General features: G+C 38.7%; 3 protein-coding genes across 3 annotated transcripts; all 3 read right to left on the bottom strand.

Annotated features, from left to right (window-relative positions):
* Positions 1–51,953: 51,953 nt before the first annotated feature.
* Positions 51,954–58,557, bottom strand: LOC139726702 (dnaJ homolog subfamily A member 1-like). The gene is made up of 5 exons (XM_071637688.1): positions 58,426–58,557; positions 56,773–57,058; positions 54,916–55,143; positions 53,794–54,024; positions 51,954–53,161 (listed from the first exon to the last, which is right to left on the bottom strand). The coding sequence occupies exons 1-5, from the start codon at positions 58,555–58,557 to the stop codon at positions 52,839–52,841; spliced, it is 1,200 nt and encodes a 399-aa protein (XP_071493789.1). The 3' UTR covers positions 51,954–52,838.
* Positions 58,558–80,080: 21,523 nt separating this feature from the next.
* Positions 80,081–98,955, bottom strand: LOC139726701 (transmembrane protein 245-like). Its single transcript, XM_071637687.1, has 15 exons — positions 98,452–98,955; positions 97,062–97,278; positions 96,191–96,606; positions 95,663–95,773; positions 94,905–95,009; positions 93,438–93,520; positions 91,979–92,069; positions 91,177–91,266; positions 90,329–90,496; positions 89,458–89,580; positions 87,976–88,115; positions 87,034–87,134; positions 82,474–82,645; positions 81,782–81,973; positions 80,081–81,002 (listed from the first exon to the last, which is right to left on the bottom strand). The coding sequence occupies exons 1-15, from the start codon at positions 98,953–98,955 to the stop codon at positions 80,987–80,989; spliced, it is 2,529 nt and encodes an 842-aa protein (XP_071493788.1). The 3' UTR covers positions 80,081–80,986.
* A 12,045-nt stretch (positions 98,956–111,000) lies between these two features.
* On the bottom strand, positions 111,001–143,910 carry LOC139726700 (glycerol-3-phosphate dehydrogenase [NAD(+)], cytoplasmic-like). Its single transcript, XM_071637686.1, has 8 exons — positions 143,704–143,910; positions 141,726–141,903; positions 127,557–127,697; positions 115,423–115,564; positions 114,255–114,367; positions 113,396–113,626; positions 112,342–112,448; positions 111,001–111,286 (listed from the first exon to the last, which is right to left on the bottom strand). The coding sequence occupies exons 1-8, from the start codon at positions 143,904–143,906 to the stop codon at positions 111,190–111,192; spliced, it is 1,212 nt and encodes a 403-aa protein (XP_071493787.1). The 5' UTR covers positions 143,907–143,910; the 3' UTR covers positions 111,001–111,189.
* Between the last annotated feature and the right edge of the window lie 269 nt (positions 143,911–144,179).

Genomic DNA, 144,179 nt, shown 5'->3' with positions numbered 1-144,179 from the left:
ATATGCATGCACACGTAGATACGCAAAGTCATCTCCCGCACACAGATGCAGTACACAGATGAGGAAATAATGTTTATCAAGCCTGGTTCTCTTTCAGCAAAGCAAAATATAATATTATCCTTTTCTTCTGGTGTTGTATAAATGTTGAAGTAATAGCTCGTAAGCTGGCACCTTTTTAAAAAAGGCAATCTTAGAGAAGAGATTGATCTTAGTGAATTACTACACAAGTGAATGAGTAGAGCCGAGTTTATTTAACCACGAAAGCTAGCTATCAGCTATAAGCTCATAAATAATAAAATAAAGTAACTCTTTGATGAATCAAGGTATTGATGTGACGTGCAGACAAAATAATGTTTCTATTGAATTCAGTTAAATTCATTTTTTTTTCCCCACAGAACACAATATAATAAAGCAAATTTACAAATGATCTTGAGTGCACAATAGCTGACTGTAGGCCCTATAATGAAAAGTAGAGGCAATTACCAAACTAATATAAACATGTATACCGAACATACAATTTTAAACCAATCTTGTTGCATTATCAAAGGCATTGAACTACATACCAACCTTTTTATAGTTGAGGAAAAAGTAAAAAACAAAACAAAACAAAACAAAACTCTGTATATTTCTTAACACTCCAGATGACATAACAATCTGAGAGTTAGCCAACGCTCCTGGGATATTGAGTTCTTTTTTCAATCCCCCTCACCATTTTTATCATGTGGAATCTCTTTAATTAAAATGATGAGTAATGGAAGAAGTGGGGGAAAGGACATGACCATGGCGAAGCGTCTGCCAGCTTAGCCTGTGGCACTCCACCGCATCCATGGCAAAGGCATCCCCATCGTTGCCATGGCATCGGCCACTCGCATCCCCCCTAAAAAGAGGCAAAAGACAAAAAGCCAAACATGACCATCAAATCCAGCCTCAGTGGCCATTCTCACCATCAAGATTGCGATGGTGGATTAACCGCTTGGCGAGGTGCGGCGCTATTGAAGGTGGCGTTCAAAGGATGAGAAATAGAGATTACTGAGCTACAGAAATGGCTCGCGTTGTGATGCAGTATGATTCACTCTCACAACCGAGGATTAACAGTCATCAAGGATAATGTGTGTCCCTCACTGACTCCATCGACTTGATTGCTAGGTAAACTGATGCTTTGTTTAATTTTTTTTCTGTTCATTCTATTCATTTGTCAATACTACATATTCAAATAATGTGAGGTAGTTAACCTTAAACGATAGGCTAAGTTAACATCCTAAATTCTGTGGAGCTTGTACTCCACTATTAATTTCTCAATCATGTTTGTTTGTTTGTTTGTTTGTTTCATTTTACCATCTGAGATGATGGCTGGCTAGTCAATACTCAACTGCACTAGCTGGTCTTTCATGGGGTCCAGTCGGATGTGAGGCGGGACAACTTCAACGGGTTATGCACCCTGCTCTTTGTGATGAATGAATGAAGCAGGATGTTGATGTGTGGGTCTATATACTCTTCATATGTTGGCTAAAAATATGCATGTTTTAACCTTGCTACATGCTAATTCCTGAAATGACATGGCAAAACTGTTTCAACTTCTTCTGAAATATGACATCCCATTGGCATCAGCAATCTACTGAGTACCCTTTTTAAGTCAACTGAAAATGACTGTGAACCCTGGCAAAGTTTGTTTATCAAAGCAACGAGGCAGAGAACATATTGAATTAAGAAGGCTACAAACTTTCACTGTAACCTCTTTTTTTTTCTTTACTTAAGAAAAAGGAAAACCTCATTTTTCCTTAATGACTTTTCTTTATCCTCTTGATTTGGAATTGTCATTTTGGTGTCATGGTGGATAAGATTCTGTAATTTCTATAAACCTTAGGCACTGTTACAGTTTCATTTGTGTTCATCGACATAGACATTTATTCCCCTCAATACAGACCACAGTTTTACATTACTATTGTATATAACAAATCTCACTGCACAAGCATCACTTAAAAGCAATGTTCTGTTAAAATCATCTCATGTTTCCTTGGCACATTTTGTTCTTTTTGGCAACTTGTACATCGTCATTTACATGCTTCGTTCAAAACGGTAGGCATTTAGATGCACCATCGAAGAACAAAGAAAAGAAAGGTAACTGCTAACAGCATGAATAAAATTACTTCATGCCTGTAACCATCCTATTTCTTCTTTTTTTTTTCCTGCAGCTTGAATACCGCCATCTTATGTATTGGTCTGACGTCTACATAGGTGACAGGATTATGCATCTGTCGGAAAGAAACAATGGCTACAGCCTAAAGCTGAGTGACAGCAGTGCCTCATACGATATGAAATCACTAAAGTGACTGCATTTAACTTTCACTTTTTACCCCCATTTCTTCCTTTGGAATAAATGAATGCAAAAAGAATCTCTTTTACTAATGATATGGATCATGATATGGATCACACGGCCGGGCTTTTCGGCCCGGGCCGGGGTAGTCCTGCCCCGCGAGGAATATTCATCTTTTAATCTGGACATCGCGTTTAAGAAGATGGCAATTTACATCAATCTTTCCTTTTTTGCCCCCCCTTTTCATCACGTAATTATCCTTTTGTCAAGATTCGGCGGGAGCCCGCCACCCAACCCTTTGATCTTCTCCCATCTGATCCATTTCTTTGATGGTTATCTCGCAGTTATGAAGGCTTTGGTGCACCTTTCTGATGTTCCCTTTGTCTACTCTTGCTTAAACTCACATTTTATTATTCTCTCCCATCCTCCCTCCCTCTCTCCCCCTCTCTCTAACTCTCCCTCTCTCTCTCTCTCCATCTCTCCCCTTCTGTCTCTCCAATTCACTTCCGCTTGTCATTCTCTTTTCTCTTTTCTTTTCATCACAGGCCTATACAACGTTCTCTCCTTTTTATGAAAAAAATATGTTTCATCATAACAGCTTCTTGAATACGCTTCTCATTTGTTGCCAAGGAAAGAGCATGGTATTCTCTTGACTCTGATACGCTCTGGTTCTTCTGCTAAGCTACCTGTCTGCACCTCTCCAAATATTCTCTCTCTCTAGAGATTTTATCAACCTCTATCCATTTAACTCTTTTTCTCCCTCTCTTTCTCTAAACAGCCCTGAGCATATCCATATATATTCACTTTTTATCCCAGTTCAACCTTTTTTTTTCATTCCTCTCTTCTCTGTGGCTCTCATTTCCAATTCCCTTCATCTCTATGTGGTTTATCCTCTCTGCAATTTAGAAGAAAAAAAATCTCATAGGTTTTCATCCTCTACTGGTACTTTGTTCACTTTTATTGCCTTGATTTTTTTTTTGACTGAATCTCCATGTATGAATTCATTCTTTTCTTCCCCTTGAGCTATTCAAAAAGTTTCAAATACATCATTTGCTCAAACCCTTACTTTTCTCTCTCCTCTGCTAATCATAATTATAGCATGCCAGCTTTCTATGTGTCCTTCTCAGTAGGCTTAGAGTGCTTACAGTAAGCATGATTCTCTCCTTCTCATTCTCTTACCTTGTAAGTATATACAGTATATGGACCCCATTTTATCAAAAGATATAATAAACTATAAATTTCCTTACCAACCAGGCTGCCACAGACTCACCATAGAAATCAACTATGTAATCAATTATAACTCTCCATAAAACAGGGCCCTTGTTTCTTCTATCCTAAGTCATCACACTTCAGGGGCGGATCCAGGAATTCCGTAAAGAGGGGGCACATTTACAAAATTAAAGGGGGGCGCACACACCCCTCCCCCCATTTTTTTCTTTTTATTTCTTTTGTTTCAACAAAAAATAAAGGGGGGGGGGGCGTGCGCCTGTTGCGGTCCTCCCTGGATCCGCCCCTGCACTTTCCACCTCTAATGTGTCTCTGTCTACATTTCTTTATTTTCATTTTTCTCTCTTTCCCTCCATTATTTATCTCTTTCACTCTTCTTTTCCTGTATTTTGTCTCTATCTCTCTATCTCTATCTCCCTCTCCCCTTTGTCTGCTTCTTTATTTCCTTCTCTCTTATGTTTTTTTTTCTCCTTGTATCTCTCCCTTTGTTTCTCTATATCTTTCTCTCCCTTTTGTGTCTTCAGATCTTTCTCTCACTTGCTTCATTTCTGTCTTTTTTCTCTGTCTTTGTCTATCCCTTAATAAATTTTGTTTCTATCTCTCTCTTTGTATATATTTCAATGTCTCATATCTTTCCACTCTGATATCGTTTCTCCAACAAAGCTTTCCTCTCCTGTTTATGCAGCCATTTTATTTCCAGCCATTTCACCCTTGCCTCCCGATTAATCTAATGGCTGGATTAGGGCTGCCTGAGCCCTGAGATGATCATTTCCCAAGTTTACGGCTTCAAACAGATCTGCATGGTAATCCTATCCTGAAAATGGCCCATGTACATTCAACAAGCAGACAAACAAACAAAACCTTTCACGCTAAAAGAAAAACAAAAATCTGTCTTACCATGGAAAGCAGCAAAACCACCATTCCCAAACCATACTGCATTCTCATTTTTTTATGCGATTACTATTTCTTTTCTTTCTTTCTCTGTATATATTCAGCTTGTATGATTTCCTTTTTCATTACAAATCAATAACTACCAAACTATTTATGCAGCATCATCTAATATTATCCAAAGCCAGCATGGCTGCTGTTTTATTTTGGCTACACTTGACATCTAATGCCACTAGTAAACATCTAAAACAATATAACAACAACAAACAAACAACCAAACAAACAACTATTAACATACTATTTAATGACCAAAGTTAAGTTTCTGAGGTCATAGATGCTGCATTTCAATGATTCAAATAAGATTATGAAAGCCTTTACTGATACGTGCAGTAATGATTATGATTCCTTTGATATTGTCTTTTCCTCCTCGTAAGGCGGATGCACCCTCTATTACTTCATTTGAGAAGAAATGACTTAAGGAATAATAGCACATAATATAATGAAAGCACCCTTTGCAAGTGGTTGCATTGTAGCAATTACATGTAGTCTCAATGCATGAGATTGGGATTTTTTATTGCTATGATTCAGAGTGAATTGCCTCAGGTAATGTGAAGTTTGAATGATCACTGGATGTTTAATTACCAAACACAGACAGACATACAGACAGACACACACACTCACACAGACAGACAGATGGAAAGATCGATAGGCAGTCACACTCTTGGACCATTCCAACAGGAGAGACAGAGAGAGAGAGGGGAGAAAAAAAAACCACAGAAGTGAGTTTGATCTATTGTCGTATACGGTCAATCTGCGGTATTCAGAAATTCATTGCTTTCAAATGGGTTGCATTGCCAATGGGTATTTGTGAGATATAAAGGAAATGAGGTCTACAATTGAAAGCGGACAGCAGAGACTCTGAGATTCCGCCGCGAGTGCCGTAAGTCCGACTCCTACTTAGGAATTAGAGTCCATTCCGATTACGTTTTTCACAGGTCCCAAGAAACACACAGGGCCCGTGGCTCGTAAATCCCAATTTTTCATACTGCCATATTGCACATCATCCCCTGACCTTTCTGGAAAGCACTTTTTCCTGCCCAAAAGCTGTGTTTCTAATGCCGATAAGAAGATCTTCTTGCGCCGGCTCACACATATACTTCCAGTAAAGTTAAGACTTCATGACTCGCGGGGAAAAAAAAGATGTGTGGATCGATAAATGTTTCACAAATGCAATCTCTGAAACTGTGATTGATTTACATAATACCCAGGCCGCTGGAAAGGTTATCTCACAGAAATCAAAACAGCCATCTCCAGAGCACACTAACATTCTCAGCTGGAAGTCTACTAGGTTATCTATACACAGTCTTCTTCAGATCACTTGAACTAGTTGGACCCCGCGAAAAAAGTTTTGACACAATATGTCACATGTTTAATAAATACTTAGTTGTGAGACGAACATGGAATCAAGCAAGACGTGGCCATGACTTAAATATCACTTCATGTGACTGTACATCTCAAATCCAACAAAAAGTCAATTTTACAGGAGGATTCAAAATAGGTGAAATAGATGAGATTAGCAGAGGAAGCTTTTAAGAAGCAAACTTCAGTCTGCTTTCACGTGAACTCAAGTAGAAGAGTAAAAGCAAAACAGAAATGTTTCCATTTCAATTTCAATTGTCTTTCTAATATCACATAAATTATATTCTTTAAAATACAATTATTACAAAACTACATATTGTTTTTAAGCTTCAATGGCACTTTTTTCAGTATCATCAAAGTGAAATGTTTGGAGGAGCTGCAAAGGTTAAGTTGTCATTATGATTACTATTCTTGTTATCATTATTAATATACAAATGATGCACAGGACAGAGTGGATCGGTGAGAATTGGACGCGCTAGTTTAACTTTAGAATTGTTTAATTTAACCTACAAGCACAGTGAGTGGATTTTAGACTGTTTCCAAAGTTAAGCAAGAGCATCCAGTTCTCACCGATCCACGAAACAGGTCTGTGCATCATTCATTTTATAAAATGGGCTCTAAATTCATGAAATTCAACCATTTTCCCCATCATGATTCCAGTATACCTACAAGGCTTGAGCCATGTGTTTGGATTTTACCTGACCCATGGCTCAATGTGGATCAGTAAAAATCAATGCATGGTAATTCACCAATCAGATTGCAGAGATTCTAAGGCCCATTTTATAATATCATCATCATCATTATCACTGCTCTGCTGATGTTATCAATATCATTTTCATCATTATGATTCATCACGATTTAGCAGGGATGGCTGCTATTTGGAGGGATGGAGGAGGGACGTGGCTGGAGGAGGGGAAGTTTTCAAGATTGTCTCCAGGGGTGTAGCTGGAGGAGGGAAAGTTCTGGAGATTTCCCCCTGAAAATGGAGGATGACAAGGGTGTGGAGGAGATAAATTGATAAAAAGCACAGGGTCTGTGTGGATATGAATAAAGAAAAGGGAAATTAACTGTTCCAGTGTCTTTATTCCCATTGTTGTTTAATGTTTACTCACAACATTTTCATCTGCACTCCATAAGTGTCTGTGTGTTGGGGTGGGGGGGGGGGGGGACTTGGTAGTCTGTGGTGGCAGGGCTTAAAAATAGTTTTGATTGATCTGGTGAAGACGGCATATTAAAGTTTGTGGCATTCACCCACAAAGGAAAGCGGACATAGTACAACTCACAAATCCAGCCCTGACCTTCCTTCTGCAATAATGTGAAGTGGAAAAAAGTGAATAAAAGGCAAGAGATTGTAGATTACGAAAAGACTAACCCAAACAACTCCAGGGAAACACCTAACCACCCTCCCTTTGTTCAACTGGGTTGGTAGTACACCCTCTCTCCACACATACCATTTTGGCTTCACCTCGTTCTGATAAATAATTTGATTTACAAACTGCCATTCTGTTCAAACCTCTGGCAATGAATGTAATCAGCAGCTTCTAACCAAATTTGAATTCAAACCATTAATATCACAAATCATAGAAATCCACGATATTTGAAAACTCACGATATTGGTATCCAGCAAAGATATGTTTGAGAATATCAAAATAAGAGTGACTGCACATCAGTTCAACACCAACATCCCTGATAATGTGAATAGTGTAAACAGTTTTCATTTATCACTATTTATTTACCAAAACATCACATTATCCAATGCTGCACACTGGCACTGGTCCGACGGTCCCTGACCAGTAAAAATCACTGACGGACCAGTAACTTTTTCAGGAATGGACCTGTAAAACATGGAAAAACTGGGTACCTACTGGTCTGACCTGTCTGTCGGACCAGTAGAAAAAATGGGTTAGTGCGCAGCCCTGTATTATCATACTTAACTTGCATCTAAGTGTTTCAACTTTTATTTTTTTAATACACTAACATACTGCTGCAGGTCTGGCCAAGGTTTGAAGGGCATCAAAGTCCTGAAATTTTGCATGCCAGTACAATTGGCTAAGGAAGGACCATCTTCACTGGCAAGGAATATATATCTCCAGCATGACGGTGGTCATGATGAATGCAGGGGAGACATTCATGAATAAAGATCGACATGTGCAAAGAAGGAGCGCAACGTTTTCCTGTATTCATTCACGAACTACTGTGTCCGACTTTTGGAAACACGCAGCGCACACTTGATAAAGGTAGGGCATAGAGAGAGAGAGAGAGAGGGTGGGAGTAGAGACGGGGGAGGGGGAGAAAAAGGAGAGTTAATCTTTCCCGCCTGATGTGTACTCACGCCCAACCAAAGAAAAATATCCATTGCAGTGTTTCGATGCAGCAACAGGGAAAAGTGCAGGATTTGGTAAGACAAGCATGGCTGGGAGTGAGAAAGAGACTGGCAGTCTTTTGATAGTGGCCCGTGGGAATGCAGCGGAAAGGTCGTTGGTCTTTTCCTCAACGTGTTTTTAAGGATTCCCAACCACGAACCCCGTTGGGGGCATCGACAGTAGAGATCTATTGGCCTCTTTGGGGAATAGCTTATTGATTAGACCGCATTCTCTTCTCCTCTTTTAGGATGAAATCCTTCCAAAGTGTTCCCTCATACCTTATCAGTATATCTAAATTGTACAAAAGCTATTACACTTTAACCCGTTGAGGATGGACTGATTTTGCTACAACACGCATTTCCCATATACACCTGCCCGAGTATACTTGGGACTCGTCCTCAACGGGTTAAGACTCACTATCCTGAAACATTAAAATATCAATGATGAAATAAGCATACTGCTACATAACAAATATGGACGTAAAATCTTCTTTTTGTTTCAATGTCGATGGTATGTACTGGTATATCAATAAAATGCTGTTTGAAAATGGTCAAATCTCAAAATCACCTCACAAATGGCACATTTATGAATTAATCACTGATTGCCATCATGCTGTGTAGAAGTGTTCACCAATCCCTGACGAGTCATTGTTTATCTGAAAATGTGGTTATCATAATCAACTTTTATTTCCTTTCCAAACATGCAAAAAGCAACTACTCGGTGTAGAAATGCTACATTTCCCATTTTTTCACTGAGCCTTATGCAAACTTCATTCATGGCAATTCCTTCTCTTTACCACTCTTCATTTGCTTTCCTTTCTATCTCTCTCTTTCTCATCTGTCCACCAATCAACCTCTCAAATTGGCAATCTCTTACTGTAAGAGAAATATTTTGTGCAATCAATTTTTTTGTGCTCTGCCAAGTAAGATGAATTTGCTCATTTTTAATTCCGCGCAATGGAGATATTACACAGTGGTACATATAACAAGCAAAAATATTCGCACGTTTTTACTTTCGTCCTAGTTTCTGGTCATGCGAAATATGCAAAAGTTTCCACACTGTGAAAATATCCACTTTTATGTTATCTGATGAATGTATGCATTGCGCAAAAGCTGAGACAGTTTCAATACGTAGACATCAAAGTGTGATGGGAAAACGTTTCTCCAATCTCTCCTTCATTCCTCCCCCTCAACCATCCCTCCCCCACCCATCCCTTCCCCCTTTCCCTCAACAACATACACACCCCCAAACTGTGCAGCTCGATCCCGGCTCCTGTTGCTAGCAGCTTGCCCCTGATGTCTGTATACATATATTCTAATACACTGATCGGGTCACACAGCAGATTTGGGCGCTCTAGAAACGTAATCCTTGGCGCCAGCCATTCCCCCACTGTTCTACCAGGGGTATTCCCTCCACCATGTCAACGTCATGTGATCAACTAGTGGCGCCAGAACTCGCACGCCAAGTCACATGACAGGTGGAAATATGGAGAGATGGGCAATTCTCTGGAGCAAGAACTTCAGACCATGGGGCTACAACAGTAGCTCCATAATAAGACCCTTCTCTGGGAAAAAGTGATTGCGATGACTAGTTAATAATTATTGGTAACTAATTCGTACCGGGAAAAAAAAAAAGAAACAAATACACAGCAATAAAAGTGAACGAGGGTAATTGAGAAGACCTGTGGTATTAAAATGGGGTCATAATTTGATCGTGACATTAGCCCCTTGACACATTATCAACAACTCACAATATAAACATGGGCACTACATATGGCATAACATATTGCATATAGTTCTCCCAATGGGTCTACATCTTGGCAATGTTAGACAACAGTTTCACATATAAAAATTGAAATTATGTATTTTGAAAGTTTGGCACGACCACAAACTTAACAAAACACAAAACATAATGTCTCTGACAAACACTTTGTGGCAGAGGCATAAAAATGAGTTTACATCATATATCTACTTCCTACCTGGAAAAGAACATGTGAATCTACAATGTGTGGTTCCATTATAAATATTGAGCACCAAAAAAAAAGTTGAGCAAAATTGGATGGAGTGTGAGAAAGTTACAGATTTCTGAAATTCAGCAATGACTAGAGGACAGTAGCCACACAATTCACAAGTTGTGGACAATTCCCAAACTGTATTATATAGTGCATGGATTGTATATGAATTTTCCTTCCCCCCCTCCTCCACACTTTAGGGGATGGCAAAAACAGAAATGAAAATATGAATGTTAGGTTTACCGAGCATGTTGCTCTTCTTGTTGTATCTGCACACTGGACTCCTATAATGAGGAAGTTAAGAATGAGAACAGAGGAATGAAAATGAAATAAGATATCCAGTATTGCTATTGCACAAAAGGTAGGACATTCCGTGACATACTGCCAAACTATTAAGTGTCTTCTAATGATTGTATTTCTTAAGCCATAACTTCCTCATTCGTTGCCCAATCTCACTCAGAAATTCATTGATTCATTTCAGATTTAACCTTCAACATGAAAGCATCCAATAACTAGAGAAGCACTCTGAGAGCACAAACCTCTGCCAAGTAGCTACTTTCCACCACTGATCTTGCTCTTCTGCAGAGATCAGTGATTTCCACCCATACGTATGCATGCTGTAAAATCGCCAGATACAATGTATCTTAATATAGAAGCCTTTAGGTGCGGTCAGACTGGCAAAGATCGAGAAGTTTAAGATCGCAAAGTTTGGGCCATTGGTACACGCACAAGAAAGAATGCGCCGTCCGATGGTTAGTGATTGTGACGTAACAAAGCACATCTGTACTTGACAATGGCCCCACGCTTCGGAGACACCGCCCGCAATCAGATTGAGAAGTTTCACAGGAAGTTTGCGGTCACACTGGCAAAACTTTGAGATCTTAAAGATCGCGCTTCTAAACTTCGCGATCTTTTGCCAGTCTGACCACACCTTTTGTTACGTCATAAACCCTCAGCTGCGCGGCGCGCCTCGCCCTAGAGCACATGCACTTTAATGAAAACCTCAAAAATGTGCAGCTTGAACTCCTAAGTTCATTGACCCTACCTGCCAAAATATTGAAAATCCTTCATGAAATCCATAAAATTTTGGGATCACTACCAAAATTTAATCATCTGTTTCTTGTGTCATTCTCAACCATTCCTGCAAGTTTCATCTAAATCCATGCACAACTTTTTGAGTTACATATGGAAAACTTGCGCGCATTTGCTCCGGAGCGAGAGCACCGGTGCTTATAACACGTGAAAAGACGCGTCATATCCCCCTCCTTTGGGACAAAAATAGCGATGCACAAAAAACATGGCTATGAATTCAAAACCCTCGCCCTCCAAATGAAACTAGAATGTACCCTCTTTCTACTCCGTGTATTTTCCCAAAAAATAGGTTTGGGGAAATTAGGGCACTTTTCCTCTGAAATTCTGCTTCAAATCACCAAATCTTGAGTTTGTCTATGGCGGAGTACCCAAAATAAGCCATAATTTTCGGACATGCCCATATAAATCACAGGCTGTACCACGGAAGCTTAGTGAAATTGTATACCCTCGCACTTCAAAATGAAGTAGAATGTTTGGGCTCTTCAGTGATGTATAACTTGCTTTGATTGGTCAGAGAGAAATTAGGGCACTTTTCTTGTCAAATCAAAGAATGTTTTACAAAACTGCTTGTGACTTTGCTAAAGCGTGCGAGCTTTTGTGCTGTCCATTGTACACAATTCCCCTAATGCTTACGGACAACGGACGGGTGTGCGTAAACAAACAATTGTGTTTGTGCTGTGAAACGAAGGCGGGAGAGTTCAAGTTATTCACAATTTTCGCTGGATATCATGCCTTTTGAATCGTCTTTCGTCCACATTATAACAGATTAGTCTTTATTAATATTCTGACAATCCTGCAGAGTGTATTACCACTTCTTTCAGAGCTAAATATTGCCAAATTCAAGGATCATCATGCGTATTTTGCTCTGCAGAGATGACTCGAGGTTGCAACAAGCCGTGCTTGAACAGACCATGGTTCAGTCCCATCAAATCAACAGGGGTGAATGAACCCATTATGTAGATACTGTACGCGTTGGTGTGTGTGCTCGTGAATGATCAACTTGTGTGGTGAAATGGAAATGCCATTGTAGGAAATCTAGATTCCCGGTACTAAAAATACTAATATCATTTCATTATTAGCTGTCAGATAAAAAAGAATGGCTTCCATGTTCACGCATTCTGTCCCTCCAGTAAGCACACGCACGGTTCTCCCGATTCCCGTACAATGGACGAGTCCGCTCCTTCCCATATTATGCTCGAGTGCACTCGGCTGTTGGCTCTCGGCGACTACGTGCACTCTGGTCTGTCAACCCTAAATGCGCGAAATCGTGCGAAAGTTTTTCATATGTTTGTACACAGACAAATAAACCAACAAACCAACAAACCAACGCCGATGAAAACATAACCTCCTCCCTTGGCGGAGGTAATGAGACTTTTGGTTCTATTTGAGTGCTGTCCAGGATAATATCATTCAGTAGCAACTAGCTGTTACCACTATCATTATCAGCATTTGACATTCATTTAATTGCCATCCATGAGGCCAGGTACGCATGATACAAACAAACTGTATATACATACACATGCCATAGAGTACAATATTCAATCCCATATATCTGCAATTTACAAAATAGAAATTATTGTAAAAAGACATGAAAAAAAAAAATGAAGTCTTCTAATTCTGATCAATATATCTCATCAAGTGACCCAGCATCTATTGATTAGTCTTTATGTAATATACTCTTTCATTCGTCACCCCTCCTCAAATCAATGTACATGTGCCCCATGAATAGAGATAATCAGAATCTAACATGAAATTCATACCACCCACAGGTTTGACCACTGTGGTGGATCAATGCTACTACTCAACAGCTTCCCAATCCCCAATACAGTCTCATCCCCTACACTGCTCACCCCACCCCCATCACTCCTTCCCAACAAGCACACACACACCCACACACAAACACACACTCACACACACTTCCCCTCACATCATCAGCCTCTTTTTCAAAGCCAATACAGTAGTCTCTGCTTAATCAGGTAGTGTCTGACAGAGCATTTCTTACCGATTAAGTGGAGCACCCAATTAACCAGAAAGCATGTTAATTCATTCACGATGCAGATACCACATACTACTCACACACCTCTCGAGTGCATCAGACATACACTGTACAGCATGGTATGTCACTTACAGCCATAGCTAATCTAAAGTCACACAACAGCCTTCATTAGCAGGTGTTGGTGCAAGGGTTCGTACACAGCATGGATTGTATAAATGCCTCTACTTGTACCAGTGATACGGTGTATTGGTCATACACTGAACATTTAACATGTTAAAACTTCAACCTAAGCTCTCTATCGACTGTCAGCACCTCACAGTTTCTTCATAATTACTTACACAAATTTTAAAGGTTGTCTGTGGGAAACTATGAAAAGAGATCAAGTTAATCTGGAAAATTCCAACCCATTTATACGGAATGACTACCCAATTATCATGAAAATATGACACACATCCGGAACTGTTTTTCAGCTTGTAAGTCAATTAAGCGGAGTGCCCGATTTAAGCGGCACCCCATAACCGGAGAGTACTGTACCAGCGTTTGAAGCCACTATGGGCTGATGGGCCAGTGGTAGCTGGCTGGGCAGTGAACTCCTCTGTGCCACCGACCGACCGACCATGTGCAGCATACTGGAGATAATTATTACAGACAAATGCATTTGTCTTCCCTGCCCTTTTTTTCTCCCTCTCTCTCTCCCTCTCTGACATCAGGCTTTGGTGGTCTAGATTGCTAATTACATTAAGTCTGCTCTAATATATCAGCCCAAACACCAGTCAATAGCTGCCGCCTCAAACCTCTTTAGACATACTACCATGGTTTGTCCCACAGCTTTACTCCTTTTATTTTTATTTTTCACTTTGACCACACTCATATAATCCTTTCCTTATTGGCTTGAATTGTATGTCTGTGTGTGTGTGTGTGTGTGTGCGAGTGAGTGGTTGGGTGTGTGTGTGCGTGTTACACATACTAATGTGTGTTAAACAGATTGAGTTGTCCATGTCCATTTATCCCAATTTGCATCAAATTGATTTTCAACAAGAATACATCACAAATATAGTGTAGATGCTACTTGAAGAGAGTCAGTGAAACAGAAGCAACAAGTTGCTGGAATTTGAGCAAAAACCAAAAAGAATATCAACAGCTTTTTTTGACAAAGCTTGCTGCCGACATCTATAAATATTGGTATACAGCCATCACGTGACCATATTCCATTATCTTGATTTTCTTTTTATTAATGTGATCCATTGACTTCACTTACGAAAAAAAAACATATATATACATATTTAATCAGTTTCTTGAATACATGATTTCCATACCTTATAGAGTTCCCATTTCTAATTATTGTAAAAGTGTAAATTTTCGCGGTCTTGAAATTTTCGCGCCAGTAGTTAGATGTCTTGATTCCGCGGAATTAATAACATGCACAACTCTTATTAACTAGCCGAGTGCGAAAAATTAGTCACGAGAAAATATCCACTTTTACAGTATACAAAGTAAGTTTCTCCTTGTTACTACTTCAGAATCTTTTTTTCAGTGAAAAGTATATATCTCTTTTCATTTTGAATATCATCCTTCTCATTTGAAATTTCAATTTTCTATTTTTATTTATCCTTAATTTTTGTATACCCATGTCTGTGACTAGGGCAGTATTGTGTAGAATCTGGGTTTCTACTTCAACTGATGGACATTCTCTTTGAGACTAATAGGGGGGTTCACACGGGACTTTGGGGGAGAGATTTGGATCTAAATCTCACTAATTTGTTGTGTGAACACATGGCAAGCAAAAAAAAATTATCGCTATTTGTTTTATGACATGTATTAATAGCCAATCTTCTCTTTACATGACTCTGCTCATGAGTGAATACTCCATAATTCAACCATCAATTCATTTCCAAAGCCTAGGCACTCAAAAAATGATGATGATGGGGGGGGGGGGGGGGGAGGAGAGGATTTTATGGCGGCATGTAAACGCTGCCCAAATTTTTATCTCTGATGGACGCTAATGCCACGTTGCATCCCGGACAGCACTATGTGTGAGGGAGGAAATTACGTTTGGCACACTTGATTTATTGTCCCAATCATCTTGCCCTGAACAGGGTCAGATCTGGAGGCAGTATATCATGAATTCATCGTTGGCCATGTGCTTCTGTCAGCTTCACTTTTTTGAAGGGACGTTGACCCGAGTCCATTCTCCTTTCCCCCTCCCCCCCCCCCACCCCTTCCAAACCAGGTCCCAACATCTTTTAATTTGCCAACTGTGTTATCGTTCGTGATATGCAAGATTATGATCATACCACAGATAATTTGGGCGAATTGTCAATGAATTGATCTAAAACAAAAAAGATCCTGCCTATCCCATATGTATTCCTTACAGGCATCATTATTCTGAATTTGTAAATTAAACAATGGTATCTGTCATTAGCCTTCATTGATTAGAAACAGAAATTCAATGGACAGAATATTGGAGCAGGCATCCATTATGTAATTGTAAACTTTAATGCAAAAGTGAACATTTTTAAAATGGTTTTTCATCACTTGCTGATAGCATCGTGTATACTAGTTTTCAAAAGCTCAGAAATATACTTTGTTTCACACTGTCCAGATCAAATTGAAACAACAACAACAAAAATGTTCCATATCATCTCAGATAATGCATGATCTTTGTGGTCTTCAGTCATTATTCACAGCCACTGCACAATTTCTCTTTTTTTTTTAAGCTGACATTGTATGACTCATAGTAGAGTGAGGCTGATACGAATGGATTTTATTCTGTATGAATTTATCCAGGACATTAGCAATTTCACATCATTAATTAGTTTAGTATGCCCATAATGTGATAAAAAATAACAAGAAAATTGCAAATATGGGGAAAGATTTTTATCAGCACTTATTCTGAAGATAAACAATTCAAATTACAGAGTTTTAACCCATTGGGGACAAGTCCTGAGAATAATCGGACAGGGATCTATGGGAACTGTATGCGTGTTGTAGCAAAATCAGCCCATGCTCAATGGGTTAACAATGACTTTAAATCTCTTTCATCAATCATATTGGTTAGATAGAGGTTTCATGGTTTTATGTGGCATTGGCAGTATGTTTGCAGCAATACATTGAGCATGTTCTGCTGAATACAGTTTGAATAAAAAAGCGATGAATCTCTTCATGTAAAAAAAATGGACTCAAACCTACCTTCTGCACCTGCTGCTTTTTGAGAACGGAAATCCAATGTGACTCCGAAATGATGATCATCCATCTGTTACAGCAGCTGCAACTCCTCACCAGTCTCTTTGAAATCAGAGAAAATGCATGATATTTGTACTATGAGAAACTAAAAACTGAAACAAAAAAAGGAAATGAAAGTAGCACGAAATTGCAGAGAAAATGCTAAACTTATGGAAATACTGCCTAAGGCTAACATTTTTCTACAAAACATACAATGATATAGTCAGAACTATCATTATCATTTTGTTTTTACTAACCAAATAATAACTGCATTCCTCTCTTTGGAATTTGCAATTGTCAAATAACTAAAGCTGCAGTTATTTGATATATATACACATGACATTATTTTTTCTCTTTGATATTGATTTCCAGAAACTGCTATTTAGTGAAGATTCATGTGAAAGCTAACTGGACATTTGTGAAATAATGACATCATCTTATCTAATGTGTACATATAATATTGTCTCCAATATCACTGAGGAAACATGTACAACTTAAATTTCCATTTCTGTCCAATATCAATATCACAATACTTTTCTTTTTATTTGGTTTTGTTCTATTTACTTAAGCCAACAAGAATACAGATAGACATTTCACTTTCAGAACATGAAACCTTTTTAGGCAGGCCTCCCTAGGACTCTTAACTAAATGTCACTATGATTGCTTTCAGTATTGACACAGTATGTGTCAACAGTCTGCTAGAATCTCGCGAGGATAAGGCTATATATCAGAGTATATTTTCAATTCTCCTCCCCCCCCCCCCCCCCCTTAATGTCAAAATTATCCCCTGGTCCCCTTTCGATAAAGAGCAAGGGGCTCAAATTCACAGAAACCATACTTAAAGTCATTTTACCAATGAGTCGAGCAATATCACACACTGACCTTAGAGCTGATCACTGCACAGTAACATTTTTCTTAAAGATACACCTTTCTTTCACACATTTCTATATCACTGAAAGCCAAGTGGGTATGATGCACAGTCATTAGTGTTGAGAGTAACTTGGTAATTCATTACCAACACAGTCACTATATCTGATACTCCATAATCTACTCAAAACAATATTGAGGTCACATCATGTTTCAATCCTTCGTTTTCTTTGATGGAACATGTCATATAGTATGCATGTGAAGCATACTGTCACACCAAATGTGCTATTTCTCTAGCTTTTTAAGGGGTGTCTACCCTTTTACATCAAAGTGTAAGGGGGTCATATGGAGAGGTATTCCTCTATGACTCTGAAGGCAAGAAATGTAAGTTATTGTCATTGGATTCACAGGGCAGTGAATCGTCTTCCAAGAACACCTACATATTTCCTGATACTATCACAGCTAGACTGCAAATTTTCTTTTGTATCTATTCTGCAGGGCTCAAATAACATTAAAATGAAAGCAACTAATGTCATAAGCTGAGTGTCCAGAAGACGCATTACCGACTCACCTGCATGAGTTCTAAGTGCAGTAAATCAGTTTGCGGCTTGTTGAGTGGAGCCTGTGAATTAACACGGCAATATTCCTTCCTTCAAATATATTCATCCTCTCATTCAAGAAAAAGAGAACATAATAATAAAACTGGCTCCACGATTAAAAGATACAACACATTTAGTTGTTGTTTTTTTATGCTGCTTTTAGCTTTTTATGTTATTTTCCACTTTTCAAAGAAATTAGATAAAGTAATATCATCAAATCAATTCCAAATCTTAACAAAACCCATTTTGTACACAATGTGCCTTTAAACTGGATAGTGCCTTACAACAATACAAACTAAATATAGAAGAAAATTCCCTCTTCCTTTTTCACTAGTAATGAGATTTAAAAGATGTCTTATTAAAATATCTCAGAAATTTCTTTGAATGTCTGCAAACATATCCCAGCAGCCATGTGATAAATTCTTTTTGCATTTTCATATAACTAAACTGAATGATGCTTTGCACTTATGAGATAAGTGATAATTCTGTTTAATACCAAAGCAAGTCTTGAATATTACATAGCCATACCCTTTGGAAATTGCATTTTGTATGGGTAGTACAAACACACACAAACCTTCAAACATATTCAACTGATTTAACAAAACACAATCTGAATGGATGATGTAAAAGTCCCGATTGACTGGATTTAAAAAAAAAAAAAATGAACTGAATCACATCTACTTCATTTCTACATCATGGGGTGGAACACCATGGTCAACAATGCTGGTTTCCATAGGGATCCATTGTACATACACATTACCTAATTGAGACAGCCAGTACAAGCAATACATACTGTGCACTGCCTGCTCAAACTGCTGATGCATTCACACCACAAGGTGGCGCTATTGCAGAGGTTTTCTCTCATGATTCTTTGATGTATTTGAATACAGTCTTCAGTGAATCTTGCTACGCTCAGTTAAATGTTGCCATGAGCATGATTCTTTTGTACTAGGTGCATCATATTTAGGAGGGGAAAAAGGGGTGTTTTTGTGCTGTGAAAGGGTTACTGGCATATAAACATTTTTCTGCCTAATAGTATAAGATATTACAATTGACTACATTCATATCTTCTTCAGATAGCATGCATTCCATTCCATTTCATTTATTTGTTTCTATATCCAAATAATACAAAATAATTGCAAAGCAGAATAATCAATTTTTACAAACAGGTGAAAAGCTGAGATGTCATGAAACACTAACAGAAATGCAGATAATGATATTACAAAAGTAAAGTACATGTACAGCTGCATCTACAAACACATATTATAAAGATACAGGTGACTTACATAGTTGGTCATCATGAATTCACTATGAGTTAAAATAGCCCTTGTTAGTACGGAATATGGGGGAATGTGGGAATATATCTGTCATATTCCAGTAATAACTGTTACCCTATTAAATTTTTACCTGCCAGACTTGTTTGAGCATTATAAATAACCCATTCTGAAACATTTTAAATCATTCCAAATATCTAATTTATCATTGATATTCTTCTGAGTTACAAAGCACATGCCATATTGTCCATTCTTTTTTTAACTGTTTAATTTTGCAACTACAGGGTTGTATATAGTCAAAAAGAAGAACAGCATTCGCAAATGGGTTTAACATCATGTTACTTTAAATGCACCGCATCAGCGCCAGAATACATTTGTATGTGCTTTGCCTGATTCAAGATACATGGGTCAATGTCTTGCATGCTTGACCATGCATTTGACCTACTCAGCTGCTGTAACAATGCATGGGATATTCTTTCACAACCCAGACCTCAGGGCGCCGTTTCATGAAAGTTGTCTGCCCTGACAAGTTGTCAGTCTCTGACATTTCAGTAAAATCATTGGTACTGATTGGTTGAGAAGCTCTGGTCACTGACTGTTACTATGGTAATTGTCAGAGACTGACAACTTTTCAGGACCAACAACTTTCATGAAACGGTGCCCTGATTCCCAACAACTCTACAACATGCAAATGACATCAATTTCATAGTTCTTCATACATTTTGCTAAGTGGTGAACAGGGTGAACTTGTTTCATGTAAAAATTATTTTCTTTGCAGGTCTCAACCACACCAGCAAAGCTTTTCAGTGGGTCCTTCCACTTTCAAAGGATAGGTGGGTCTAGTTTGACTGACATATCGTCGCTATTTCATTTCAGTTTAAAAGCTCTTCATGTATCATGTTAACAACAAAATAATGTCTTCATAAGCATTTATGTTCACTTAATCTCCTGCTGAAAAATAGAATATACATCATAAATGGAAGTTGAAGCCAACGTTAGTAATGTCTTCACTATCTTTTAATTTCATGGTTGATTGGCATAAAAGAAAGGCCGGTGTTAAGTTTCAGCTCAAGTTTCCTCCCTGCATGCCAATAAGATGTTAAATTATTCATCCTCTATCCTCTGTAATCTGTCTCCATAAGACTAGCTGTAAGGTGCCCCAAGAAATATCTCCACATTGATGTCACATTACGATCGTTACTGGAATGCGGAAATATGCTTTCGGAGTGAGTCATAGCAGTTATGCCACAATGAACCAACTTCTCAATCTTGAACCACTAACAATGCGCTGCACGCGAGAGCTTAAAGTCCGCTGGAAATTAAATGTGGCGGGACGTACAACTTTGATGGAATCTGACAAGTTTTCGAAGAAAGTTTTTGCAGCTGCCAATACCCCTGGCGTAAATAAAGCTCGGATGTCCCTCGACGCAATGCAAATCACACATGACAACATTTTTCCCTGACATTTGATACCGGATCGGCAATCATGCGACACTGATGTCCCACTTTGATGGGATTCAAATTCCATCACATCTCCTTTGCGCAGGAAAAGGGGGACAAATTATTGATAGCACGATTTGAGGGCAAATTTGCAGATATTATATTGCAAAGGGGGAAACACGGGAAAGCCGAAAATGTGGTAAAAATGCACATGATTGTCTCCAGCATCATTGATTGAGTCTTAATTTCAGAACACTTGAGATTAGTAGTTTGGGGGGGGGGGGTAAAGTGTTATGGCCTGGGGGTGCGTATGAGCACCCCAATTGTCTCTACCACCACATATGATCCATCTCTGTGGCACGTGTCTTTCTCTATCTTGTTTCTGCACCTTTGGGCAAGTTTTAGCAGAATGATGTGCCTCTTTTTTGCTCTTTTTTTCTCTCTCTCCCACGCTCTCTTTCTCTTTCTCTATTTCTCTATGTTTCTCTCCCTCTATAAATTTCTTTCTCTCTTTCTGTGTAGGTGTGCATTAGCATGAAAGTGGACATATAAGTAGATAATATTTAGTATATATACTAATATGCATATTTGGAGGTGCATGTCTTACATGTATGTGTTTTCTTGCTTTTTAAGAGTGTTGTGCCATGTGGATTCTACAGATTGATGTAGGGAACAATTTCAGCACAGGTAAAAACATGAAAACATTGACAACCTCATAAAAAGGCAATGTCTACGTAAGTTCTATAGCAAATTTGGCATGTTCCCTACTTGTTTAAGGTCGTTAACAACATTTGAAATCCAGTAGCCTTATGAGCATGTGTTTGACTTTCTTGAAGATGGCCTCTTTGCACTTATTCAGTTTCTTTTTTCAATTGAATTTCATCAGACATTAAGGCTTCTTGTGTATTTTTCTGTTTGATTTGATATCATATCAGACTCAGTTTACTGACTGAAAGGAGCTGACCATGCTTCAGATAATCATTTGTGTGTGTGTGTGTGTGTGTGTGTGTGTGTGTATGTATTTTGTTTTGTTTTTTACAAGCCCAAGCCATTTGGCTGATATCACATCTTTTACAAAATAAAGTCTGTTTTCATGCAACTAATATAAAACGTAGTAAACAAAATGATAGGTACAAAGGTCTCAAAGCAGGTCATATTAAAAGAAACACATATTTATTTCCATGATATTATATATATATATATATATATATATATATATATATATATATATATATATTTATTTATTTATTTAGGAGCTCCAACAACTTAGAGAACTATTCCATTAATGCAGAGAATGTGACATGGTACTGATAGCATGTAAATACAATAGTTTCTTCTCCTTGAATGAGTCTGTTCACTGCTAGGAATGAGGCAAAGATGGTTTTGTTCATCATTACCTCCGTCAATATCACTGCGCCTACGAGCATTACTATAACCAAAAACGAGAACATGATCCTTTTTTTTTTTCTTGCTCATATTCAAACCAAGTAATAACATTTCAGTTTTATGTCTGTATGATTCATGAGGTTGAGAACTCTTAAAAGAATGGTATACTGAAGCAAAGCGTCTTGAATAAATCCTTGTCGTAAAATGATCGAGCCTGTCCCACTGGTGTTGGCAAGACTAGTCTATGTCTGGTTTGGCTGGCATGCTTCCCTGTCCATCGCTCCTCCTCAAATGTTTAGACAGCCACAGCCAAAATGATTTTGTTGACATCTGGGGGCAAAATATTTTATTATCATTATTCTTCCTTCTTTTTTTTTTCTATTGCCGTTGGTCTTTTTTTGAGTCGATAAAGCCCTTTGAAGAAGGTGATCGAATTACATCAGCATGAGAGGAACTGCATTTCCATGGCGATTTAGACCCCCGGGGTCTCTTGGGTCCCCCAACTAACACTCTAAAAGTAGGAAAGATTTGATTATCATTACATTAATTGACTGACTCATTTTGGCGGATGACATACAAAGAAGGAACAGACATTCCTACTGGCATTCCAATACAGCAGCTCAACCGTTGTTGCTGTTTTTTTTTCCTGAAGTATGTAAAGCCTTTATAACCTCCTCCTTTCTCCCCTTCCTCTCACATTCTTTCTTTCTAATCTCTTTCTAAATATTCCCACATTCCTCATGTCCCATACCCCCTGGCCAAAATGCCCATTTCATAAATGTATTCAGATCTATACAAAATGTTTTTTTCCTAATTACATCATAATAATCAATACAATATAAACAATTGCATCTCTTTGGCTCAAAGAAAAGAAAATAACTTTCTGCTTTCCTTTGTCTGTTTGTTGTTTAATCCATGACATCATATCATTCATGTCATTAGTTCTTTCTATTAGCTGATCCTTTTGTTTTTGCAGTACAACTTGATATTAATCAATTGAAGACTAGTCCCGATTATACTTGGGCAGGTGTTTATGGGAAATGTGTGTTATACCAAAATCACCTTGTCGTCAATGGGTTAAAGCCAAAACACAGTTCTTGTGTGCTTTTAGAACTGTAAATTTTTGCTCTAATCTGTACACTTATGTCTAAGAAATGTGTGAAAGAATGTCATGATAACATGGTTACCATTGGGTAATGGCAAAAATGTGAAATATTAACCAAAAAGGTTCACCAAAAGTACTACAGTTTCAGTGCTTACCCGATCGTGGCTGCTATGGAATGTTTCACATTTGATAACATCAATTACAATGGGTGATTTCAAGTTCGGTGCTAGTGCTGGTGCTAGTGTTTTACTCCCAAACAACTGCCTTAAGTCAAGCTCCAACATAGACAGTCAGATTAACGCAATGATACCGATCACAATTATCGATCCCCAACACTAGATGTTGGAATCACACCACTGCGAAGTCTGTGGGAATTGCACAACGAAAAATGTGTTGCGTGTGATTACAGTCAAATATTAAAATACGTAGCCATGACTGCTTAGTTTCAGATACATAATGAGGAAGACAAATTAAAATGCCACAAAAGGCATCCCTTCTTTAAAACATTACCCCTACAAGAATGTTATTTTGAATTAAAGACTTTAAGTAAAAGTACATTAATTTATGATAGTCTAGCAATTAAAACTGTTACTATTGAAAGTCAATCATTATGACACCATTCAAAACCTCCCTTGGGTACTCAAAGGACAAGTCCACCTTCATAGACGTGTGGATTGAGTGAATGCAGCAGTATTATTAGAACACATCAGTGAAAATTTGGGGGAAATCAGAAAATCTGTTCAAACATTATACATTTTTAAAGTATCTGCACAATCACTGCTGGATGAGAAGACTACTACAGTGTATGATGTCACATGCATAGAACGATAAGATTATAAGGAATATATAAAGAGAATTTAACAAAATTTTATTTTTTGAAAAGAGTGCACATTTCCTCGACTTGTCACTAACATATGTTAAGCGTAATATCATTCCCCCTGCCTTCTGGAAGAGGCAAGTCAAGTGTTCTTCTATTATGCGAGAAAAGTGAAAATATGTGAAATTTTCTTTATATTTTTCTTATATTGTTCTACACATGTGACATCATACACTGTAGTAGTCTTCTCATCCAGCAGTGATTGTGCAGATACTTAAAAAATTTATGACGTTTGAACAGATTTTCTGATTTTCCCCAAATTTTCACTGATGTGTTCTAATAATATTGCTGCATTCACTCAATCCACACATCTATGAAGGTGGACTTGTCCACTAACACATTGCTTGCAGTAACTGGGTGTGGCTGGTATTACCTTCATTGCAAAGTATCATAACTCTGAGACAACATGTTAGGATAAATTGTCTTGATCATGCAGGAATGAATTTCTTGCAAATTATTCCTCATTTTTTTTTTCACATAGAGACCCAAAATACATTGCTGAAAACTCTGTAAACATGAAGGTTATGACACACATCTATACTATATACCTTGAGCAAAATGAAAATGAAATGAAATAACAGTTGACAGCTTATTCAAAAACAAGCAGGGATATCAAACATTATATCATATGATTAACTCTGACAGGGCTGTAGATGTTGAGTTTTCTAATTTAACATGAAATGACGATGGGGCATATTAGAATACAAGTTTGACAAAATATGACTTGAACTTAGTTTTTACCTTGGTTTTTTCTTCCTGTTGTTCCATGTCTTCTGATGCACCTGCAATGTATAGTCTCCACAAATATTAACATTATTTGTATGAATTTCATACAAAGATGTTATTATTGGGCAGATAGCAGAGTGGGCTATCCTGGGCTTATGGAGTTTCAACAGTGTCCATATCACATTATATAACGAGTTAACAATTGTGATATTTGTGTAGTACAAATACGCTAAAAATATATGATCGAACTCGGAAACTGGTTATGGGTTCGGTGGCATCGTTTATTGAGTGTCACGTAGTATCATGTCTTTCAATTACACAGTATACAATCAAGTGGTAGTACAGTATTGTATGTATGGTAGCTTTGAGTACACAATCAGAGAATGTCTAACCACATTACAATAATGGGTATATATGTACTGCACGTTGCCACATTCTCTAATCTTAGATCATATATTTTACAGAGTTAATGCATATATCTAGATATGTTGTTGTTTATACATTAGTCAAAGAGATTGTGCAGAATACCTCCAAATTTAATCAGCACAATAGATTTCATCCAATTAATAGCACCCCAACACCCAGACAGAAAGATCCGTCTGTCTGGAGGAGTCTTTTATTTTTTCGACGTTATCGCTCTCCTCTGTAGAGGGGATCCGTGAAGCCAGATGCAGTCTCCACGGAACATATCTCCGACGACTAGATACAGACCGATCGTTCGGTCAACCCAACACCTTATTAACTGATCTGCCAGGATCCCAGAGCTTTACTAGCCTCTCAGCAATGGAGCCATCTCCCTAAGATCATCATCATCATCATCTTCTTCTTCTTCTTTGGTTCTTCCTCTGTTAAAGTGCAGGCTTCATGCTTGAAGACATTGAAACGCACTGTTTTTGTGTGGATAGATAGGTGAGGTGGCCACTCCACAAGGTGGACTGCACCTAATTGTCCTTTGCGATGAATGAATGAAACGGGATCTTTTACTTGCTTCAGTTGTGTCTCTCTCACATGCAGGAGCTCCATTTTATGTCCTATTAGTAGTGTTTTTGCCTTTTTCAAGAGGGGACGGGATGATTTACACACAACATATTGTTCACAGAGACTCGGGAATTGAACCAGAGAAATTTGGATCTGGAATCAGACCAGAACCGACCGAGCCAAATCACCGCCCTATACGACGTGTGATGTTTATAGCTGAATAAGTCAAACTGTCCATTTAAAACACACACACACACAAACACACACCAATCTTTATTTTTTAAAGACCAGCATGCAGCTTTGCATCTGCAGACTGCAGCCTCATATCTCACGGCATAATTGCCTATTTTCAGCAATTCTGAACAAATACTTCCACCAAAGGTTCTAGGTAAAAGGAAATTAAACAAGCAGTTACAATCCCGAGTGTTGGAATTAGTGCATCAATTTATATTTCATCAGTGATCTTTTGTTACCTTCATGCCCGTTGCGGTGCCAGTGGTAGTATATAAATCGCATCAACGCCTGTGATTCAACGCCAGAGATCCTTCTTTGATACTGGGTACATTGCTCCATTGTTAGCACTGAATGAACGAATGGGTACCAGGTAGCGGTACATGCAATGCATTGAGGCGTATCTTGCAGGAGAAGGGCACGTGAGAAATCCCCAAAGACAACCAAAAATCGTCACGTAGTGCCACCAGATAATACCGCTGGCAAAGGCTAATGGACGTTCATGTGTCACTATATTTCTCGGCATCAAATTCTCAGTATACACCGTATAATGAGGTAGACTTCTAACGCTAGATTTGAAAGCAAATCAGTTTGCAAGTTCGGTGTTTATCAACAGACTCTTCCTTTAGCTTCTTGTCTTTACCCTTCTCTTCGTTTGTATGTTATTTACCCGACCAAAATCCAAATAGAATCCCATAATACTCATCAAAGTAAATATTGGTTTATTGACAAAAATTGTTTTTTTTTTGTTTTCTTTTCGTTTGTTTGCTTTGTTGGAATTTTTTTCACATTAGAGCTAGCGAAAACTTTGGCTACTGAGATCTCCATCCTGGCAACACAGGCCTCGAAAATGGTAGCAGACGATTAAGAGGGTATACACCAATTGAGGGCGCAGTTTCTATTTATGCGGACAGACGACTTACGCTGCTCTTGTATGCTCCTTTCTTTCTTTACAGCCACTTCTTGATATTTCACATTGCTGTGCCATGAACCTCACTTTGTTTTGTACACACACAAATAACATGAAATGAATAAAAAAATAATTTCTTTAAAACCATCAAGTCCAAGAAATTAATTTTGTGTGGTTAAATCATGTAGGGTACCTTTCTTTTCTATTATGTTACAGGCCTAATATTTACTATTCAGTGTTGCATTCACAAGGGAAAGGAAAACAAAATTGAGCCTTTGTTGTTTATAAATATTTCATGACTTACTTTAATTGCAGAATTCTTTAAATCTTATTAATTACTAGGGCCTACATTAATAGCTGAATCTTGAATAATTGGAAGCACATTCCTGAGAAAAAAAAAATCATATGTAACTCATGAAATTTTATGTAACAATGATTCATGTAATCCTTATTATAATATGCTTGGTTTTTGGTTTTAAATAAATTGAATTGAATTGAACTGTTCATAATGACATCATGAAGTGTTGCAGTTTCGTCATCCAGCAATGACGGCACCAAAACTTTAAAATTTCAAAACTTTCGAATGGATTGTCCAATTTTCCTCAAACTTTCAATGATGTATTTTACTAATATTGTACTCCTTTCACTCAATCCACACTTACATTTGGGCTTTGGCTTCCTTTAAGTTCCTTTAAGTTCTTGTAACTCTCTCAAATTGGCACAATTGGAAAAAAAAATAAACCTAAGTTTGTGTCAAGTTCATGAATTTAACAAGTGGTATGTAATGGTTTTTTTTTCATTTCAAGATAAGCAGTGAAACTTTGAGATGGGGGATTAATGACAAGATGGTTATTTCAGCCGCAGAAACATTCCCCTAGAACTTATTTCTTCATGTCAGTTGATCATGCAATTTCAGTTTGCAGAATCATTCTTTTTTAGGTTACAGCAATACTACACTATTGATTATGAAGTTGATGATGAGGATACAGTATCATCTTTCTGTCTTTTGCATTTATAAGGGAAATTACATGCAGGCAAAAATTTGAGGGGCTCTGATATCACATCAAATTTATTTGATGTAATGATTATGGCCTCCGTCTTTGTTTGGTAAGTATATGTATGTATAAAATATAACTAGTGTGCATGTTCATGTACCTGATAATTTCTCCCTTCGTGAAATTGCTACAAGATAAAGACTGAAGCAATAGTCATCCTTCCTGATGACAGCTTCAATGCTTTCTGAGGACACTCATCGATTATCATCTATCTATTTATTTGATTTATTTGTTTATCTATTTATCTATTTGTGTATTTAATGAGGCCCCAAATATCAAGCTTGGCTTACTGGGGATCCTCCTGTATGGTATTTCGATTTTTTTTCTACTTTTATTAAATCTCTGTTTTTGTCTTACAATTTCCTTATCTCTCATGTGCAATGTTAGCCATGTTCAATGATGAATCAATGTGTATGTTTTTAAAAGGGATTCATTGATTTATTGGAACATGCAGAAACAATAAATGAAATGAAAATGAAATAAAATTGATGAATTTTTGATTGAACTATCATCAATCTCATGGTTTCTATTTTTTGTATCAATGTTTGAATTTCAATAAATGATATAGATAAAAACTTGTTCACAAACAAACACACACACGCACATACACACACAGATTAAAACACATGCCAAGAACTTTTTTACACTCATGCATGCTTATACAATAATAAACAAGAAGAGCAAAATAATTGCCGTATTAATGATTAATAACATAATCCAATTTATTCAATCAACCTTTCTCATTGCATCTCAGATATTTTACATACATGCTCATTTGACAAAATTCACTTCAGCTATTGTACAGACATACACCACATAAAAAGCCTTCCTATACAAGCCTTCAATATCTTATAGTGCGAGGCATTCATTCCTTGCACAAAGTATTTCACTTACATATACATTATACTTTACATACTATTCCCCAACTTCAACCAGGTGCACTAGTCTACTTTCCATATTATGGTACAATAACATCTTTAATCATTAAAATGCAAAGCCGTATGATAGACACAAATGTATATTCTTTCTGAATGGCTCAAAACAACTGAGAAGGAGCCTACCCATCTACATCACTCGACTAAAATCTCAAGCACCAATAGACTCCATTTTTCTATTCCTGGTGATGACTCACCAAAGTCTCTTTGAGGGTTTGCATAAATTGCACTTCATCTTTGTTAATGTGTTCAAATTACCCCCCCCCCCCCCCCCCCCCTTTCAATCAACTACCACATAAATATTACAATGTACTAACACTATCCCTCCAGTACCAATCCCCTTGCAATGAATGAACCACTTTCACAGCCACAAGGCTTGTCTATTGGATGTCTTTGTGAACGTGTAATAGCATAAACTGAACATGTGTGTGTGTGTGTGTGTGTGTGTGTGTGTGTGTGTGTGTGTGTCGGGGGGGGGGGGTGGGCACTGAAAATTTTGCTGTACCATAATCTCCTGAGATACCTGTTGAATCCTCATCTTCTCTGCTTATATCCTGTCCATTTTTCCTCCGACATACTGGTAAGGAAGCTAAGTTACAGAAGCAGAAATATGTACAATGGCTATTTAAAGTGGCTTCATGAGTGTCCACTCACCGATAAATGTCAATCATGATCAATACAGCACTCGCTCGAAATTTTCCACACTGATAAAACTTCAGGGTTCTCCAGGATGTAAGTACAAATCAAGGTACATTGTAATGGTGACAGGGGGATCCCTGATTTAGTGCAATGCCAGCCGCGGGTTACAGAACAGCCAGTTTAAACAATTCACAATGGGAGAAGGAAAAAAAAAAAGGACTAAAAAGATAGACAATTCAGCATGACCAAACTATGTGGATTACTGTATGATTGATACAACTAGGAGTTCATATGGGTTCCATTTTCCTATACCTGGTGTTTTGACATACCTGGGGGTTCAAACAGAACATGTGCAAATTCCCCAACAGTCTTTCAGGAAGTCCATGTGTAAAGACCCTGAAAACACTCTTTTGCATTACATACATCCAATCTTGACAGTAGAAACAAATGCATTCCCTTCTACACCCAACAATTATATACCCTGTAGGGTCTGACTGTGGCCAACAATAAGAAGCTGCTTCATATCACCCTTGATTTAATGAGAAAGAACCTACTACAACTGGTGAACTCCTACATCATTTGTCAGTGAGGAGCAGGAAGTTCAAACCTGCTGCTCATATGCACAGAAGATTGTGACATCAATTCATCAAAAATGTAGTGAAAATTCATATTGGTGACCTGAAACCATGAAGATTTTTAATTCCTTAGGCAAACTTCCACGATGTAGGGTGAGAAAGAATAGCACTGCAAAGTTCATGCTGTAAAAAACAAAACAACTTTTTTGGGGGGTGGGGGGGGGGGTGTTCTTTTCTATTATGAACACACATTCTGATGGGAACATATGGAATGATATGTAACATATATTTACATGCATGTCTACAAGAGAAACATTGACCTACAAAATAGCATCTCAGTAATAAGGCATGAGGAACCCCCTACTCTCATTAACTCATTGATTCCTGGAGCTGGTTGTTCCCTGTACAAAATAATATTGGGAAACTGTCTCATCTCTGTGGCTGTGGGTTAATCATCTCACAATTGAGGCTGACTACAGGGTAGTCTGCATTAGGATACAATTGAAAGTGGGAGAAAAAAAACAACAGATCTCAAAGGTCACGGAATCACACTTTCTCCTTATTTCAAGTAAATTATTTCTCCAAACTTCTCCAGAAAACAGAAATTTACACACAGAAGCACTCAATATTCATTTCACACAGCATTTTACAAAATGTGATGCAGGGACTGTTCTTTGTGGTTTGTTTGCAGGCAACACACTAACACACACACACACATACACACACCACAGACACAGACACACATGCACACACACACAAACACACACACACAAAATTCAGAAAGAGTATTGTTTGTACTGGTACAAAATCTCTCGCCGAGCACCAGTAAACAAAAGCTGCTATCAAACTCATTCCTAATACTGACAATATCAAATATTGGTCAATGCTGTGCTAAACCTCCCACAATGACAAGAGATACATAAAATTTAACTGCATTACATTTGCAGTACGCAGGTAGTGTTTACCTCATTCATACCTTTCTATAACTCCCTCTTGCCTTTCATACAAAACCTTGGAGATGAAAGGAGAGTATTAATTTTTAATCGATTGACAAGGAGTCCCAAGTATACTCAGGCAAGTGTCTATGAGAAATGCATGTTGTAGCAAAATCAGCCAGTCCTCAATGGGTTAATATAAAAGCATTCTCTACATGGCTGCATAAAGAAAAGCACCAATTAATTCTTTTGTTGCTGTAAATCTCACCTGTATATTTGTGTTATTTCATACACATCATTTACATCACACCCATGTAAAACTGCTTGACACTTCGGCAAACAAAATTTAAGCATGCAGTCAATTATACAAGCACAGAATTTCTCGAGGTTCAATCAGTCTTGCATAAGGTTAAAAAAGAAACAAACAACAGAAAGACATGGGGAAAGGATGTATGTAGGACAAAAAATAATTACTAGTACCCATAGCCACATGTTCTAGAACACACTTTATGAATCAAAACACTGGCTTTATGAGCTTGTCATCATTATAATTTTCACCAGAGCATGCTTAGTTTGTGGGGAATACACAGGCTGTAACGATACATTATTCACAGAATAAAAACATACACAGCCTTTCAAATGTTTCTCACCCTTCTATCAGTAACCTTGTCATTCTACATTTTAATAATACATCGTACACTAATTCCCTTTTGATTTCAACATGAGGTATCCCCCCCCCCCCCCATTACAATTTGAATGAGAACAGAGGATCAAATGCCATTTTTTTTTTTTAAATTAAGTAACTGTAGACAAACATTTTGTAAGTTTATTCCACTCGACTCTTCTGCTGCCACTGTATATATTTGTTTGTGTGCAATATCAATGACACTTACAGTAACAATGCTGGCCACATGATGGCTAATAGTGGTAAATATTAAACCTACGTGGCATGCTGGGGGCATCTGGATACAACAAACTTGGTCGTGTGACTACAATGCCCATGTGTCATAACACTCCTTAACCCGTTGAGGACGAGTCCCGAGTATACTCCGGCAGGTGTCTACAGGAAATGCGTGCTGCAGCAAAATAAGCCCGTCCTCAATGGGTTAATATGCTTTCACAAAAAAGCAAAAAACAGGAAAAGGGGGGCATTTTATGAAGCATTTTGTCCGACAAAGTTGTTGGACAAATTTGCTCTCAGCCAATCAGATGCAAGGATTTCAGTGGCTTGTAACAGTTTGTCAGAAAAATATCCCACCAAGATGCTTCATGAAATGCCTCCCAGATCTCCCCTGAATGACATGAATGCTTGAAAGTCAATGTGACAAAATCCAGAACCATTGCCTAGGAGGATATGTACAGACATTTCCAGTCTTGATAATACACGTATATACATCTTCAGCACTGATTTCACAAATACTTTCTACTTCAACCCTCGGGCAAAATCGATACCCTTACCTGTGCAAAGTTTGTAAAACTCTGATTTTCTTCAAAAAGAATAAACATGCTGTTGCACACGACATGTGCATGGCCAGCGGACCATGGGGGCCGTGGGGGCTCGGGCCCCCACACTTTTTGTGCACCAAACAAAGGAATATATAAAGTGTCATCACTTTGGGCCCCCACACTTTTTTAACCCGGAAGTATGTAACGCGTAAGGATATCTTTTTCCACTGAATACCTTTTTTTTGACTTGTCAGCTGAAGGAACGCGGAAATTGAAGGGGAGAGATGAGCCGAGGGCCCTTTTTTTTTTTTTTTGCTTGTCAGCTGAAGTGAAGAAGAAACCCAGAAATGGAAGGGGAGAGACAAGCTGAGGACCCTTTTTTTTTTTTTTGCTTGTTAGCTCACGAAACCCGGAAGTGGCCCCCCACACTTTTGAAAATGTTCCGCCGGCCCTGATGTGTTCTTAAAGTCTTGGTACAATCTAATTCTGATGGCTGAATTCCACATAAAAAACTTTCTTGTGATAGCAATATAATTATGTTAGACCTTTCTACAGACTACACAGAGCTGAAAAAAAAATCTATCATTTTAAAATTCAACTGGTATATCTTCATGAAAAAATACAAAAATACAATATAGACCATGCCACATTAAAAAAAAAAAATCATATATGCAAACCTTGATGAGTTTTTATTAATACTGACCAGGTTTCCAGAGTCCTTTCACACATTGAACTGATCAAACGCGAACGCAATTTATTGAAAGATATGCACATAATGGTTTATTCAATAGTTTTCCACTCGTTCTGTACACTTGAATAATTTTGACATCATCTCTAGAAATATTTGTGAACAAATATGTTATTGTGTAATGAAAAAATTTCACACACAAAAAAGTGGACAATACCAGTTTGGATACCTCCAACCCTTTGATAGGATATCAAGCAAAGCTTTGCAGAAACTTTGCAGCTTTCAGCTACTTTACAAAGAATGATAAAAAACAGTGATATTGCAAACTTATGCTTGTGATGACCGTGAAAAGAGCTGTCAAGGACAAGATGTCTTCAGACGGATGAAAAGTTGACCACCCCAGTTTGTTGAAAAAAAACAACAACTTGCGGTCATGTTGTAAGCTCTTCTCCTTTTGTTTGGCCCTCAACAAAGATGTGACACATTTTGAATGGAATGGAATGGTAGCAAATGAAATGATGGCCACATGTTTGAACTTCAACATATTTGAGCAAACTTGAGCACCTGAATATAAGAACGGCCAAAGTCTAAACTTGATTATCATTTTTGGAGACCACTTGCAAAGTAATGTAAACATAAATAATAATTCATATGATTGTTTCAGTAAGTATACATATACATACAATTCAAAAAACTGAATTATAACAAAAATAGTAACATGTTGTTTGTTTCATTTCTTTGAAATTCTCTCGAATGGACTTGGGTCTTTCTTGTGTTCAGGTATTCAATTGCATAACCCTAGTAAAACCCATGACAATTTGAATGTAGAAGGTCGTTTGATGTCATATTCTTAGGGATTTCATGGAGGCTGATCTGGACCGACAATGATGATGTGCATGTAATATTCCTCACTTCAGTACATATAATTCCACTAATTTCACATTTCTCTCCAAGTCTTCCCTACTCATACACTGTAATACGTCTAGAGATAATAAGTTCTCACACAGCGTACAAGATAAGTGAAGTTGACTCTGAAGCGAAGTAAAGAACCACATATATTTCAGTAGCTCTTCTGTATACAACAATACATTCTAGTCAAAGAAGTTGCAATCATACAAACCTGACGATTTCCCAGCTGCCAAAAACTTTACTATACTAGACATTTTACCTACATCAAATTGAAAATGACTATCTACATTCTCCCTAGTTGTGCTAACAATTCCAAAAATTTACAGCATTTGTGTATCATTAATTCTACTTTCAAGTACATTTACCACAGAAGTGAATTTTCATTAAAACATTCATGAGAATATAATCCTGCCAGAGTTTGCCTTTTTGTGTGTAAGGAACAGTAAGGCGCACCTGGTAAACTAGGGACGGCGAGCGACGCGGTGCGACGCTTCTGCAAATTTCTTTCAATTTCCGACGTCAAAGGACACCCAGCGACGGTTAGCGACGGCATACAACCAGTAGTTTAGACTGCGTGTCGGCGGGCGCCGCCGAGCGTCGCAAAGCGTCGGCTAACTCCCAAGTATACTTGTAAAAGACGAGCCCTCACAAATGGACCGTTGCATGTACGAAAAGGAGCTTACCTGGTGGCCGTCTCGCTGCGTCCGCAAAATAAGCTCCTTCCCTCTACCCTCCCGATGCGTCCCGATGCGTCTCGAGGCGTCCCTCGTTGAATGGCGACTTTTGTTTCGTAATGAATAGAAAGCTTATACTACTAGTGCTAAGCGGAGAAGCCATCGGCAATCCAGGATTTAGGGCCACGCACTATTTTGACATGAAAATTACACTTACTGATACATGTGCAAATGTATTTTAGGTTACAGAAATGAATTGTGACATGATTCAACTCCTCAGCAATGCAACTGCGAACCAAATTCGGCAATTAGTATTAAGGAAGAAATGCCATAAATATACTATTGCTTGATGCTTAAAAAAAATCGCGAGTTTACCGTTTAATTCGCGCTACTCGCGCGCTCGCTACTCATCAATGATCCGAATCCCCGATACGCGTGCGTGTACGTAGTGCAGCGTCCGAGTATATACTTGGGCACACAATCTGCGCCCTGGGCTTGAGATGAAATTTTATGAAGCATAGCTGTGACTTGTGAGAGCTAAAACATCAAATGCAAGTCCCCGCACCGTACGTAAATTTTCATTTAAACGCAAGGAAGTTCATTGCTAAAAGGAAGCGTGATTCCGTAGGCAAATATCGAACGCAACCTTCACTAATCAAATGGAATAGAAAGTGCTACATATTACTAGCAGACAAAGCGAAGCCATCGGCAATAGGAGGGTTTGGGGCCAAGCACTGTTTTGACCTGAAAATTACACTTAACTGATTTTCTAGGTTACAGAAATGAATTCTGACATGATTCAGCTCCTCAGCAGTGCAGTTTCGAACCAAATTCGGCATTAAGTATGAAGGTAGAATTGCTGCCCGATGCTTACAAAAATCGCGAATTTACCATTTCGCGCTACTCGTTCGCTACAACTCCCGATATCGATCCGAAAATCCCCGATACGCATAAAGTATTATGTGTTATAGCGTGTGGTATAGTGCACATAATCTAAGCACCGAGCTTGGGAAATTTCAGTAGTTGCGAGAGGTAAAGCATCAACAAATGCAAGTTCCCGCCCGAGAGCGAGCCGTACGCAAATTTGCATTTTATTGCAAGCAAGTTCATTGCTATTTATAAGCGGACGCACGATTTCGTAGGGAAAATATCGAAGGCAACCTTGACTAATCCAATGCCAATTTGCGTTTGTTTCTAATTCAACGCAAAGTTTCAGGCAAAACTGTATTACTTTATTTGCAGTTGCAAGTCAAATCTCTCACAGGGCCAGCGAGCCCTGTCAGTCCTAACAACTTTTTAGGCACGACGGACATCCACTCGTTGGTATCTATTCCAGAATGCGTTCGGAATACTTAGTACCTTTTATCTCAGTGGCATGCACTCGAGAATGCGCGCATTCTATACCCATTCCGGCCGTCGCCTGGGAATGCTCAGCTTAACAGGGCCTAGAAATACATAGTAAGCCGGGCATTCCGGAATGAAACTGAGAATGCATCAACAATGAGGGTGACTTTGTCTAATCTCTCTATTGTCTGTTAAAACCTAACGGTAACACTACCAACAGGATTAATTTGCCAGGGTTCACAGCCTTTGTCTTCTAGAATGCATTCGATCAGCCCCACGCTTTCACCAATGAGGTGCATTTTGTATACGTACGTACATGCCGCTACTAGCTCACCATTTTGCTTCCTTCGCGAGCTCTCAACGATCGAACATGTGGCTCTGGCTGGCCTGGTACATATTGCGAAGGTACCAAGGTAGTCTTTATCCAGGCATGCTAGATTTCGAATTTTCTATCAAAGGACATTTAATTCAGTTTTCGCCTAGAAGGGATAAATCAATCCTTTTGCATGGCTACATGACCATTTGTGATATCAGGGAGGTGAGGTCTGTTCGCTATATGCTTTTTTTTAGGCGAAAAGAAAGACAAAACAGTATCATATGACGTTTACAGGAACTCAAAAGGGGCTTTTACTCAAGACTAGTGCTAGAGGCATGTCCCTGGCTCACTCCCACTCCCAGGCCAGACTGTCTAATTGATATCTACACGTGGTTTACAACACGGGTGGGGTGTGAAGGAATGCATACGCGCATTCCTTTGCTGGCAGGCAACACTAACTTATTGATTGATCCACTCTGCTTTCATGGAAATTTCCACAAGCTTGGCCTGGCTGGGGCATAGGTATCATTCCCATTTATTCTGCCAGAACATGTTCCTTGTTTTGTTTTAGTTTTAGTTTAGTTTTGTTTTTGTTTTTGTATTGTACCGAACTTCTTCTTTGTCGGGTGGGCTGGGGAGAGGAAAGATCAAAGTGAGCTGAGAGGGAATGAGACAGGGAGAGGGGAATCAAAAGGAGGAATCGTCCGCTAAGCATGTTGTCTCCTATACTTTTGCACAGTTCCATTATTATTGTCATCAAACGCCGATCATGTGAAATTAACCGGATTTTGATCAAATAGAATTGAACTGATATGAATAATAATATGAAAATCAGTGCTGTTGCTACAATACAAACGCATTCTACGTCACTACGAATGATTACAAGTTACTGATCTTATACTGCAGGACCTATAATGTATTACAAAGCGTTTTTAAAGCGACAGGGCTGTGTATGAAATTACAGACCAGCGTGGCTAAGAGCTACCCTCACAACCATGAAGCACACGGGCAAATTACAGATAGGAAAATTATTCGACATGTATTCTAGCATGTTCCGGAGCTGCATGTTATTGCTATTTACTTTCGAACGTAAAAGCAAACATGTGACATTTATTTTATCATCGTACGGAGTTGAATATTATCGTTATTCATTTCTGAACGTTAAAGCAAACATTCGACATTTGTTTTAGCATCTTCCGGAGCCGAATGTTATTGCTATTTACTTTCGAACATAAAAGCAAACATCAAACATCTTAATATCATCGTACGGAGTTGAATATTATCGTTATTAATTTCCGAAAGTTAAAGGAAACATTCCACATTTATTTTAGCATCTTCCGGGGCCGAATGTTATTGCTATTTACTTTCGAACATAAAAGCAAACATCCGGCATTTATTTTACCATCGTAAGGAGTTGAATATCATTATTATTCATTTCCCAACGTCAAAGCAAACGTGCGATATTTATTTTAGCATCTTACACAGCCGAATGATATCCTTATTCATTTCCCAATGCAAAATCAAATACTCGACATTAATTTTAGCACCGTACGGAGCTGAATCTTACCGTTCTTCTTTTCCTAAAGTATAAGAAAACATCTGACATTTATTTTAGTATCATACAAAGTCGAATATTACCGTTATTCATTTCCGAACGTTAAAGGAAACATTCGACATTTATTTTAGCATCTGCCGGGGCCGAATGTTATTGCTATTTACTTTCGAACATAAAAGCAAACATCCGGCATCTACTTTAGCCGAATGTTATCTTCATTCATTTCCGAACGCAAAATCAAATATCTGACATAAATTTTAGCACCTTACGAAGCTAAATCTTACTGTATTCATTTCCAAAAGTATAAGCAAACACCCGACATTAATTTTAGTATCATACAAAGCCGGATATTATACCGTTATTCATTTCTCGAAAATAAAAACAAATATCCGACATTTATTTTAGCATACGGAGTCGATTGTTAGCGCTGTTCATTTCCAAAAGTATAAAGGCAAACATCCGACTTTTCTTGGTGGCCCGATCGGTCCACCAAAATCTTCATAAAAATATATGAAATTTTGGTGCCCGACGTGCGTTTTTTGATGGCCCCGGGCCACCGCTAGTGTCGAGACCTGACGGTATACCTGGTAGGTACCTCTTAGCAACGGGGTTGGCGTCTCAATCTGGCAAGAAAAAATACGAATGTATCGAACTGCGGTACGAAACGCAACTTTAGGCGACGAGTATTATGTCGTAAAAAACAAACTAACCAACATACAGAAAAATCGAACAAAAACAAAATCTCTGTGTTAGAAATCCGTTTCCAGAGACACTTTTACTCATTTTTTTTTTTTTTTATTTCACACTGAAACTGAAATACAACGTGTATAATATGGCGCGACTTTTCTTTCTCACAACGCAACAGGGCGGCGTGTCGTTCTTTTGAAGGTCAAAGACAATCGTAGAGGTGCACGAGGCCGCTATCATTCTTCGTGAATGAATGGTTTCAGTAATGCGTCTGCATTCTCGGACGCATTCCGGACGCCTTGAATAGAGGATTTTATAATCCCCATTCTCGGAATACGACGGAATGCCTCTATTCAGAAGGCTGAGGGGAGTAACAATAGGGCATTCTCAGTGCAGGCAGAATGCGTGGACCGGGAATGAAGTAGAGAATGCCTGCATGCCGGACGCATTCTGGATTACCAGCGACTGGATGTCCGTCGCCACAGCATATAGGCCTACAATTCATCACATTTTATTTTGCTTTCTGCAGAATGTGCGTCATCATGCGTCCCGAGGCGTCCCTCTCTGAATGGCGACTGCTGTTTTTTAATGAATAGAAAACGCTAAACTGTACTGGCAAACAAAGAAGAGAAGATTAATCATTATCTTATAATGTCTTAATGAAGTGTAAAGTTACTCTAAATACTACGGATTTGGAAGTAAAACGTGATTCGTTTTCTTCTCTTAAATGCGTTCTTTGAGACCTTCAGCAAATTGTGATAGTCCCTTACGTGCTACTAAGTAGGTTATAGCTCGTTATTCCGAAGGTTCGTTATTCCCGAATTTCATTTTCGGACTAACGAATCTCCGGAATAACGCCACAAAATGTTCGGATTAACGAACCTCTATAAGGTATAGGGAATTTGCGTGTTTCGGATCAACGAACCTTCGGAATAACGAACCTTCAGAATAGCGAACCTTCTGAATTTTGAATTGATTTGATTTGATTTATTTCATTCTCATTTTCATTTTCATTTTTTTCTTTCATTCCACAAAACATAACACAAAGTAAATCTCAAATTCAATCATAAGCATATATACATTGCAAAATATAACGATCAATGGTAATCAACAAACTTACAAAGATATGCACACATACTGGAATTACAAAGTTATGTTTGAAGGATTAAAAAAATGAGAACTGGGGGGTCCACTAAAAAGCATTGCTTGTAGATTGTGGACCACTCTAAAAAATCTTCAAAAATACTTATTATAATTACAAGTATATACATGTACATAATACATAATACAGAAAAAAAAGACAAAATGAAACAAAGAACAGAGACACAACAACATGACATGACTAAACTGAGGGGGATACGATTGAAAGGAATATGGCAAAAAAAAAAAACAAATTTAAGGGAAGAAGGAAAAGAAAGAGATAAAGAGAGTGCCTATACACGCTGGACAGAGACACGGAAAAGGGGATTGTGGAAGTATTTCGGACAGCTGGTGACTGCACGCAGCTGTGGAAAAGTTAAGGATATAAACTGCCGAATTTCTTTACTTTATAATGCCATTCTTTACTTTATAATGAATAACGAACTGCACCCACTAAGAACAGTTGTATTTAGTGGCAAGTATAGATACGAGGCCGATTGTAGTCATCATCATGAAGCATACTAACGTAGTATTTAATCTTCCAGCGCGCGTTGGTGCGTTGTTTGTAATTCTTGGTAAAACCACATTGTTTTCAAAGAGAGAACATTATCTTGCTGATATAGATCTGCTCTACATAGCTGTCACATTCATGACAGCAGTTTTAAATTCTGTATAAACCTATGTCATTAAACTTTTCGTCTAAATTTCGTCTTTATATACCCACTGATTAAATACGAAAAGATTTTAAAAAGTGGTGTTCATCAAAGAAGGGGGTCTGGACATTCACATGTTGGCATCAGTGACTGTTCATTCATCACGATTTATTTTTCTCTGTCCATTCACGAATCAACAGTATCATCATTCATCTAGTATTAAGACAAAAAGGTAATGTATATAGATAGGGAACATAACTGCATCACCAATAAAATGTTATTATCGATGTGTATCACAACATACCTTGGTACCTGCTCACACTCGTGTTCATTCATTTGTTTTTGTTTTCATAAAATTCATTCTTTCCTATCTTGGTGGTACCTTATAAGCAGCCGTTGAGTTTGCAATTCCCTCGTCGATTGAACGTCGACGGACTCTTCGATGATTTTCAGCGTCGATTATAACTTACCTGAACACCCACAGACACGCACGACAGCTTTCAAAGTCCCTTGACGGTATAAACTTGGAGAGGTGCTCACATGGACTGTTATCTCGGTGTCGTATAACATGCCGAAACACACAAATTCCCTATGCCTAGAGGTTCGTTAATCCGAAAATGAAAAAGGGTCTGTTAATCCGAACATTTTGTGGCGTTATTCCAAAGGTTCGTTATTTCGAAGGTTCGTTAATTCGAAAATTAAATAGGGTTCGCTATTCCAAAGGCTCCTTTATCCGAAAATGAAATAGGGTTCGTTATTCGGAAGGATCGTTAATCCGAAATTAAATACGGTTCGTTATTCCGGAGGTTCGTTCATCCGAAATGAAAGAGGGTCCAGAACGAACCTTTGGAATAACGAGCCTTATTTTATTTTTGGATTAACGAACCTTCGGAATAACGAGCCTTTTTTCATTTTTGGAATAACGAACCTTCGGACTATTTAAAGATCCTTCGGAATGACGAACCTTCGGAATAATGAACTGTAACCCTGCCTTACGGGGGACGGGGAATGCTTTCATCTTCTCAAGAGACCTCTTTGTGTGAGAGAATGCAAAACTTTCTAAGGATGTTTTCAATTATTGTTTACTAGAAAACATAGACATGTGTTGTTTTCAGGCTTTTTCATTTTTCAATTTATTGGATTTTAAACATCATTTTCCGAAGTACGTGAATCCATTTTCTTTTCCTCTGTCATGACTGAAATCAGAAAGTCTGCGATAACAATAATTATCGCTAAATGCCACGCTGTGTTTGGACGTGCCAGTGTGCGAAACACATGGTTTTACTTTCAAGTTCAAAGGAAGGCTCTATGTGCTTCTGGCTTCTTTGAGGTTTGTATACTGCAAGTTCGGATCCATGGATCGAATGCGCCGTAGTAGCTGTGCTTAATAACGGTAAACAGTTTACGTTCGATACGAAGAAATATTTTTGAATCCAGTGATTAGCAAATCCCTTTTTATATTTCAGTGAAGATTTGAAATGCCTGATTTAATACGCTATACAGACAACTGTTCGATATTTCTGCTATGGGCCAAAAAGAAAGGCTATAGAACCATGGTGTGTAGCGTAGAATCATGAGATCACGAGCTAGTTCTTCCATCGATTTAACTTCCAGGCTATTTACACGTTGTTTACAACCAGAATTCCAGTGCGCGCATTCTTTCGTCTGGCCAGCACCTGGGGTCTGGTGCATGCTTCTTTGGAAATTTCCCACAACGGGGGCCGGGGGGGGGGGGGGGGGGTGGTGTCGACCGCATACAATCCGTTCGTGTTTTTCCCCTTATTTTTTCCCCTTTGCTGGTAATGAACATTTAGTTTTAACTTAACGAAGGTGAGGTGTATGTATTTTTTCCATCATTCATGGGAAGAGAAGAAGAGTGAAAGAGGGAGAAATGAAATCAGACGGAGGACACGTAGCTCAACAAGCTGTCTTTTACACCAGTATCAGTAATTATCATTACCATCACTCAGATCATTTGGCCCTTTTCGTATCAAAATTAAGGAACACGACCACCATCATCACTCGAGATAACACATAAGCAAACTAATCACAAAGTAACAACAACCTCTCAGACAACAACACAAACACTACTGTATACAAAATATCACACAGCACACCGAAGAGGCTGGGAGCGAACTTCCTTCGAAATACTACACTACAGCAAATTGGAGAAATCGCCGTTACGAAAATGCATGTGCAGTAACCAGAGAGACACCTGAAAGAATTTTTACATACCGGTACTTCGAAACAAAGGGAACGAATAAAGTGACATTAAACGAAAGAAATCGTACCAAACGAGGTATGAGAAACAGCGGAAATAAAACAATGAGTAAAGGCACTCGCCGAAGTTTGCAGCACCGAACACCACGCGAAAATTATACAAAGTCAACACGTGGCAACTCGCTATGACGAGATCTTTGAGACAGACATATTTTGTTCTTTGTAATCTTTATCAGTAGGCAATAAACAATACAAAACAGAAAATGAATTCGTTGGGACCGGAGAAATTAGTTTGTTATATCGGGTATTATTTTGTTACATCAGGATCTCCAATGCCTACATCGAGTTTCCACGGTACACTGGAATCAAAGTTCGAACGCTTTTTCACATGCACAAAATACATGCAAGAACAATTATCGCAGGAGCAAATGTGTCATCATCCAGTTCATTCTCAAAATTGTTGTTTTTGTTTTTTCAGTCACAAATTATCTTAAATTGTTGTGAAAATTGTCCCGAAACGGGAGAGTGCCATAGAACTTCTTTAGAGTTCTGTGGAGAGTGCCCGTCACCTTCTTCTGAGGGAATTGCTAGTAAGCCCGACCAGACGCAGTGCAATTCTTTGCAGCGACAGGGCTGGGTAGTTAGTGAATGAGTTGCCTCCTAATCCGTCTTTTGTTCGCACGAGGCGTGGCGTGGACATTCTGTTTTGAAATCGACAAGCCTTAATTGTCTTTGATCAAAGTTACTCTGTACAATGTACTTGAAAGTCTGTGGTGTAGGGGTCATTGAGACACCTTCCTTGCAAGACACAGTGCGATGCGTGAAAAAAAAAAGAAGCTTAGTGCTTGTTCATTAATTTTCTATGCCACCACGCCAATGTGCTGAATACGCATTGCATCACGATGTGCACCATCTTGTTGATGAACCCTATGAATTTGTTTAATCAAATCGTTGCTGACCGTAAAAGAGAGGAGATTATAAGTCACGAACTGCCAGCCGCATTACAGAAATGTACCAAGCAAGCAAACAAGCAAGCACCAGTGAATGCCGTTTACAAACGCAAAAACTTGAACTGTTGATAGCAAAATCGACTGAAATCGTGTTTAGACTAAGTAAGAAGCTAAAGGGCCTACTCGTACATTAATATTGCAGAGATCAGTTGCATGATTTCTAACAGAAAGAAAACTCGCCTTTTAAAATGCAAGGTAAATCTCGCTCCACATCACAATAAGGCAGCGAGTAAGTTCAGATTGTCTTTATTCACTTACTGTTGTCAAATCACTACCCTGATTCAATTTTGGCTAGTCCGCAAAAAAAATTGACTAAACAAACATTACGACATATTAGTATGCCTTAGTAATAGTATCGTCCAGCTTGTGTACCAGCAGCACGATTATAAAGATTCTCGAGTACTACGTGTTTATGTACTGAGCTACTGTACGCGATGTATACATGTTTGCGGATTTACAGATCAGCAGTTGCGATCTTAACAAATTTAATTTGTGAGGGAGACAAAGTGAAGAAACTCGCATCTGAACCTTCACCCCTCTGAATAATATCTTTCTTTCAATGCAAACTTTTTTTTGGGTATATTCAGTTATTGTTTACTATAAAACATAGTCATGTGTTATTTTTCAGGCTTTTTAATGTTATTTATTGGATTCTAAACATCTTAACTATTCGAGTTTCTTTTCCCCTGACTGATATCTGAAAGTCTGCCATAACGATGTTCGCTAAACAGTTTACGTTCCATACGAAGAAATCATGTCTTTTAAACGAGGAAAAAAAAAACAAAAACGAACGAATGTTGACAGCCAAATAACTTCACAGTTCGTAGGTGAAGTTCCTTCAAACTTTCCAAAGTAATACGTAGTTGTGAGCGTGAAATTGCCAGGATTTTGCTGTCTAACCGGTTAGTGGCTGCATCACATACTCGTAGTGAATTTGTGAATATTTGTGAATATTTCTGTGAGTAATCAATCCCTTCCTATACAATTTTTTAGTTCAGTAAACATTTGAAATACTCAAGTAAGTACACGATAATAAACTGTTCGATATTTCTACTAATGGTCAAAAGAAAGGCTATAATTAGAATCATGATCTTTGCGATGACAACTCATGAGCTATAGTTCTTCGATCGATATTTCCAGGCTATTTACACGCGGTTTATTCCCCAGTGCGCGCATTCTTTCGTCTGGCACCTTGGGTCTGGCACCTGGTTTTGTGGAAATTTTCCACAAGAGGGGAGAGGGGTGGGGTGTCAAGTTTCTCGTAATGCCAGAGAGTGCATACACAATCTCTTTGCTTCAGTTACTGTTGTGTTTTTTCCCTTTGCTGGTAATGAACGTCTAGATTTAACTTTACGAAGGTTGCTAGCACGTGGTTCTTTTTGTTGTGAGGTGTATGTATTTTTTTTTTTCATCATTCATCCATGGGCCGGAAGGGAAAGAAGTATGTTCAGCAAGCTGTCTTTTACACTCGCATTAGTAATAACTTATCATCACCATCACTCAGGTCACTCAGCCTTTTTCTATAAACATTCAGAAACATGACCAACATCATCATCAATCAAAGATTACTGTAGTATTCCTCCCGTCTATATTTCTTTTCTGAATTATCCTCCACTGCTCGCTTTAATGATTAACAAAAGATCGTAACTGTTCGTTACTTTGAAAGTTTGCAATTTCCGAAGTCTCGTTATTCGAAAAAAAAAATAAAAGCAACAACAAAATTGTGTTGCTGTTTTGAAGATTCGTCAATTCAAAAACAAAGGAAGGTTTGGTTTTCTAAATGCTGCTAATCCGAAAACAAAACAAATTTTTGACCACGTTATTCGTTTTCAGATTAACGAACCGTATTTCCCATTTTCAGATTAACGAACCTTCGGAATGTCACAAAATGTTCGGATTAACAAACCCTAGTACACTTTCAGATTACTATAGTAACAAACATGGAATTTGCGTTTTTCGGATACTGAAGAACGAACCATCGGAATATAAGTACACCTAGTATCATCATACCTGACTCTTTTTGGAATAATAACCACCACGCAAAGAAATTAACAATGTCAAACTGAGAAACTGATTTCATGCCTCAAAATTTTCCCTGATGCCGTCTATATATTTCTTTTCTGAATTACCCTTCCCCCTCCACTGCTCGACTGAAAAACAAACAAACAAAACAAAACATAAAGTTACAGTTCGTTACTTAAAGTTCGTTACGAAGGCTAAGATTCGGAGGAACGAACCAATGGAATAAGTACATGACTCTATCCAGAATACAAACATCACGCAAAAAAAAATTAACGATATCAAACTGAGAATTTCACTTTCTTGTATTTCTTGCCTCAAGAATTTCACTCCCTTCTATATTCATTTTCTGAATTACCCCCCCCCATCCCCTAATCGACAGAAAAAAAAACACAAAAACATAAGTTACAGTCATTCCGAAGGCTCGTAAATCCCAAATTGACGAAGGGGGAAAAACAAGTTTCGTTTTTTGAAGAATCGTCGACTCGAAAACGAAACGGGGGTCGATATTCTCAACGTTGTTAAACTCAAAAGATAAATGAATAAATAAACAAATAGGTAGATAGATAGATAGATAAATAAATAAATAAATACCTATTGTTAAACTCAAAAGATAAATGAATAAATAAACAAATAGGTAGATAGATAGATAGATAAATAAATAAATAAATACATTTTCGTGCCGGATTAAGAGTTTTCAGACTAAGGCACCTTCGGAATAATCCCACACACTGTTAGTTAGTTAAAAGTTGATGCCTATTCAGGTGGTCACAACTTACGTTTGAAATGAGAAAGTGCATGGGAGCATTTGCAGACATTTAAAACATCCGACATTAACGTTTTAGCACTATAAAGAGCCGAAAGTTACCGTTATTCATTTTCGATTGTAAGAGCAATCATGCAACATTTACTAGTATTTTAGCACCTTACGGAGACGAATGTTACCGTTAATCATTTTCAAATGTAAAAGCAAACTACCGACATTCATTTTAGCATCTTAGGGAGCTGAATGTTATCCTTATTCATTTCCGAACGTGAAAGCAAACATCCGCTATCTATTTTAGCATCTTACTGAGCCGATTGATACCGTTAATCATTTCCAAATGTAAAAGCTACAATCTCTTATTATTTTAGCATCGTACGGAGCAGAATATTACTGGTATTCATTTCCAAATTTAAAAGCAAACACCCGACATTTATTTCATTATCATACGGAGCCGAATGCTGCTGTCCACTTCCGAAAGTGAAATGAATCATCTGACAATATTATTTTAGCATCGTACGGAGCCGAATAGTAGGGCCTACTGTTGTTAATTTTCAACGTCAATGCAGATATCAGACATTTACTTTCCCATCAAACGCAGCTGAATGTTACTGTTATTCATTTCGAAATGTAAAAGCAAATATCCAACATTTATTTTAGCATCGTATGGAGCAGAATGTTACTTCTATTCACTTCCGAACGTAAAATCAATCATCTGACATTTATATCAGCATCTTCCGGAGCCGAATGTCATTAATATTTACTTTCGAAAGTAAAAGCAAACATCCGACATTCATTTGATCATAGTACGGAATTGAATATTATTGTTATTCATTTCCGAACGTCAAAGGGATCATTCGACATTTATTTTAGCATCTTCCGGAGCTGAATGTTATTGATATTTACTTTCGAACATTAAAGCAAACATCCGGCATTTATTTCACCATCACACGGAGATGAATATTATTGGTATTCATTTCCAAACGTCAAAGGGATCATTCAACATTTACTTTAGCATCTTACAGAGCTAAATGTTATCGCTAATTTACTTTCGAACGTTAAAGTAAACATGCGGCATTTATAGCATCTTCCGGAGCTGAATGTTATTGCTATTTACTTTCAAACATAAAAGCAAACATCAGACAGTTATTTTATCATCGTATACGGAGTTGAATATGATTGTTATTCATTTCCGAACGTCAAAGCAAACATCAAACATCAATTTTAATGAATCAATGTTACTGTTATTCATTTCGAAATTTAAAAAGCAGACATCCGACAATATTCTAGCATCGTATGGAGCAGAATATTACTGCTATTCGCTTCCGAACGTAAAAGCAATCATGTGATAGTTATTTTAGCATCTTCTGGAGCCGAATGTTGCTATTTACTTTCGAAAGTAAAAGCAAACATGCGGCGTTTATTTTATCATCGTACGGAGTTGAATATTATTGTTAATCATTTCCGAAAGTCAAAGCAAACATTCGACATTTATTTCAGCATCTTCCGGAGCCAAATGTTATCCTTATGCATTTCCGATCGCAAAATCAAATATCTGACATCAATTTTAGCACCGTATGGAGCTGAATCTTACCGTTATTCATTTCCAAAAATATAAACAAACATCCGACGTTTTAGTATCATACGAATATTACCATTATTCATTTCCAAAATTAAAATGAAACATCTGACATTAATTTTAGCATCTTGCGGAGCCAATTGTTGCCGCTGTTCATTTCCAAAAGTAACGACAAACATCTGACTTTTTCCTACGGGAGAAATAGGACGACTTCGTAATACACTGTATTTAGTTCTTGAGTCACTTGACAGATAAAAAAAGATCTAACCTCATGCATGCAAAATTTTACATGTATGGAGCTGCCTAATTAAGGCATACATTCGCGTATGAGTGTAGACCTACATGTGTTTTCATAAACCCTCTTCGATCGCTACTTTCAAAGTGTTCCCCGTTCAGTGAGATCACACCCCATAATTACGTTTTCTTTTCACCATCTTATAGCCAAACGAAACGCAAATCAACTCATAACCAATGTTGAGACAAAGGAAAGCGTCGGGACACGTCGTTCATCGTCGGGCTATCACAAGCATCATTTGTAATCAGGAGAGGTGCGTCTGGACACGTCGCTCGCTATTCAATTTAAGCACTGGCCGTGACCATTCAGAAATCTCGCTATATCTCAAGCGCCATGTCCCGAAACGTCGGCACTATCAAAACGAACGCTTGCGTGAGCGGAGGTCACGCAACATAGAAATAATCAACAGCTTCTTTTGAGGGTGTCGGCAAGTGTCAGCAAGCGTCGGCAAGCGTCGCGGTATCATCAAAATGATGGCGCGTAGTGCTTTGACCGACGCTTAGCGACGGAGTAAAAACATACTGCGACGCACTTCATTGTTCTCGCAATATGTCCCCGTCGCTGAGTGTCGCTCTCCGTCGCTCGCAGTCCCTACTTTACCAGGTGCGCCTAAAGTAAAAAAGACAGTAAAAGAAAAAAAACTAGAAATGTCGCTAAGGCGACTGCCATGCCTCCGCCATAATGCATGATTCTCCTAATAGGTCTATAGTACATGTGGACAATGTATAATTACATTTTCACAATATTGGCAAAATACTGAAATTACATGTTTGTCACAAATGTGTTGAATGTTCACCTTCCTTTACCTAGGTTTAATTAGATGAATAGGAGAGCATGTATTTGGGGATTCAAGGACTTTAACTTGACTTTGACCCATTCATAAGTGTATGAATACTGTAATTTTCAAGGTATGGAGAAAAAGTGTAATTTCTGTATTGAAAAGTACACTGTTACCATTTTCTTTTGGCCTTTGACCCTAAAATTCATAGGATAATCACTGTCAGGCAGAACATGCATAAATATGTAGTAAGTTTCAAGATAACTTGAGCAACTTCTGAGATATGGAGGAAAAAGTTAGTTCAGCACTTTCCCTTGATCTTTGACCTTTGAGGCAAACCCCCCCCCCCCCAAAAAAAAAAAAAAAAGAGAGAAAAAGAAAATTTCCAGATAATCTAGGTTATACATGCATACACCAAGTGTAAAAAAAAAAAAAATTGCTGGCATTACATAAATACATGTATGAGGGAAATAGTAAAAATTTGAAGTGTTGCACTTGACCTCTGACCCCTGACCTTTGACCTATGAACCCTAGATTCTCTAGATAATAACTGCCAGTCAGTACGTGTATATATACTACGTTCCATGAAGATACCTTGAACAATTTCCAAGGTACGGAGAAAAAAGCGAAATTTTAATATTCTAACTTGACCTTTTGACCTTTGACCTTTGACCTCATGACCAAAAACTTTCACCAGAGAATCTTAATTGGGTAATACATGTATACACTAAGTTTCAAGAAAATATCTTCAGGCATTGCATAGATATGGAGGAAATAGTGAAATTTTACGTATTTGACCTTGACCTTTTGACCTTTGACCTTGACCATGTGCACCCAAAAGTTGATAGGCACAACTTCACCCCCTTATACACATACATGCCAAGTTTCATTAGGATACCTTAAAAGGTTTTGATAGTTACCCTGTCCACAAAATTTATTACGGACGGACGGACGGACGGACGGACAACCCGAAAACATAATGCCTCCGGCACCACTTCGTGGCGGAGGCATAAAAAAAGAAAAGATGTGTGTTGTTGTTGTTGTTGATATTTTTGCATACTAGATGCAGTGTCATTGAAATATGTGATACTGTAAAACCAACAATGTTTGCACGCATGAAACTTTCGCAGATTTTGCCAGCCGAGATTCGCAAAAGTAAAATGCATGCGAGAATCTTTGTCTACACAATGCATTGAATGCCAGTGGCAATATTCACGAAAGTTTCACGATGCGAAAGGCAGTCAGCTCCAATTTGCAAAAGTTTCATGTCACTATCTAATGTTTCTGGTTTTACAGCAGATGCTGTGGAAGTTTCTTCTAAAAGCTTATGTCTTACAGAGAGTGAAAGGCCAGAATGCAATGTGGAGAATGAAAACAGTGTCCACAAGTATGCAACTGAATATGAATGCCATGACAACAAACACAAGTAAAAAATGTTCATGAACAGCTCAGGCCCACACTCTTCCAGAGATTAGTAAAAAAAAAAATGAAATTACATTCTGTTCTAGATGGACATTTCAGTCAAAGTACGGAACAAATGTAATACAACCTGATACTGGTTAATGATGCACATTTATTTAGGATTGAAACTTTACAAAGTTCCACTTGTATAATCATTTTGAAATATTACCATGCCTCACCTGTATAATAACAGCAATATAAAATATAAATGCTTTTTATCATAAATGGAATAACTTTAGTAAACCGACACTCCATAATCAAACTAAATCACCCAACTAGAATGGAGTTTCACTGAAATGAGACACAAAGAAGAAAAAGTTCTGAAACTTTACAGCAGTCCAAAATGTCTTATGAAAATGGTGACATTTGTTGTAGAGTTCATAACAAAACATTATGTGCAACTTTGCCTCACGACCCTTTTTCAATCTTTTGAAATGTACAATATATTATGAAAACCATGTTTCAGTCAATGAGGGACATTTATAACCACAACAACCCCCTTACAAGTTATCATTGCACAGTTAATACAACTCTGCAATTTCATGCAACAGCCAAAATTTCTCCTTCTTTGGTTATAATTGGAAAAGGGAAATTGAGCAAAGATTTAGGAGTCGGGAAGTGGGCGCTCTTCAGGGTGATAACATCATCACCCAATGAAATTTGTGCATGTGATCATGACTAATATTACAGGTCTGTGAAAACATGTACAACCATAAAAATCTAGATCTTTCTTTAGTTCATGTCCGACATTAATGAAACTTTTCCGAGCTGTTCATTTCACAGCTTACTTCTAAAAAGTCAAATGCGAGGTGGCAGCATTTTGAGGATTCTGCTCATCATCAAATAAACATCATTCATGCACAGTTCAAGCTATTTCACTGGCAATTCAGTCCCATTTCTAATGACGATATGATATCAGTGTTACACTGTCTTATAATGAAAAATGTGTACAAATACTGCAATTTTACAACACATTTCCCCTGCAGTCAACAAAAGTTGGCAGAGGTTGCTTAATACCTGCTGGTCATGATTGCAAGAAGATTATCTACCATACTGCAGAGTAATCATGGCCGGGTCACTTCAAATGTATGGATTCCTTTGTGCGGACACAGGGTCTTCATGGCTCTCAACCAATACTATCATTATTTGAATGTTGTTGTTTTTTGTTTTGTTTTACTTTCCACTAAACTGGGAGTACAAATAATAAATACAACTTAAAATAAGACAACTGCATAGAAATTGGAATTTACATTGCCTCATCCTGCATGCATCACACTGAAGAGAGTGCAAACTTTTAAGTCTGTGACAGCGTTGGGGGCTCATGTGTTTCCCCTTTGCAAAACATCTCTCCCTTTCAAATCCAATTCTCGATCGTGTCCGTAACATGTCTCATCTATCAAAACCACTATTCGACAGCTGCAGCTGAAATGTCGCTTCCAATGCACTGAGAAGCCATTCTCAGTATCACAGATTCACTTTCCTTCCAAATGCATGCAATTATAAATACGCAAAATAATAACGCCTTCATGGCACCATGTTTGATGATACCCACTATTCAAAAAAGTGCTGAAGTCCGTTTCTGTTGTTTTATGTTTTTGTTGTCTCTGCAGCATTGAATTTTAGGGACAGGTTGGACTTCAAAAAATATATGCATCAATGAGGATGCACAGGTACATAGCAAAGCAATGAAATGAAATGTCACATTGCCTGTGCATCTGGAATTATACCCCCTTGCTTTAGAGGTAGATGTGAATTCAATAATTCATTCTCTTTTTGTTATTATCAATTAAATGCTCCATACTAAATACATCATGCCTATCACTGTGACTCATTACTGACCTCAAACAACAACAACAAACAAGCGCATGTAGAAATCCATATTGCAAATTTGGCCATGATAAAATACCACATGCGATCACTGATATACTGTATCTGGCAAATGTGTGACACCTAGCAAGAAAGATTACAGTTTGATAATTGCCTCCCTTCGAGTCTGTAACTGAATTTAGCTCTCTGTGCATAATCATGTCTGTGCTTTGCACAAAAATTTCTGTGCCCTTTGGAATTGTGCAAACAACCATGAGAAAATAAATAGCAAGAATGAAAGGTGGACAAGGTAGGGTCTGGTAACAATCAGATCAATCAATGGATGATTGGAGAGCTCTAGAAAGAGAGGTATGGCCGGGAACTAATTAGTTTTCTGGGAAGAGTGGAATATGCTCCAAACAGGAATCGGATCAATGCGTCTGGCACTGCATCCCCCTCGGCCCGTGGTGGTCGTCGTCATCCTGATCATAGGCGTTTCGGTGGTAGCCCTGCTGCTCATGCTCCAGAGTGTAGTCGGTCATCGTAACCTCCTCCATGTCGTCGGTCACAATGCACTCCGTGCGGTCGGGCAGCAGTTCTTCTAGTTCCGCCAGCTTGGGCATGGCGATCTCGCCCGCCGCGGGGAAGTTTATGCTGAACTGAATAATCAGGCGTCCCTTCTCAAACGGGTCCTTGTACAAAGGCATCCCTTCGTTCGGTACCATTTTGATGTCGTTTGGCTTGATGACCTCACCTGAAATTCATACAGTCAGGAAAAAGTGCTATTGCTAATGTATTTTTATTTACCTCATAAACTTGACAGAGCTGCCCAGAGAAACAGCAACTACACACAAAAAACAACAACAAGGGAGTGCACAGGAAAACTTCGTAACAATACAAGCGACTGTTGTTCCCACTTTTTTTTTTTTTTTAAACCAGACATCATGTGACGTCATGTATGGAAAAAGAGACGAAGAAAATATATCAAAAAGATTATAAACATATCTTAACTTTTCTAGCATAGTGACAGAGCCCTTGATTTATCTCTTTTAGAAAGCAGGGGGGAATATTACCCTTGACATGTGTCAGTTAAAGGTTGAGGGAATGAATACTTTTTATTCAAAGAAATGAAATTGTGTGGAATTCTCTTTATATTCTTTAGTTTCCATATGTGATGTCATGAACTGTAGTAGTCTTCTCATCCAGCAATGGCTGCATTGAAACTTTAAAAAATGCACAACTTTTCAATGGATTGTCCATTTTTTTTTTCAAAGTTTCACTGATGTGTTCGACTAATATGGCAGCATTCACTCAATCTACATGTACATTTGGATTTCATTCTTCCCCCTCAAACAGAAGACATCCCAAGCTCGCTGCGATACATACCCCGATGCAACCTAATGATAATTTCCCTCTTGTCTAACATCGTGATCGTCTTCTGGAAGCCGCACAGCGCCTCCACCAGGTCGATGTTCATCTGCATGAGGAGGTCGTGCCCGCGCCGCCGGAAGACCTCGTTCTGCTTCTCGTCGAGGATGATGATGATGTCGCCCGGTTCCAGGCCCGGCTCCTGGTCCCCCTCCCCGCGGAATGTGATCTTCTGGCCATCCTTCATGCCTGGACAGAGGGAGCGAGTGAAGTGGTGTTGTAAAAAGGGGAATTCGCCATATAGTTACGACACAAAATCTTCCATTTGTGTGTGTGTGTGTGTGTGTGTGTGTGTGTGCATCAAAAATGTGTGATTTTTCTGTTTGTACAGTGGCATCAGTTGATAATATTATATTTGTATTGAATTGAATGTCAATAAATAAAGATTATTTAAAGAAAAAAAAATGTGTGTGTGTGTGTCTGTTTGTTTAATGGAATTATGCCCAAGTCTCAAGTCCTAATTATACCTGACTGATCATCATTTTGCAGTTATTCAGCCAGGAATAAAATAACATTATGTTTCACACTTTTATAGCATAAAAATTGGACAATCAATGGAAAATTGTGAAGTGAATACATCATCAGCTGGCTAATTTGCATATTCATATCAACTGTAGGAGACCTGTTTTTGAAAAAAAAAATAGCAAAACTTCACAATTCATAACTTCCCTTACTTTTTATCTGAGCATCTCACTCCCAAACAGGTGGATTACTGTAATGTCATACAGCAGGAAATTTCACAACAAACAGAAGTTTTTATAAAATCTATAATGTGTTCAATACAGATAAACAAATCAATGTATTCCTGCCTCCACACCAAAAAATTAAAAAAAATTAAAAAATAGAAATTAACTGACCAACTGAAAATCTGTATCACATTTCCCCATTATGACTGCTTGAAGCTTACTTTCACTGACCACTGGCAAATGTCTATAGATGGCCCAGCCAGCATTGACAAAAAAAGTAATATAAATAACAATTTTTGTTAAAATAAAGCATTATTTTGTCATAAAATATTCTTATGTGAATGCAGTATCAAACTTGTAACAGCAACAACAACCACCTACGAGCATTAGATACCTTTGTCTATGTGGACCTCCAGAATCTTGCGCTCCCTGGTGATCTTGCGCCCCTGGCAGGCCTTACACCTGTCCTTGGGGTTGATACGCTCCCCTTGACCCTCACAGGACGAGCACATCGACTGGATCTGCTGTACCATGCCCGGGCTCAGGTGTCGTATGTGAACCTCCACACCGGTGCCCCGGCAGCTTCCGCACTTATCCACGGCCCCTTTCTTGCCACCACGTCCTGCGGAAGAGGGCATAGACTCGAGTTGAACGTCAATGTGCCTGATATGAACTCCACATTATATTGCAAGCCTTCTGCGTTTTAATATACACACTGTTTCTCACTGACATTAGACAGTCCAGAATATTGTTAGCCATGTATCTAATATACTCTGTAAGGATGAATCGTGTAACTCCTTTACAGTTTTTGTGCCTTACAAAACGCCTCACGATTTGGAGCTAACTGGGTCATTTGCCTATGGTATCTCTCGCAAAGAGATTCCTCGCTTCAAATATGCAAAAGCCCGAATAAATATTTCACAAACATAATAGATTCCACTTGTCCTGGCTCATGAATACTGATAATATATCAAACATAATCAGGGAGAAAAAGTGTGTTTTGCAAATATGAGAATTCAAATTCCTTGCACATGATGTTAAAGTTTTATTAAAACAAAATGCAATCTCACTCACCGGATACAGACAGTCATTTTCAATTACTGAGTATCTCACAGACAATGATCATGTTTGAGGATATTCACCAACATTCAAGGGCTATTAATTTCTGAATGTTTGTCATATATTGTTTTAATTTCATTGATCAGTTCCTTGTATTCTATTCATTTTGTTGCAAAGCACTTGAGCACTATGACACAATAGAAAGGTGCTACAATGCACATCAGAAACTAAACTGTACTCCAAAAGTAAACATTTTCAGGTGACAAATATTTCATACCCAATTCTAAATGAGGCTAAAAGTTCATGTGTTTTAATTTCCCTGTTAACATGTACAGTGTAACTAATGATACTATGGAACAAGGTGTAATGAAAAACAAAAAATCTGCAATTTTTTTTTCATCCTTACAATGTTGCATGAAATGTATAAAAATTTCCACAGCATATAATATGCCCTGTCGACATTATCATATCATCTTTTTCATGATAAAACTCTCTCTATGAGGTAAATTATAGAAATAATGCACGTCAGTGAGGGTATTAGTAAGAATGTACCCACACAAGGTACCTTTGGAACAGTCCAACATGTCTGAGGCGATAGCAGAGGGTGTTTGGACCATTTTAAAAGGTACCTAGCGTTGGTAAATATAATGATGCCCAAAGAAAGTGATGTGTATCTTTTGTATTATAAAATAATAAAGCAGATCCTTGTCTTTTGATAAATCACCCTCATCTAAAAGTCCAGTCTTTAAAGATCTCAAACTGTACGCATTTTAAATTCTGCAGCAGCTATTTTTACAAATAAAACAATGAAAACTTGCCTAGTCACCACTGTGATGTGAAAATGCTAATCAAAGTGATCATTATGCTTTACTTATGACCAGTCATAAGCATACAATTGTGTGTTAGGCAAAATAAATGTATGGTCACAAGTATGCTCGCAACAATCACTTGATTCAAATATGCTTTGTCATTTTATAATAAGAGCTAAAATATGCAAACTTCCAGAAGAATTTGCTTCTTCATTTTATAACAATTATCATTTTATAGTAACTTCATGATTCTACAAGAAGTGCCAAAAATGCTAACTTTCAAACAACACATTTCATAATACTCGTAAACGACCCATGTGATGGAAATAGCCTTTCCATTTCTCATGGCTGCTAACGCCCACTGATGCCATATTGGGGCTCACCTTCGCACTTATCACACACGACCTGTTTCTGCAGAGCCAGCTTCCTCACGGAGCCATTGTAGAGCTCTTCCAGCGTCACTCCCAGCTGGTGGATGACGTCCTTACCCCGCCTCTCCCGAGTCCTCGACCCACCCCCAAACTTAAAGAACATGTCAAACAAGTCCATGGGGTCGTGCACGCCCCCTCCCACGCCTCCCTCCTTCACGGCTTCCTCCCCACCCTCATCGTACAGCCTCCTCTTTTTGGCGTCCGAGAGCGTCTCGTACGCCATAGAAATCTCCTTGAACTGTATACGTAGAAACAAAACAAACACAAAAAAATCACACGATAATGACATGGAACATGGGCAAGAAAGAGCTTCAAAGCATGTATATGTCAACTTACAGGTGTGCAAACCTCTGTACACATAGAATAATGAATACATGAATTTTATCAAATAAAGGGATGAATAAGTAAAAAATACTGGCAACAAGGTAAAAATATTCCAAATAATCAGTTGAATGAAAGTGGAAACTATACATGAACAAACACGACAAAGCAAAGTTCACAAAAAACAAAAAAACAGGACGTACTAAATATGGCAGAAATACACTAGTTCGCAGCTATGTCGAGGTGAATACAGAAATCAACAACAAATTTATGTGATTACATGACTAGTTTGGAAAGCATTAACTTTGTTTATAGATGTGAACAAACATTCAAATCAGAAGTCCTCGTCTCAGTTAAAGGGATAGTACAGTATTGGTGGAGATGAGAATTGGGCTTTTAACTTTTTGCGAGATACCAAGAAAACACTATGATATAATACAGAGCATACCATTTAAAAGGAATTCAAAGTTTATTTGATGAAAATCGGGTTTGGAATGACTGAAACAGCCAAAAACAAAGTAAAACAAAGCGATTGTAATAAAGTCTGGGTCCCACACTTTATTAGAATCATCCTTTTTTTGGATATCTCAGCCATTTCAAAACCATCAAATAAATGTTGAATTCCTCATAGAATTACAGCTGTACATGCTCTTTCATATTTCATAAGAAGTTTCTCATCATCTCACCAAAAAATGTTAGAAACCTGAAATTAGGTCTCAACCAAAACTATACGATGGTCCAGAGTTCGAAATTGGCGATGGTCCGCTGGCCATTGGCCACCCAAAATCATGTCGGACTAGCTAAAAATCATAAAATTCTGAAGTAACTAGTCCGTCTGGCTAGCCAAAATATTGCTTCAGTGTCAAAATTGATTCTAAGTAGTCCGCCTGGCTAGTTAAAAAAAAAGTTAAGTGCGACCCCTGCGATCCCTTTAACAGCTCAATGCTTGTATCAACTCTGCCGACTTCCTCGCACGGCACACAATGGGCAAGCACAATACGATGTAGTGGAATTTTCTGGAACAATATGCAAGCCTTGCTTTTCTACAGCACCTGCTCTTTCACTGATCATGTTTCTGAAGTCTTATTCTGTGCCTTTTGTTTAGGTTTGACTTATTGACGCAATTTCAACAATCTTTTTTTAATCTAAATTGCTTATACATACACATATGTACATTTATATCAAAACAAAAACAAGAACAACAAGAAAACATGCTGAGTGTCCTTTCCACAATATTCATGAACCTCAAGTTCCTGCCCATAGGGATGTGTTGAGGGGGTTTACCTTTTCAGGCTCATCTGGGTTCTTGTCTGGATGGTACTTCAACGCCAGTTTCCTGTACGCCTTCTTGAGCTCCTGATCCGTGGCAGTGGGCCGTACCCCCAAGACGTCATAATAACGAGTTTCCTTCACCATCTTGGGCTAAGCAAACAAAGCTGCTGGGACAGTGATAAAAACTGTCTTGTCGTTTTTTCTGCTGCTGCTGCTGCTGCTCTGCCCGTCAAGTCTCTTCACTGCTCTGGAGGCAAACACTGTGTGAATGTGAAAAATTCAAAATGCAGGAAATCATTAACGAGACAGAGACACAAATATGCCTAGAAACCTCGATGTGGGAGAGCCAATTTGAGTGCTATGACACTTCCGGGAGACTGCCACATCATACTGTATATATATCACACTGAGAGTGGAAAGCACAAGCCCCCTGCAAACAACATCATCATGAATACTGCAGTACTGGTAATACATGTACACATCAGCTCAAGGTGATGAAAGCTTTAGCAAATTCTGAATTTCAGTCTGAACTGATTAATAAAACACTGAATAAGGAAACAACAAGTGATTATTACAATCTAATGCACAAAGAATATTCACAGTCCCTGTATGAATGGTTTTCGTGCGTATAAACCCCCTGTAGGATGCAGAGTGATGCATACAGCACGTACATAAAGGGCAGGAGATCAATTTCCTGCATGACAAATGCTCTGCACTGAGTCATGCATGCCTACAACGTATGACACATGCCCTTTGCCGGTGATGCACAAACCTACAGAGAGCGCATTCGAGAGGCACAGCATAATACATACTGTACTTTTGCTCCAATCTACGTAAAAACCCTCTCTTTCTCTCCCAAAGTGTGGCCTTTTCATTATTTCAAGAATTCATTATCGAGTTCAGCGCTGATGCACTGACGGACAAATCACTATCCTTGGCACAATCTACTGACTCTTTATAGACGGACTGACCTGTACAACAGGGAGGCATTCACAACAAAGAGGAACTGAATTTAATTGGAAAGACTACGACATAATTATCCTGTATACAATACCTAACATTTATAAACTTGGCATATATTGCCTTGGTTTCCAGATAAATCAAAGAATAAGAAAGCAACACAGGGTCATGAAAAGTATCATTACATTGTATTGTATTTACAGCAAATACTATAGTAAGTACAGAAAGGAGGTGGACGACAATGATCAAACCAAAATAAAAATATCCTAACGAAATATACACTGTACATGTACATGTACCATCAGAGTATCAACAAAAAACACACAAGAAATGCTTCTGCTAGCCTATTCATAACAAATCAAGTTCTGGGAATACATCTGCTGTAAGGATTTTAATCGAGTCGTCATTAATATTAGTACATTGTACCTCTGAGTTTCCCCTGAGTGTCTTATACGGTGTATTGGAAACATAGATGAAACTGACTAAATTCATACATTCTGCACAAAACTAGAAATAAATCTACACAAATTTGCCAACTGGAGAGAAAAACAGAAACTTAAATATAATCTCCTATAATGTTTTGCCAATTCAATCAGAGAGTCAGTTATAATTTATAATTGTAGATGCAGCAAGCAAAAACTGAAAATCAACAATAGGAAATTCTGTAACCAAACACTTATACATGAATGATGACATGAAAAGGGATCAAATGAATAATTTTTTTCCCCTAATGCTTGCAATAACTATACTACTATTAAGATACAACACACAACAGAAAAATAGTTTATGGCACTTTATGGTTCAATCACAATTCACCTGTACAACATGTACATTGATCCATAACATCTTTTGCAACATGGACAGTGGATGCAGGCACAGAGACCATCAAACATTTTACACAATGGCATTTACAAATATTCAAACTTTTTTTTCATCATAATTATTTTTGCATTATTTTTACTATTACCACTATCACCACTGCTTATTGTTATTATTAATATAATATATTACATATTATATATTTTATATACACTTTGATATGTTTGGTAACTTGCATTTGTTGGTTGACTCTCACTTTCATTTTGTTGCCTCTTCTTGGTATACCAGGTTAGGGCTCGCTGCTTGCTCAGCCCCAACCTCCCCCCAAATGCTGTTGCTATTTCACTCTTTTCTTTTCTTTTAATATCCCTCTGTTGTTCCATATCTTGTTTGATGTTGCCTCCCTATTCATCCTTTCCTTCACAGGGTGCCCCCATGGTCCTAGGGATCATTACTGACCCTTCTCTGCCTTTTGTCTGTCCACCCTCCTGCTTTTTAATCCCCCTCCATTTACCTGTTGGGCTCCTTGCCCATCACCTCCAACTCTTCCCTTTTGTTTCCTTTGTTCTGTGTCTCGAGCCCTCACCTGACTGTTCTTGTTGTGTGTAGTCCTTATAATTTTTTTTTCTTTTTTTGTGATTGCTTTCCCTACCTGTTTGTCATTTTGCCTAGAAGATTCTGCTAGGATTGAAAGCTCAGGCCCCTTTTGACTACATCCATAAGATCTTGTACATCTACAAGTATGGTGTGCATTTGTTACATATCAATTCCTTTTCTCTCTGTATTCAAAGGAGCACATGCACACTTTATAGCTATGATGTACATGTATCTTTCTCTTATCGGTACTTGCTCAAATGAGTACTTGGACTACGGCAAAAAGAAATTATACATGTACATGTATTATGTACTTGCCGGACAATGGATTTTAGTTGCCCTTGACAAGTAGTCAAGTGGGTTTCTTTGTAACATTAAAACATCATAATAAATCTATAATGATAAAAACGACAAACTAAATTCAACATTTAAATCAAACCTACATATTTCGATATGAATTTCAACATACTCGTGAAAAGCAATAATTTGCAGCCATAAGACCTTCAACATGGATGCCCCATGGGTACCCATTACCCTTTCTTTGGCTGTATAAATCTCTACCCCCACTCGAGGGCCCGACGTCATGCTAATTAGACCCTGGACTGTGCCTCATTAGTGTCCTGGCTGAACAAGCATTCCTCGTCTGAACGCAGTCATTTGAGAGAAGCATGCCTCTACAGACTCAGCCCACATTCAACAAGAAGGATTTCAACTTCTTGTGAGAAAGGCAACTTTTTTTTTTTTTTGTGCAAAGATACTGGATATATTCTGCGAAATCTATTTTGTACTACAGTCTACATTGTACCTTGCCTAAGTTGAATCTTTAGGTACCTGAGAAAATAATTCTTTGACGTACAATGTATTTGAATTCTGACTTCCAAAACACAACACGTGTTTATATCCATCCAGGATAGCTCTTTTTTGTTTTATTATTATCATTATCATTTGGCAAATCTATTAATGTGTGCAAGCAGGACTTAAAAAATCATAGGTGAGGTGGACAGTACATACATGTACATTGTATATTATCATGATTTTGGTTTGACTTGGTTTGATTTTCACAAATACAGATGAAATCTTCCAAAAATCATTACATACTGAGAAACATGTACTTTCATAAGAATGCAAGAAAGTGCATGAGATGGTAGTATATATCTGCAATATTAAAAACTATCAATGACTCCCCAATAACCACTTTTGATGACTGAATGTCTATGACCATTGTTTTAAGAGACTAAACATATACCGTACAGGTACATTTGAACACAATAATTCTCCTGATCAAATGTTTTGCAGTATACAACATGATATACCACTGTACTTGCAATTGTGTGTGTGTGTGTGTGGGGTTTTTTTGTGGTAATATTAATCAATTTGTGAGTTTACAGGTATACCATTAATGAATACTGTTTGTGAAGGGGAAATCTGAACAAATTTGAGTACTTGCTCTCAAACTACAAAATTATCATCACTTACTGTACTTTAAAACTATCAGTCAGTATCTTATTGCTTCAAAGAAATGGTCAAAATGGAAGTGTATGGTGCATTTTAGCTCGCTGAACTACAATAATGTTGCAAAAGACATCTAAGTTACACTCAGAGGAAAGGAGCATTTGGGTCCCGGAACACCTATAACTTGTATACAAAAATGTCCATGCCCTATAAATCTATCATTATATGCCATAATGATAAAGGGCAATTTTGGAAGAAAATGTAATCATGTTTATGTAGTAAAAGTACAGGATCTTGCATCTATACAGAATACACCTGTACCGTACTTTATGGCCCGAATTCACATTAGGTGGTACACATGAAACCATGGTTTAAACCATGGACAAAAATCATGGAGCACGAAGTGTCGCACGGAATATTTCGTTATGAAATTGGTCATTTTGTCGACAAAATGACCATTTCGTTAACGAAAAGTTCATTTAGTTACAAAATGTTGTCATTTCGTTACAAAATAATCATGTCATCAACGAAATGATTGATTTCGTAGAAATATTCCATGCGACACTTGCCGCTCCATGGTTTTTCTCCATGGTTCAATCCATGGTTTCATTCGTACCACCTTCATGAATTCGGGCCTTTATTGTACATTGTATGTACAGCTATAAGTCAGTACAGTGGACTCTCATCATAACAAAGTCATCGGGACCAGCAATTTTCTTTCGTTATATCGAAATTTTGTTATAACCGAACAAATAAACACTAAGAAAAATAGAGTGGATAATGTTACGGCCCAAATTTTTACTTTGTTGTAACCGGAATTTCGTTATAACAGCGTTTGTTAACAGGAGTGCACTGTAGTTTATGTGACACACCAATACAATTTTAGAAGCTGAAATGTAGATTTTACTTGTATTTCACTTTTTTTACTAATCAAGTGAAAATATGAATGTTTGACAAAGAGCCTCTGAAATACATGTAGCTTGCTGCCACCCTAACAGTATAAAATGTATATGTGCATACAACGTACACCATGTTGTACAATGTATGTGTATCTATGTGTGCCAGTGGCAACAGTATGAGTTTCTTTGGCTGGCTCATATCACCCATCTACTGTAAAAATGGAAATTTTCGCGGTGTTCAAATTTTCGCGCATTTCGCGCAACCAGAAACTAGCGCGAAAATAAAAGCACACGAATACTTGTGCTTGCCATATGTGCCTGTGCGTGATGTCTTGATTCCGCGGAATTAAAAACACTTGAAACTCTTCCGACCCGGCCAAGCGCGAAAAATTAGTCACGCGAAAATATCCACTTTTACAGTATTGCCCTATTCTGCTTTTCATTCTCTGTATATAAACTACAAGTGTACATCGGTACATTATTAACTAGTCTAAACCAAGGAAAACTTATGCGAATACCACTGCTTATTTCACAGGGTGCTACATGTTGTACAATGTATGTGTATCTACAATGTATGTGTGCCAGTGGCAACAGTGTGAGTTCTTTGGCTGGCTCATATCACCCCTCTATTGCCCTATTCTGCTTTTCATTCTCTGTATATAAACTACAAGTGTACATCAGTAATAACTAGTCTAAACCAAGGAAAACCTATGCGAATACCACTGCTTATTTCACAGGGTGCTACATGTACATAACTTTTTTTTAAATCACTTACCCAGTCTAGCAAGCAGATTTTCAAATTGTTAAAGAACACTCGTCCATACATGAATTTTACTTGCCCGAAGAGAAAGTCCAATAATTACTGTAAGAAAATGATAAGGAAAATCACTAAACTATAAGTCAAGGGCTTAATGAAACACAATCATATGAATGAACAGCACACATTGATTTAGAGTAACAAACTTAGTTCGATCGCGAGTTGGTGCTATATTGCATTGGGGCTTCTTCGTGTAAATGATACATGTATGCAAGTGTTGAAAAATTGCTGAAATGAAATTGCAGTGCATTGCATCAAGAAACAGTCATTTTGGACTTTGGTATGGTCAATTTTGTGGGTTTATAGGGAGGGAAAAGTGAAAAAAGGGTGGCTTCAAACCTTTTTGCTTGCCAAATTTGGGCAAGCGCTTTTTCTCGTTGTTCAAAAACACTTGCACAACTTTGATTTTCACTTGAAACGGGCAATCGGGCAAGTGCTTATGTATGTGGCACCCCACTTCAGGGAGTAGCGGTTGACATTGCCAAGAAACTCTCAAGAGATTCTACAGAGACAACCTCCTTATTTTGATCACATAAAATACCTCAACAAGTTAACCCAAATATCCATCATGAAGGTGCATGTTTTTCCCAATACATGTACATATGTTGCCACAATGTGCTGTAACAAACACATCCAGGATACTACCGGTACTTCAATTAATTACAGGTGCAATGTATTTTACATGAGCTTTTGATTTCTTTCAGAACCTTGTAAAGAGAGATTGACATTCTACTTCTGTTTCCTTGTTTTGCTTTTGTTTTCATCTATGAGATAGTAACACTAAGTGGATACACAGGAACACTGACTGTACATCTACAACTGATACTATACATGTATGTTGCTCAGCCACTATTGGTACTAAACATAACAAAACTTCAAGAATGGCTATCCCTAACTCACATTTTAGAACTATTTTGAAGCACTAATGCTGGGTTTTTGCTCCATCTGCAAATGGTAAATTATGCCTTGAAAGGGATGATACAGTATTGGTGGAGATGAGAATTTCGCTTATAAATTTTTGCGAGATACCAAGAAAAAACTTATGATATAGTACAGAGCATACCATTTTCAGAGGAATTCAAAGTTTATATTTGATGAAAATCAGGTTTGGAATGACTGAAACATTCAAATACAAAGTAAAACAAAGAGATCGTAATAAAGTGTGGGTCCCTTATCTTATAAGAATGGCTCTGTTTTGGATTTCTCAGCCATTTCAAAAGCAATTTTTATCAAATAAACATTGAATTCCTCATAGATTACATGCTCTTTCATATTTCATAAGAGGTTTCTCATTATCTCACCAAAAAATGTTAGAAACCTGAAATTACGTCTCAACCAAAACTGTACGACCCCTTTAAACTCAAAGATCAAGTTTTTTGTTCCATTGCTTGGCTCTGACGTCACAGTACACAAACTTTGCCACGCGCACTCAACAGTAAGAAGCGTGCATTCTGTCACTCATTTTATTGTTAACAACTTCAACAAATGGGATTTGCAAGACCTGACTGTGCAGTGTTATTTTATACTTATTCGCCTTTCAAAAAAGTTTCTGTACTAAATTCAAGAACCTGTGTGGACCACATTTGTTGAAATTTGAAGCACTGCAAGCTGTGGGATTTTCAGAGCGAGCTCGCAGCATGTGCAAGCACGTGAGGATGTATTTCATGGCTTGTGCGCTGTCTGCACTGGATGTCATGGGACACTTGCACACAAAAGGCTGGTGGACGGCAGAATTCACAAAGAAAGTGAACCCGAAATACCTACAAAGTGAACCCGAAATACCTACAAAGTGATTCGTTTGCAGAAAAATTTGAATACCCACCTCTTCTATTGGTGAGAAATTTGTAATTTTGAATGTATGCACAAGATTAGGTTAAAGGTCCTGTTTACCTCTGGGAGCAGTGATTTAAAAAAATTTCAAGATATCACATTTGATGCATATGTGTAGGTCTGTTGTATCACAAAACATCCTACATTATACCACATAAAATTTTTGCAATAAAGCCTAAATTATGAGGAGATATCAATATTTTTCTCATTAATACGTACACATTGTACAAGGTGTAGCTGAAGACGGTTTAGTCAGGAAACATTTTTATTATGAACTATTGTTCACATTTTATGTATTCAACAATATTTACAAACATCAATTACTGTAAAAGTGGAAATTTTTGTGGTGTTGAAATTTCCGCGCATTTCGTGCAACCAGAAGCTAGCGCGAAAGTAAAAGCACGCGAATATTTTTGCGTGCCATATGTTCCAGTAGTTGATGTCCTGATTCCGCATAATTAAAAACACGCGAAACTCTTCTTACCCGACCAAGCACAAAAAATTAGTTGCGTGAAAATATCCACTTTTACAGTACCTGGGTATACGAATTCAATTTTTTACAGTGGTTGTTTCTATCCTAAACTCACATTTTAGAACTATTTTAAAGCAATAATGCTGGGTTTTTGTTTCTTCTGCAAATGGTAAATTATGTCTTTAATACTATAATTCTTAACTTTTTTTCAAAATAAATATTTGTAAAATGAGGTCAGACTGCAGTTTCATGGGGCCGATTCATGCGTGGAGAGGTGAGAGCCACAGCACAGAATTTTTTTTTTCGTGAGTTGGATCAGGCCGATACAACGTGCGGCAGTCCTGCATTGAGTGAACCAGGTGGCGCCTGTGCTTCGGTGGGTTGCTGCCAGTTAGCACATCGTTTTTTTGTCAAAAAGCGTGGACAGAATGTTTTATTCTTTTCATCATGGAGAGCGGACATGTGTACACAAAAAAAAAAATCACTGTGCAAACTTGCAACAATTTGAATGTCTGATGGGAGATGGATGAAAAGTGAACAGTAGGCCTCATGAGTTAATATTGAATTGGGCAATTCAAAAGTTAGGACTTGTAGTACACATAGGAGGACATGACATCAATGTAAACTGTAAACTGTAAACTAATGCCATGAATGTTCAGAAATCTCAAAGGTCTTTCAAATGAAGTACTGATCTTATTTTTCTGATTCATTGAATTTGCGAGATTTAAAAACCATCATTTAAAATGTACATGTCGGACTGGGGAAAATTAAATTCACTTAAATGGAAATTACAATGGGTTCCTTTGATATTTTTTCCTCAAAGTTTTGCTTAAGGAAAAAAGATGAATACATTTGAATATTCCAGAGGTCATGTGATATCTTATCAATTACAATGGGTTGAAATGACATGTGGAATTACTCTGGACAAATGTATACTTAGAGGGTGTGTACAGTTCTGGTCGAGGTGAGGATTTAGTTTTAAACGTTTTGCGAGATATTCAGAAACCACTCTATGAGATGTCAAAGAGCATGCAATTCTAAGGGGTATCAAAAGTTTATTTGATGAAAATCGCTTTTGAAATGGCTGAGATATCCAAAAACAAGGTGAAACAAAGAGATCCTAATAAAGTTGTGGCATGTCGCCTTTTATTATTATCACTTTTTTGGATATATCTCAGCCATTTGAAAACCAATTTTCATCATATAAACGTTGAATCCTTCTTAGAATTACAAGCTTTTTCATGTTTCATAAGAGGTTTCTCATTATCTCCCTTAAAAATGTTCAAAACATGAATCCCCACCTCAACCAGTATGGTTGGGTGTTCATAATACCGGCCACCTAATGTTTTCCTATCAATAGAAACGTGAAAAATGTCACAATTTGCCTGAAATTTTACTCACATGTGGAGAAAACACTCCGGATTCACAAGCGCGCACTGAAAATGCGATCTGATGTACGCGCTCTAGATGAAGGCTTCGAACGCGTGGGGTGTCATTTTTTCCGCACTCAGTTGCCCTGTTCATTTCAACTGACCACCCTGACAATACGTATAAAGGGCACTTAAATGCGTTTTTTCGACAGGCCGCTGTTTTTTTCTAGCCGTCATTTTTTCCCCAATAATATTTGAATATATTTTGAATCCTTCGATATTACTTTTGAAGGACTATTTGATGAATTTGAATTGATTTTCATTAGGAAAATTTTCATCGTAATTGAAATAAATTAGATGAGTCGGTTTGTTTTTTCACATTCATTTCTCGTTTCTGCTTCAACTCGTATGGTCGTAGCGGGCGACAAAATAATTATGTCATGTGTACTGTGTAACGTGTGTGCACGATCGTACAAGCGGCGGTGACAATTTTGCGGTCAAAATCGTCAAATTTATTACGGAAGGATACTCTACATCTAACAACGAGTCAGCAAAGTTAGGCCACTGCCGGCCTAGTTATATGTAGTTACACGATAAATCTTATTCGAATTTGCTAAATTTTGTTAATTTAGAGGGAATACTTATTTGTTTTCGCCTCATTTTACTCGGTAGCGTAGCCCAGTAAAGAATCGAACACCGTTGCGCGTAGTCCCATGCGTACATTTTCTTTCTGTACGCGCAATGCCATTATAATGCCCGGTCGGTAGATACAGTATGGACCCGGTCAGTGTGTTGAACACCTACCATACTGTACAGTCCCTTTAACTGACACAACAGTTAGCATTACTATAATACTAACCATGCTATATTGGTATGTTAGCTTAGAAAACAAAAAATTGGTACTTACTAAGTAATTGGACGATATAACTGCTGAAAATATTTGTCACGATATTGAAATTATTTGGCAATACAACACTTTGTAGTGACTTAGATCTACATCTTTGCATCTATTGGCTAGTTAATTAATTTACCCCTTATTTTTGCTCACAACTAAGAGTCAAAGACACTGATTTTTTGGTCTTGTCCTTTTTTGTAACATTATTACTAACCAATCCTTTAAGTTGCCATGACAACTCTAACATTTTTAACTTAAAATTTAGAACCTCTGGCTCTGTAGTAACAAGTTATAGATCTAGACCTCTAACGTTAACGGTTTTAATGGTGACTTCATAATAAAAATAAACAAGACAGGCTCTAACATTATAACGAGTTAACATTAATTATAAAAGTTAGGGGGCCTATGGAAATTTGCTTAAAAATTAAACTTTCTTACCGCGAAATTGCCCAATTAAATTTAGGCCCTCTAAACGTTACGTTAGATAGAAATAAATTTACAAGAATGTCTAATTTCGAGTTAAATTTTAGTGTTTCAATTTTCATTAACATCTGCATCCAAGCAATTGCCCAATCTACGACCAGTCCAGGGGATTCCCACAGCATTACATGCCCATTTGTACACTATGGTAATTTACGTTGTCATGCGGCTCTCCGAAATGTAACATTTCTGGCTATAACCTGTTGTTAAAGGATATTGAATTACTTCTGGATGCAGGAAACAGCACCGGCACGGCTGGTTGTGCTTTGTCAAGACAATTTCCACACATCGACATTACACACCGCAGTCAGTGGCCAGCCACCGCACCAGCACATTTGTTAAAAGGGTAAATTACAAGAGGAGAAATTACATGTAACTTACCAACTGTCTTTTCTGATCAGTTTGCACGGATTCGGCGATATCTAAAACTGCCGAAGGCAAACTTGTTACTTCTATGAAACGTGAACACACCCTTTCGTGTAAAGAGATTCAAGGTTTCATCAGTCCTGCACAGTCAAATTTTGGACGACTTAGTAACCCGGCTCCATGCGTTCGTATGCTCTGATGGTCGCAGCTAGCTCGCGCGATCGTTCGCTCGCCGATCGCTACAGCGCTCGCTCCGCATTTTTCGTTCTCGCGCAATCCACGCCACTACCGCCACGAGAGCTAGAGCGATAGGTGTGTGTGTGTGTGTGTGTGTGAGTGTGTGTGCGTATGTGTGTGTATGTATGTGTGTGTATGAGAGAACAATCGATATGACTGTAACCATGTGTGTACGGCCCACGCACGAGGATAATGTGTGTAGTGTTTAGAAAGAATGCGCATGCGCACTTTCCGATGAAAACAAAGAAAAAAAAAGGAAAAAAGTAAAGGTCGCGCTAGCTGCTTCCAGATTGTTCTCCAGCCATGGCCAGCACTCACCCTCGTCATGTGCCCGTCTAGGGCCCTTCTGCCGGGCACACGACTAGAAAAGGAAATACCGATCAGGTGTTGCGCGTTGCCACAAAGTTTGGTGGGGGAAGCCCCTATTATATCAGCCGTCAGCACTTCCCCACACCATGGTTTGTAGCTCCATGCTCACACTGACCAGTAGGGGCCCTACTTGATTGACCCATAACAAGTAGGCTTACATGAACTTCATGTACTGGTAATACCTATATATGTTTTCAGAAGCAACATAAACGGTACCAGTAGTAAACTAAAGGACTGGCTTCGACCATTTTCTTGTTCATCTCAAAGTGCTATGACTAATGAGTACTTGAAAGTTATGTTCTGTAATATGCAAGGATAAAAAGTGGTGATCGAAACATGCATATCAAAATTATTTGAAGTGAAGTGGATTGCCCCAAGTAGGGCCTACATACTTGTAACTGGACCCCATGTAAGACAAGCTATAGCTAGTGCAGCTCAGTATTTAAATGGGCCAGGCTGCTATCAAGCCATTGCCTTATTGTCAAATCAGTCAGTTTCATTTTCAGTTTATTTAAACACCAAAAAACAAAACAAACAGCAAACATACATTGTGCATCTGGAATTCATAACTCATTACCGGTAATAAATAAAAATACAAAAATTACATACATGGCTTTCTAGTAAAGACCCTTTTGAAAGCCAGGCCTGTTAGTGGGGCCCTATCAAACATGGCATATACCAGTATACAATGAGATAGCTAGACTACATGAAAAATGAAAACCATAAATACACAAATACACACACATCCACACTCACACACGCATCAACACTACACAGAACACACAAGACTATGTATAGGCCTACATGTAGGCTCATATCACCAATGAAAATGAAAACAAACCAACCTTGTCAAGCATCTTCAAACATTATACAGTCAGACCTATCTAGAACTGCTTGAGGGAAACATAATGTTAGTCATTGTGGACATGTTCAATATTATAGCCTGTAAGAGATATCTTTGATGTCTCATTCAATTACATATTCACCACACTATACTACTTTACACCTGTATAAAATAATTGACGCGTAGAGGGAAAAATTGCAATGACCAATATGTTTCCTTTTTGTACGGTACCATCCTCAGATCCTACATACACTCAGCACACACACACACACACACACACACACACACACACACACACACAATCAAAATCTTTTTTCATGTTCAGATTTATGTGTCTGTGTGTGAGTGTGTGTGTGTGTGTGTGCAGAAGTATATCACTGTAATGAGAAGAATATATCAAATTAAAGCAAATTCCATACTTGTTATAGTAACATGTAACTCATTTTTATGCATGAATGAACACACTTTAGCTGTCAAGGTGCAAAAGCAAAAATTATGAAAATGGACAATCAGCCGCATTGCTGTATCGACGCTCTTTCTCATAAAAATGGAAACAAATTATCAAGGTTACACAATGGCTTTATCATTTCGAGTGAGAGAGAGTTGATTAAACTTCTTGGTTGAGCCTTTGCAACACACACACACACACACACAAACACACACACACACATACACTCTCTCTCTCTCTCTCTCTCTCTCCCATAAATGAGGGGAAAAAAGAAGATTCTATTAAAGGGTTTGTTTAGTTTGGTTGAGATGGAATTTAAGAGTGACTTTTGAAGAGTTGATTACAAACTTCTCATATGAAATATTAAAGGAACTGTACAGTACTGGTTGAGGTGGGGATTCATGTTTTGAACATTCCTAAGTGAGATAATGAGAAACCTCTTATGAAATATGAAAAAGCATGTAATTTTAAGAAGGATTCAACGTTTATTTGATGAAAATCAGTTTTCAAATGGCTGAGATATCAAAAAAAGGTGGCAATGATAAAAGGCGACAGACCACGCCTTTTATTAGGATCTCTTTATTTCACCTTGTTTTTGGATATCTCAGCCATTTCAAAACCGATTTTCATCAAATAAACTTTTGATACCCCTTAGCTAGAATTGCATGCTCTTTGACATCTCACAGAGTGGTTTCTGAATATCTTGCAAAACGTTAAAAGATAAAACCTCGCCTCGACCAGAACTGTACACACCCTTTAAAGAGCATGCTATCAAAAGAGGAATTCAAAGTTTATTTGAGGAAAATCGGTTTTGAAATGCCTGAGATATCCAGAAACAAAGTTATTCCAATAAAAGACCACTTTGTTTTACTTTTTTTTATTTCTAAGGCATTTCTAAGGCATTTCAAAACCGATTTTCATCTAATAAACTTTGAATTCCTCTTAGAATTGTATGCTCTTTCATATTATATTCAAGTGGTCATTAATCATCTCATAAAGTTAAAACCTGAATGTGCTTCTCAACCAAACTATACTATCCCTTTAATATGTGCTGCAATGATTGACAGTTATGGTGGCCCAACAATACATCGACACTAAAGAAAGAAAGAAAAACTTAAAGGCCGATACTGACTTTAGGGAAAGAAATATTACCTTTGATTTAAAAAAAAAAAAAAAAAAAAAAAGAAGAAAAAAAAAAAATATATATATATATATTCAAGTGCAATGAACTATGCAAACTTTTATCTTACTCTGTGTTACTTTTTGTGCAATATGGTTGAACTTAAATTTGCTTGCCTTCTTTGTATATTTGTGCAATTTTGCAATTTTGACTTTTGCACATTGGAACAAATTTAGGAATGTGTTCTCTTATGTGAAATGTCTAAGTTTGTGTACAGCTATTATGTTTCAATACAAGTAAATTTCCTTTAATTTGACATAGAATCTTTAGGTTTTTGATAAAGTCTTCTCTAACAAATATGATTGTGGAAATGTTTTTACTACAGATGCAATTATGTTTTACACCCAAAGTATTTTCCAAACAAGAAAAGTGTTTCTACCCCACATGGATACAAACACATGTTAATTCTCATGCATAAATCAAGGTGTAGGACTCTCTCCAGTCCCTTTGGATTTGACCTCAGCGAGGTCGACTGTATTCAACTTGTCTGTAGACTATAGCAAACAATACACGCTCAACAAACACCCTCATTTTACCATGTTACTTTATTTAACATTCCATTTCAATACACGCACGTGTAGAAGCGCCACAATTAAGAGTTGCATAATTCTTACAAGAGCTCTACCCTTTCCAAACCCACTCCATACAATATAATTAAATACATTTGTATATAAACGAAAAACTGCAACTACACACACTGTCAACCACTATTTCTAAATGTAAAATCTACAGTTATGTTCCTGGACATCCATTCCCATCCGTGACATCACATTTTGATATTAGTCTGGTGAGTGGCATATGGTGGCAAGTTGAGAAAGGTGTGCTTCAAAGGCAGGAAACATTCATTAAAAGTAAGAAGAACATGACAGTTTAAAGCATTGCAAACTGCATTCAAAATGTTGAAGCACTTTAGAAGTACTGTAAACAACAGTATACATGTGTATCTTTCTCTCCAACAAAATGAGTTAATAGATTGTTATTTCAGGTACATGTGTTCACACAGAGTAGAATAAGTTATTCAAAGACTGAAAACAGACTAGCAACAACCATAAAAAATACATGCACACAACGGCGTAGCCAGGATTTCATCTTAGGGGGGGGCGGTTAGTCTGCGAGGGAGCAAAGCGACCGAGCCCGAGCGAGCAGAGCGAGCGAGGGGGGGGGGGGGAGGGTGTGGGAGGGGGGTGTCCCCCCTCCCACGGTAAGAACTTTTTGCATTTGGATGTTGTAAATGGTGCAATTTGATGCATGTTTTTGCGCATTTTATCGACGTGAAACAGTCCCACTTGTTTATGGTAGCAGTTTATTTTGATGTAGATTATTATTGAACAATTTGCCTATAAAATGGTATAATTTAGATACATTTCTTGTATTAATTCTTTTCACTGAATATCATGAACGCGACTGAACCCGAGCGAGCGGAGCGAGCGAGGGGGGTAGGGGAGGGTGTGGGAGGGGGGTGTCCCCCCTCCCACAGTAAGAACTTTTTGCATTTTAATGTTGCAAATGGTGCAATTTGATGCATGTTTTTGCGCGTTTTATCGACGTGAAACAGTCCCACTTGTTTAAGGTAGCAGTTTATTTTGATGTAATTTAGATTTTTATTGAACAATTTGCCTGTAAAATGGTATAATTTAGATACACTTCTTGTATTAATTCTTTTCACTGAATATTATGAACGCGACTGAACCCGAGCGAGCGGAGCGAGCGAGGTGGTAGGGGAGGGTTTGGGAGGGGGGTGTCCCCCCTCCCACAGTAAGAACTTTTTGCATTTTGATGTTGCAAATGGTGCAATTTGATGCATGTTTTTGCGCGTTTTATCGACGTGAAACAGTCCCACTTGTTTATGGTAGCAGTTTATTTTGATGTAGATTATTATTGAACAATTTGCCTATAAAATGGTATAAGTTAGATACACTTCTTGTATTAATTCTTTTCACTGAATATTATGAACGCGACTGAACCCGAGCGAGCGGAGCGAGCGAGGGGGTAGGGGAGGGTGTGGGAGGGGGGTGTCCCCCCTCCCACAGTAAGAACTTTTTGCATTTTGATGTTGCAAATGGTGCAATTTGATGCATGTTTTTGCGTGTTTTAACGAGTTGAAACAGTCCCACTTGTTTAAGGTTGCAGTATATTTTAGTGTAGATTATTATTGAACAATTTGCCTATAAAATGGTATAATTTAAATACGCTAGTCTTCTTGTATTAATTCTTACACTGAATATCATGAACGCTGTCTGTTCAGCAATCAAACAGAAAAAGCATGCACACGAGGGTGTAGATAGGGGCATATCCCCTCCCACACGAAGGTGATTCAGCGATCTGGTGCAAATTTTTGGTGCAATACTTTTTCATCGAAGTGTTAAAATCACGGAATTTAGCTCTTATTCCGAATGTGCACCATCTGTGCGTATATATAAAGTCTAGTGAGGTAGAACTTAGGGGAAGGGGGATTCCCCCTCCCGCTCGCGGAGCTTTTGCGTTTTTAGAATTGAAATAAAGCGATCTAGGTATAGCCACAGTCTACTTCTTTGCATGGCGGGGGGGGGGGGGGGGGGGGGGGGGTGAGTAGGGAGAAGGCGTGGGCGAGTGTTATCTCCACCCTTCCCTTCCGATGGAGCTTTTATCTTTTTAAGGTTGAAATTGAGATATCTCGTATACGCATATTTGATGGAATCAACATTTGGGAAATCACCAACAAAAAAAAACAAACCAAAAAAACAAAAAAAAACAAAAACAAACTGATGGGGGGGGGGGCTGAGGGAGGAAAGGGTCAATTAAAAGGGGAAATTCCCCTTAAGATACATGAGGGAACCTTCAGTTTTCGGAATATAAGTGATAAGTCTTGTGCACTCAGAATTACTCAGAATTTTTTGTAAATCTAAAAAGTGTACTTAGCTAGAGAGGGGGAGGGTTTGGGAGGGGGATACCCCCTCCCAAGCACGAGAGATTTTGCATATTTTGAATTGAAATTCAACGATCTGGTGCACACTTTTAGTGATATATTCTAAAAAAATATCTTATTTGATTGAAGGTTGCAAAGGAGACCCGCTTCATGTGCATGCATACAGCATAATACGCATTTTTTTTTTCCGCCTCCCAAATCCCCGGTCCAAATCTTAGGGGGGGCGTCGTCCGCCCCCCCCCCCCCCCCCCCCCCCGGCTATGCCAGTGCATGCACACATACAAAAAAAAATATACAGAAAAAACAACAAAGCTGACACAGACATATAGGTAAAGTTATAATAAAATCCCTATTACTACTTGAAACATGCAAGGGAAAAGAGCAAAACTTTTTTGTACAAGCATATGCTTCATGATCAGTCAGCAAAGGTTATAAAGTGAATTGCTGGTGGCAAATTGAGCTGTTGGCATACAAGGAAGACTAGAATTATGCAGGCCCTACATGACCAACCAAACTGCCAATTTGATAATGCATTTCCAGTGACATTGCATGTCGAGGAATTATGTTCATAAATCCTGCTTGTTCAATACATTGAATATCGACAGTATTGCAACACCTGTACAAATACTGCACACAGGGAAATGAATAATAACAAAGTAAACCACTTGTACACCTACCTATAGTATATATCTACTTTGACCTTGTCTGACATCGGATTGAGAGAAATTACAGGATGCTTATAACAATGTTACATGCTATATTAAAGCCAGTGAATGGCAGTAGGCTCCTATCAAAACAATCTCTGCTTGGGTGTGCTCACGCATCTGTATGCACTGGTTATTCATCATATTCCTCCAAGCATATCAGGGACCAGTTTATCTTTCCATTTCACTGCATTTTGTGACCGCCCAGCTCAAAACCCACAAAAGAGTCACAGATCAGGATTCTCTGTAGTCGACCAAAATATATCATACGGGTTGAGCGACAGTCTTACCTGGGAGAGTAATCTTTTCTTTACCTACTGTCGAAATTTGGCAGCTTAAAACAAAAGTGAAATTGAGATATCAGCAGTTTTTCTAGACCATATTTTGGGGACAGGCACTGTTTCACTGGGAAATTGATACACTGTACTTGTGCGAAGGATGCTTTATAAAGTGGCCCTAATCATTGAATCTTCTATTCTCCCTTTTCCATGAAAGTGCACCTCCTACCTCTCTCTTATTTCAATCACTTTTTGAAAGGGTGAAGATGGTCTAATTTGAACAAATTACATATCATTTTAAAGCTTAGAGCATACTCTTTTAAAATATGTAGAAAAGTGGAAATTCATTTTGGCCAACTTCTTGATGGTTTCGAGCGGGGTAGTCACACTTTATTTCAGCATTGGATCCGTTTTATCCACAAGCTGTTCTGAAGCTGATCTGTACATGTGTTGCCCAGGGTGGCAGAAAAGACCAGGGCCCTATTTCATGAAAGATGTTAAGACAGCAACTCTTGCTGGAATGGCAACTTCCCACAGCGACAAAGAATCAGGAAGCTTGATTCTTCAATCTTGTCATTACCCTGACAAATGTATAATTCCAGCAAGAGTTGCTATCATGTCAACTTTACATGTCAACTTTCTTTTATGAAATAGGGCCTAGAAAAGGACCTTCTATGTCCCTAGTATGCCTGTCTAGAAAGCTGGCATTTTTCGTTTTAAAAAAGTGTTCTGATATAAGACCATTTTGCCTTTACTACATTGGTAAAATGAAAGGAGATGCAACTAGTAAACATGACACAACCAAATTTACAGACCCGCACAGGATTTGAACTTCACACAATATGTCTGTGGCAGACACACTACATCTGTGTTGAATCATCCTGACACTGTGTATACACAGTGCACAGTGTACAACACAGTGTATCTGCATAACACAATGTAGACATAAACCAGTGCATCTACACACTACAGTTAAGTCAGCTATGATGTGTGCTTTCGAGGGATTTGAGGAAGTCCAACATTTTCAATTCCCCCACATCTCTGTAAACCAATCATCAGTTTACACATACCTACCAAAAAAAAAAAAAAAAGATAACAGCAATGCTGTGATGCATGAGGATGAGTGAAATAGCAAACATTCATTTTGTTTTTAAAAAACAAATAAGGCGATTCTACATATCTATATCAGAAGGATGACATGTCTTACAAGCGTTGCTTTTCAGTATATCACACCTTTCCATCGCTGTATTTACGTTTTTTGTCATCCTTGCACAGTATGCATTATACATTTATTCAAGCATGTATTTAGTAATACGCTTAATGACTTCCAAAAAATTGTTAAAACAATGTAATTTATCAAATGTGGACTGTATCATAAATTACCTGTCATTGGAAGAAAATAAAGTATAACTGAATTGAAAAACTCATGTTTATACTCTGATACTACACAGGAACCCTACACTGCTTTAATCAATGTCTAAAATACATCATATCAACATTTGGCAATGTGTAAAAAAACATACTTAAACAACTTCCATTCACCACCTGTACAATTATACAACACACTTCACTTTACAACTCTCACTAAGATATCACAGCTAGCAATGGCAGTAATATTAAATATTTAAAAACAGAGTTGTAATTTTTAAATTGTTTTTCCATGAAATGTAATGTGAGAAGGATCAGCACGTAATAATAATATTACAATAATATTTTGATTCAACAACTGAAACTTAATTCATCCTGTTTTTTTTTTAATGCACTTTTCATGTCCTGAACATGACTCTGGGATGTGTACAGGTAATCATATCCAGGATTAACCCCAGTGATTCTAACTGAAAAACTGCCCAAGATCACAAACAGGTACGTACGTCTAGCTGCAAGAGGGCTAAGGTTTGTGCGACACTGTCGTAGTGGAAGAGTCATTATTTTCATCAAAATATTGAAACAAACATCAAGTTTGGGTCATGTTGCAAACACAGCAAATGAAGAGTTATTACAAACGACAGCAAAATCACATATCCCAAAAAGCTGTTTTGGTAAAGCAACTATTACCATCTTGTCATTTGCCAAAGTTCTTTGAAATTTTTGCTGTTCCGGACACTTATATGTCCCTGCACTTCTTGGACCTGATTGTCTTTACCTGAACACAGAAATAACTTCACAGAATACATAACACGTTGAATCATATCTGTCACAACATGAAAAGCAGATCGAAACCCTGTTTCAAAGTAGAGCATCTATTTCATCCTTACACACTACTTTCTACAAAAATAAAGAGGTATTTGCTAAAGCAATCTAAAATAATCCGAAGACGTATACATGTATATAAACTATATGATTTTCAAGTAGTATGTGTACCATGATTTAATGTAGTCCCTATAAAAGTAACGATTGCTTGTAAGTATGTAATGAAGGGATTAAAGTCCCATTTGAAGAACTAGGCAATGAGGATCATTAAGTGCCTTGCCTCGGGGAACCACCACTACAGCCAGGGGAATATGAACTAAGGGCCTTACGATTGATAGAACACAATCTTACTCACTGAAGCATAACAACTCTCCAATATATTTCAAAGTTCATTTATAGAAACAATGCTTCCAGTAATATGTAACAACTATAGGGTCAATGAAACATTGACATGGTATCATCTTACTCACTGTAATATTTTGGTTTTCTTTTCCATCATAACATGGATACCCTTGCACAATGCCTATGGCAAATCATGGGAACTTAATTTCTTGTGCATTATATATAATTGTATGAAAAATGGAAAATATCTTTATAGTGGTTTCATGAGTCTTATGCCTCACTACAGACGTATCAAAGCTAGGTCTGCAGGTTCATCAACTCATGAATTGCTAAAATTCAACTTGGAAGCAGTTTTACTCTGCAATTAAAAGCTGAAAGACTGAGGGGAAATATATTTAATGAACTGTAATGAAAAAGAGAAGGATAAAACTATTAGACCCCCACCACCCCCCCCCCGCCCCAAAAAAAGAGAGAACAAACATCTGATAGACACTGTTTAATAGCACAACACAACCACACACACAGTTTAATAACACATAATACATAGCAAAAACAATGACAGTTTCAATATCACAATAGCTGCAAACTCTGCAACACATACCAATCTTTTAGACAGTCTCCATGTCACTTCTATAAATTTGTAGTTACTAAATGGAGGAAGTAAGATATTTGAGGAGTACACATAAGCAAATCCTCAAAGAGTTTTGCCATTGTGCACTTGTGTTTACTGCCACAAGCGAAATAGCTTACTCTACTGTGACATTACATAATATGTGAACCAGGATTGTCCCAATTTATGTTTACACAAATCATACCATGGAGATGTTATAGATGGAGTTGAGAATAATTACCAAGAAGTTAAACTACAAGTGGTGGAAAGGTGCTTTGACAATAAAGTGCATCAATAATCAGGACAAGCACCTTCACACCTTTGCTGCTGCAGTTTGCTTGCTCTTTCAAAGTGCTGGCAACAATGAATGTGTGTGCTTTGAATTGGAGCAGTGAATCAAAATGCTCTGTACAGTATTACGGTTGTATTACACACCTTCTAACAAGTGGAAAAACATGTTGGAACCCGCTGTAGCAGAGTACTATATTCGAACAATTGAATATGCCGGATTGAAAAATAAGAAATGAATATGCCCAAACGCGCTCATCATGGACAAATAAGAAGATTTGCAATTTCATTTCGATTTTAATACACATTACACGGAGAGAAATACAGGCATATAGCTTTCTTTTCTAGACAGTTCTAAACCAATTCTGTATTTCATTGTAAATTTTACATTGCAATACAGCTTATAATTCAATGAAATGCGACTGTTTTCTTCGTCTCCAAATTTCACCTTGGAGCTAGAGTGTTACTGAGCATGGCCACAAAGCATAGGGGAATGTTAGACATTCCACTGTGATGCCTAAGAATCCAAACATGGATCTGCATGGATTAGGAAGAGTTGCCACTCCTTCTATTAACATCTCCCTGATCATATGACATGTATGTGGATTACATTGTACCCATGAATGAGTTGTTACCTATGAACGAGTTGTTAAACTTTTAAATCATTCTGTCAGTTTGGCATTCAGTCTTTGTAAAGTGGCAGAACATTCCTGATGACGACTTTTAAAAAAGGTACTTATCATCCACATAACACAGTAGCTCTCCTTGAAAAACTTTTAAAATATCTTTTCACTTCGTAGGCACCTACAGTTTTGGCATGTCAGCCAAGGCAATCTTCACATTAGGTATTACAAAGAATAAAATTTTTGTGATATTGCACGAAAGTTATGATTACCATTTCTAATAGCAATACCTTACCACCGAATTCTCACTGACGAAAAAATTTGTCGCCTTTCAAAAACAAACTGAGTTGACACAAAAGACTGGTATAATTTTTATCGGAAAATAAAAAGGCCTTATAATCTACATCCTATCTCTCACATGCACTGTACATCTTGTGAACATTATTACACACACACACACACACACACACAAACACACACAAGTATCAGTATTTAAAATGCACAGTACCCTATTTTGAAAGTAAGAGAAGCTTTAAAAAAAGATGCTGATGCAGAGTTGATTTACACCATGCTGAGTTAGGTAATAGCACCATTGTTTCGTCTATCCAGAGTCGGACCTGGCAAAAGACACAAAATTGAATAATAATTACAATATTAGAACATCACAACAAATTATCATACAAACAACAGTGAATTTGTCAAAGAGACAATTGCTGTTATCATTATGATTATCATATCTCCACTGGTAATTTCACTGATATTACCATCAAAAGCAGTAAACAGCACTTCAGTGAAAAGTACTTGTAGAACTTTTTTTTTCTTTTTAAAAAAAACCACCTAATTATTGATATCTTTTAGTACAAAGTAAAAAGAAGAGAAAAAAATATATTATAACATGTTTTAATGCTCCGCTTCATACAACCTTTCAATACTTAGATTTGCCATAATAGGTTAGCAACTATCTATAAAAGTTGGTATAGGGAAGTATCTATCATAGGTGTTCATGCATGACTTGTAGGTTTAGATCTTCAGGAAATTCTATCGGTGTGATGATTTGTCACAAATGTTTGTGCATGCATTGCCAGATGTTGAGATTCTCAAGAGACTACATCCATTTGATTATTTCATATACTGGATATCTATTTCACGATGGGGACTTTGGGTCTGTTAGTTTATTCACTTCTCTTGTTTTTGTTTTTTTATTTACATTATCTTTAATCCCTCTCTGTTATAGCTGCAGTAATCATCTAATCTGTTGATTTATTGTTTACTTTGGTGACTGCAATGTCATACTCTGTTACCATCATCATCATTACCATTTGCTATGCATTAGCATTCACTAAAACTGAGCTAATTTCCCTGGTAAAGAATAGCACCCACAGCTCTGAAAGCTCACCTCTCAAACCTGAGCCGGCGGTCCCTGTGTGGGGTAGGGGGCAGCACCCGTGCCCCCTGCATCAGGGTGCTGTACACGTTGACAGCGACGAGAAGCACGCACAGCAGGATGGGTCCAATGATGGCGCCCTCCAGTCCGTAGTAGTAAATACCTCCCGCCACAGCCAGACCCGTCAGATAAGGATGACCACCACTGGGATTTATGAAGGGGGGGGGGGGAAGGGAGGAACCAATATGATGAAAGAGAACAGAAATGAAAAATGTTATCAAATCAACATTGCACAACAAACTGCTATCAGACATAATACAGTAAATGTCACATGAACCTATAACTCCAAGATATACATTTTTACATCAGATCAGGACTCCCTACAGGTATACAAATGTACATATATGTATATTATAAAGTGTCTGCATTGTTTTGTTGGTGGTGATGGCGGTAAAGGGAGGGAGCGAAGCAGTTCTAGACACGGTCGTTACGTTAACTTGGTTATTGCCAAGGAAAAAGTAAACAGCTAAGTACCACATCAAGGGCACTTTGTTCTACACACAAAACACATCCAACCTTACCACAAATGTCATTATTTGAATCAGAGACCAAGGTGGAGCATGGAATGAGATGATGGGGGGGGGGGGGGGCGAGTGCTGTGGTGGTGGGAGGACTAGGAAATGGGAAGGAGGGAAATAACTTACCCTTTGATGTCACTGTAGATAGTGGTGTCCACTATGAACATGGGCAGCAGCTGGACAACAAACAGCATCACGGCCAGAACCTTCTCGCCATGCACGAGGAGCTCTATGACCCCTGGCACAGCTGCCCAGTATGTGCCCACGAAGGGGATAGCACCAAAGAGGGCCGCCAAAGCTATAGCAGGGAAAATAAGAGACAGGGTATGTTTGTAGTGAGTTTCCTGGGTAGAAACAAGGTTTTCAAATTACATGCTTTGTGGTTTAAAGTATATTATCTCCCTCAGGTATAGTTGTTTGTGTTATGATATACAGAGCATGAAAAAGGGGGCAGTTTCACTAGACGTTTATGAGAGCAAGAAATGATCTACTGTTTGACACGATATAGAACATTTCAGAATGCACAATCACCCTACAATCACCGATTCCATGATCAGTGTACGCAGCGTGCAAGCAATGCAATCAAGCTCAATTGACAAAATGGCTGCTTCCAGTGGTGGCCGTAGTGAAATGGCTGAAACTATCCCTGTTTTCACCTGTAAAATATGGAAGAATTTCTGAAATCTGGCGAAGGAATGACAGCAAAACCATGAAGAAACACATCAGCTTCAGACTTTCTGTGTTCTGGGATCATTGTCAGGAACTGAAAACTGATTTTGACAATGATCTGTATAAAGAAGCCCTAGATCTCCTTTTCTCAAAGTCTTATGCTGGAGCTCGGAATCAAAACAATGAATACTATAGTAAGAAGACAATGAAACCTTTGCGATCAAGCCTTCAAAGGCATTTTATGGAGTCAAGAAAGGTGGACATTGGCAAAGACAAATCGTTTACGAGAAGTGGGAAAGCGTTTAAAGCTGTAATGAAAAATATAAAAGCAACAGGAAAAGCTGCTGTAAAACACAACCATGTCAAAGGTTGATATCACAGCAATTTTGCAAAGTCTAGATTTATTATCAGCCAATGGTCTTCAGAAGAAGGTTTTTCCTAGACACCATGCAGCAATTTGCTAATATCAGTGGTATGGAGAATTTCAGGAACGTGACGCCAGGAGATCTTCTCCTCCATGAAGTTGACAGAAATGACCAAGAGTGCTTAACGACAAGAGCCAGGGAGGATACAGTTCCTTTGCCCGGAAATCCACTTTATCCTGTAACCAGCCTCAAAACGTATCTGTCCAAACTGAATAATGACTGTATATGGACATGGCAAAGGCCAAAATCGAAAGCAAAGCTAACTGGTGTTTTGTGATATGCAAATGCACCCCTTGGGAAAAATACATTGGGCTCAATGTTGAAGATAATCTGCAAAGAAGCAAGCTGCAAAATACATACACATCACTCCCTGCACGCTACTATCATCTTGGTTCTGGACAAGGCAGGGCATCCTTCACAAGACATAATGACAGTGTCTGGCCATAGAGCTGAAGGCTCTTTCAAGAACTACACACGTACAAGTGAAGCCAAGAAAAAGAAGATGCCAGAAACACTTTCAGAAATCTACCCCACACACCCACAGATCAGCGGCACTGCAAATGTTGTGGAACAACCATCTACATCAAAGATAACTCTCACTCAGGACATGAATACTGAACCCGAGACTGAAAACGTGCCACAATTAACCAACAGTCTGTTATGTAAATAGGATAGCTCAGTGCCCTAATGAATAGGAGCCCTGCCAGGCAGTGCAGCATGACTGAATAATAGATGCCCAGGCCTGAATGAACATTGGAATGCCAGTGATATACCACAGTCCTGCAGTTTAAGACAGCATGCCTTATACTTCACTTCACAACCAGCAGCCAGACTACAGAGACACACCTAAAGGTAACTCCAGTCCAGCATAGTATATAACACAGTCAGCTGAAGTAAGTTTTTGATCAAATACCTAATGCAAACCCACTTAATTCACAGGAGCAGACTGCCACCACGGTCACTACTGGGAGCAACAGTACCAGAGCCTCTTACATGATGAACATCAAAGAATCAACAGCCAGAGTATCACTTCAGTGGCTGTACAGTAAATATTTTCAACAAGTAAAACAAAAAGAAGTCATTCACACAAAAAATTTGTGTTTCTGCTTTGACATGCTTTTTCTCTCAGAGGGAATTGTTTTTAGAGGTCATATACGGCAGGTGGTCACTATAGACAGGTGGTCGCTAAGACAGGTTTGACTGTATTTCAACTGCTATAATTGCTTGTTTGTGCAAGTAGCCACGATTAACCCTTTTTTGCACACATTCCTTCTCCCTCTGTCCCTCACCATTTTCTCTTGCTTTACTCTCCCTCTCTTTTCTCAGACATTCATAATGCGTTTACATTTCCCTCTCCTTTCCCTAAAATGACATCAGCATTTGACACCAGTGTGACAGCTCTTACAACTACTGTATTAAAGAATATTACATACTATGTTGACTTTATATTAAACTATGTCGAGTTTGATTTCCAATCTTTATATTCACATCCGAGCACTCTCTTCATCATTCTAATTTCTCTCAATGCTAGACTACCTTCTCTTTTTTTTTTTTTTTTTACATTAATGAAATACAGGATGGCAAGCATCAGGATCATATGATTAAATTTGTCATCTTTTAGTTCATTCACTAGATATAGTGCTATATAAAGAATTATTTATCATGACATTAATGTTATAGACGAACATTATTTACATTGGCATTTCTCCTTTTCCTTCTGCATGCATCTTTCTTTTAATATGTTGTGACATGAAATGGAGATGTAAATGTAATTGGTGTGGTGAAATCACAATTTAGCTTTAGCCTTACCTTTGCTTAATATTGGATTTAGGTTAGTCCCCTTTTAATTTTACTTTCTCTTTCATCTCATTGTTCCCTCCTTCCCTCTCCCTCTCTCTTTCTTACTGCTCATTTCTTTTTTCTGTCTTTCTTTTATATTTCTGTCGATTATTTCTATTTTCTCTCCTCTCCTTTTCTTCCCCCTTCAATTCTATATCTTTTTTCTCTTTCCTCATAATTCTCATTTCTCTCAATGCTGGACTAGCTCTTTTCTCTCTCTCTCTCTCTCTTTTTTTTTTACACATTAATAAAATACAGGATGGCAAGCATCAGGATCATAAGAGTTAATTTTTTCATCTTTTAGTTCATTCATTAACAGAATGACTATATGATTTTTGTTTTCATTATGTAATGGATTAAAGACCAGATTCACATACCACTGTTGTAACTTTGTTCAATGTTATTTAGTTTTAGCTTGTATATATGGCTATGCTTATAATTATCAAGATTTTTATAGTTATAATTGAGTTTTCTCTGTGTGATATTATATCATTGTAAAGTAAACAGTAATTCAGCCTATTGGCAGTTATATTTTACTGTATGTGTCTGTTTTACCAACAAACCACTCCAACTGAAAAAGTATATATATACATATATATATATATATATATATGTATAGATATATAAATCACAAGACCGCACTCAGCAGTAATACAATTCTGAAGAAGGGCATTTCGCCCGAAAGTTTGACTAAAGGGGTGCAACCTAACATCAGCCACGTCTCTGTGCAAGTTTTGCTGCCAATATATCTAACTGTCCTTGCACTGCCCCGCCATGTTCTGTTTAAGTCTATTGCTGTCACTATATATATAAATATATATATAAATCCATCCTCAGGAAAGTTACTATTTATTCCTCTTCATTAACTCATAGCTTTAGGTATTTCATATTCATATACTATAAATGGCAGTCATAATGACACACATAGTTTTGAAACATTGTTTTGAAATGCACTGTAGGGGTGCAATTCTAAACCTTGTTAAACTAGGAACAAGATTTTGAAAGTCACAACCACGATCTCAAACACAGTCAAACTGATGTCACAGTTGCGTACACTGTTTGACCCAATTGCCCAGGGACAAGCAGGGCATAATGAGATGTGCAATAGCAAAGTCCGAGCAAGCCCAGCCGGAAACATGCACGGGAGAAACTCTTTAATAAATGCTCTTCTGTAAAATCATGTTTCAAACCATGCTTCTCAGTATGCAAAATCTCACAAACACAGGCAGCCACATACACATATTGGGTACATACACCGGTTATACATAATGGAGGAACAGAACCTACACACACACACACACACACACACACACACACACACACACACACACACACCACTATGTGTATGTTGTGAGAATGGACACAGCACATGCTGTATTCATGTTTGAGCATACTTACATCTGCCTACATTTGTCTGACAGCCCATAGAATTCATGGTCTTTGTATGAGGTTGTGGTTGGTTTTGGGTTGTTGTTTTTTTTTTTTGGGGGGGGGTGGGAGGGGCTGGTATATATTGCCTGTAGTTGTCACTACTTACAAACAAGTTGTAGAAGACTTCTAATGACCTAACTTTATTCTAAATAGCAAAATGAAGAAATGCACATCATATAGCAAAGTGGGAGAACATCAAAATCTGACTTTTCCTTTTATTCACAACTTCTATTGATTTGAAGATGCAATAAGGAATCTTTGTGTGAGTGTTTGCATGAGTGTGTACATGTAAGGAAGTTGGTAATGGGGACTTTACACTCACCTGATGGTATATAGACAATCTGCAGACCAAAGACAGTGTGTGTTAGCCAGGTGTAGAGACCGTAGAATGTGGACATCTTGATGGACGCACCAAAAACACCCCTATGGAAAGATCATCAACAGTAAATGTCCCATGAATGGCATTCTGTCAGATTATGTCCATTACAGCTCATTGGAAATTATACTGATTTATCCACACAATTCTGTGATTTGGCTGTACAGGGAAACCCTGAAATGACGAGGTTGCCGCGACTGTCAACTTTGCCTTATTATAACTGGTACCTCGTAAACATACCAAAAAAGACACCAGCTATTAAAAATCCAGTAATGGGAGATCACGCCCAGCACATTCACGTTGTTAAAAACGGTACCTCATGCATACAAGTGAGTTTGTTATAACAGCATTTGCCTGTATAAAAATTTGCGGGGTAATTTTTGGACGGATCTGTATATTGGGTGAATTAGTTTTGCAAGAAAAAGAAAAGAATCTCCCTATATCTTCCTCTGCTCTTGCTAATCAATATACCGACAAACCAGTGGGAAAACATTGTGCAGCTTTCCATAATCTCATCCAAACCCTTTCTCACATAGATACAGAAGAATGACTTGTGGAATCTCATTGCATTGTTGTGCTGGTTACTGAGGAGGCCTATGTCTGAATTTGGGCCAATATACATGTAGTTGCCACACGCTGCATTTTGTGATTGCGCAATCTCGTATGGAATGGTTTAGGTGGCCTATTGGCTTACACCAGGGCGCAATATCCCACACCAAAGAGTGTGCAGTGCACAACATAATCTGCGGCATTGAGTATTTTATGCAGTTTTGCATGGAACATATATTCTCTACACCCACAAGGTATCCCACAAATAGTTTATGCATCTTTTAGAGACATAACCCCAAATTCTATGGCTTGATCACACTAAAGTTACCCAACCCCTACCTGATGGCGGTCTCCACGGCAGATCCGTACTTGCTCGACGTGGAGTCGTTGACCGGCGAGAGACCCGACATCCACTTCATGGGGAGGTACTGCTTGTCGCTGAAGCTCAGCAGGTAGAACAGAGTGGTCAGAAAGACCACCTGCCGCGGGAAAAATGACAAAGGAGTGGTGAAAAATCACATACAAATTAGATTTTATGTCAAGGCACATTATATATGCATCTCTGAGGCATCGCGGGTTCCTTATCACATAAACCTCAGAAATAATCAGAGAAATCTGATTTTGAAACCAGGTACTTCTTGATACTGATAGGTCAATATGGAATACCATGGAGTAGTATTTTGTTTACACCTCATCACTAAATCTAATGCTTTAGAAAGTTGTCATGTCCTGTGACAATGTCTGCATTAGACTGCAACTAAATATTCAGAATTACTTCCGACTCTGATACTCGGAGCTGAATTTGCTTATCATCACAGTTTAGATGGTGCTTCCCACAAGATTCACAAAGTCTAATCGGGTCATGTCGAAGATTTTTCTATTTTTCATTTTATTTATTTATTTTTATTTTTTTTTTTTGGGGGGGGGGGCAAACAAGCAGACCAGTCACTCTGTGAGTCTTTTGTCAAGCCATGCTTGATCCACTCATGAATATGTATGTAGATTAAGAATGATACACACATACAGTCAAGGGTTTACATGCATAGCAGGTATACTTGACTTGACCTGTGCACATCACCCCCTCATATCACACTTTTGATGTTCATCGGTATAAATGCTGCATCCTTCAACTACTGTTTGATGTATTCCTGATACCATATGTTTTGCATCCGACACGTTAAAATGACAAAAAAGTACGAATGGTTGATTTGCACAGACCAGTTTGCTACCATGTGAAGAGTTTCCCAGTAACCATGCAGCAAATGTAAGTCTACTCTATGACATAAACTGTCCTTGCAAAAATATAAATGAATGAATGAATAAATGAATGAATGAATAAATGACTGAATGAATGAATGATGAATGGATGGATGGATGGATGGATGGATGGATGGATGGATGGATGGATGAATGGATGGATGGATGGATGGATGGATGAATGAATGAATGCATGAATGAATGAATGAATGAATGCATGAATGAATGAATGAATGAATGAATGAATGAATGAATGGAATGAATAAATAAAAAATAAAATAAATGAATAAATAAATAAATAAATGAATAAGTAAATAAATAAATAAATGAATAAATAAATAAATAAATAAATAAATAAATAAATAAATAAATGAATGAATGAATAAATAAATAAATAAATAAATAAATAAATAAATAAATGAATGAATGAATGAATAAATAAATAAATAAATATTGTTGCATCGAGGCGGTGAAAAACGATATTGTGGAAAGGGAGATGGGAGGGGAGGGGGGAAGACGGTTGCAAGAAAGAGAGACTATGATGTATTATTCTAGAATACATACCAGAGAGAGGAGGAAGTTGAGGATGGCCGTTCCTCCTTCAAGGAGCACAGTGAGGATGGTGGTGAGGAGGGATGCAATCAGGTTCATGTTTCCCTTTAAGACCAGCCACACGGACTCCAGAACCTGAAACATGAGAGATGAAGATGGCAAAACCCTCAGTTTGAACACTTTCAATGAAGATGTCCTCCTTTTTCTGTTGTTACTATTGTTTTATTTTGTTTTTCAAGTCAAAGCTGACGACAATTTTTATGATGCTGGTGATAATTCATTTATCATGCCGTCCAATGAAAGGAAAGTCTCTACAAGTTATCTCATTGTGAAGGAAGATGTTTATTCACATCATGTGACCAAGAAGTCCTCTAAGTCTCATCATCATGTTGTTTGGCACTAGCTTCGTTTCTCCTCTGGAGGTTCCAATCTTCATGTACTTGTGTAAAGGGATATTAGCAAATTCATTCAAATAAAAAGAACGCATCGAAAAAAACAAAAAATCATTCATTGTACAAATTTGGCAGTTTGTCATGTCTGATAAATCACAGGTTAGAAGACATACTCATAAAGGCAACTCCCATTACAAAGAAGTCCCCGGGACCAGCAGTTTTCTTTCAATATATTGAAATTTTGTAATAAATTAATGATATATATCATGTAAATATATACAGATAATAATTTTGGAACCTGAATTTTTACTTCGTTATAATGAGAATTTTGATATGATCGCGTTCATTATAACAGGAGTGCACTGTACACTCAAACTTTCGGCTGATCTGTCGCTTTTCATCCATTATTTTTTTTTTTTTTCATAGGAGTATTAAAACTCTTTTATTCGGATTATGATGATATGACTTCGGTGACGCTCGTGTCTACTCACGGACTTGACAGTGTCTATGTTGTCCTGGAAGGCCGTCATGAATCCCGACAGATCAATGTCGTCAAACTGTCCCAGGGTGCTGTAGATGCTGTCCACGGACAGGTTGACCTTCGACCTCAGCGACAGGGAATCATGGGAGTCGAGATGGCTTTCCTCCTCGGTACCATTCTGTTGCAAGTACAGTGAAGCAGTGCAAAAGCAGGTCAAACTTATCTATGCAAAACACATGACTAAATTTCCATTTTGAAAAACTCAATGGCCATGTCCATAAAAGGAGATAGTTACAATGCCGAATTTTCAAGTATTTGAGAGAAATACAGTCAACCATGACTATTAAAGTCGAATGTAAAGGATCAGAGAAAATTTATTGATTTACGTGAATTTTGACTCTTACACAAATAAAATTGGTACATCTACATCTATCTGGGGTAGAATTTTCTTTCAACTTCACAAATTGTTCACATTGTGCAATGTTGGCTTATAAATGTGAGGTTCATTGTAAGTGACATTTTGCATCCAAATATTTGTGGACAACTACAACAGGTTCATGACAAAATCATAACTACATTTTGTAAACCAACAAGTTATCTCATACTTGCTCACATGAAGGCATTTCAGACAAGTCAATATATTCATATCTTCTTAATGTTATCTAATTGTATACAAACTTTCGGCTATCTTGTGCTTCTGTTTTATTGTTTTTATAAAAAATAAAGCATTTTTGTGTTGAATTATTGCTGTAATATAATAATAGTATATGTTAAAGAAAAATCAAACCAGAAAACAAACACTAAACATGGTATGACACAATGAGAAGGTGTAAGTTAAAGAACCCTGACAAATCTTACCTTGGCCACCCACTGGACATAAAGCTGGTCCCAGATTTCTAGAACCTGCTTCTCCACATTCTCATTGTCTCCTCCAATGGTACTTCTCACCTAATAAGCAAAGAAAGAGGAGGAAATTGGTCATCTCGCAGACTCTCAACTCTGAAATGTAGTAATGCACCTTAATAAGGTATCAATTTTGGCTTGAAACAATCACTATCAAATTGTTTATGGTCATTGTCAAGGACAGACATCATAACTCAAAGCCACAATGAGCAATCAAAGTGAGTGCTTGTGTTCAACTTTCTGAAACCATTACCAGCAAAAAAACAAGAACAAAAAATGAAACAAAACAAAGCAGAATAACAAATACATAACATATCAAATTTTCACTGCTACACTGCACAGGGGAACAACATGTATGTGTTTAATGTGTAATCAATGTACCTTAATTTTTGTCTACGGGTAATGTATATACAGTTTATCACAGTGTTCTTGTATAATTGTGAATCTACATCAAAGCATTTTTTGCTACTAACAGCAGTGATTACCTGACTTGCAAGGAAGAATTAAAGGTGAAACTGAATACTGAGGACAATATCCCGTATATAAGATAGAATACACACAGATCATTATTGGCCTAGCGGTAATGATTTAATCACTGGAGCCGACGCAATGGAATACATGTGTATCGTTTACCGAGCACTGAAGAATCAATTACTCCAGCCTATGAGAAGGAAACCAGTAATGTCAGGGTTGTCTATCAGATATCATCAATGCCCTAGGTGACACAAAGAGGCGAGATGGGAGGAATGAACTTTACCTTTTCTGCAAGCCAATCTCTTCCGTAGAGGTACGCATTGTTCAGCATCGAATCCATGGCTTCATTCATCTGGCTCGTCTCTGGGAGCCATCTGGAAAGATGAAGTTTGGTTTAGTTTGTTCAGTCTCCTTCTTTTTTCAAAAGAGCATGCATGTCAGACAAGCCAGACTTGCAAACATGACACCAGCGATACATGGACTATGAAAAAAGAACTCACGGTAATACTGAATGTACGTGAATATATTCAACCATACCTATAAAATCACAATTCTACTTCTGGATACAGCTCATCATCAGTAAGAGGGTACACATTATTTTACTATGTGCCAATGCAACATAAGATTCCAAGAGTATGCATCATCTGTTTTGATTTGACAGTGAAGCTGCAGTTCACATTTAGCATCTAGATTATATCCCTTTCTGAAATACGTGCTTTGAATGACCGAGCTAATTTTGCGTAAGTTCTTGAGCAAACCCCAGCTGTTGTCAGTAGTATCAAAAAGATATCTTATGATTTGTACACTTTTTGTTTTTAGATACAAGCACATGAAAAATTTTAGAAAATGCTATATACCAAAGTGCTGAGTTGCATGGAAAAGAGCTATAGAGAAAATGTGTAAAGGGCCTTTCCATGTTATGAGTTACATGAGGTATGCTTCAGAATATGACTGTCCATAGTATGTTTCCTCATACAGACTGATAAAATGATAACAAATCATTATGATAATATACTAATGATGCACAGGATAGAGTGTGTTAGTGAAGGTGCGGCGCGCTCGAGAGTATTGACAATGGTGCGACATGCACGAGGCGCATCACTAACGCCACGAAATAATCCTGTGCATCATTAGTTTTATAAAATGGGTCGAAAACTAACAGCATTATTCACGTACCTTTGTGGGTCAATACCAGTCAGCTACATGTAGCACTCGCTCAAAAGTCAAGATGTCCGAAGATGTTCGTCCCAAACATTTACGCACGTCGCACTCGGAAATCCCGCACACTCACCTAGTACTGTACGTACGTATAAGAGTATACGTACGCCACGTACTGTTATGCACAAGAAAGGCCGCCGGCTGTTGGCAGCCCGCGGCCCGAACTAGAAGTTGTTTACAGGATTGACAGCGCGTATAGTAGCGCGTGACGCACTTGTAACAACTGATTGAGTGCGCACTGCTAGTGTAAAACATTGTGACGTACGTCAGGCCAGGGAGGTGGAAGAGAGACTCTTCTTAGTGCTTACCTGAAGAAAATAATGCACGCACACGTGACTCATTTCAGCGCTTCCAATTGGCTACATTCTTGAACCCATTTTATAACAGCTACTAAAAAGAAGAGAGACCAGTAATAATTATACAATAACTGCAAAAAAAAAGAACAAAAATAGTATTAGCAATAACAAGAATAAACAACTAACAACAATAACAACAACAGCAGCAAATATCACCGCAAATCTTACTCCTGCAACTCTGGATGCTGTGATACGGTGTCGTTGATGAGGTCACCGGTCACCTGGATCAGTGTCATGCTCTCTGACTGGATCTGTGTGGATGTAAGTCACAAGCACAGGTGTAATTTGAAAAGATGTCAACTCTATTATACAGTCTGCCAATTGCTGCAAGTAACATAATCTTGAGTTCCATGATAATTTTGATGAAGAGGGTGCACAGTTATCACCATCTTTTCATGTTTGTTTTTTTTAAATAATCACAGTTTCAAAGTCCATTTTGCATCACATACAGCAAGTCATTAGTTTGTTTTCTTGTCTAATTTGCAGATGGATCTCGTCACGTCTTGACTTTTCATACTAATATTTTCAACCATTCATTCAGGCAGATCCTCAGGTTTTGGAGTTTACCTGGCACATACATCTGTAAGTGGCAAATTTTGAATCTACGATTGGCAACTTAAATCTATTCAGCATCATCTCAGCTACAACTTGTACATGGTGACCTTGGTTATTTTAAAGGGAATGATAAGTTGGTTCTAAATGCTTCACAGAAACATCACTCTGCTTCACTCACTCACACAACTGTGATGTCTGGAAATAATCTGTCAATGAGTAAGCATCACAACTCATATGAATCCCTTCATGTATCATAATGTATCAGGACTGTTTGTGAGGGACTGTTACTTCGTGACAGCCATTTTCATGAGGAGTTTCTTTAAATACTCAAACAGCCAAGTTTGTTTGTTTTTATATTTTGTTTTTCTTTTAAATCTAAAAAATGCTGTCAAAATTGAATGAAAGGTAATGACTTGGTGCTTGGGCACATAAAGAAGGATTGACAAATCAGTTGAAAAAAGGTTTACTTGTGAGGTAACAATAACCATGATAGTAAACATGAAATATGAATAAAATTTCATTTTGATCCAACTGATTGTTACTGACATTTGACTGGGGGGGGGGGGGGGGACAAAGGGAAGGGATGGGAAGTGTAGTATTCTTGAGACCTCGAGATCATGCAGGGAAAAAGAAGGGCACCGCATTAGTGTCTCCAGCATAGTTTTCTTTATAATCCACTGAACTCTACTATGGAAGGGACGCTGTGCGCACTACATGCTGAAAGTGGCTAAAAGGCTACTGGAGCTCGGGCACATCACTGTTCAGTGGCACGCATGTATGAAGCCAACGCGGCCATTTTGAGACTCTCATTCCCACCCTTCCCTCACATTCTCCCCAACTCAAAAACTTTGCTGCTCTGGTCCACACCATGAACAGTAGTGAGCGGGACTAGCTTGCTCACTTCTTCAATGGTATGGGAGTCTCAAAATGGCGACCGCCACCTTCAGGGCACTGCGCATTACGCTTGTTCCGTAGTAGAGTTCAGTGTTATGATCTGGAAACCTGTTTACGCTGTCCTTGACCATGCTATTCACCACTGGCAGCTTTTCAAACATGGAACAGATCTCGACGTCCACATACCTGCACGGCCATCATGACGGTGAGGAAAATGATAACCACAAACATGGCCAAGATGATGAAAACACTGATCACACTATCGAGGGAGTTCTTCAGCCAACCAATCACCTAATACATGATGGATAAAAGGATCAAAATGAAGAGAAAGTAATGTCAGGTAAGAATTTGTATGGGGATTTGCATATTTTGTTAGTCAGGACATGGGTCATTTGACTCTATGTCGTAACATTTTTGTCACAGGATATTCTTTTTAATCACAAAATCACCCACACATATGCTGTGTCATCTGTTCTGCTCTCCTTTCCTTTGTTTGACTTCATCTCCATCTGCCAAGATGACTGGATGGCCCATATTCAGCTGCACTAGTTGGTCTTCCATGGAGTCCAATTGTATATAACTGGGAAGGACCACTTCACCAGTTCATGCACCCTGCTCTTAGCAATGAATGAATGAAACAGGATCTGCATACATGCATGGGTTGTGACTCCCGGGACATCCATTTTATATCTTATCTGAGGGAGGTGTGTTTTGCCTCTATTAGAGGAGGTGGCATGATAACAATCAACACTCCTCAGTAAAACTGACTTTGCTTGAGAAGAAAACAAAGGCCAAATTCTATTATTTATTTTCTCGGTGATGCTGCCAAGAAAGTTTTAATCTTTGATATGCATTACAGGGTTACAGCTACTGCAACATTGAAAATAAATAAACAACAAGAAATGCCAAAAGCAGACACACTGTGGTGATAGAGGGCAATGTACCTTGCGATCTCCCCTCAGGAAGAGACTGACAAGCTCCCTGATGTATGGTGGAGTCAAAGCATCTCGCCTGCCACCAATGGCCTCATGCACGCTGCTGCATTTTGCTTTCACCTGCAGAATGAGAATACACAGGTTTACACACTTGTTGCAAAATCCTTGACAAAGAAAACCATCATTAAACTTTATCTGTGAGAGCACATATAACAACAGGAAAAATCTGATGAAAGAAAGGATCTTTCAAGCTTCACCAACAATTGCTTAATGGGTGTAGTACTTAGGCAAACAAATTAACCCCATGCAGACACTAATAACTCCCTACATCAACACACCAAGTTTGGAGAAATAAATGTTTATGATAAGATCTCTCTGAGAACAACAATTAATGAAGTGAAAATTACTAATCTTTCCCTTTACACCAGACCTAGTCTTGCTGCCGGATAATCTGTGATGCTTAAGATCCTAAATTGTAAACAATTTCTAGCCAACAGTAAGTGAACTGCACTTTGACAGGCTGGAAATTGAACTAACCACGTCCCAAGCGCCAAGGTTCTGAGCAATCTTCTTGAGGAACCAGAATGCCAAAAGGATTGGGACCAGCTTGAGGATAACACCCATGTGCATCCACAACCTGACTACCACACATGCCCACACCAGCCCGTAGATGAACCGCACGCTCTGACCGCCCATGACGTCATCCACCTCCGCCCGCCGTTTCCGTGCCGACCTCCGGTGACCTTCGTCGGGCTTGGCCCCCGGAGTCATCTTCGGGGTGGAGGTGGATGTCGGGATGCGGAGGTGGGTGGGACGGCTGAGGTCGATGTCGTCTGCTGCCTTGGTTTCCACGGTGGGGCTCGCAGCGTCAGCAGGCTGGGCGGAGTCTGGCTGGTCAGCTGGTGGGGATGATGCTTCAAAGCTTTCAGTGAAGTCACTGCTTGACAAGTCCTCTGTAAGGTGGGGACAAGATTGTATAGAGAACTGACAACAAAATCACTTCCACCTTACGACTACATGATGACACACAATGTGAGAACTGGTTGATGTAAATGTATATGAAAAGAGAGGATGGTTCACAAGTCAGATGAGCTCACAGAGTGGAATGCAACTACTAAAGTGGTAACTATAACATACTATTAAATTCACAGTCATATAATTTATCAACCTGGTGAATACTTTGGTCATTATGATATGGTTATTGGAAGACACATGCACACAAGTGACAGGGAATTTCAAGAAAATACTCTCACTTTCTTTGAAAGAAAAGAGATAGCAGGATTTCATTTTTGTGCTGCTACACTAGTCAGTAGGTTCTAACAGCTACAGTAGACAACTTGACACGAATCTGGGGGAAGAAGCATCAAGCACAGATGAAAAATGGACCAGTTCCCAGGGATATCATTACCTCTGGAGCTTGCATCTCTCCGATGTGAGGTGTAGCCGAGAGCCACGAGGATGATGACGAGAAAGAAGATGGGAATGCGGTACCAGCCGGCAACAGTGGAGAGATGGAGGAGGAGCAGGATCCAGATGGGTACGGACAGCGTAGTGAGAATGGAGCTGGACTGAGGAGTCCACCAGAAGATGAGGGCAATAACATACGCGATGATTATGGTCCACACCTAATGGAAAAAGAAAGTACTCCTAAAGTTGTTGTTGTTGTTTGTTTGTTTGTTTTTTCTGTGGACATGGGAGATGGCCTATCATTCAGCAAAGACCAACCACACACATGAAAGTTATTTATTGGATAGGAGCGATACACTTGGGCAAGACTGTGATAAAGACACTTTGGGACATACGAGACCGTCTGAATGCTTACAAACATCACAACACGTGTAGTAGAGAGGATACAAAATCTTAATGGGAAGACACATGGCTCCTTTAAAAATGCATGGATGGTAGTTAAGCGTGAGCAAGCCGTTGCTAGGACTTCGCAGAATGATCAGGAAAGAAAGATGAAAAATAAAGAGAGCTGGAAAGATGGGAAGGGCAAGGAGGTGACAGATGTATACGCCTGAACGAACAACAAATCAATTAAATTCAACGTAAGCCCCTTTCTTCGCAAGCACGCATTGGAATAACTCTTGTGACCAATCCATTTCCACTATTATATTGACCAGCCTGTGTGCTGTGGCTAAAGAATCACCAGACCGACTACCTACGTTGTACGTTGTAGTATACGAGAGTGAATGCCATTCAAATAACACGCAGATGAGGAGTGAAGCAATAAGGACGTTTACAGACCTGATTTCAGCCACAGATTTCGGTGAGTTTTTGACGTAATTAAACAAAAAATCGCACACCGATTATTGAATGATTATCATAGATTACGATAATTCCTTGTATTTTAGTTTTCCACGATTAAAGATATTCATGAAGGAGTCGCACAACCACACTGAAAAATGACAACGTCTGCGAAGGAATAGAGGTGCAGCCGCATCGCTTCGCTACAGCGGCTGCGTGTAGTTACAATAAGACATGCTCCCTCTTGAACTAATTTAGATCATAGACCCTCTGCTCTGCTCTACAACTTTAAGAAAACAATGAGCCTACAACAACTTTATGAAAACAATGTACCTAGTATTCTGTGACTGTGGTATTAGAATTGTATTCACATGCTGTTCGTAACAGAGAAAAAAAAAATGCTTGATGATAATTTAGCACGCAAGAGGACTTGATTCGATATCAACTAGCAACTTAATTTACACATCAACCTTTCAATGACAAAGTTTTTTGGTTTTTTTTTGTTTTTTTTTTTTTTTAGACCTAACTGTCAGGTCCCCACTTTTACTTACCCACAGTGAACTGAAGATACTCAAACCATCATAAAGTGTGGTGAAAAGTAGTTTGACAGCTGGGAAAATGTAATCAAGCAACCAGTACACAATGTATGCAGCGGGTAGACCAGCTGCTACTGTTATCAGAATCTTGTACCGCCTAGCAATCAAGCTTCCCAGCTGCTCCGAAGCGAAATTCAACAGAGTGAGCGGGATAGCCACCGCCCCGACGACCAGCGGGGTGCTCGAGTCTTCCAAGCCCTGAAGCCACCCGTACATCGAGCTTTGCAGCGTGTACTTGAACGGGTATAGCACAGTGCCGCATAGCGTAGCCCACATAAGAGGCTTCAAGAAGATCTCGAAGACAAAATAGACGGATATTCCGGCTGCACAGCACAGAGCAATAATGATGAATGTAGCAGCATTGTAGAATGCTTGCTTCAAATGCTTTTCGTGTCCCTGGGGCACGAAATGTAGCATGCTGTCCAGCGGGGACCTCGGTTCCGTTCCAGGTGTCGCCATATTTTCCTTGAACAGCTGTGACATTGATTGGCGCAACGCTGCGTTATTATGATCACTAGCATCGACTGGCGCCAGCAGGGTGGGGACCCATATTACTCTGCTAGGTGGCTTTTATGCAGCATAAAGTGTTGATCTCCCCCATAATCACTCATAATGCTATGTAATTTTTTAAAGCAATGAATAACATATCTTAGTGGAAAGAGATGTAAGGCAGAATGTGCAAACCATCAAATAGATAGGAAAACCCCTCAAATGAATCGATAAATGACCAATGAAAATGTCAATAAATGTAAACTTTAACTCTAAAAAGAATTTTAGATAAATACTATTGTAACTGAATAGTCAATTCATGATGGAACAAATAAGATAGTACCAACTCTTATGCCTGGTAGACAGATTGCTAATCAGATAGATAGATTTTATTAATGCATTAAAACAGGTTATTAATACATCTATCATTTCTGGTTACACATTTTAATTTCATAATGTTTAAAATCGAAATGAGCATCATGGAAACATGCATTTCCAAACTTTTTTAAAATTCTTGTTTCAGTACATTGTGGCAGTTAAATGAAGTAGAAAGAATAATGTATATGTTCCAAAATGATCAAGCTAATACTGATGATTGATAATTCAAAGCTTGGTGCATTATAAAATCCATTTGAGTATATACCATTCATCTTTATACTCTCTCTCTCTCTCTCTCTCCCCTCTCTCCCTCTCTCCCTCTCTCTCTCTCTCTCTTCTATCTGTTTATCTTATACCTATCTATGGTTTACCCATCATTCCACTCTGACACCATTACACTGTCATCCACTCACCAAGTTCCACAAAAAACAGACATCCTCACTCCACAAAACACCAACAGTCGAATTAATACATAGAGTACAAGTATGACTCAAGACACAAACTAATCCCATTGTGGTGTACAATAATATAGTAATGTATCAAATATAGTGCCAGGTTGTTGTTATAATTCAAAGGCGCCACATTCAAGATTGAGTATTTGCACCAAAATCTATATTAATTTCTTAGAATTCACACATTATAACATTAATTCCAAAAATGAGAGTATACTATCAGAATAAAGTGTTTTTCACTGGAAGCAGGTTTTTGTAGATTATTGATTTCCTTGGCTTCAACTACTGCTTCATATTTCAACATGCTTTAGCAGGACAGCGTTATTTCTACAGCCTTATTGCACATATGGAACACAGAAAAAATACAATTATCTCTATTACCTTAGTACAATTTGTATAACAGAAGTATATAGTTATCTTTATTATCCTTCCAAACACCTAAGGGTATTCTCTTCACATAATAAGCACCTTCAGTAATACATTTCAACATGAACAAAATGTGCTACATAAGGGATCATCTAAAAACAAAAACAACTAAACAAACAAACAAACAAACAAACAATTAAAAAGCATGTTGAAGTGCTGTCTCTCCTACCCCTTTACTGAAAGCCTATCGCAAATCATGTTCATGACCATGTACAATGTATACATACTTGTGTGGTTGGTGAACACATGAACCACATTAGATTATGCTTGGCAAGGTTTGTTTATTGGTGTTGTTGTTTCTTTTTTTATCTGATGAGGACAAACATTAATTTTCAGCAGGCGCATATTTATATTTAATAAACAACAAGAAATCATTCTGAAATGCAAAAATTAAAAAATTAAAAAAATACACAAACACTCCACTATGGAACATGATTTGTAGCTTAGAAATGGTGAAGCATGGTATCCTTCCCTTAATGGCCTTCATGTCAATACTTTTGTACTTCGATTAATTGAAAACTTCTTTTGACTTCATTACATGAGAGTGAATTAACATCATTAAAAAGAATGTCTTAAAAAAGAGCCACAAAAAATACCAAGAAAAAAGTTATAATGGGAACTTCTCTGATGGTATGTAGTACACACAAGATATGATAAATAAATTCAGTGATCCCCACAAAGTGATAACATTTCCATATTGACACAAGCTTACCATTGGTCTAATTACAAAGTCTTAGCAACTCTAAGGAATTAAGGTCCATTCTTTTTTATGTCATTTCTTGGATTTTCAGGTCATTGCCAATTAACTCACAAACAGGTAGCTCAATTGAAGAAACTGTATAGATTGGTTTGTTATATACACAGTCAGAAATATTGCTCATTCATATTTTACTCTCACTTATATCATTCCAGGATAAAAACTTAAGAAATATCAATGTGATTGATCACAGAAATTTGCATTCACGAAAGTACCAAGCACAAACACTATACCATCCCTCTCTTCCTTCTTCTTGTCTTCCTTTTGTACCTTTTCTTCCTCTTCCTATTCTTCCTTCCTCATTTCCTCCTCTTCTCCATCATCTTCCTTCTTTGCCTCTCATCTATTCTTCTTCTTCTTGGCACATCAGTGATTATTGGATGATTTCGCTGCAACTTTGGGTGTTCTTGAGAATGGTATAGTTGGGTTTCCCCCCCCCCCCCCCAATCTATGCTAGTTGGTGAAACTTATGGCCAGTGGAGGTTATGTTTTCAGTTCTGTACGTTTGTCTGTTTGCATCCAAGATAAACTGAACATGTGTTCATAATGAGGTAAGGAAGAAACAATTAAATGTTGGGGTCTTGAGGCCAAAGGTCAAAGGGGTCATAAAGGGCATCAAATAAACTCAATGTAATGAGTAAATGTCCCTATAAGTCTATGTTTGTGTGAAGATAATGCCTGTGAAATGATTTTTAGAATAATGTTGCTTGGTGGAGTTCTGCTCTATTGGAGAGCTCCTCTAATTGGTAACCTTTATTACCCCTATCATACCCCTTCTGAAGGCATTTCTAACAGTCTTTCTGACCAATGATGTGGTTACGCCTTCAGCCACACAGGATAAAATTTTGTAAAGTGTAGTGTTGTGCATAATGTTTGCTGACTTAAATTTAAAAAAAAAAATGTTTCACAAAATTCTTGTCTTTTCTTTGGTAGTCTATGATGTTTACAAGTGAGAGATGGTGTTGGGTTGGCCAAACTTCAAGCCGTAACTATAGAGGGAGACAAATCAGAAAGCAAAGAAAGAAAACTCTTGGTAAAAGAGTCACAACACACAATCATGTATATCACAAATTTTTCATCTACACATGTTTTGAAAAAAAATGAGAGAAATGTCACTGTTGGTCATTATGGTTTGATGCTTGCATAATGATAAAGCACATGATATAGTTATTATTAAAGAGTGAGCTAAGAAAGGCCTAAGAAAACAGCACACAATACCAAAATAAAATCTTTTTTGGTAAGAAACAATGTCCTGAGCAATTTACACCTCTTAGACTTATCATATTGTCATCAATGAGAAAAACTTTTGACTCGTGTCGAAAGATAACCATCATCAATATGCTAATAATAATGTCCATACACATTCCGTGACATAATTGTCCACACTGAATGAAGTCATGCAATGTCAAACTCTCTCTCTACCCTCTCTTTCTCTCTCTTATTTTTTTTCTCTGTCTCTATATCTCTCGTATCTCTCACTTGGAACGTACATGCACTAGAACACAAACCATTCAAAGGCACACAGGGGATGTCAAAGGCATGAGTAAGGCTTTGATAACAAACAGCAGGTTGTGTGCATGATGAACAAATACCCTTTTGAGGGAGAAAGGTTTGCAGTGACACCATGTGTATGTAGTCCTTATCTGGATCGTTGCTTGGCAGAAGATGTGCATGTTGTTTCCATCCGTTATGTTTTTCAGATGTATCCATACAAAACTTTCCCCCAAGTTTTAGACATCCTAAGCCCTGCTCTCTCATTAGATAATGCATATCAACTTCACAGAAAGAAAAAGAACAGGGATACTAAAAACAGAGCAAAATGATAATTATGTGCCTAAAATTATATATGACTTGTGCAGACTGCATCAACTGTGCGTTGGGAATGATGACATGCTTAGCGGTGTCTGAAAACGCTGCACATCCATGCAACTTTACTGTGAAACACCTGGTTAATCCTTAAGGTCTCTAACAGGGCTTTTACATCTTGAATGTTCACCATTTGTATCATTAATAAATATAATGTGACTCATATTTGACATGTCATTACATCAACAACACAGAAGTAATGAAAAATAGATATAATCTTTTTCGGACAGAAATTGAGACTTTTCAAATCTGCATGCATCATTTGTCATCTTTAAAACTTGGAAAATAAAATTTGTGCATTATAATCTCTCTGAAAGATTGATTATTAAAATGGAAATACAAAGTAAATAAAATTGCATCACAAACTCCTGCACACATAAATTTCTCCTAAACCAATTAATGACTTTGTTTGGTTGTAGTGGGCTCATAATTGCAATTTAAATTCCCTCAAAATACAACCCTGACGATCTCAAATGACAACTTCATTTTACAAATTAATCTTTTGTGTGATGTCTATGAGAGATATCTTGAGAGAAGGCTAGACACAAGGAATACACAACTTACAAGACATCCTCACTGACACAGAGAATAATTCATATAGAATAATTTCAATAATGAAAGTGACAAAGTAATCACTGTGACTTGTGGTAATATTTGTTTTATTTTAATATGTGCACCACAACTTTTGTTGTGTCTGATCCAACGTACATTCAAATACAAAAGTCATATTCAATATCTGCTGGCTCATTCGGTGAACAGTAGTTTCGTATTCCAGAACCTGGTTTATGCCAGCATCAGTTTGTAAAGCGAAAGTTTAGAACTAGGAAATGTCTTTTCTGATGAGAAACCTTCAGAACTCTAAGAATACGGGTCTCCGAGACTTAAATCAAGGGTACAAGAAAAGTTGCCCCACAACTACAGAAAGGTCTGTTGGTCACACGGCTTAGCTATCACATAGTAGCCACTGCTGTTTTCTTAATCACAGGGCAGTTTGCTCTTCCAATATTTCCTGTTCTACTCAGAAGTGGAATAAAAGGATTCCTTTTTCAGCACCTGCACCACTACCCCACTGCCCCACTACACATCAGTCTGTGTTTGAATGTTCTACTTTTCATGTTTTAGGTTCTACCTTTCATGTTTTAGGAAGTACTACTGATCTGCTCCTGCTAAAATAGCAACCTTTTCCCCCAACCCTTGAACCGCAATTCATAGGCTGCAAGGGGAATCAAAACAAAATACACTCTCCAACCATGCCAAAGAAGATAGAGAAGAACCACTAAAATTTGAACAGGCAAAGATGCAACTGACTGGATGCTAAGCCAACGAGAATGATATAAAAAAGACGAACAGGTATCAAGGAACGTCACAAGGAGATTTTACAACACTTGGGCATCATGTCTGCTCTATAGCTGTGGAAAATGGAAATGACATTCAAAAGAGCATAATTAAGAATAATGTGCAGTGTGACAAAAAATAAGCTAATTGAAAGGATACTTCATTGCACAACACCTTAATCTTTGCAACAAGTCGACAGTACGCAAAGTATATAAACATTAGTGTACACATGTCACGTGAATTATCTATGAGATAAATTCACCAGTGGTGTGTGCATTTTTTCAAGCTTTGGACAAAGGCACATCTGTTACATGAAGCAACTAAAAAATAAAACATAAATGAGGATTTCATGGAAAAATTGTGACAAAATTAACAAACTCAATCATTTGATTTTTGTCAATAGTTTGTGGTATGCAAAAAAAGAAAGAAAAAAAGTGGGATACGATACAACCAACACTAATAAAAACCATGATACAATTACTTGCACGGTTTCACAGTGGAAAGAAAAATCAAAACGCAAAAAGTGTTCCTTCTTTTCTTCCCTATTAACTTAAACTAGTGAAGTATTTTTACCAACCACATCCAAACAAGCACACGCACTCTCTTTGAGATTGCCAGAGGTTTAATAAACATACATTCTACAGGTCATTGATCATTGTTTAATGGAGCAAACAATGAAAGGAAACACCAGCCATCCTGGCTAGCTCCTGTAACACTTCTCATGATCCTAGTCTGTTTAACAGTATGATAGGAAGAATGCAGGGTTGTAACAAAACAGTGAATATAGAACACAGCAAATGTCCAATATACTCAGCTATAAAACTGTTTTACTTAATTATACACATCAAATCATTCTGCAAGAGTTTGAATATATATAACATAAAAATCAATTTCAAAGATTTTAAAAATGTATATTTCAGGTACACTTTCAACTAACTCTAGGTTGTATAAAAGGGGGAACTGGTCCTCTACAGTAGCATCAAATACTGCAACAATGTGAAATGAATGTACAATATGACTATCATGTGGTGATAAATGTGAATATCTGCTTAAACATTTCAAGAAGATATGAACAAGGAAACCACTGCAAAAGTAAAGTAGGAATAAAAGCTTGACATTTTCTGTTAAACTTGTCACAAGCACACTGTAATCAAAATTTATTTGAGGTACGTTATAGTAACCATGTAGTATCAAAAGATATCGATGTTCAGTTTCTTTTACAATATTCTATAGAAGCATTCACATCCTTGTAATGCAAATAGCTTTCCCGGTTCCCTATGGGCATGTGGTTTCCAAAAACAGCAACAAGAGAAAATTTAAGGAGCTATTCATGAGGTTTCCGGATGCATGAAGGACCATCTCAGAAGAGTATCCATGACCCTACTGACCCCCTCAAGAAAAAAAAAAAGAAGAAGAAGAAAGGAAGCAGTATCAACTAGAAACTAAAATATTGCAACATTGACCAATATGCCTTGATGTCGCATATTCCATTCTAATCTCTTTAGTTAACTATATTCCAATTTCTCTTGATATATGTTATTAACTTAAAACTAATACTTTATTAATAGAATCAAATTCATACATTGCATCAAAATACAAAGAGGGATGATATTCCCGAAAAAAATAACTCCTTACACTATTGTTACCACTGGCAACAAGTTTCTGTACATTGTCAATCTATCAAGTCGGTACTCTTGAGAACAATGCCAATACACTGACCCTGACCTTTGACCCTGTAATCGTAGCACTGGGTTGTGTCTAAATCCACATCAAGCAACTGATTTCCTGTCATGTTGCATATTTGTACCAAGTTTGATGTGAGTGAATCAAAAGTTTCTCATTTATAAGTCATGACACAAACAGTGACATTCCAACAGGTTGATGTTGTGGATTGATGAACATGACATTTCCTAATTTTTTCTTCATTATGCCAAAACCTATTAGTTTTTCTTTTTTTTAAATCATGTCACCGTGCATCTTCATCGGTTTAAATTATATCCAATTGAGCTTTTGCACACAGTCACAATTAATGATTAGACCTGTACCTTTGACCTCCCATCTTTTGAATATTAATTTTAGTAATGTCTAATCAAGTGACTCCTCTGTCATGTTAACCCGTTGAGGTCAGTTTGATTTTGCTACAACACACACATATTTCCCATAGATACCTGCCCGAGTATATTCGGGACTCGTCCTCAACTGGTTAATGCTCAAGAAATTGGTAAAGTTAAGATAAAAGTCTGATGTACACTTCCTTCTTATAGATGACATACTAAAGACACATATGAACTAGCAGACAGAATGACGGGTAAACTGAAAAACAGCAGCATCAAGACATATGATATCATTTGATGTAGGGCTGTACAGGTGGGTCAAACTTACAGAGTTGGTTATAGTTGGAGACAGAAGATGTAACTTGTACATTCGATGGCAGCCAATCATCATCCTTGCATCTACCATATTGTCCTCTGAGAACCATAAAGGTGCTACAGCATTTTTTTTTTTTTTTTTTTTGGGGGGGGGGATGCAATTATTGGTATCACGTTGTACAGCTTGATCTTCTAGACATTATGGTCTCAATTTTGAATTGTTTTCACTTTCGGTAAAATGTTAAAAATCAAAGCAACAAGGGTACAAGTTTACCCAATATTTGGAACAATGCTTATAAATCTACCCGCTTTCGATTGAATATGCTATATATTTCACAAAATTTGATTGTTTCATTTTTATTTACACTCAAATCTTACAAAGTGATAGCACCCTTCTGATTTTAAGCTGACGATATTATGGTATGTCCCATCATTTCTAGACCTGCATTAGCACTATCAGCCTTCTTGGTTGGGTAATGCATGTTTGAAGTCAGAACGCTTTGGACGCATCAGGACTTTATTGATGACGATGATAAAGCCTGTATGGTACCTGCACAAAGTTCTGAACAGTACAGTCAACAGAGTGCTTCATGGTGGTAATGCACTGTATATAAGGTCTGCCATATATCCCTCTTCGTAGCAGTTGAAATTCTACAAAAACACCAAGGAAACAGAAGAAGAAAATGATCTGTCCGCTCTTTCATCACATGATCACCTTGATAAAGAAGCAGACATGTCACGTGCATTCTGACTAGAATTCAAACCCCTTAGCTAAGGACTCTTGACTGCTGAGTAGCACTGTAACATAATGCACACAATTTGTATTTGAGTGATGCTGCAAAACTAAAGTAAAATTCCTGGCACAGCAGGATTTCAGACAAATATGACATCACAACCCATAATCTATTCCTTTTTTCTCTTCAGAATCATTGAAATAATAATGTACGAGCTGAAATTTTCGCGTACAGATATTCTTATGAATTGCTACTTGTCCGACATTTTCGTGTGCTAATTTTGCAGTTGCGAGGGTCTAGTTACTTCACCCAGCACGAAATAAACAAGCAACAATACATGTACTGAATTTTTTTACCCGGTGATTCAGCATAGGAAGTACTGTACTAGCCTGTTGTCATGCTCAAGATATTGTTATATCATGGTTCACAGAGCGTGCTAGACTTTAGAGTAGTTAATATACCGTAATTGCATTCCAGCACTGGCATGGCTTTATCTTTCTTTTTTCACATGTTGTTGTTTTTGAGCATTTTTATTATTCACTTCTTACTTTGGCAGTTTACAGGCGATTTGTGAAATTTGCGAAAATAAAACCACCAAGAAAATTTCAGCTCATACGGTACACCATGAAATGTTTATTCATGCTCTTTTTACTCTTTGTCTTTGTTATGCACTTCCACATGCACTATCACTGTTTTGCAGAATAAGCTTTATCTGTAAGAGAAACAGGCAATAAAATAGAACAATTTCAACCACAGAACTGATGTTAGACAAAAAAAGATCAACAAAGTACACCAAGATCTCCTTATATTTTGTGCATCTATTTCTTTATTTAATACACACTTGACATTACATTCTCTAGAACCCTGACATTGTGTATTTGAATATCATTTAAACATTCTTTGACTACACTGGTGAAACTGACATAGAAATTTCACATTCCTGAGAAAGAGAGAGAGAGAGAAAGAGGAAACAGTGCAGTACTTCTCAGTTTTCTTATCCATTCTCTATAGCATCGTCTATTGGCTATGAGCATATCCCCTCATAACCAGCTATGGTAACCATCAACTGTAGGTAAGCATAGAATATCTTGTATATCATGGAGCAGACATTTCGCACCATTTCTTGTTGTGTGATACTGGCATTAGCAGAAAAATGCAATAAATGTTTTGCTTACTCTGCTCTGTCCATGTGAAATTATACTACGACTAGCAAAAAGTTGACAGAAAAGTTAAAATCACACAAATTCACCCTTGTAGACCGACTTTTTTCCTGTTTTACAGTACCCTTTGAAAATGAACATGGGGGGGGGGGGCTACATCTTGAATGCATTTTTAGATGTGGTATACTCTCTAAGTACTTTTCCTAATACCATTGAGACTACTGTATATAAGCTGTTATCTTTGCATAGGGCCTAAAGATATTTTTGCAAATGAGGAGGTCATAGACATTTTTGTGAGATGTTTTCGCAAACTGATGCCGACACTAACGCAAATGCTTTATTACCCGAGCGTATGGTGACATTTTCATGTATTGTTAAATTCCCGATCCAGCTGTGATTTGCGAAATTCATGAAAATTAAACCCTCGCAAAAGTAACAGCTTATACAGTACCCAGTATCATCTTGTATAGGATTAACTACATGGCAGATAATGGCATACGTTGCCTAGCAGCATGGAAACTCAATGAAGCTGTCACTGCACCAATTTTCTAATTTTGCTGTTTTAAAATTCTCCAGACTATATAAACTTTCAAAATGATATGTGATTTGCTCCGCTCCAACCCCAAATCCTTACCACAGAAATGGTAAGAAAGCTCACAATTAGATAAACTTGATAGTTTTGATAAATTCTCCCAAGTTTAAACTCAGGTGTGCATTAGATCTGGTATTTCCAAGTGACAGGTAAATTCAGAATGCCCCAATTAATCTCCTTTGTGAAAACTAAAGAATTGAATTTTGAAACATTCTTCAGTAAACTTTGAAGTCCAGACATAATGTGCTTTAGATATTGCACTGTAAATTTGTGAACAGATGTCATATTTCCTATTGTTCTGTCAAATCACCCATTTTGTCAATTTTCTGGGGTACTAGAAAATGTCTGTAAATAAATGTTAGCAACTCCATACGAGCAATATGTGGTGGATCACGCATGAGATGCAAAACTAAACTTTCCAGAGAGCACATTCTCTGTCTATACGCTTTCATTACAAATCCTGTTAATACTTTTATAAACATCGCATGAAAGAAATCATCTGTTGTGGAAAACAGAAGAAGAGATAAATGTAGCATATCAATCCATTTCATGTCCATTACAATTAATTCTATTACTACTGTAAAATTTTGGCATGTAAACTATAAAGTTACAGGGCATATTCTTTGCAGAAAGGAATTATGTCTGTGGCACCCTTTCGAGGCAGACATAAATATATTCCCCATCACATTTGCTACCTCAGCATCTAATCTTATCCAGAAAGACTTCACCCATTAGATATAAGCCACCCTTTTGTGAAGATGAAACCGATAAAGTTGGTTGGGTTGAAAACACTTTCCAGCACACGTACCCATTACAAAACATTACCTCAGAGCACTATTAACATGAACAAGACATCATGTTATGAATACATCATGGCTCACATATCAGGCCTTACTCTAAAATCAACAAAACAAGAACAACACAACAAAAACAACTAGATCATTGTTTTCTCTTTTATGTATTGGGTTGAATAAAGCTCTGTAAGACTGCTCAATAAAGGCCAAGCCTCACTACTGCTAGACCATCGTCATCCCCTGAGTTTCTTGTAATGTGGCGCGATCAGAATAGAAAAAGACTCTGCTTGACAAGTTTTAGATGACTTTACAAGCTGAAAGATTTGTTAATTGCTCTGTTACAGCCATGAAATTATTATTTTTTTTAAAACTTCACCGGAAACTGGCGTCACATCGACGTCAAAATATGGGGTCAGTGGATAAATGTAGTACATTTACTTTATACTGCCCACCCTTTATCAGATATATACATATGTGCATTAGTCTTAGGATCTCAGACCTGCCCCTCTTCATTGCTGTGAGGTAGATCATCTTCTAAACCTGATTCCCTCTACCACTGCAAGGTGGACCAACTGAGACTCCTTGACCTCCAACAGATGTTTGACCCTTGGCACAAGTGGTCAAATGGCTGTTTGACCCTTGGCACCAGTGGTCAAATGGCTGTTGGAAGGAATCATATTACTGTCTGATACTGCAATAATATCCTACTAGCAAATTACATGAGTTAGGCAAGTGAAACAAATGAGTCTGGAATTCAGACTATGCACACACATTATACACATGCACACACACATCAAATCACACATCTGTACTGAAGAGGTGTATGTAACGGCCAAACGTTAGTGGTGGAAATGGGATGTTGTTATATGCTTGGGAGTCACAACAACTTTGTGCGATGCATGAAAGTAGAGACACAAAAGCCTGCACTGTTAGAGCTCCGGCTTGTGCCGAGAAACAGATAATCCACACATCTACATCTAGACATGTTTCAGGAAGGATTTTATGAGAATTCATAACTAGTAGAAAATTAATCGGCTCTAAGCACCTTCTCTGTTGCTATCATGGCAACAATCACTGTGCATTACAGACCACTGCAAGTTCCTATAACTCTATAGGGCTCATGGGCCTCTACTTTTAACAGGACACCACCATTCTCATTACAGCTCATTCCCTTGTCCCGATTGGTACATAAATCATCTTATTTCCTGGTCCTATTGAATGCGTCTCCTCCTCACAGAGGAAGAAGTCGTAGAAGCTTAAATGGATGAATGCCAGCAATGGTAAACACTCCATGGGAGAGAATGGCAGCGGTGGTAGTGACGAGGGGGTAGATTTACTGATTTACATGTGCTCTGGATGGTCGTGGAGAGACTCTATCAGCTTCGTCGGTGGGAGGCCCTCGTAGCAAATATTGTAGATGGCTGTGAAGAGCGGGTACCTGGAGATTGCAAGGAAATCAAGGGTATCAGCAACACTGTAACTCAGTGACAGTGATATCAATTGGAAGTTGCTGTCAAAAGTTTAACAGAAGTATGTTATTATTACTATTACTACTAGGTATTTAAATACCCTATACACAGCTCAACTACATGACAGCACTTACAAAAAATACATGCTCCAAAACAGTGGAATATATTTAATCATTTCAAGTACATCACCTCAGTTGCCAAAAATATGACTTTAATTCATTGATAATGGACTGTGAGTGCCTAGTTGACAATTGCATCGCAAGATTAATAACTACAGTGCTCTATAAAGTTATAATTTAGAGTAGAGTGGCGTGGACAGAAGGAAGGACGAAGGAGAGAGGGGAGTGGGTTGGGAGGGGAGGGAAGAAAAGAGAAGAGGGAAGTGTAGATGAGAGGGGTAAGGATAGGGAAGGGGGGGGGGGGGGACAGGAGAGGGGTAAGGGGATGGGAGAGGGGAAGGAAAGGAAAGAGAAAAAAGAAGTGCTGGTGAGAAAGGAAAGGGTAGGGAGGGTAGAGGGGATGGGACCAGAGAGGGGAAAGGAGATATAGGAGTGGGAGGAGGGTTGGGAGGGTTGAGAAGAGAAAAGAGGAACAGGAAGTGTAGGTGAGAGGGGAAAGGGATAGGGAAGGGATGGGGGGAGAGAGGGGTAAGGGGGTGAGGGATGGGAAAGGGAAGGGAAGAGGGGAGTGTAGGGGAGAGGGGAAATGGGAACAAGGGGAGGTGACAGGAGAGGTGAAAAGGGAAGGGAGAAGGAAGGGGAGGGGGAGGGGAGTGTAGGGGAGATGGAAAGGGAGAGGACAGGAATGAAGGCAGGGGACAGGCAAGGGGGGAAAAGGAGAGGGGAGGGCAGAGGAGTGTAGGGAAAGGGAAGGGGCCAGGTGAGGGAGAGGGGGGGGGGACAAGGAAGGGAAGAGGGGAGTGTAGGGGAGAGGAGGAGAATAGAGGGGAGGGGAATGGAGATGGGAAAAGGGGAAGGGAGAGGGGCGTGGCAGGGTAACGTAAAACATGTGAACTTTTTCCTACCTATTTGTAAGGTTCTTTGACTTCAGCATCTGGTGGACTTCGTATGCCGTCTGCGGTCCTTGGAGTTTCTGGCCATTTAGCATTTCCTGCTCCAGCTCCTCAATGGTCTGGTAAGATACAAAACCAACGACTTCATTTAATCATTGTGGAATGATGAAGTTAACAATAAAGACATGGATACACAGAAGTTAACATTAAAGACATGAATACACAGAAGTTAACATTATCAGGGATGGTACAGTTTTGGTTGAGATGGGGCTTCATGTTTCCGTTTTTTGTATGATGATTTTTCGAGATATTGAGAAACCACTTATAAAAACATGAAACATCATATAATTTCAGAGGAATTCAGAGTCTATTTGATGAAATCAGTTTTGAAATAGCTGAGATATCTAAAACAAAGTGATCCTAATAAAAGGTGGGACCCACATTTTATTAGGATCACTTTGCTTTACTTTGCTTCTGGATATCTCAGCCATTTACACACTGATTTTCATCAACTGAACTTTGAATTCATCTTAAAATCTTTTGCTCTTTAACATTTCATAGAGTGGTTTCTAAGTATCTCAAAAAGTTAAAAGCTGAACCCTCATCTCAACCAGTGCCATACCATTCCTTTACAGACATGAATGTTCAAAGCAGCTCTGTGCATCAAAACAATTCATTTGCAGTAGAAACTTGATTTAAAAAAAAGTTTTCCATATAATTTATATAGATTAATGAATTATGGCAAATATTGTCATGAATTGTTGTGGGATTGTTACCTTGCAATGTGTCATCATAATAAGTATTGGATATACAATGAAGAGCTTTGGTCAATAATGATGAATTCGCAAGTTTTTCCAAGCAAGGTTAAAGAGGCTTTATGAAATGAACTCTGGTTTCAGGATATTGACAAGCTTTCATTTCCAATAAATTGTCAGTGCCAATACTCACTCATCACTTATTGTCAAAACACCCTGATCATCATGTACACCGTAGTTACTTTCCTAGAGAGTCCATCTGTGTACAGGCATAGATTACAGTAAAGACACAATTACAATTTCTCTGGTACCTTCCCAGTAAGTACGAAGGCCTCGGCGACGCGACGATTCCTCCCGCCATAGCAGGTTGTGATGAGATCGGCCACGCCGCAGCTCTCCAGGAATGTCGACTTCTGAACGTTCTTGTAAAATGTCTCGGCAAAGGACACCATCTCCATCAGGCCGAGGCGGATGATGGCCGCCTTCGTGTTGTCGCCAAGCTTGAGTCCGTCGATGATACCTGCACCGACTGCCACGATATTCTACGAGCACCGACGAACACAGGCAGGAATATGTTGGCATTATTTACCATCAAGTACTACTTTGATTAGCACACTAGTAATGTAATAATAACAATGATGATATGATCGTCTTTATCCAGGGTAGCCTCTTCAGTGTTGCCACTGTTCTACCAGAAGGCCCTGCCATCATGATTGCTTAGCATTGCAAGGTATCCATTCATACACCTGTGTCAAGAGGGACATGGTGCATAAAAACATATTGTCCAAGGACATAAGATGCACTGGACTGGATTCTAACTCAAGTCCTCTGATTGAGAGTCAGACTCAGTCTGACTTGTGGATGCAACCCATCCCTTTCTTCTCTGTAATACTAACATGGCTTCATAGTCTCTATTGTACACTGAAACAACTCACATGATATGTCCATAAAACTATATCCTTGCTTCAGATATAGGTGAGTACTTTCATCACGCTCCAATGAACAATCAAGTTTGCACAGCAAATACCACAGCACTTCAATGAAGAAAGAAAATAGATCTTCAAGGACTGATCTGTAGTACTCGGCAAGGGGAACTCTGTAACTTAAAAGACGATATGGTGGAAGTAAAATACACATACACTAAAGCCTTAACATGCAGCAAGAACCAACCTTTAGAGCACCGCACAGCTCGACGGTGTCTTTGTCTTCCACGACGACAATCCGGAAGTAATCGACCTCAAACAGCAGCTTGAGGAGCTTTCCCTTCTCTTTGTCCTTACATCCTGAGAATAACACAAGATATTAGTGATGAAAAAACAACAACAAACAAACAAGAATATGAACGTTATTTCAGAATAGCCACTAACTATGTATGGGAATGGAGAGAGAGAGGGACACTGGAGAACCTCACTTAACACCTGACATATGGAGATTCACTGGTTGAAGGCATGCCAGACCATTACAGGACCTGTTAGTCCCCTCTCCTGACCCCCAACCCCCCCCCAAAAAAAAAAAACACAACAACAACAACAGCACACACACACATACATACACAAAATATAGATGAAACAGTAATGTATGTCCCAAAAAAAATTACAACGGGACCCTCCGCAACGATAACTTAAAAAATAGTGAATCAATCCAAATACAATTTCAGGGTACGAAACTATAACTCATGGCCAACATCTTACAGAAAACTCCATCCGATTTGCTTCAGTGGTCAAAGAGAAATGAGGAATTTTGTAGAGCATGTCAAAAATCTGTTCCCTCCAAGTTCTGTCTATTGTGTTCACACACAAGAGCATCCAAGTGCTAATCACTATCAGGCTCATCACATGCTTTACAACAATCCACATTTCTCTGTGACCACTTCACCAAATTGAATGGAGTTTTCTGCAAAATAGAGCTAAGATGTTATATCTTAAGACCCTGAAGTAGCATTTGGACAATTTAATCACAATGCATGTTATCAATGCGAAAATCCGATTGTAATTTTTTGGGGGGACATACTGTATACTTCTGATGTTTAATTTTGAAAAGACCAGTCCTTCGTGGTAACCATGTTCATTTTTATATCTACCAAATTGTATGGGACATCTAGACAAAATAAGTGAGACATAGCAAGAGAAAGCTGGTTCATGCATACTCTTTATAAAACTGAACATGTGACCTTTACAAGAACTGTTAGATTTATCACTGTCATGTACATACATACATACATCATGTAATCACTATACAGGTTGTATTGTCATTCAAATGAACTGGATCCCCTGATGGTATGTAGCTTTCAGTGCGACTTCGAGCATCTTGCATTTATAAAGACAGTCCCCGCACTCACCAATGGTCGTCTCGCAAAACTTCTCCGCGGCTACTTCTGGCGCGAGGTTGGCCCCCATCAGCACGTGGCAAGGAATTCCCCCAAGGTAGCCAGAGATTAGCTCCGATATCAACTCCAGCCCATTGTCTTTGATGTGCACGCCCTGTGGTTATGAAGACACCAAGCACAATTATGTCGCATTATTCCCCCAAAAATATACTTCCAAGAGGTTGATAACCCTAGGCAGTGGAGATATCAAACAAGGAGGTAGCACTAAATGGCCTGTAGGGGGCCTCATACTCCGAAGAGTTGTAAAAGTAAGTGATGTAGTTGTGTTTGGACTATTTGTTTTATACCTTGACCACTACGAGGAATCATCTCAATGCTTCACAATGAACAAGCTACAAGGATCCCAACCTTGTATACAGCAAGGTAAAAGAGACTCTCTGTTCAGGGTTCCCGGCTGTCTGGCATGAAGTTAGCATATGTTTTGATGAAAACCAGTGGCCGCGCAGTTATCCTGAAGAGAGGCGAACATTTTTAGTATGTGCATATGCCCACTCGCGCCACAGACAGCGCAGGTCACTGGAAGTGTGTGCTATGTTTACCCTGTAACTGTTTAGAGTCCCCTTGTCTGTGATAAACACAGCACAACCTCAGGAGGCTAGTTCAGACTCATCAAGGCTTGACAATAGCAGTGGCCATGGGGCCCATGGCCACCAGAAATAGACGGCTTGTCACCACTGTTTAATTAATGATGTGTTTTGGTGGCCCATTTGGCCCACCAAATTTCATAGTTGGGCCGCCAAAAAATAAATGAGAGTCAAGCCTTGCTGGTGCTAAGCTGCTTAGCACATTTACCTCCTGTTGAAGACTTACTCCAGATTTGTGCTTTGTGTCATGTCTGTTTGGAGTCCTAGACATCTGAGGTAAACACGGCATGACCTCTGCAGGTTGTGCTGCATTTCTGGGGACTTATAGGCCCGAATTCACAAAGTTGGTACCATTGAAACCATGGTTTAAACCATTGACAGACCACTAAAGCACAACAAACTGTTCTCATGCAAAATTTAAAGATTACACCTCTAAATTGAAAATCTGTACTAGAAAAATGTGGATGTTTGCACAAGATGGAATATTAACTTCAGTGTAAAACAGTAGTAATGTGATGAGTAGGCCTATATCTTAAATGTACACATTATGGTGGTCACTTTTGTTAACAAGGAATCCATTTCATAGATGTTAGAAATAAATACACCATTCACCCACATAAATAAAATTGAAGTTTACTGAATAAGATGTGACAGTTATTGTTCTTGTTGTTGTTATTAAAATTCACCTACCGGTACCCTTATATCCAAGATACAAGGAAAATGACATAATGGAAAACAGTGTTTTTATTTTGCACCACTGAGGGTAATACATGTGTGTATGTACAATGCCCCAGAAGACATTTCCTTTTAAACTCACTTCACACAATGGTGTACAAAATCATTTACAAAAAGAATGTCCTGTAACAATTGTGATATATTATCAATATATATATCTATAATATATAATACCACACAATATAATGTTAGTTGAGCCATAATGATGAAAACAAACCTTGAACAACTAAAGTCATATCATGAATGCTGTTAGCAAAGAATTCATTAATCATTGAATATGGCATCTATCCCATTCAATACCTCCAATGTGAATTACTGTACATGTACCTTGAACTTTGCAAGATTCAATATCAAAGTACTGGTTAAAACAGCATGACTCGATATCACCCCATTTGGTGTATGTTTCAAGATGTCCAATATATGCATTTCTTCCTGTGAGAGAAAGGGTAGTCATCAACAGGTGTTTCATACCCACGGTACTAGTCTATACCACATCAGCCAGGATTAGTAGTCTGATTTCCTATCAATGAAATATACCCCATATTGATAATATGAACACATCAGCTGAACAATAAGGAGCTATATAATTATGATTATGGCCACTGTGTGAATGAAATGCTGTAAAGTATGGTGCACTATAACTGCCCCCTAACTTAAGCCAAGGTGTAAAAGAGCATGCTAAAGGCTTTAAAGACAGTTAGCATATTAACTCCTGGTGGCTTGATTCATTCCCTGTCCACCGGGTAGATTAAAAAAAAAAAAAAAAACACAACATAAATTGCACCTGTCAGCAAATTTGTGCATTGAAGAGTATGCGCATCATTAACGGCTGATTCCAGTCAAGATTCTTCTGCTGTGTGTGTACTGGTACTCACACAAAGATCATTTTAAAGCTGTATAAGCCTACATTTCGTTTCAAGAATTTTCAAACATATCCGAACTGGACCAGCTTTCCCAATCTATGGTATCCCCATACCACTGGGTGTTTAATTTAAGTAAAAACCTACAACATCTATTAAGACTTAAGACTCAAATTAATTCCTACTCTATGGTATCCCCGTACCACTGGGTCTTTAAGTAAAAACCTACAACATCTATTACGACTTAAGACTCAAATTAATCCCTACCAATCATACAATGGGTGCAAATTGCAAACAGTGACAGGAAATGACACACTCTTGCTCAGCAAGTTGATAAATGCTGCACAGTGGAATCAAAGTACCACTGGTATTGGAAATCTGCATTTAGGACCAAACACACACACACACACACACACACACACAATATTGCAAAGTTCAGTACAATTCAGCCTTTTTCTGCAAAGAACAAATTAAACATGGTACCAGTACTATCACCAAAGAAGCAGCACACTTAAGTAGTGCAATTAATAATGAGTCCATCCCTACTATTAAACTCAAGCCCCAATGATAACCACTTAAAAACTCCAGAAAGCCACCAGTGACAATGGCTCGAGGGGTGGTTCATTGAGGGAGAGACTAAGCAATGGTACAACAGCACTGCAAATATTTGGTCTCATCCAATTTGTGCTGTATGAACCCTCCACTCGAATACAATCTTGGCCACGATGTCATATGCGTGCATGTAAAAATCATATCGACGGAAGTTCGGATCTATTGTTGTTCTCACACAAATACAAAGTCCATACTTGTGTAAAGACTAAGATCACACCATCTGTGACAATATCAGACAAAAATACTCTATAGTGGTAGTGCTGACTTTACACAAATTTGTGTGTTTTTTTTTATCCTCACTGTGCTGTACTTTCTTCTTACTGTACACATGCTGGGTATAATATAATCAGGTTTATGCTGGTACCAATACCCTAATGAATGTGAATGGTACGAACCCTCATAATTTACTAAAGATTATGTGTGTATGTGTGGGGGTGGGGAAGGGGACAGGTAAACCTTCAACAAATCCAAGCTCCATATTACAGTGTACATATCAACAGCACAAGTGGTCAGACAAATCCCAACAGTTTCAAATTGTGGTGTGAGTGTGTCACTACCTGGATCAAATAATACAGAAAATTTCAACTGTCATTGCCACTGGCAACATCACTACATACAATGTCAAATGTGTTTGAAGGTGCTGGTCTCAAGAGTGAGTGGATGAACTATACATTAAAAGTGATCAAAAGTTGACAAAATGGTGACCAGTGCTTTCAAAGACTAAACGGCAAATTCAGGAAAAAATCTGTTACTCCTCACAGATGCCGCATGCTTAGGTTGATTTAGCTTCTAATTGTAAAATGCATATGAAATTACACGGCACAAATTTCATTTTCATTTAGACTCAGAATGCAAAGAAAGGATTTGGAACTTTACCTTAATATTGCAACATCCAGATGAAAACGTGACTGGTTGCATGGCTACAAAAGACCTTGTTTGCAACCAAGTTGCAATTGTAAATCTGAACGCAATCATGAGTCATGTTTCTTCCAAATGCCTTCTTTAATCACATTTGTGCCAATCATGATTAAATTTGGAGGTCTTTTTGAATCAAGCATTCGCTCAATTTTGGGTGCACATACGGAATTTGAATGCTTTGACCTCCAAAAGGTGATTCCAAAAATGATGTTCAGCTTGACCCTATGTTCACTTCCATTATGGCGCCTCCATATAAGTATTAATTTAGGCTTAATGTTAGTGTTTCAAACGTTACATTTTGTTAGAGGTCATTAAGTTTGAGTCACGGATGTCACTTATCACGGAGAGTCATTTCAGCATCTGAAACTGTTTCATGACAATTGCTTATACGACAATTGTTCCCATGAAATCTCTGCACGCTTTAAATAGCCAAGCATTAATTCTACCCACAAATATAGCCCTAACCCTAATCCTAATACTTACATCAAACTCAACCTAAAACCCTTTATCACAAACCTAACCCTAATCCTAATTCTCATATCAAACTAGACCTAAAACCCAAGTATCACTAACCCTATCCCTAACTAGGAGAAGTACGCCCCTATCCAGAAGCGCTGTATTACCCTTCGCCCAAACACTCAATGGTACAATGAAGAAATTGCAAGTGCGAAACTGCGTCGAAGGTAATTAGAAAGAAAATGGAGGAAATCGTTGTTAGAGATTGATAGGCAGTTGTATTGTAAACAACGTCAGTATGTCCGTTCACTACTCAGGAAAGCGAAAACTGAATATCACTCTAAACAAGTTAATGACTGTGGTAAAGACACGAAGAAACTCTTTCAGGTTGTAAACAAGCTTCTTGGCCGAAAAAAAAAAATCCCCTCTACCTGAGCATGATTCTGACAAAGAGTTGGCTAACGAGTTTAATCGGTTTTTCGTTGATAAGATAGCGAATATACGCTTATCCTTACCATGTGTCAGTGTGGTTAAAAGTGAAGCTGAAGTTGCAACTACTTCAAAATTAGACTCGCTAAATCCAACGTCTGTAACTGAGGTTAAGAATATGATTATGAAGTCTCCAAATAAGTCATGTGAATTAGACCCTTTTTGTACGGATCTGATAAAAAAATGTGTATCAGTGACTGCCCCTGCCATTACGAGCATAACAAATGGCAGTTTTGCAGCAGGTGTTGTGCCAAATGAATTGAAAACAGCGGTGATATTTCCAACCCTCAAAAGACCTCATTTAGATAAGAACATGTTAAACAATTATCGACCAATTTCAAACCTGCCATTTGTTAGCAAAGTTATGGAATGTGTTTCCTTTTCACGCCTACGAGACTACTTGCAGGAGAATGATTTTCTTGATAGCCACCAATCAGCGTATCGCCCTGATCACAGTGTAGAGACATTACTTACTGACCTAACTGATCAATGTTTGAGACAAATGGATGCTGGGAATATCACTGCTGTTGTTTTACTTGATATGTCGGCAGCTTTTGATACTTTTGACCATTCCATTCTTACCAAGACTCTCAGATCTGTTGGTGTCACAGGACTTGCATTAGAGTGGTTTCAATCTTACCTTGCCAGCCGTTCACAATATGTTAAGATCAATGACAGTAACTCTGACCCGGCTGCACTTACTTGCGGAGTCTCGCAAGGGTCTGTAGGTGGACCACTTCTATTCTCACTATATCTTTCAAGGATTAGACACATTTTTGAAAGACGCAACATTCAGTATCACTGTTATGCAGATGATATATATTATACAAATATTTGTATCCTTTTCACCAACCAGGACTGAACTCACTGAAGCTGTAAAACGATTGGAATTATGTATTGATGATGTTAAGGCATGGATGGAAAGAAATGGTCTCAAATTTAATGACAGTAAGTCAGAATTTATTCTGATAGGATCCAAACAGATGTTGTCTAAGGTGAATTCTGATACATGTTTTGTTAGAATCGGCAATAGTAATATCAAGCCTTCGAACAAAGTTCGTAATCTTGGTGTTGTTTATGATGCAAATCTGACATTCAAAGACCACATTTCATATGTATCCCAATCTGTAAGATTTCATTTGCGTAACCTGGGCTCAATTCGGAGATATTTAACTAGATCAGCAGCAGAAAAACTGATGCATGCTCTTATTTCGTCTCGTCTAGATTTCTGCAATTCTCTGTTTTGCAGTCTTCCACAAAAAGAACTCAGTAAACTGCAACGTCTTCAGAATTGTGCCGCTAGATTACTTACTTTCAAGAAGAAAACTGTGCATACTACCCCAATACTTCGGTCCCTACACTGGCTTCCTGTTGAAAAACGTATTAACTTCAAGATTCTTCTTCTTGTTTACCGTACATTGCACAAATTTGCCCCTGTCTACCTTCAAAATACTCTTCATCTTCACCAACCACCACGTAATCGACGTTCATCAAACTCGCTAAAATTACAGGTACCTCGAATCAAGCATAATTGGGGGGATCGGGCTTTTTCATATATGGGCCCAAAACTATGGAATGGCCTACCAAAATCTCTTAGAGAAGCATCTTCCATTGATAGTTTCAAAAAGAATCTCAAGACGTATATTTTTAATTTGAATTGACAATATTGTATGCCTGTATGTAATGTATGTGTACGTATATATTGTTTGTTGGTTTATTGTCTTATTATTTTCTGTGATACTGTTGTAACATGACACAATATGTACTCTGTTCTATAGCGCCTTGAGTATCTTTTTTAGGTAGAAATGTGCGCTCTACAAGAGTCTCACTATTATTATTATTATTATTAAAATAAGACTGAAGCAATTGTCACAGGAGCAAATGTCGGCTCACCGTCTGAAGCATTCAGCTCTTATACGTGACAAGAAATATCTATAGGCCTGGACAACCCCCCACCCGTGACTTCTACAGTCTAAGTCATGTAGCATCTAAAGCTGTGGTATATAAATCTACAGCCACTGTAACGTATTTGATGACTGGAAATTACAATGTACAATGCACTATAAACATTACAAGTACATTAAAACAAACACCAATTTTACAGTCAACGTAATTCTACTAGCAGTGACACTTGGACTTCATTTGATGATTTTTCAGTCATCTTGTGCCGAACTCTATCCCAGAAAAAGAATTGTATCAGCTCATAAAGCAATAAGCAAAGCATACATGTTTAAATTGTTAGCAGATAATAGCTCCTCATTCCACTCTAATCCCAGCCCTCCCATCCCCCCCCCCAACAGTAAATCTCAGTCAAATATAAAGCCATAAAAATATCCCAGGGATGCTAGTTTCAAGGTTCACTGTTGTTTTTCTTCTTCATCATCTGCTGTAGTTTGGAATTTGACATGAGTTAGTGATCTACTTACCATCAAATAGACTCACACTTACGATTACCGGGGTAACTTCCTGACTACAATGGCTTTGAAATCACAAATGACTGAAAATTATGATAGACTGTTCAATATTCAAGTCCTTCTGGTTAGATATCAAACACAGGAAGATCTCAGCGAGACACTCATAAAATATACACTGTATGTTTCCATTAATTAGGCATAAAGAGGGAAAGAAAATAAGGAAATGATGCCAAATCTGCCAGTCGACATAAAACGGCAGGCTCTAAGGCTACGGGTGCTGTGGTTCTGTGGATTTCGCACTGCACTTTCAATCTGTAGGTCCAGTTTTCAAGCCCCTGCCATGGCACTTCTTTTATTTACATGTAGCAAGGCACTCCGACTACAAACTCTTGACTTCTCTACTGAGGAGTATAAGTCATGGATAACCAATTAAATGCTATCATATTTGGGTCTAGTATGTGTGTCCTGGTGAGTGCTAGCTTAATTGGCTGGAAGGCCCCAAATGAGCAGAATGCTAGCAACACTACGGGTGAAAATTTCATTCCCCTGACCGGTAACATGAGGTCTCATACTGTGCCTCTAACATCAGGATGTGGTAGAAATGTGAGTAAAAAATGCCTACTTATCACAACTTGTTACATAGTCCTCGTAATACTTTGATATCAAAGCAATCTGATTTTGTACACACACACACACAAGTAGCAGGTTACTACTGCTCAGAAAATGCCATGGCATTCCCAACTTTGGCTCAATATCAATCCTGAAAACATTGATATTTTGGCACCCAACACACATGCTTTGATGTAGTCACACAGATGCAAACATACTTTCAAAGACACACAAAATCACGTACAAATGGTCAGATTTGCACAAGGCATATTTGTTGGGACCAAAAAACAAAGGCTTTCACTCACACTGCATGTGACAATTAAGCAGTCAAATATACATTTAGAGTGTAATAATGGCCTCACACGAGACAGTAAATACTATGAGGTTGTCAGTACTAAAACTGATCAGTTATTCCACTAAGACCCCGTTTACAGTGCGAGGCCCGGCCGTGGCCGAGCCCACCTTAATTTCAGTGTAAACACGCAAAAGGCCAAATGCGAGGCCAAAATTGGCCTCGCATTTGGCCCGCAACTCGGCCGCAGCCGAGCCCGGCCTTTTCTTGGTGTAAACACTAACTGGGCCAAATGCGCGGCCAATTTCAGTCTGGCTTCCAAACCCTCTGCCTGTATCTTTCGCTATTCAGGATATTAACCCCCTCAATGTCGAAACTAGTATAGTTTAAGGTGGTTTTGTCCTGCAAAGGATTTCTTCCTTCGGCAAAGACCTTTGCCCAAACGGCAACTTTGTCGCCACGGAATTCAGTTGGCAAAGGGTCTGAAAACCAGACAATATCAAATTGCGTTTGCTTACAAGCAGAGCGCCACTACGACAAAATATTGAAAGGTTTGAATCAAAAGCGCAGCCGAGCCTGGAAGTGTAAACGGACAAAATTGCAAGGCTCGGCCTTGCAATTGAGGCTGGGCTCGGCCAGGGCTCGGCCGCGGCTCGGCCCAGCCCCGCACTGTAAACGGGGTCATAGATACGGTACTAAAAAAAAATCCACTTGAGTCACTACATAAGGCAAAAAAAAAAAAATTGTTGCATTGGCGTAACATGAGATTTTCAAATAGGGTCGGTCGGGCGGATTTTTTTTTTTTTTTTTTTTTTTTTGCTACCTGCATTTTACGTGTAAAACTCGTGCTCAGCTCAGTAAACAGTTACAACTGCTGCACCGAATGTGCTGTGTTCATCTATTCTACAAATTATTTATGAGGCCGATATTACTGGAATTATACCCCTTCACAGAATTTAAAGATGTTGAAATCCCTATCCTGAATGTTTTCACTTCATATTTTACTATTTTGACTTAGATAAGATAGATGCAAATTGACCCATATGTACAATCTTTTCATCGCACACGGCGATCTCTATTACAGTCCCACATATACAGATTCGTGTAAGTTCTCCACACAAGAAACCTATGGCAAAACTGTGCACAATACATCGCAGTCTGAATGCTACGTATTCTTGCGGTCGGCTACACGTCACTTCCGGTTGACTGGAGTGAAAACAAACAGCTTGCATGCGCTAAGTGGCCTGCATATAAATGCGCATACCAAACTGTGCATGTGCGACGCGACGCGTATAACTTACGTGCAACTCTACGCAGACATGGGGACTGTTTTTCATTATTCATTTTGTCATTTGTGCCATCATTCATGAGATACATGCATCATGTCTTGCCAGCAATATTCTAATAATCTGGATCCTGTCGATCGATCGGTCCCGGTATTTTGCCAAGTTGAAGGCAGTCGGACTGGACCTGTGCCCGTATGAAATCGCGGCAGGACTCTGGATCAACGACCCGACAAAATGGCCAGATGTGCAGTAGAACCTCTTTGAGTAGGCCCTACCCCGATATCTACGCATACTTAGTACCTCATAGAAATTTCAGGTAGGTCTATAGGCCTAACGTTAGTACTGTAGTAGGTTAGGGTAGGGCCTAATTTAGGGTAGGCCTAGGGCCTAATCCTGCCGCCCGCACAGCTATAGTAGTACAGCTTGCGCTAGCGCTATGCTCGCGGGGCGCCCCGGCAAGAAAACACGTACAGCGTTACCACTCCAGGCTCACGCGACTGTTTGTTTTCACTCCACCGCTATCCATGACCCCGTGACACGCAAAATACCCGGATGTCCGACCATGAGAATACACTGAATAAATCTTGTTAGAGTACGTGTCCGTGTTGGAAACAGATGACGTACTGATCAAGGAAGGCTTATGCGAGGCGCTAGATCTCTCCCTCGTACATCCGATATCCCCAGAGCCGTTTCCACTTCCGGGTTTGTGCGATCGCGATCGCAATCAACAAGATATTTGATATCGATAGCAAAAAAAAATAATAAAAAAACATGGGGTCAGCGGAATTTTTAGGGTCGGGCGGGTAACGCCAATGCAACAATTTTTTTTTTTTGGCCTAATGGGGGAAGTGTGCAATCATGAATGTGACTGATGCTGTTAATCTTCAATTGTGAACCAAATGAAAAGAAACTGCATGCAAGAATGCGCTTGCATGCAGAGCCGTCCAGAAAGACAGGATCAGAGACGTGGAAGTTCTATACAGTCTCCCTTCCTTGTTAGGTTCACCCAGGGCAGAAAGAAAAGGAGCCATTTTGAATGAGAGCAGCAAAACATGAGCAGCAACAGATCTGAGGCAAGGTTTGGGGAAATATGGCTACTACGACAGAAGGTTACGACCATTTGAAATGTCACCAAGTCATCTTTTGTAACATCAAGAAGGTATCTCATGTGGTAGCAATCTTGCTCCGATACAAAAATGTGAATACACTTATTGTACATCAAGAATCACTACTTGTTAATCTCCTCGAAACAATTCTCAATAGAAAGGTAAAGAAAATTACAATCTTGCACATCGCCAAGACGTGGCGAGGTAACTCCTCTAAAGATGAATGCAAGAATTTAGACACTTTCTATGTAGATAGAGAAAGAAAAATACATGATTTTCTTAAGTGCCCACAGATGACCATGTTGAATGAGTAAATGGTTCCAAATATCTTGACATTCACAGAAACTCACACGATCTGTTGCTCATACTGTGTACCTCACTGCTTTCTTTCAAAATAACCCATTTCTCTGGATTAAATAACTCCCAGTAGAGAGATCAGGATAAAATCTATGACTACAGAGATTAGATTCTGGAGATAGTTTACCTCTTTCTGAAGACTTAAGTTTATATCAGGGGGAACAAGACCCTAAATTGTAGGAAAAATGGATATATCACAATTGGATGAATAGTGATGCTTGGTTTCCAGTTGATATTGACTGGAAAGATATGGTAGTAGACATCTTGGACACTGAATATGGAGGAACATTTATCAGAAACCTTCATATAATCTTCTTTTTAAAAAATGCTGCACAACAGCAGAGCATTAAAAAGTACATTTCTCTCCCTTGCCCAGATGGGCATTTGTTCAAGAGCACATCATTATCACTTGCCCAACTGGATTTAGTAGTCCTTGCGAAGCAGGCAAGTGCATTTGTAGCACCCTGCAAGAAAACAAGATTTACTTGTGTGAATCATTAGTAACTTTCATTTCAACATTCCTTCACTTTTTTCCACATCAAGGCTCCCAGCCTCTAAAGCGGTCCTTTCTACTGGTTTAAGAAATCGTAGGATAGGGATGTGGTCCATAAAAATGGGACGGGCTCTTTGTGAACTTAACCCTCTTTTGCTGAAGGCACATCATGCTATTGAAAGATGATAAGAAATATTGACCAATCTACTTATTTGGAAGGCTGGAAGATGCCTCTTTATTTTGACATAAAAAAAAGGGAAATCACAAGAATTACTTTGATTAAATCACATCTTAGAATTTATAGCACATTAATCAACATGAAAAAAAAATGCACTGCAGATCACAAATTTTGTTCAACAATCCGATAAATGCATCCTTCAGTTCTAGCACCAAATATGGATGAAAATCTGAACAAAAAATTCTAGAGCATTGACATTATATGCTGATTCAATGTGATCAATATTTCCTTTTCTTTGTTGGTTTCACATCACGCACTCTTGCTGGGCATTTACAGTCTCTGGTCAACTTTGACAAAACTGCCCATTATTTTCTGTTTTTTGTTTTCATTCTTCAGTCACCAGCCAATCAGATTTATTTCAACAAACAGTGAAACGTCTCCATATCAATGGCAGGATTGAGTGCAATACTTGATTTTCGCTCATAAAACTCACTTGTTTGCCTCTTAACATTATTCAAACCATAAACTTTTAACATTTTGTCTTGCATCTGAAAGGCTGCACTCAACCAACAAAATAACTGAGATCATCAACACACACACACACACACACACACACACACACACACACACACACACACAAACACACAAATAAAAGAAATAATTTCAAAAGCACACAGGCATGCACAGAAGTTAGTACCTTGATAAGTGAGATAGCCATTACATCACTATCAATTTTTCCCTTGAGCGACTCGCAAATCTTTGGAACAAACTGATGCGGAAGCACGAAGACGAGGATGTTTGCTCCCTTGGCTGCCTCTGCGACATCTGGAATGGCTACCTACAAGATAAAAGTATGAAAATATGGTTACAAAACTTTCAGGACCATTTTCTCAACAACATCATATAAACTTGAGAGTGCAGCTTTCAAACAAGGCAAATGCCAAGCAACGTCTCACCCACTTATCGCAGTTTGTGATTAAAGTGGTTTTTATGCAAGTTCATTGAACTTTTGACCAACTTCATGTCCAACTTCACCAATATTTAAACTTGACCAGCATCTCCAGGTGGATGTGATGTGTGTTTTGTGGTCATAGCTCAAAGCTGTGGAAAGTTATTGAGAGTACACCATAACACTGTGAGTACAGTGCTGATCACGGCAAGTTCTTAACCTTTTGACCTTTGACCTTGTCAGACTTCATCCATATTCAAACTTGACCAACATTTTGTAGTTATGTACCTGTGGTGTGAGTTTGGTGGTGATAGACCAAAGTTGTGGAAAGTTAGACAGAGTATGTATACCAAATTGTAAACTATACCAACAATGCCGATGACAGAAAATTGATGCCTGTGTCTCACTTCTGCTACATGGGCAAGAAAAAAACAACATTATATTGTTAAGATGGAAACACAGTCAAATCATAGTTTAGGTAATCACAAATAGGCAAATGTTAGTAAAAACAAGTAAATGATTTGTTAGGAATATTTTTTTCTTTGATATGACCTCTCTCAACACCTGCACATCTGCTTTCAAACTCCGATGACTTTGGCAGGTTTTCCTTAACAGGGGCGGGGGTGGGGGACCTTGTCTTACATTACTGTACCTTCACACCATTGTCTCTGGTTAAGATGCACTGGGAAGCAATGGCCTGAATAATCTCACAAATAATTTAATGAGAACAATGGCCTGAATAATCTCACAAATAATTTAATGTGAACAATGGCCTGAATAATCTCACAAATAATTTAATGTGAACAATGGCCTGAATAATCTCACAAATAATTTAATGTGAACAATGGCCTGAATAATCTCACAAATAATTTAATGTGAACAATGGCCTGAATAATCTCACAAATAATTTAATGTGAACAATGGCCTGAATAATCTCACAAATAATTTAATGTGAACAATGGCCTGAATAATCTCACAAATAATTTAATGTGAACAATGGCCTGAATAATCTCACAAACAATTTAATGTGAATTGTTCATTCAGTCTGATTTAACTGCCAACTGCATCCTGATAAGAATAAAGCCTTGCAATATCAGTTGTAAATGTATTGCTATGGGAGTGGTGAAAAACAAATAAATCAATATCAATCTGTGTAGACGCACAGTGCTCATGAGTGCTGTTTTGTGATTTTGTGTGTAAATGCGCACAAAAGCAGATAGGCCTAGCCTTTTGTCAAGGCCCTGTCCCTGTATGGTGAAGAGAGCCCAGCTGAGTGGGGTTGTGCGAGGGCCTTTTGAGATTTGCTTTGCATCTTTTGTTTGCCCTTTGAATTACCAACTTCTGCTTCCCGATTTCAGGAGCAAAAGTCGACTAATCTGCGTGCCTGTCTGCTCGAGCCCAATTTGAATATCGGTACGGCGAGTGTATGCCACAGACGTCCACTGGTGGTCTGTGATGCATGCGAACCGACCGGACAATGCCAAGACAAAGGATGTGGGGAGTGCCCATTCCATTGGTCGACTGGAACCTGTTAATATGACTATTCAGTAGGGTTCATGTGTCACGAATAATAATGTGTAAAGCAGACTTCGCTCGCCCGTTATAGCCATCATACAGCAACAGAGCCTTTACAAAAGGCTAAGGTAGGCCTGATATACAAGCCAAACAGGAGGACAGCTACATTACCACTATCTGGTACCAAGGTATCATAGCGGACAGGAAAATGACTAGTTATAATGATTTCTCACAGTGAATTTACTTGGGAAGGATAATGTACTAACAACATTGAATACACATGTCATTTCTTTCTTTGTGTGTGTGTGTGTGTGTGTGTACTGTGTTATCAGTATCACCTTCCAGTTCCAGTGATTACAAATTGCAATTTTATCGCGGATGCAATTGAAATGCAGTTCTATCTATTATCACTTGGTGATGATAATGTGATTGGGAAGTCCTCTCTTGACATTTGTATACATATACTCTACACTTTACAATTCTCCACAGTCTGGCTGGATGTCTGGCATACCACAATGACTGCGCGCTGAACAGTGTTGTAATTAACATGCTTGTCATCCTCAGAATCCAGGCCCCTGTGAGCCCATGTGAATAGTCTCCTCGGACAGATGTTCCATTGTTATGACACTTGAGACAAATTGCTATGTCTAGGCAATCATTGTTTTTGAGATGCTGTACAGGGAGGACAGTTGGAGAGAGGGGGCGTTGCTTATCCAGCCTTAAAGAACCTGTGTAATGAAAATGCATGTTCACTGACTTGCGATACTCCCAGCACCACATACAAAGTTTGTATACATGTATGTGGCCAGCATGTACCAAATGTTTTATACTAATTTTGTACAAGTTTTCTTCAGATTTCTTGGATATAAACCATGCCAACAAAATCCTTCCAAATGAAGATTTTGTCACATACATCAACTGCCTGTCACTGCTAAAGTACCAATATGATTAACAAAACATATATTGGATTGCACCTACCCTTACAGACTAAACATAACTTGCATGTTTCCATGTTAATATTTTAAATATGATTAACAAAAGACTCTGCATTATGAGTACAATCTTGGTGTTGATTAATTTATGTTTTTGTTTGTTTTACCTTCAAATTTCAGGATGTCTGTATGGGGCTAGCTGAAAAAGTTATCTCACTTGGAATTGCAGATGCCCAGACACAAATACCTTGTGCATCATGAATATATTTGTTGATCTTTTGTCAAAAGCACATCTTGAGTTGCATTTAAAAACTGGTCACCCACAAACTGAAGGTTTTATAATAGTCTACAAATCATCTCAATCTTCAAAAAGTTGCAAAATGATTGGGTGCAAAGAACTATCAAAACCTGCCCAGCCATAATAAAAATCAGCAAGCAGTGAGTCTGACTGCACAACTGTGCAACATGGGATCCCTCCAACCAGGTACAACAGCTAACCTTGCTGCTAGATGGTGACGTACAGTAGGCTTGATTCATCATAAATCACCTTGTCAGGGTAGGATGTCCCTGTCATTTGAGGTCAAGCTAGGGGGCGCGTTGCTACATGAATTTTCCCTTGACAAGCACATACACAAACACACACACACACACACACACACACACACACACACACACACACACACACACACACACACACACACACACACACACACACACACACACACACACAGAACATGCCCTTTTTCAGCATCAGACATCAGGAGCAGGGTAGAAGGTTGGAATGTACTGGTACTGGTACAAGATACCCTTGACTGTTTAAAAGTAAGTTTGAAGTCTAAAACAAAGTTAACTTCCCAAATTACCAGGAACTTATTACTAGTTGTGAAACAAAAGTGCTTTTAATGTCCAGTATACAATGGCAGGGCTGCCAACCTTGAGTGAGAGTTTGGCGTGAGGCACTGCAAGGGAGCGGAGCGACCTCCTGGCTAGCGCCTGGCGGCCTGCTGTGCGGCCGTACGTACGTACGTACTACGTACACAGTCAGTGTGTGTAAAGCGATGCAAAGCACACGTCATAGCCATACATGTACTGTAATTTGCTATAAGTACAAGCTACGCTCACGTGGTATAGGTAGAAACCAATCGAAACGAAAACAATTATTATTGGTTAAGCTTTACACCTGCGCAGGAAAATCTTGAAATTTTTGGGCTAGGGCATATTGATATTTGGAAAATCAGAGAATTTAGAGATATACTTATTTTTGTAGTCATGTACATTCCATTTAGGGGGTTTAGTTTATTTCGTTTATCAGAGTGAGACAGTCAAAATTGGTTGAATTGCGTGAGTCTCATGCTCAATGAGTGAGAGTTGGCAGCCCTGCAATGGCAAGAATCTCTACATAAAGAGATTCTCAAAGTTACTGCAAAAAATATATATATTTAAAAAATTGTCATTGGAAATACAATTACCTCCATCAAAAAGGGTTTTGGGTTGTTGTTTGTTTGTTTTGGGGGAGGTTGGTGTTGGTTTGTTTTTGTGTACATGTAAAATAACTCAAAAGAGAAACACTAGGAAAGGATTCTTTATCACTGGGAAATAGCACCATTTTTAGCATTTTTACCTCTGCCAAGGAAGGTGGTTACATTTTTATTGGCAATTGTTTGTTTGTTTGTTTGTTTGTTTCTCTCTGTGCAAAATAACTCAAAAAGTTGTGGACAGATTTGGATGAAACTTGCGGGAGAAGTTGATAATGACACAAGGAACAGACGACTGAATTTTGGTAGTGATCCAGAAATTTTTATGGATATTTTCATGGATTGCTTATCTTTTTGCAGATTGGGTCAATGAACTCGGGAGTTTAAGCTGCACGTATTGAGATTTGCATATATGCATTCTATTAGTTAAAAGTGCATGCTCTGCTTGGGCGAGGTGTCTTGCAGCCAGCTGGAAGCTGATGATGTAAACAAAAGATTTCTATATTGGGAAATTGGACAATTTTCAGTATGTGTGTATGGGTGGAAATTAGCTGCTTGGCAGAGGTCTGCACTCTCCCTGAGTGCTTTTCTACATGTAGTTTATATGAGCAGTCATATGAAGTAGTAATGACTGTATTCATCCTCTACTGAGTTAAGGGCATACACCCGAGTCAATAGCCTCATACTTCTTGTGTCTACAACATAATCACACAATACTACGGGGCACTCAAGAGAAATTTTGTGATTTCTGTAGAAGCACATGAACTTGGCACTCTACCCTAGGCATGTTAACCCAAACAGAAACTTACAGATTAGTAAAGTTAACAACCATTTACACTGAATTGTGAAAGTCTCTATGGGAGAACCAGACAGTTTGACCTGCAACATATTTCATGTACACATGTATTCTAAATTATCTCCAACTCACCCTTTGAGAGACATCAAGTAAAATATGACAGAAACAAGGCACAGTATTCCAAACTACAATGTAGTTGACAGAAAATCTTGGGACTATTCTATCTAAGTTTTGTGCAATTGATAACAATCAAAACTACTAACAGAGTGGGGGAAATGAACTAAATAAAGAGCAACATACTGACATCTTTGCTCATTAAGCTGTATCAAATCTCAGCAGTCTTCAGCTGTCATACTATACCAATGTAAATATTTAAATGAACTGATATCCTTCTTTTGGCATCTAGACAAAATCTTCGAACTTGACCTTCAACCATGCCATAACAACCGACACACAATATAACTACGGTAATCTGACATCCTGCAGTCACATCAGCACATTATACTAACTATACATCATGGTCATCATATTGTCATACTCTGTCCATGTTACCTTTCATAAAATAGCATGAAATATTTCTTAAATATTTATTGTAGAAATAGACAATTATGAGACAGTGATGTGCCAAGAATCCTAGAATCCAATTTATGTCTTGTGTCTGTTGCATCCATGTTACTACACAACAAGTGGCTGAATGAGTCGCATCAGTCGGCAGGAATTATGAATATCAAGTACTTCTGAATTATTTGAAACCAGGAGGCATAGCCGAGTGGGTTCGGATAATTCAGCGGCACTTATTCAGAGGAACTGAACCATTAAATTACTCCAAACACAATACATTATGGTAATTGGTATTTCACACAAACAGAGTCTTTTTAGGTTTAGAATTTGCATGGTACAGCAGAGTTCCATGAAGAATGTTTGTCTCTTTTAATCAAGTCTTTTCTTTCCATAAAAATACAAATGACTCATGCTGGACAAAAAAAAAAGAGAGACATTTGGTATCAATCCTACTGAGTTGTAAAGCTGTAGTCCCCTGTTGCAAGATCTCTTTCTCTTCTAAATCTCATCCAAGACTGCATAATATATACTGTATACGCTATAATTTTCGCGTACATAAATTTTCGCGAATTGCCGCTGTCACACATTTTCGCGAGTGGTTAAATTCGCGATTGGGGAACCAGAGAAAATATGAAGTGGCAAAGAAAGTGTGTATTTTCAACTTACTAGCAAAAGAATGATACTAGTTATACACTGCATGAAAAAGACTTGCCAAACTCTGCGAACTAGTAAGTTAGAATTCAACATTTTTGAAGTGGTTAAGTCCATCGCGCTAGATTTCTGACGAGTGGTCCCCTTGCGATAATGGATTGGCTCTCTACAGTATTCGTAAGTAGACGTGTGTCATGGTAATGAATATGCATGAGATACATGTATATGCAGATGAGTGTGACGTATTAACCTGACCCCAGGTCAGATCGCATGTGCGCGATGTAAGCAAGCGCTCAGGGGTTGGAACAATATGGATACTGGCAATAAATACGTGCCGATGTTGAACTGGTAAATCATGTGTTGATGGTGCTGTTATTTTCACATTTCGGGCCACAAATGTGACATTGGCGACGAGGATAAACATGTGGATTACGAATCTGTGGCTTTGAGCAGGAATGTTTCATCATGGCAGTCGCTGGAGCTGAATTTCTAGCACTTCGCGGTGTTCCTCATTTCGACCCGACTGGCGATGCAAGCGCCGTGAGCGTGAAGTGGAAGGCATGGCTTGAAGAGTTTGAAGCCTACGCAGACAGTCGTGGCCTGTTTCTCGATGGGAGTACGGCGGGGCAGAAAGCGCAGCGGAGAGCGTTACTTCTCTTCACCGCAGGACCTGCAGTTCGGGAAACTTTTAAGACGCTTTCGAATACTGGAAAGAAGGAGGAGTACCAGAAAGCCGTGGATGCATTGAATACGCATTATGTGGTGACACCAAATGCCACATTTCAGCGCCATTTGTTTCGCAGAACGAAGCAGGAAGATGGGGAAACAGTCGCCCAGTACGTGACGAGATTACGACAACTGGCTGTTGGGTGCAATTACGTGGAAGCTGATTTGGACAATCAGTTATTGGACCAAGTTGTGCAGCACTGCAGATCTGACAAATTGAGACGACGTCTGCTAGAGAAAGGGGGTGAGTTGAAACTTACCAATGCTTTAGCAATAGCTGCTGCATTAGAGGCCGTTGAAGGGCAATTTCATACCATGAAATTGAAAGACAGTTCAAGCCAGCCCAAAGTTAGTCAACACGTGAATAGACTTTCACATAGCCATAGCCAGCCAAGACATATGCCTACTACTAGTACACATGACTTGGAGTGTTTCAGATGTGGGAACAGAGGGCATTTTGGAAGAGACCCATGCTGTCCAGCAAAGGGCAAAGTTTGCAGGAAATGTGGAGGGAAAGACCACTTTGCTAAGAAGTGCAAAAGCAAGTCAAATGCCAACCAGAATATGAAGAGTGCAGCTTCTAACGTTAAGGGCAAAGCTTGGATGAAAGGAAAGTTTCCTGGCAAGAAAGGTAACTATGGACAGAGAAAGCAAGGCAATGTTCGCCATTTAGAGGGTGATCCAGAAAGTGATGATGATGACAATCAGGATGGGCAGAAGTATTATCAGTTTACGTTGAATGATGACCATCATGAGAAGGTCCCAGTGGTAATTGGTGGCGTGACAGTTCCAGTCATTGTAGATTCAGGCAGTGACAGCAATGTGATCGACCGAGAGTTATGGGAGAAGTTGAAAGAGGAAAGGATCACATGTACATCTAAGAAATGTTCGAAGAAACTGTATCCATACACAGCAACTAAGCCATTGCAAACGATAGGATGTTTCACTGCGACTGTTGAAGCTGGTGACAAGCGCACGAAAGCAGAGTTTGTTGTCACTGAAGAGAGGGGAGAACCATTGCTGAGTAGACGCACGGCGCAAGAACTTGCAATTCTTCATATTGGAGCTTGTGTCAATGCTGTACAGTCATACGAGGATATGAAGCAAGAATTCCCCGCAGTTTTCCAGGGAGTGGGAAAGCTAAAAGGTCGACAACTAAAGTTGGCAGTGGACGACACAGTCAAACCCAAGGCACAACCAGTGCGCAGAACCCCATTTGGACTTCGTGGGAAAGTTGAGGCGAAAATCAACGAGTTGATTGCGCAAGACATCATCGAACCTGTAGAACATTCAACACAGTGGGTTAGCCCAGTAGTGATCGTGCCTAAACCAAATGGAGACATAAGACTGTGTGTTGATATGAGGATGGCCAATGAAGCTATCATTCGAGAACGACACCCCATACCAACAGTAGAGGAGGTACTTCAGGAGCTTACGACCAGTCAGGTGTTCTCGAAAATTGATCTGAAATGGGGCTACCATCAATTAGAACTGGACCCTGAATCGAGGGATGTGACAACGTTCGTGACACATTGCGGATTGTACCGATACAAGAGACTATCTTTTGGCATCAACGCAGCTCCTGAAATCTATCAGTTCGAGATTCATCGAGTGATCCAAGGCATTCCGGGAGTTGCAAATATTTCCGATGACATCATAGTCCATGCGGCTACACAGGAAGAGCATGACAGACGATTGAAGCTTGTGCTATCCAAACTACAGGCAGCAGGCCTCACTGTGAATGGAGACAAGTGTCAATTTGGTGTCTCAGAGATGGATTTCATGGGACACAGGCTCACCCGAGAAGGACTGAACCCAGCTGATGCCAAGGTGAAAGCTGTTGCAGATGCACGTGAACCCCAGAATGCAACAGAGATGAGAAGCTTTTTGGGATTGGTCAATTATTGTGCGAAGTTTATCCCCAACTTTGCGACACTGGTAGAACCACTGAGGAAGCTAACCAGGAAAGATGTACCATTCCATTTTGGCCCTGAGCAGAAGGAAGCATTCGCAGCCCTGAAACAAAGTCTGACTAATGCTGATACTCTTGGGTATTATGATCCAGATGCACCAACCAAAGTCATAGCGGACGCTAGCCCTGTTGGTTTAGGAGCCGTGTTGGTCCAGACCCATGATGAGGGACCAAGAATCATCGCCTATGCCAGCAGATCTTTGACGGACGTCGAAAGGAGGTATTCTCAGACAGAGAAAGAAGCACTAGGACTTGTGTGGGCCTGCGAGAGATTTCATGCATACTTGTATGGCATTGAATTTGAACTCATTACAGACCATAAACCATTGGAGGTGATCTACGCAGCCAGGTCTAAACCGTGTGCTAGGATAGAACGATGGGTGCTCAGATTGCAACCATACAAGTACAGAGTAGTCCACATTGCTGGGAAAGCAAACATTGCTGATCCGCTGTCCAGATTGTTGAAAGATGGACGTCCACAATCAGAGTCAGAACTGGGGACAGAAGCAGAGAGTTTCGTACGCTTTGTAGCTATCCAGTCAACGCCGGGAGCTGTGACAACGAGAGAGGTTGAGAGAGAATCCGAACATGACCCAGAACTCATGGAAATTCGAGAATGTATCCAAAGAGGACAATGGGACAAGTGCACGCACAAGGCATATGTTCCCATTAGAGATGAACTTTGTTGCATTGGGCAGTGTGTGTTGAGGGGAAGTAGACTGGTGATACCACAGAAACTGAGACCAAAGATTGTATCACTAGCTCATGAAGGACACCTAGGTATTGTTGGCACCAAGCAGAACCTCAGGAGCAAGGTATGGTGGCCAGGTTGTGATAAAGATGCAGAGAAATTCGTCAAAACGTGCCATGGGTGTCAACTCACAAGTAGAAGTAACCCTCCAGAGCCGATCAGAAGTACGCAACTGCCGACAGGACCGTGGATTGATGTAGCTGTTGATTTTCTCGGACCTTTGCCAACTGGCGAGTCAATCATGGTAGTGGTAGATTACTACAGCAGATACTATGAGTATGCAGTGATGAAGTCAACGACCAGTGAAAAAACGATACAAGCATTGGCAGAGATCTTTGCGAGACATGGATTGCCTGTTACGCTGTATTCTGACAATGGTCCACAGTTTATCTCAGAGACATTTGCTGAATATATGAGGACCACAGGCATCCACCATCACAAAGTAACTCCTAAATGGCCGCAAGCCAACGGAGAAGTGGAGAGACAAAATCAGTCTATCGAAAAACGACTCCGCATCGCTCATGCTGAAGGGCAGAACTGAAGAGAAGCGTTGTTGTCCTATGTAGCTGTCTATCGGGCAACCCCTCATGCAACCACGGGAAAGAGTCCAGCAGAAGTTCTCTTCGGGAGAAAAATCCGAACGAAAATGCCTGAACTGAACGAAATGAGAGATGACCAGGAGATGAGAGACTACAATGCTGAAAAGAAGGGAGCAGCAAAGCTGTATGCAGACTCGAGGCGTGGGGCCAGGTATTCAGACATCGTGCCTGGAGATGATGTTCTTGTGAGGCGAGAGAGTGGTGGTAAGCTAGACACACCTTATTACCATCAACCCTACACCGTGGTATCCAGAAGTGGCAGTATGGTGACAGTCAGGTCTCCAGCCGGGGTCCTGTACAAAAGAAACGTGTCTGGTGTCAAAAAGTACCAGTCCAGAGTGACACCGAGTGACGTGGCTGCGAATCCAGTACGGGCTGCTCAACCTGAGGGACCAGACGATGTTCCAGAGGTAGTTACCAGCCTTCCTGATGACGTGGCCAGAGTTCCAGAAACACCAGAGGTTGCAGCTAGCAGTGTTTCCAGTGCTGATGGTGAGCAACCGAATCGCGACAGTGCCATCGCAGGACGGCCGAGACGAGACAGGAAACCACCTAAGCGATATGAAGATTTTGTGCGATATTTTTAATTGTGTTCGCGTTATCATGAAAGCGACAGTTTGTGATAGTTTGTGTTCGCGTTATCATGAAAGCGACAGTTTGTTATAGTTTCAAATGAGTTTCAGTGAAAAGTGCATTGATTCAGTGGAAGCGCAGTAATGATACACGCCAAGGAAAAGCGGAATCATCAGTGGAAATGTGTTGTTATTGTGTGGTAAAAAAAACAAACAAACAAACAAACAAACAAAATAGAGAAATGATGTAAAAGGGTGTACGCCGAACGCTGCCCTTATGAAAACGCAGTGAATGCGTATGATGTGTGTGTCAAGAAGGAGACCATCGCGAAGTCTGAGAAAGAGACCATCGCGAATTTTGAGAAAGAGACCATCGCGAATTCCGAGAAAGAAACTGTTGTGAAGTTGTGCTATGATTTCTTGGATCATCGCTGTTTGTTGGTGTTAAGCGTTATAAGAATAAAGAAAACTGTGAGCTGAACATTTATCTTATATGTGACGCGGTTTGACTTCGGACCATCAATAGCAGCAATCACCAATCAAATATTTCATGCAGGAAGAGAACTGATAGCAGGAACAATTGAACAGTGACTCTGATAAAGACACTATAAAGTGCATGCATGAGTGTTGTAAGAATGGTGTAATACAACAGAAAGTACATGCCTGAGTGTTGTCAGAATTGCATAATACAACAGAAAGTGTATGACTGTTAGTGTTGTAAGAATTGCATAATACATCAGAATGTACATGATTGTAGGTGTTGTAAGAGTTGTATTATCACTTTTGGTCAAATATTTGGTATCAAATGTGGAGGAAAAACACACACAAAAGCAGTGGGATTCCAGTATGTGGTTATAACACAACAAAAGAAAAGAAATGAGTATGAAAAAAAAAAAAAAAAAAAAAAAGGGGAAAGAAATATGTGGGTGTAAACTGTAAAGTTCAAATGTTTACATGTTGCATATATGAAGTGAGCAGTGTATTAGTGCAACTACATAAGAATGTTGAGCTACCATATTACATGTGTGGTTATAACATGGTTATATGATATTTTATGAAGAAGGAATTTAAAGTTGTTTTGTTGGTTTGGAAGGCAGAACAACAATGCTATTGAGAGTGTTCACATGCAGTGTAAGTGTTTGCAAAGTGTTCACAGTTAAACATACAGATGTATGGACGGACATGCGTCTAGAGAAGTGTTTGCATTTCAGTGTTTGCATTTAGACATACAGATGTATGAACATGCGTATAGAGAATGAACGCATACATGTAATATATGTTATTGTTAGATGCCAGTTTGATCATAACATTTTGGTGCAGTTAATGACAGGCAAGTTCCCACTCGTGTACATGGGAATATCAATTCAAACAGAAAGAAGCACTGCAATGTGTTACGTTTGGTAATTGTCAACGTATATCCATACAAGATATACACTGTAAACATTTAATGCCTACAGTTGAAGTTGTATAACAGACATGAAAACCAGAGTACACAGATTCATACACTCAGAGTGAAAGGTTGAGACTCGCATGGATGTAAACTTTATTTCCGGTAAAAGGAGGGATGTCATGGTAATGAATATGCATGAGATACATGTATATGCAGATGAGTGTGACGTATTAACCTGACCCCAGGTCAGATCGCATGTGCGCGATGTAAGCAAGCGCTCAGGGGTTGGAACAATATGGATACTGGCAATAAATACGTGCCGATGTTGAACTGGTAAATCATGTGTTGATGGTGCTGTTATTTTCACATTTCGGGCCACAAATGTGACAACGTGGACGTGCGTAAACAAGCTTTATAGCCAGTATGGTCTGTTCGGTAAGCCGTGACATGGTATACTAGTACTGAAATGTTCGTATCATCAAGGCAAGGGATTCATTTTGGAAGGTAATATTTTCGCATGTTGTTAATTTCGCGAATAGCTCCCGACTCGCGAAATTCGCGAAAATAAAACCCCCGCGAAATATATAGCGTATACAGTACTTAATGAATACGATTTTATACAGTATAATATGTATGTATGAATATCAATACATGTGTGAGAACAGAGTGCAGCAAATTGTGAGCTGTAACTATGACTATAGTGGTGAAGAACTAGAATGTACTTTTGAAATCCTACGAATCTCTGTTTTAGTTAGTTTATACTATACAAAAGAAAGAAAACAGTTCCAACATATTTTCGTTGAAGCAGACCTGCTTTCCTATTTTTTTCCCTTGTCAACTGTTTGTATCTCAAAGCATTTAGATAAATTCTCTAGGAGATTCAGTACCACTGTGCATACTGTATCACAAGGAAGACCTCAGCATTTTGTTGTTCAACGACTCCATTTTGAAGGGCTGTGGGCAGTATAGAGTACTTCAATATAGATCTTTACACAAGATTTAAACTCCTGTAGATGAGTACATTTGCTAATTCCCCACAATGGAAGCAGAGGGACCGCATGTGTGTTCCCTAAATCTCCAGTCAGATTTAGGGGGTCTCCAAGGCAGGAAAAGCCTGTGAAAAGTTCGCAAAGGGGGGGGGGGGGCAGATATTTAAGCAGTCTGGAAATGGGGGGGGGGGGAATGCTTTCAAAGGGAGGGAACAAGCATATGTGCACCCTAAATAACACCGAGTGTGAGAGGGGGTGGGGGTGGGGCCTGCTTTTTCTGCCAGTCAACAGATGCATCCTGAATCCGCCTCAGGATGACAATAATCCCTGCTGTACTACATTGTATGCTGGCTTTTGAGTACATACAATGTAGGATTGTGGCATTGTGTGGGTTTGTGTACCATGGTAACCAAAATTTGTGCCAAGTAATAGGGCCCATTCACTAATTACAAACAGAACTGGAGTGATAGTTTTGAAGTTTACATCTCTTTATTCACTCTACAGGGAATTGACATTGCATTGTGGATCATACCACGACCACATTTTCATCAAAGTTTTATTTTTTTGCCAAAGCAGACAAACACAGTACACGATGGGAAATAATTCAAGAATCTTGATTGTGTATGAAGGGTTAAACAAAATTTACAAGCAATTCAAAGAAGATTTTTTTAAAAATGCACTATAAATTTATGGAAAATTGACTTTGCATTGTGGATCATGAATGGTCAAAATTTTCACTGAAATTTAATTCTCACACACACATGTTAAAAAAGGATAACTCCTGAACATTTTCAAGCACTGGAGAGACACTAGCAGAGGTGATAACACAGTACCCGCTACTCTCCGCTTAATCCGGGGAGTGTCGGGCAGAGCATTTCTTATCCAATTAAGCACAGTATCAGGTACCCGATTCTTTCGCATCACAGGCACAACACATCATGCACCTATCTGTATCTGTGCAGAGTAAAGAATGGTCTAGACTACGCACCACATTGTCTGGGATGACATGTCCTGGGAGGTACTTCTCATTGATGTGTGTCTCATTGATGATCTCCGTCAACTTTTTGCCATTCACCATCTCCTCAAAGACCCACATCGTGACCTCGTCCTGGAACTCGGGATGCCTCTTGGCATTCTTTCCGACGATTCTCGCAATCGCAGACCCCCTGGCGACAATAAAAAAAAAAAAATGATAAGACAATGTAAAGCCATCTTCCCTGGAGGGAGAAGGTGATCATGACATGAACCACGCACATAACACACAAGTCCCTTTATTTGATCTGAAAGGTTGATCACAGATCTTTGGAAAGACAATGTGGACGTCATTAGTGCATCTTGGCGTTCCATTTTAAACAAGATGAGCTCACTTGAATGGACAAACTACAAGTACTTGCGTCCTCACAATTTGGAATTTACAAAATAAACGGAATGAATTCCTTTGTTTCAACAGATAGAAAGACTTCCTTATGACCCCCCCCCCCCTACTTATTTTGCCAGGAACCAGCCTACATAGAATGAATGAATGAATGATTTTAATCATTTATTACCAAATTTTCAAGTTTACAATCACAGATAATTTATACAATCATTGAGGATACAATAATAATAATACAATTAACAGGAATACAAGACATAAAAGTATAGAATCAAACTTATCAACAATATCAATATGAAAGTACAAACATATTAACAAATTTGGTAAAAGGGTCCAACAAATAGCAACATAGTAGTAGTGTAAGTTATAGTGCGTTACCCTATATTGTTGCTAGCTTGCGTACTACAGGACACACTCTTCTCACAACTTCCCAAATTGTGCATGCATGCAAGTGCATCCATTCATACCAATTACCAGCTGCATGAGTATTTACATCAAACAAGGCAAGGGTAGGGTAGGGTAGGGTAGAGTGGCAAAATTAGTGGGGTGGGGGGGGGGGGGCAGAGCTACCAAGTCTGACGCATTCCGCGTGAGACTCAAGCATTTAGGGTCTGTCTCACGATCTCACGCATGGCACCCATTTTTCTCACGCATCTGGTGAAGTCTGCAATTTGGGCCAAAAATAAGGAGCATAGAGCTCAAAGGACTAAAGTGATAGTTGCAATTGAAGGCATATTTCCCTTTTGCCTTTCAAAATTAGTAAAAAATAGTCACTTAAGTATGCACCAGATCGCATCATTAAGAGCTAATAATTTAAAAAAGCTCCCTACCATGGGAGGGGGACACCCTCCTCGTTCACGCACGCATGCGCGCAAGCGCCGAGATGCCGAGTCATGAAAATCTCACTCATAAAAGTTTTTTGAACTTGGCATCTCGGGGGGGGGGGGGGGGGGGGGTAACACAAGGAAGTCTTTTCGAGATAAGAATCATACAATCATAATTCACATTATGTCCCACCACTAACATTGTATCACATGACTGCTGTCTAGATGCACTGAAGAATAAAGAAATGCTACATGGGTGGGTACAGATTCACTAAGACTATAAAGAGTTCTCAACCTGAACTGCAAACAAAATCACAGAAAACCCACTTTCTTACACTAAACAGGAAAGTTTTCACAATCATAGTTTTTATAAATCCAATGAATGAATCTGCATTCTCTCAGTCTCACTTTTCCATTCAAGACAAGTAAATATAAATTTTGTGCAAGTCTTCTGTCTACAGTCTTCTGTGAACAGTCCTGCAGAGGCAGCTTGGAAATATCACCCTGGGCCTATTCATCTGGATTTGTTTTTCTTTTTTGACCAGCAAAGTTTACAAAATGACACCGTTTATAATAGAATCACTGAGGAAACTTCAAATTCGCCGCGCCGCTCACGCACGCAGGTGTATAGACGGGACGTTTTCCCCGCCCGTGGCTCAAGGCACGACTGTGCATCTGACACCGGCAGCGCACAGCCAGTGAGTCTTGCATCTCTCATCTTTACCCTCCGCCCGAGTCTAAGCTCCGTGTCTGAAAATGATACTTACCAATTACCGGAGCCTACGATACAAACTTTCTTCGGAGCTGCTGTTGCCATATTAATGCCACTGTTTCTACAGGAGGTGTATATTGGGACAGGATGGCTTCTCAACCACAGTGCAGCTTTTCGATGCAAAGCCAAAGAAGGAGCAAGTTTAGGTAAACAACGATGTATCGCTGGGCCGGGGAGATGCCGTAGATGAGACAGCATCGAGCCTGTGGTGGTCGTTTATCCCTCGCGTAGATCTAGAGCATGCGTATGCATGCAGTGCCAGCAGCCAGCCGCATTGCATTGCACATGGACTTTGCTCGCGATTGGCAAGCGGCCAAGGTGGAACACTATAGCCTCTAATCAAGGTGTTCTGGGTAAATTTATTTTCGCGTTCAATCAATGGAATTAATGATTGAACGCGAAAAATAAGTATATATCAGAACTTATTTTTTCGCGTTCATGGTCGAGAAGACACAAAAAGATGTGTACAGT

The sequence above is a fragment of the Diadema antillarum genome, unplaced genomic scaffold, assembly GCF_040938485.1.
Source record: "Diadema antillarum isolate AM-2024a unplaced genomic scaffold, OU_Dant_1.0 seq00000097_RagTag, whole genome shotgun sequence".
Lineage (NCBI taxonomy): Eukaryota > Metazoa > Echinodermata > Echinoidea > Diadematoida > Diadematidae > Diadema > Diadema antillarum.
Note: the sequence above shows the minus strand (reverse complement) of the source record. Positions and strands in the feature narration are given on the sequence as shown.

Bases quoted from the DNA above. Each gene is read 5' to 3' on its own strand.
- LOC139726702 (XM_071637688.1), bottom strand. From the start codon at position 58,557: ATGGTGAAGGAAACTCGTTATTATGACGTCTTGGGGGTACGGCCCACT. The intron at 57,059-58,425 runs GTAAACCCCCTC...CTACGTATACAG, and splicing joins ACCCAGATGAGCCTGAAAAG to TTCAAGGAGATTTCTATGGC. The intron at 54,025-54,915 runs GTATCTAATGCT...CCCTCTGTCCAG, and splicing joins GGAGGTCCACATAGACAAAG to GCATGAAGGATGGCCAGAAG.
- LOC139726701 (XM_071637687.1), bottom strand. From the start codon at position 98,955: ATGGCGACACCTGGAACGGAACCGAGGTCCCCGCTGGACAGCATGCTA. The intron at 92,070-93,437 runs GTAAGATTTGCG...TCATCTTTCCAG, and splicing joins CAGCATCCAGAGTTGCAGGA to ATGGCTCCCAGAGACGAGCC. The intron at 90,497-91,176 runs GTAAGATTTGTC...TACTTGCAACAG, and splicing joins ATGTCCAGTGGGTGGCCAAG to AATGGTACCGAGGAGGAAAG.
- LOC139726700 (XM_071637686.1), bottom strand. From the start codon at position 143,906: ATGCTGTCTCATCTACGGCATCTCCCCGGCCCAGCGATACATCGTTGT. The intron at 113,627-114,254 runs GTTGGTTCTTGC...CGGTGCTCGTAG, and splicing joins AGCTGTGCGGTGCTCTAAAG to AATATCGTGGCAGTCGGTGC. The intron at 112,449-113,395 runs GTACCAGAGAAA...GTATCTTACCAG, and splicing joins CCTTCGTACTTACTGGGAAG to ACCATTGAGGAGCTGGAGCA.